We start from the raw sequence: 144,179 nt of genomic DNA on the forward strand, positions 1-144,179 counted from the left end.
TCTACTATTTTTTGTACGTCAGGTTCTTCATGCTAAAGGACTCCTGCCTTAAGGGGTGTCAAAACTTAGTCTTACCAAGGTTACAGTACTGAGTTGTTCTTATTGACTTTTTGTTTTCAAAAATCAATTTCTTGTAATTAGTTTTTAGAGGAGGTTTGCTATTTCGTATTTTTATTTTTATGAAAATTATGTGTTTTTAATGTTATTATTATTATTAAATTTTATTAGTTTTATTTGAAGTTTTTTTTGTAATATGGTCTATTTGCCAGGTGTCAGATTAAAAAAGGCCTCAGTTAGTAGCACAAAAGAAGTCTGTAAAATGTATAAAGTTAGGACAAAAAAAACTGTCCCACTTCGTCCTTCATTGAAATTAGGGTTTGTGAAATCTAAATTCATAAATACATAATAAATACATAAATAATAATAACTGTGAAATCAAATAAATGAAATAAATACATATCATCTTTCCTTTTTATACTTATTATATAATCCCATTGAAAAGCGTCTTTATGCTCAAAAGCTGCCCTCTTTCCTCGTCTCAACACCTCTGCCCAACCCCCACCCACCACCACCACCCTCCCCCCTCCTTTGACAACATCAAACGGTGTCAGTGCAGAGGCTCGGCTCAACAGTGGAGTGGGTGACCTTGGACACTCAAACACCACCCAGAAGAAAGGCTGGGAGAGAGAGAGAGAGAGAGAGAGAGAGAGAGAGAGAGAGAGAGAGAGAGAGAGAGAGACGGACAGAGACAGACACAGAGAGACACAGAGAGACACAGAGAGAGACAGAGAGAGCCCTCATGTAACAAACTATTCTTTTAATAGGAAATTCTAAAATGTCCATGAGGCAAGAAAGCTTCCAATCCAAGGATGATTAATTAATATAGCAGCATTTACACTATGTTCGTGGCGACCAATGCAACCTCAGTTATTTCCACTGTGAGCTAAACAGGATGGTCGTGACTCGTGAGACAACATGGGACGGGAAGGTATGTGACAGACCGTGATTGGCATGGATGCCCAAGAAAATGTAGTCACAATATTTTCCACATCAGTCACGGACACCTGACATTACACAATAACACATTGGAGGGGTCCGTAGTGGAACGAGATGTGTATGTATTCTCGGCATCTCATGCTCGTCACTTCAAATGCTTTCACGAGTGCGCCGTGTAGTGTGTATGCAACTGGCTCTTGTCACATTCTATCTACAGAAGGCAAGCAGAAATGTCTGGAGCCCAATGCATCCACAGCAAACCACAGGCCAAAATAATGTGCTTTAAAGTCTCCAGGACTCAGCAGCCGCCTCCACCTGATAGAATGTAAGAAACTTGCCCTTATCGCATGATGCGCAAACTTTTGGGCAAACAGTGCAGCAGTGGCTACCGGGAACTTAATGAAAAGGTAGCCTTGACTGGGTGGAGGACAACTGATGAAACCTGCATAGTCATTTTAAAAGACATCCTTAAAAAAATAAAAAAAAGTAGCATTTGCCAGAAGGCAAGCCTGATTTATAATCTGTCTTCCATAGAAAATTGGCAGCAAATTTCTGTGGTGAAGGTCAGTCCACACAACTGTAGGTCAAGCCAAAAAATGTCACCATACCAAATACATTTGGCTATGGGAATATCCATTTAAAGCCTCCGATGGCTGTTTTATATCCCATTGGTTCATTGCAGGTGTTTTTGTGACACAATTCAGAACAACACAATTCTCAGTATTTCCACGTGTTTTCAGCAATTATCTTTAAACATATGTAACTGAGTGAATTAATTCACTTGTGATTTTTTTAACAAGGTCTTTAACTCATTCACTGCCATTGACGGCTATAGACGTCAAAAATTCATTTGAACTATTTCTATTAGTTTCGCATTTTTCTTCCACTTTTGTTAACAAGAGTATGAAAACCTTTAAAAAAATGTATTGTACATTTAGAACAGATATAAAAGTTGTGATTAAATTTGAGTTAACTAGTGGTCATGTGATTAATTAAAAAAAAATAATGAATAATCGCCTGATGCCCCTAATTTATAAAAATAAATAAAATAATAAAAATAAAAGATTATTAAAAATTACGGGCGTCAGACATTTAATTTTTTATTGTAATTAATCGCATGACTTTAATAGTTAACTCACGATTAATCACAAAATTTATATCTGTTCTAAATGTACAATAAAAAAAATCGAGGTTTTCACACTCTTGTTAACAAAAGTGGGAAATTTTTTTAAAACTAATAGAAATAGTTCAAATGAATTTTTGACGTCAATAGCCGTCAATGGCAGTGAATGAGTTAACTTTCAGTAAGTATAAAATTAAATCAAATTTGAGCTACGCTTATGGACCAGTGGAGAGTCTACCTTTATTTGATCTCACTTTGTAGAGGACATTGTTTAGTCATCTCCTCCTCTCCTACTTCTTTCCTCCTCCCACTGATGTCAACGACTCCTCATCAGGGACCACATTAAAAGTCCATCAGTTTGACACACACACACACGCACACACACACACACATATGCACACCTGTCTATGGCTTAATGGCTGCTGCGTCTCCATGCAGCACTGTGCTCATCTCTCTCATTTTGATCCCGTGGCCTTGTTGGCACTGGCATTCAATTTAGCTGTCATCCAGACGCATGCCTCACCCACACACTGAGCGACACATACACACACATGCATGCACACAAATGGATTTCCTGTCAGGGCAGTTTGAGACCAATCAGACCGTGGTATCGGAGCATGCCCTGATGGGGGCTAAAGGCCATCAAGGGACTGACACACACAATGAACTACTCCCTGTAATCCTCAACACTCACACACACACACTCACACATATGCATGCCAAGTGTCAGTGTATGCGTGTTTGAGTGTGTCTTTCTGTCTCATCGGCGCCATCAGGATGTCACCCAATCTGGCCAAAGTCGACTCCCACAGGAACTCAACAGTGTCTGCTCAGTTTCCGCGAGTTCAGCAGAGCCCAGAGGAGAGAAGTGAAAGGAGCGAGACAGCGGAGGAGCGACAATAACACATAGAGTGACGGGGACAAAAAATGAGTGAGAGGGATTAAGACGTGTGAGCAGACCAGAAGAGACGGGTGACGAACTAAAAAAGGAGGGAAACAGATGGCTGTCAAACTACGCCACGCTGTAAGACTTTTAATTTAACTTTCCACATGTTGTTTTACGCAGTTTGGAAACATTTTTGTTGTTGGTTTCACACACAGTTTTTGATTATTTATTTTTTTCTTTTTCATCTGTGCACAAGGTCGTCGATACTGTCGTGGTTTATGTATAGCTCTTGTGTAACTGACGTGATCAATTCTTACTTGGTGTGCTCTTAAATGACCCTCATATTGACAGGCCAGTCCAGAACGTAGTCCACTGGGATCGGTGCTAGCATCTGCACATTCTGCAGTGACGCAGAACTGGATGAGCCGTCAAGAAAACTCCACCAGTGGCCAACATCGCTCCAAATATTATGCAACATCCGGTTTTGCAGTCAAACTGTAGACCCTGACGGACGAACTTTCAGCTGATAAAAAAAACTACGCTTGCTTGTTTACTTTCAACTCGGCTTGTAGCAAATGTGAGTGACATAATGTTCAATGTTCCAGCCATCGACATCTATGATCTCGGCGCCGTCATTCTGGTCTTCGGAGACGTAAATCTTGCTCTTCTCATCTGCCATCAGCTTCAAACATGTGCATCAAGACACAATAAAACTCTGCCAATGAAAAGGGAGCTATTTTAGTGTTTCAATAACAAAAGATGATTTGATGTCATGATATATGGCTGTTATTTTGATTATTGACTTTGATTAGTGATTTCTGTGAAAGCGCTGTATAAATAAAGTTGAGTCGTCTTTCCTTAATCTGTACCGTTTTTTTAAAAAGCTTTTCTGATTGTTATTGCTTTAAATGTAACCATGTGCACAGATAAATCAGACATTTCGACAGGCAGTCAAGCTCAGCTCTGCAGGTGGAGTGAGTGGGTGAGTTCAAGGCAGGCAAGCGGTGAGGAGAAAAGTCCAAGCAAGGTTAAAGTAAGCAATATAGGAAACCGTAAGAGCAGTATCACTTTTAAAATCATAGTTCAGAGTGTTAAAATATGAAATATTTTGCTCAGAAGTGAATCAGCTATGAATGAAATAACTCCCAACAACAACCCTAATTCAAAGGACGAATCAGTCGAGGAAGGACGCATCTGTACTTGCTCCTGCACTCGCTCATGACTTCTAACTATTTTGTTGACATTGGGATTTTTAACTACATTGTTGCAATATGCCTGGCAGAAAAAGAGCTACTGAAATTGAGGAGATAAAATATTTTCTTGCAAAACTCAAAGAAATGGTCACCGAAATACTTGAAATGAAAAAGAGCATCGAGCCACTTCAGCTGGAAATTCAGCAGTTGAAGAAAGAGACACAAGAAAAAGATTGACGCTTTGTCACCTTGGAACAAAAAGTGGATGATTTGGAACAGAATCTCCAAATCAACGATGTGATAGTTACAGGTATCCAGATTACACTGCGCCGCGGCCCTCGTGCAGTTAATTCTGACCAAGCTTCAGCAAACGAGACTGTCGAACAGCAAGTGACAACTTGACACCACCACCGGCAGTTCTGATCAGGTTTGTTGACAGGAAGAAAAATATTGCTCTTTTGAGAAATTACTACAAGCTTAAAGGTAAACATGTCTATGTCAATGAAAATCTCACAAAACGAAATGCTGACATTGCCAGAAGGGCGCGACAATTGAGAAAGACTGGATTTATCGAGAACACATGGACAAAAGACTGTCGGATCTTCATCCAAACAAAGAAAACTCATCTTCTTAGAAGTAAATACGGATCGTGAAAAGCGTGGGAGAATTGGCGGAGTTTGAGAGACAATAACTAACACTGCATTGATAACATGTATTGCTGTTCCTGTAAGAATGTAAATATTGTCTGGCTCTATTTCTGTTTGGACATTTGATGTTACATGCAAGGCTGTCGTGATAAGGTTGTATTGTGTCTGCAATATAACTGCTGTAAATATTTACAATGGGTTGGTAAACATGGATCCGGGATTGACCCGGCGGAGGCTACTCAATCGGTTGGTGGCGTCCGGGAACCGATTTACCAATTCCAAATGATTGGTACTAGCTGCAATTTACACACAGACATTACTCAAGATGAACTGAGCGAGGAGTGTGCAGACTTAAGTCTGGGATTGATAACGATATGAATCAATGACCATCATAATCAATGTATATGACTGATGCGAATAGTAAGAATCGATGGGGGCGGGTTACTAATAAGCCATAGCTTCTACCCGTCAGCCCTTCTATCGGATGTCAATGTTGCAAATTATATTATGGGATCGATGTAACCTGTAATAATGTGTCAGAAAGGAAAAATAATAATAAAACAAAACAAACTAAACAAATAAAAACACATTTGAAGATAAAGTTTATTAGTTCTCCCCACTGAAAATCATTGAAGGATGAATTGCACCACTATTACTCATTTGACAGTCGGTCGGTGATTAGATTCTTATACATCCAACCTAGACATTAAGTTCACGATTTTTCAGATAGAAGCATGTAACAGGTTGGGGTCAGAAATCACTCAGTCAGTTTAAAATGCTAATACAGGCGATATTTTAGCTAGCTAGTAGATGTTCATGCCTGATGAATCACAAATATTATAATATTAAATTTTTCCTTTTTTCTCACAAACACGCATACAAGTAGCTGTGTGCGTGCGTGCACCTTTTCAGTGGTGTGCTAAACAGTGCTGTCATCCTCAAAAAGATTCAAAATCATAATCACAAACATTAAATTATAATCTTTGTCAAGGGATGATTATTTATTCTACACTACTACAACAAAAAAAAAGGCAAATGAGCAACTAAAGTCACATATCTCATGCCGCCTGCACTAACGGCCATGTTTGCCTCAGGTGTGTGTTTAGGTATGTTTGCCTCACAAAGCGGGGAGGCCAGGAAGGCTGATTGCTGGTTGACCGCAGGGCTATTTTAGGGTCCAGTTTAATTTGTGATGATTGATTGTGATAATTAATTTGCTGTGGGTAGATGATTGTAGTAATTAATTTGCTGCAGCTGGATGATTAAGGCTTGCCCATGTCTTGTTGTGACACGCACTGTTTGGCCGATTAGCGCCTTTGCTGGAAACAGATTACACACTTTTTCCCAACTGTAGCCGAGTTCAACTATAAGAAATAAACTTGGGCATCCATTCAAACATTTTCTATAGCGCTTATCCTTATTTGCGTGTCGGCTGAGCTGTAACCTACTTTGGATGAGAGGCAGAAGACATCCTGATTCTGTACAGTTGTGCCTTGAGATATGAGGGATCCAACGTAAATGATTTTCAAGATATAAGTCACCGTTTGGCTGATTTGTGCTTTGAATTATGAGAAAAAAACTCGACATAGGAGTGCTGTAGGATGACAACTCACTTCACATTAAGCAGCACTAAGCCTAGCTTGAAACCCTAACCCTTGTTTTGCAACAACAACAAAATGGTTTCATGATCTAAATGGGTATCTAGGCTGCACCTCCTGTCATAAAGTGCAGCAACTCGATGTCCAAGCAATTTAAAAAAAAAAGTCAATGTTTACATTATCTTCAAAGTATATTCCATTTCAATGTGCACAATGTAAGAGTCATTTGGACTTATTTTTGTTAATTTATCTTACTTATTTATATCTTTAAAGTTCTAATGTTATATTCTAAAGTAGTTAAAATTGAGGTTTTGCATTTAGATGTGAGGGAATGAGGGAAAATATTAGGAGATGGAGCTTGGGGTTACTGGTGTTTTTGTTAACTGTTATTTTGCACATAATGGAAAAAATAAAATTTTGAAGGAAAATCAGTTTCTCATGTATGCCTTGTTGCAATCATGTTATAGTATGTCGTGTTGGTTTTGTAGAGGTTGGGGTTTTGTTTATTTTGGGTGTGTTTGTTGGTTCGTCTGTGATTGGTGTTTGTCATGTGTTCCTTAGTTCTTCCCCTGTCTAGTTATGTCTGATCACGCCCACCAATCAGTGCCCTCAGCCTATTGTGTTCCCCAGGTGTGTCTCATGTTGGTGTATGTAGTCGGTTGTGTTTGTCCAGTCTGTGTTGGAGCATTGTCGATGTCGACGTTACGTGTGGGAGTCTGTGTTTCTCGTTTATGCCAAGCTAAGCTCTTGTCACAGTTAAGTCGTCCACGTCTCAGTCGTCTAGTCGTCCTCACTGCCAAGTCTTCCTCGTCCTCATCGCCCCAGTTAAAGTCATCTTTGTCTCAGTCAAGTTGTCCTCGTCACAGTTAAGTTGCCCACGTTCTGCCAAGTTGCCAGCCTCCTTTTGTCCAGTCCAGTCTTGGCGACCGGTTTCCTTTCATCCAGTCCAGTCATGGCGACCCGCCTCCTCTCGTCCCGCCTCAGCGACCCGTCTTCTCTCGCCCCGCTCTGTCTCGGCGACCCGTCTCCTCTCACCGCGTCTTGGCGACCCGTCTCCTCTCACCCCGCCCCGTCTTGGCGACCCACCTTCTCTCGCCCCGCACCGTCCTCGTCTACTCACCTGTCTCTACTTGTTTTAATATAGTTCCTCACATAGCTCTCCATTCTTGTCTCCCTGCTGTTTCTCCCCGCATTTGGGTCCACCCGCTCCCACGCACACCCTATCATGACATAGTAAGTGTAATGCAGTAGCCTAATGCATGTAGAAGACCTGCTGTGCTTTATTGTGTGTACCGTGTAACTGTACCAAAAGGAGTTAGTTTTTTTGTTGGTTTTTTTGCATGTTGGTTTTGAGGAGGAATTACCCCATATATATATATATATATATATATATATATATATATATATATATATATATATATATATATATATATATATATAAATGGTAACTCTACTTTGAAACCAGCTATTATGGGATGGATTCCCACTCACAAATGGCCCAGCAAGAACAAATCCAGGATGTCCACCTTCTAGCCAAAGTCAGCCGTTAAAGACCACAGATTCTACTGTGACCCTGAAGACCATAGGGGCTATAGAATATGCATGGATGCATTTCTTTCATGAGCAACACAGAAGGATGGCTGCAGACAGCTCAGTTTGCTTCTGTCAGATTCTATTACGCTTGTGTTGACTATGAAAGGAAGCTAACAGCAGTCAAATTCAAACTAATGGCTCATATTTTGTTCAGCAGACGAATCTAGAAATATAAAAAAAATGTTCAATGTCTCAAATGAGCCTTGTCTTAATAACTGGGCAATTTACTGTGAGATTCTCTCTGTGGTTCTCATAAATGGAAACTCACTCACTCAATCAAGTCACAATGATGACTTGCATCTTTATTAAAAATAAATCTAATTTTTTCGTCATAGCATGGGCACGTTGCCCAATTTCACATCAAAATATCTCATCACGCTCATGTTACAGATTTAAGGTGAATTTTAATCGTTAAGGGCACAGGCTTATAGATGCGCAGTATTTTTCCAGAGAAGTTTTTTAATATCTCACATGGAAAGAAAAAATCTTGGTCACTTATTTTATAATGCAAGCTCTAAAGATGAACACTTGTAATTTATTTGCTGTGTTTTGAAAACAAACAACTGAAAGTAATATATCATAAAACCTTGACAGGCAGTGTTTTAAGCAACCTTTTAACATCAGCCATGATTTAACATACCGGTAATAGGTAGTTTGATATAATATAGCTACCTACAGTAAAAGAAAAAAAACACTGTAAAAACTAACTTCCCTTCAATTGTGTGTATGTGTGTGTGGGGGGGGGGGGGGGGGTACAACTTTAGAGGCAAATTGTCCTAGCCTGGCAAGCAAGACCCAGTATGCACACAACCCCCTATTACCCACATGGTCTGAGGCTATATTTGTTCACCAGCTACAGCAACTACATTACTTCAAAATATATAGGAAGTTTCTAAGAGAAGTTCCAAAAGATGGAACTTCCGCTCTTCGCTGATTGGTTCTTTCCACGATCTGTTTGGTTAGGTTTGCCCCGCCTCAGGAATGCGCTTGATGGTGACTGTGTCGAGACTCAGTCGCTGGGCCAGCGATGAGTCTGGTTTCCAGGTAGAATTTTCCCAATAATACTGGTCAAATTCCAAATGGTACGGCTGTAAAAGCATTTGAAAATAGATATTCCATCTTCAGTCACACATTTTAGTCCTTTTAAAGTGAAAATATAAACAGTATGTTTTGTGAATTTGACACACCACAGAAAAGAGTCTTGTTCATGAAAATCAAGGATTTGTCTCTACTTTCAAATTCTGTAGGTGTATCCAATTAATGCTTGAAACCACGCCCCTTTGAAAAAATGGATGCTACTTTGTCCAGCATCTTTCCCATTATATCCGCTTCAAGACTCTGGTGGCTGGATTTTTATTTTTATTTTTTTATCGGCGGTCACAGGACTTTGCATGTCACAACACGAGGCACTCGCTCCCAAGCTAACAGGCTCCCAGGGCTCCTTTAAGCTAGCGGACATGCAAATTGTGACATCAAGCTGCCTATATGGGGTATAGTCAGAGCTAGCTAACTGCATGTTGTAATCTGTCATGTTTGGGTTCTGTTTTTCCTTGTGTGTCTCCCTTGGTCTTGTTAAGTGTAATCCCGCCCTTCCTCGTGTCAACCAATCAGTGCCCTCAGCCACTCGTGTCTTGCCCCAGGTGTGTCTTGTTGTGTCATTAGCGTGTGTGTATTTAGTCTCCTGTCTCCCCTCCGTCTGTGTTGGTTCATTGTCATTTTCCTCCTGTCATGCTGCCAAATTTTTTGCCTTGCTGTCCTCCCCACGTTTTGTTTTACTGCCATTTGGAGTTCGCTTTTGTTTTGAATGATTAAATTCCTTTTTTGTCCATCACCTCTGCCTCCTTGCCCTGCTTCCCTGCATTTGGGTTCTCCACCAAACTTTACCCCTTGACATAGTCGTAGAAATTATCAGGGACTCACGCCGGTTGCCTAAGTGTGTTATTGGGCGTCGTTTTAGCCACAACAGAAGGATCAGGAAAACTAAAATGGTGGAAAACACACAGTACTGCATAGGTCTTTTCACGCTTTCAGTCATATCAACTTCAAATAGAACATGAAGAAGCAAATCTCTTTGTCCTGAATTCTTTGTATTTCAGCTACTTGCAATGCATTTGTTTATTTTGAGTAAACAAGAGAAATATTGCATGCGTGGCAAGATTTGGGATGTATCAGTGAATTGCTGTTTCTTCCCTTGCGATCAATATGGTGAAGAAGCTCAGCTATCACTCATATTCATGCTGACTTGTTCCATTAAAATAGATCAAACCGTGCGACTTCGAGCCTTATATTTTAACATAGCAGGGGAGATGGGTAATGACAAGCGGTGAACATAATGTCAGATGTTCAATATGAAAGGAATACTCACACGTCAGTCAAGTTTGCACCATTGATGTGCTTCCCCTGGACAAATCAACCACACGTGCAAAATATTGTGTCGCCTTCTTCTTTTTAGCCTGCAGCACTTCAACTTCTCAAGCACTAACTTATTCACACAAAAGTATGCTAACTAGTGAAAGACAACTCTGAAAAGAGCACAAATTGACTCCACTGCCATTGGCATGCATGGATATAACATGCTCCGTGGGAGTGGAACTGATTAAATCTGTTTCACATAATGTCTTAAATATATTCTCTCCATATACTTTATTGCCACATTCCAACTCAGCCTCTCTTGTTCTACAGGAGAAGATAGTAGACATATTGCTATTTCCATCCTTCATTTGCCTGACAGTCCCTGCAGTCTGGGCAAGATTGGTGAGGTGGAAAGCTCCTCCATTCAAGCAAATGAGACTTGCTGCTTAAATGAGAAAGGATGGCTTTTCTAACAGCGATATTATTAAACGCACAGCACCGGTGTTTTAGAGGCGTTAGCGGGAATGATATGACGAGGTTCGTCTGACTGGCGGAAACAATGAACTCCGCCTAACATTATTAATCGTTATCATGAATCTCGTCCTCATCTGCTCTGTGAAACGAGGTGAGAGAAACCAGGCAGGATATTTTATATTAAAGTGGTGAAAAGGCTGATGGTGCATGGAGCGGATGTTCGTGGAAACATTTTAAAGAAGGAGTTAGATGAATGGGAAGCAAAACAGTTAAGGGAGGGTAGCTTTGTGTCACCACTGTGGAGAGTGGGAATTTGATATCATTAGCATTTTAAGGCCTTTTTTTTATATTTCACAGCGCTGATAAACTTTTGCAAAGAACAGAGTGAACATGCATTTTTATAGGACTGCAGAACGCAAAAATTCTACTGAAGCCCATTCTCATGAGAGACACTTTGACTGGTTGTATCTTTGGACTTATAGCGTGTACAGTAACTTCTTTGAAATTACGGTAAATGATGGCCTCAATTAACATGTACCAAATTGCTGTAAATAAACATACTGGGCCTTATTTTTGTACACATACGTCAGAGTTTGTTGCTCCATCGTTTGTGTTCAAATATTAGTTGCTAAACGTGTTGCAACTCATATTCATTAGCCCATCAAAAGAAGTTAGCTTACTCATATCTGACGGCACTACTCTATCTTGATGTTTTTATATGTATTAATGCTTGTATCTATCTATTGAAAAAGATTTTTGCCCCGCAACTTGTCTTTGCCAAAGCATGAAAGCAATCTGGAATAGAATGAGTTTGATATTTTGCTTAAAGACCTTGAATTGAAATGGCTGCATATTTGGAAAAAAAAAGAAGAGCAGAACCCGAAATGTTTTGAGCGAACGTCAAACAAAATAAATGCCATTTACCGTAACAAGGTTAAGATTTTAGTTGTAGGTCACAAAAGACCACATTTCTTGACTTTTTGTAATGGCATGTCTTTCTGCATCTACATTAAGACGCCGGTGAAAATGACACCGTGCATGGCGCTAACTCGCATAGATGGATGGCTGCAAGCACACATGCTTGCACTTCTCAAATGACTTGATGAGGTTGCTATGATTAATAGGCGAGAAAATCACTGGCAATCTTAGAGGACCGTTCGACTCCCTTAATTCTTTTAACGCACTCATCACACGGCGAGCACTCAGGCCGTCGTGCGTAATGGAGCCCTCATATGGGTTATTGATTGGGCGGGCCACAGCTAGATTAATTTATTCTTCCAATCAAGCTTTAATTAATAGCAGGACACTGGTAAGACCTCCATTAAAAGTGGTGGTCATTACTCACAGCAAGACCATAGAGGAAACCAATAATCCAAATAGGGCCGATGCTTCCTTGTCTTTATTCATGAGTTTGTGTGTGTGTGTTTTTTTAGCTGAATCAAGGACAAACAAGAACATTTCCCATTTGAGGAATAAATACATATATACTAAATTATGCATCGGCGCATGTGATATTAGTATAACAACATGGGTGAAGAGACAAATGAGGGGCAGGATGAAAAAAGAATGCAGAAAACAAAGAGCAAAGCAGTGGAAATTGGACAGCTGGAACATTTGCCAGCTTGCATTCAGCCCACCATGAATCTCTCATAGTGCTCACCGTGTACTGTAAATGCTAAAAGTGGATATTGAACCTTCCTGAGGTTGGTGCCATTAGACGGCAGGAAGTACTCAGTAACACAAACACAAACGTTTCCTGTGACTGAAATGAGCTGCAAGTACTAAATGTGAGTAAGGCGAGGAAGAGAGGAGGGAGAATTGAACAATTAGTGTTCCTAATGAGATCAGGGTTATCAGATGGCTCGCCGGTCACGGATGATGAAAAGAACACTAATTCAGTTTGTCTCTTCCTCTCTTCCGCTGGATCTCACCGCTTGCAAAGGGATTGGCGGGAAACTAAAGAGACGGGATCGGGGAACGGCAGGAATAACTTTTATCTGACGTGCTAAATTATAGCGGCAGTGTCATAATGTTTCATTCGTTGATTACAATAACTGTGCAGAGCAGAGGCCATCAGAGGAAACATTCAAACGCCTCTTACTGTTCTTTGTCTACGCCAACATACTTGACTGTGTTTTTGTTGTTAAAATATTACATTTCAATAAAGTGCTGCATGGGCAGGTATTTTTCAAGCCAGATTAAAAAGGACATAGGCTTGCAGTAATAAATAAATAAATAAAATACTTGGCACCTTTCTGCTTGCAATTCATATAAATATTGCTATTCTTCAGAAAATTGACAGAAATATGAGCCGGCAGATATGTTAGCTCTGCTTGATTACTGGCAGAAGCTTTAGACGATATTTGCCTAAGGAAGCAATAAAAGGATAAGACTTTGTGTGTAGCTAGCTACGTGCTCTGTACATAGAGGTTGACTTTCCATGAAACTATGTTGAGGATCTAAAAACAGACTTCTTATCATCACTCGGTTAAACCATTTACTTTACTTAAAATCGCTTCAATTAGCATGTGTACAATTTGAAAGAGTACACTTACCGTGTCCCCACAACCTTACAATTTACAATCCAGGTCTCATCAATTACCTCATTAAAAGAGCGTAATCGTTAAGACTGATTAGGAGATATCCCAGTTAAGAGGAACACATGACTCATCTAATTCCCACAAACATCGCATTAGCACTAAAACATAAATACACACTCAGAGTTCATCCATCAGCCGCCGTGGTTGGCCTATTTGAGGTCCCAGTGATTAGTTGCTCTGTCTGGCTGAATTATGATGTTAAGAAGTCACTGACTGGTTCATGCATTCGCAGACAAACCAGATTTTTTTTTCTTTTTGTAGATGTTCCATATTTGCTTTTTTGGCAAAGCCCTCCATCTCAACTGATTACACAAACAGTGCGAAAGCGGTGCTTTTCTCTCCGTGCTGATGTTCATTTTCGAAATGAGCGACAGCTACACACAAGCCTCTCAATGTGAACAAATCTAAACAATATTCATTGAGTCAATTCAATAAAATATGCACATAGACACAACAGCCCTGAGCTTAATTGTTCACTATTTGTGTATGCAGTGAAAGTGGTAAACTGACTTCTTGCTGTGAGGATGACAAAGTCAGGTGGAAAGATTGTGGTCTGCATATCAACACAAATCTTCCTGACAAATGGCCAAAGTTAAATTTGGGGGTGATTGCCTCATTATTCCACCCAATGGAAGCATATAGTCAGTCGACAGTGAGCTAAAAGAACAGATATTGTATAATTTGCTGTCAGAGTAGAAAGGTCCGGGAGTTGAATAATTGATAAAGACGGGTCGATGGTGATATGTATATCATTGTTTCTTAATAAGCTGCAGTATCATTTGAAGATAGCCCAAGAGAAAATCTATTGGTAAGAGTACACTATTGATCATCGCAGACATCTTGTTGAAGGTTGCACTGATAACAGCTAAATCCGTCTCATTGGAATGCTCAGAACAATTTCACTCATCAGGAAAAATCGATGGGGGAGTCTCATAAGGCCTTTTTAAATGTGATCAAATTCTTCATTAATTATCCAAACAATAAAAACCATTTTGTCTCGAAATTAAATCGCTTGAGTCTGAAGCTTTTTCCCTCATCAATACAAACCTTTTCACACATTAACTTTGAATTCCATCCAACACAAGATGAGTAACAGTTGTCAGTGTCAGGTCGCGGAACCACAACATGTTGACAGTGAAGTGCTACTGTTCGAAAAATGTGATCACGCATGAAATCCAACATGCATGGAGGCGGGGTTTAACGCTACCTTAACTCTTTGACCGCCATAAACGTTATAAAACGTTTAGCATAAACCTAGGGAAGGGCGCCGAGGACGTTAAAAGACGTCCCCTATGTTTTTTTGGGGGTTTTTTTGGAAACGGGTGCAGGAAAGCCTTGGGCAGCTGTGCTGAAAGTATCAGGCAGATCTGATTAGTAAAAGACTCGTTTTGGCCCCTAGAGGGCAGCGATGACTCTCTTTGCACAAGGTTGGATGGGCCGCCCACCGTGGGCGTCAGTAGAAGACGTGAGGCGGAGCTAGAGTGTTGAGGAGACAATGGCTGATGAAGCCACAATGGCTGACCAAGCAACCGGTTGCAAGCAGCTCACGCTTGAGCATTTTTTTCAAAGACGGAAAGCATCAATCAATACTAAAAAGCGCATTGATGTTGACGATGATGATGACTCCGAGCTTGACGCCAAAGTTGGAAGCCTTGACGCGACTGTTATGATCACGTAGTAAGCCTCACCGGCTAAGCGCGGCTAGCGCTGCTAAGGCCGGAAAACGCGCACAATAACCGACCGGGTACTTCTACACAATCGGACATTCGATCGGGCGATGGAGAGTTGGCATCGACCAATGCAGATTGATGATGATGATGATGATGACTCCGAGCTTGACGCCAAAGTTGGAAGCCTTGACGCGACTGTTATGATCACGTAGTAAGCCTCACCGGCTAAGCGCGGCTAGCGCGGCTACCGCTGCTAAGGCCGGAAAACGCGCACAATAACCGACCGGACATTCGATCGGACAATGAAGAGTACCCCGAGTCCAATGCATATTCATCGGAGGAGCGGGTACAGTCTGATCACGGAGAAGACACTGGTTCTGGACTACCATGAATGGAGTGGATAAAATGGATCAGAACATCTCTTACAACCCGGTGTAGCAACTGAAGGACACGAGGAAGCGAGACGTAACGAAACCGTAGCATGATCCTGATATTAGACTTGATGGCAACACACACTGCAGTATATACTTGCTATTCCTCGGAAAAAACGGCCTGCAAGAAAGTGGAGCACGCGAAGAGGCAATCTGTTGTGCAAATGCTGTTGCGTCTCCTTGCACGCAGGAGAGTGTTACAAAAAGAAAAACTGTCGTTGAAACATCCACATATTTGTAAATAGCACCACAGTTGCACACATTTGTAAATAGTTTGCCAAATTGTTGTCAAATTGTTACACTGTTGAATGTAAATAAACGTATTTTGCTATCAAAAAACACTTTTTCATTCTTGGTGGTAGTGTTTTATAGAAGTAAAACACTATTTAGGTGTTTGTGGCATCATTCATGGACAAAAATAAGTGTAAAATTCACTAGAATGCATGAAATAATATCGTTTCACTAAAAGCTTGATTTCTCCGTATTTTGGTCCAAAACAGGCGAAATTGGGTCAAACTAACCATTTTCTATTGTTGATTACTAAAGAACGGAATAAGGTAGAAACAAACTTTCAAACAAAGTCCAATCTTTCATTTGGTAGTACGTGTGTTTCCATAGTCCAAACAGAACATTTTCTGTGGACCTTGAAAGATCAGTCAAAATGCTTAAATCGGCTGGCACTGACGGCATCCCTTTTCTGAAAACGTCTGGCAGTCAAAGAGTTAAGCACATCTCCAGCTGTTTTCTAATTACACTGCTACAATTACTATCAGTTTATTAAGTATATCGTGTTATTAACATTTGGACAAGGACACGGACAAGGGGTGATCTCTAATCACCAAATTCTACTTGAATTAATGACTACATAATTCTTTTTAAGCAAAGGTTTAGATCATCTATGTTGTTGTTTTTGATGCCCAGGGGTCATTAAAAACTAAAGTAACGCATTAAAATAGCAGACAATATGTCCCAGTGGTGATTGTAGGAAGTTTAATTTAGGGGGCCATCTGCTCCTTCAATAATGACCGGTTTGGGAAAGCACTTTTGTGGAATCTGCCGCTACGAGCGTGTAGCGGCGCACGACAACCTTCTGCCATCTGCGTGTTCAAACAAGTCGGCTTACCAAAACACTCCAAAGACAAGAAACTGAGAGTGAAAGTGGATTTGTATTTTCTTTGGTGTTTTTGACAAGTTTGGCTGTCGGAAGGCCGTGTTGTCAAACCAAACCTGTTCGCACGGAACTACAGAATTGACTGAGAATGTTGTCATGGATGCCAGGCCGGCAGTCAGCAGTCGCACTGCAATGTGGTCCAACTGTGTTTGTTTGGGTTGTAACGTAGACGTGCGTGTCAATGAAGGTGAAGGTTCGTGTGGCGAAGTCATGTTCAAACACTCAGACACATACAACGAAGTACATTTTCATGTGTACAGTAGTGCCGAATTGAGTCATTATTAACACGGTGAAATACAATTGACACTACTTAGGTTTTTGCTAAACGAGCCATCGTCCGCGTTTTGTTTTTTTGTTTTTTGTCTTTGCTTTGAGATATGAGCGCCGTATGGTGGCAGTGTACTCTGCTCAGCTGACTTCACAACAAGCAGCAGTTAGCAGATAGTAAACAATTCTATCAAAATACGATCATCTTCATTCTCAGTGAAAGACAACTGATTATTGAGTCGCTTGTAATAGTTGAGTAAAACTTTTTTTCAAATGTCTGTTTGACTATTATACTGCCTCCTGGTGGCCAAGTTGTGCAGTGCAGAAGAAGAATTCTTCATATTCTATTTAATTGTTATTAAAAATGTGTTAAGCACAATAGTTTCAAGTACTAATGAGATTCAGTATGTTTTGAGTTTTGATCATGGTGACAAAACGAATTAATCTCATATCTCAAGCTACGGCCTTATTAAAGTGTGCTAATGTGTGAGGTGTTCAGTTTCCTGCCTATTGAACTCCTCTTTAATGCCAGCTTGGAAGAAAAGAAATTCTGCCGTTTATGACGAGCACGGCCCGGTCAGCCATTTTCCTCTCTTCTCTAACTTTGTTACAGAAAAAATAAAATTGCAGGGCATTAGGGCAAACACATTCAGCAGCCTTTTATTGAGAGATGCTTTCAGAGCAATCTAATTCCGCGCAAATATTATAGCACTCTAAAAGTAGGCACGCACGCTCACTTTTTCAGATCTGACTGGGCTGCGGGAGGAGGAGACGTGTGGCACGGCGTTTCTGATAAAGTGGCCTCTCAAATGGGTCCGTCTGTTCCCCCCGCACCCGCCTTATTAAACAGAAAGAAAGAGAGGGGGGAAAGCAATAGACAACAAAGATTGCGAAACAGACAAATTTGCACCTCACGCTCATTTTTCATTTGCCCATATTTCATTTAGCGACCTCCCCTCCCATGCTTCCCTCCTCTGGATGCGCACTCCCATCCTTCTCCTCTCTGTGTGAATTATTAGGGATGAGAGGAAGTCATTCTCTGTGTGTGGTTATTAGTATTGATCTAAGCGCCATTCGGCAGACGTTTCTTGCTGATTTGCTCGCCTTCGTTCTCCTTCTCGTGCTTATACACATATATTCTGTAATATACCCCCCACCCCGGCCGATCCATCTTTACTCTCCAGGCCCGCTCCAGTCAAGTTTGAACATGGCGCTTTGTCTGCTGTGTCCGACTGATTTACGGATTATTGCGGCTGCTATTAATACTGCCACACACACAAATACACGGACATACAACTAACTGGCCAAGGAAATCACTAAATTTATGTATTTATATAATTTAAGGCTGACTCTGTCCTGAGTATTTTATTGACTAATAAAAGACTCAAGACACCGTATTCATTGCATGCTGTGCTGTGGCTCATATACGTACATTTATTATTGAAAATAACACAATTTACTACACACGTCTGTGACTCTGCTCACAATGAGTAGTGCATTACTTGTGTTGCTTGCAGGTTTACACAACGGAATAAAATGTTACAACATCACATAAATGTCTGATCAAAAAGCTTTAGTCTTCCTCTTAACACCATTTTTTTTTTATATGTGTCAACATTACCATGAGAAAAAGCAGACCACAAGATGCAAATAAAGACAACATATAGAATAAACCAGTAAAAAAAAAAAACATCGATGAATGAATTTTGGTGCTGTAATGCCCTTGCATGTGGGAAAGGAGAGCCACCGTTGTGAGTGCACTTACTTGCAATTAACTGTTGGAGGACAAAATTCACACGAGCATGCAGCCTAACTGGTCAACCCAAATCCAGTGCCAGATGACGCTCACTAAGCCACGCCCCTTAAAAGCACACATCCAACACATGAATACTACAGTATGTACAGTACTTTTATTATGTTTTGATGTTTTTGTACAATACAGTATTTTTAATGTATTAAAGGTACTGTCACTGTTTTACGTTTTTCTGTTGCTGTTTCTAAACACAACATTCAAAACTGATGCTCGAGGAAGCCGAGGACAGCAGCCAACCAGGAATGAGCGTGAAACCAGTCCACCAATCAGGAGCGGCGGTCAGAGGTTCGCACAGCAATATTTGCTTAGCAAAGTCGATTGTCTCTGCGGCTTGGCTCGTAAGTGTTGAGTCTCCACCCCGAAGCGTCCCGGACAAGCCAAAACAAATCCATCTTACTGTAACAAAACATTTGGCTTCAATAATGTTCTCACCAGCTGACAGATGGTGAGAAAAAGCGACGGCGGTCAATTTTGCCAATAGTATGGACCCGCAAATATCTAACAAACATCGCAATCCTTCCAATCCAATATGTTGGTAACTTTGGGAAACTACCATCACTGACTGCGACCAAGTCGGTCACATTTGCGACCAGCTTGTCCGTGTGTGTGAGTAAAAAATTTGAGGTGTTATTATTACAGTATTAAATGAGATAAAACACACCATAAATGGGTTTCATTAACCATTTTAATGATCACGGTCTGTGATGGCCTCATCCTGCCATGTGTTGCATCTCTGCTCTCTCACATTCTGACCCACTCCTTGTAAGTGTGAATGATATTCAGTTGCATGTTAATCAGCTCTGGATATTAATTACAGTCCCCGTTAACATTTAATAAATACTTCCTAGGTGGGTTTGCTGCTGTGGGAAATGCAGGCCTTATCAGAAATTAGGCCTTTAATTGGCCTTCCACTGCACAAATGGCTTTTTAATTAGTGTGTAGTTATCATGTCTGCAGCAACCACCGGGCCCGGGTTGATCAGTACACGCAGATGTGCCCGTTTTTGCTGACTGAGAGCATCTTTAATGACCTGAGGTAGGCCACTCATTGCATAATATTTCATTTTCATAGCCGAGGGAGTCAATCTGTGGGCTGCGGGCTTCAGTCCAGCATTAAGTGGCTATTATGTGCAGTGTGTGGCGTGGAAATCGACATGCAGTGTGCGTGTGTGTTTTAAAAACAACTGCATTCGAAACTGTCAGCTTTGAATTTCTTCTTCTCCAAAATGCTCCTTCATTTGTATCCATCTATTTTAAACCTTTGTGCATAATACCAATACAAATTAATGTGAGGTGGAGGTATATATATTTTTCCCATTTGGGGTCGCAATCCGCACGTTCTGCACTGAAGTATTTGTGACTGTGCGGGAGCTGTTGAGAGATGTGAGAGTCCGCAAATGAGAGGGTTGGATGTCGTTAGCTCAAGTTAGGGTTAGGTCTGCATGTTGAGTTTAGCTCGCATGAGTTGTGGCCATTGGCAGCTCGAGGGAGTGAGTGAGATTCCGGATCGCTGAGATTCCGACACCACCTCCTCCGGGCTCTTTCACATGCAACACCAACTCGCACACAAAGATGAAGCTCTTGGCCAATGTTCAATGAAGAAGGGTTTCCCCGCCGTCCCCCACTGGAAAAAAACACCGTCATCATTCTTTCACCGTCACTTCCGTTTTCTCACGCTGTCGAAATTCTGTTCAGTCCCGATTGTCACATCAGCACTTCTGTCAAATCAGAACTCTTGTTTCTGGTGCACATCCTTTCTTAACGCCACCATTCTTTGTCCGTCGGAGTCAAGTAATCCAACTACAGTTACTTAACAGTTACTTTCAGAAAGACCCACAATATGAGGTCCCCAAATGTAATCATTATATTTATTAACAATGCACATTATAAATGTTGACAATATTAAAAGTTTAATATGTCAGACCATAATAGGCTGCCTTGAATAAATAATAATAAAGGATCAGATTTATATAGCGATTTTTTTTTTGGACACTCAAAGACGCTTCACAATGGATACATTATTTGTGCACTCACACATTCACACTGTGGTGGCGATAAGCTACTTAAGTAGCCAAAGCTGCCCTGGGGCAGTCTGGTGGAAGCGTGGCTGCCAGTGTGCGCCTATGGCCCCTCCTACCACAAAACATTCGCACCTTTCAAACAGCAGTGTGAATGGCACTGGAGGCAATGTGTGTGAAGTGTATTGCCCAAGGTCACAACGACACATGACAGGGATCGAACAGCCAACCTTCCGGTTACTGGACGACCGGCTCATCCTCCTGATCCACAACCGCCAACAAAATATTTTTATCAAGTGAAGTCAAGAAAGACTATTGTATTTTTATTTTATAAGAGCAAGTAGTCCATTTACATGAGGCAAAATCCATAAAGACTTTAAAAATAAATAAATAAAACTAATTACTTACATTAAGTAAAAAAAAAAATATATTTTTTTTTATTTTACTTTTAATTAAAAAAAAATTTTTTTAAATAAACTTTATTCTTATACGTCACAGTTAAAAATGCACTTCCAATTGTATGTTAACTGTGGTTGGTTGGTATCTGTTGAATGTTACTAATAAAGTAACTTGCAATCTAACTTAGTTACTTTTAAAATCAAGAAATCAGTGGGATAACTAAGTTACTTTTTCGAGGTAATTATCTCAGACTCCTTAAAATTTAAAACCATATTGTGTCCATGGTAGTTTAATCCAATAATGTAAAATTTACACCCGGTCATGTGTATTGTTTGTGTGGCCTGGTGTCACAAGTCTATAGAAATTCATTGTATGTACAAATACTGCAGTAAATGTTACTTGGCCCTTGCATGTGTTTCCTTCTGTCGTTCGTCATCTTTGATTCTGCTGCAGAAATAAGCACAAACACAAACGCTGGAATAAAAAAAACTGTGTAACAGTGACAAATTCCACTTTAGAAGGATAAGAGCTCCATCTAGAGGTCGACCTGAGTTCCTACCAAACACACTATCCTCTTTCTTTTGTGTTATTTTTGGCTTTTAAATCTGTAAACGGGACCTTGTCCTGTCATAATAGTAGATTAGAGTCGTCTTCTTCTTTTCCTTTCGGCTTTTCCCTTCAGGGGCGTAGGCGAAATGGTTAAATCAGCAGACACTGGGTATTTACTTCTGTGTGATGCATTTGCTCCTTTAACCCTTATTCCTTTTTTCTTTTTCTTTTTTTAAAACATTTGTCCACTTGTTTTTTCTTTGTTCTTTGCCACACACACATATACACATTTAGCCTACATATACACACAGTATACCAACCTACTATCTTAAAAAAGTGAGTACACCCCTCCGATTTTAAAAAGTATTTTATTACATCTTTTAATGGGAACAATGAATAAATTATTATTTGCTGCAATCTAAATAATCAGCGTACAATGGGTCTTATAGAACAGCATAAATGTACTCTCCCCTCAAAATTACTCAACACACAGCCATTCTGGCAACAAAAGTGAATACACCCAAAGTAAAAATTTCCAAATTGTTCCCAAACTGTAATAATAAATACATAAATAACTACATAAATAAATTAATAATTATAATAATAATAATAATAATAATAATATTAATAATAATAATAATAGATTCCAGTGTGATTCCCCTGTGAAGCGCTGGTGAAGATACTGTACATGACAAAAGTCACTGACAAGTCTTTTCCTTATATTAGATCAAAAGGAGGGAAGAAGCTGTTTCAATTGGGATTTTTCTACATCTTCCAAGCAGTGGTGATGCGGAGTGCATAGACACATGCACCACACAAATACACACTTAAATTATTCACACCTCTTAATGGAGCCATCAATAACATTACTGCAGTGTACTGTATGTACATGCTGAATGATAATGGATGTGTATCCTGCAGTACCAAAAAGATAATAGCACCTCTCATGGTATTAAGCTGAGTGAAAACTCATTTTGGACCATTTTCGGACTCCTCTGCTCTCTTCTCCACTTATGATAAACACGCGGCCGTCTGCTTGCAGGCACCTGATGCTCCCCGTGTTCGGAAACGGTTCACTCTACCTCTGCCCTCAGTAACTTTGTTTGTTCACATATATTGCATGTTAAACAAACATGTCAGGTCAGTCCTATTCCCTCAATGCTTCACTATCTGTCCTTAAAAGAGGGAGGGGTTCACATCTCAGTGGACATGATGACTTGCACTGCTCACCTGAACACACACCTTTGCTTTCAAATCTGGAGTGTCGCATAGCTGATAACAACAGTGGATGTCAGGTCAGTTACTGTTCTACAAGACATTGTTTCAAGCAAAAAAACGTCCCCATCTTATAGTATTATTGTTATCTCATTTATTTGTGGGTGCTAGCATGTAGCCAGCACATTGATTTCACAAACCTAGGTGAGTTCAAAAATCTCTGGTATCAGGTCTGGTCTGTGGAGTTTAGGTTCTTGCTATGCTTGTATGGATTTTCTCCAGGTAACGCCAGAGTAAGTCAACTGCACAATGCACACTGGAATTATCAACAAAATACAACTATTAGAATGCAGAATAAAAATAAGTGGGCCTACTCTCTTGTAGAGCTCTCTCACCTGGGCTAACAAGAATATTTTTTTCCACTCACTGCAGGCTGAGAAAATTGATTTATTCTGACAACTAATACACACGGCGAGTCATGGTGAGAGTGTGTGTTTATGAAATGGGTTCCTGAGGATTTTTATTTCAAACTAAGTAAATATCTAGCTAAGAATAAGGTATTGATTTGTTGTTTCCCAGAAATAAGCCAGAGTAAACAGCAATTGTTTTCAGGGGCGTGTTTTTCGTAGCTTCCCTTTAACGTAGATGTAGACCCCGTATTAACAGGCATTGAACAATACGTATTAATAGTCGTAGTAGCAGTGGTAGTAATAATTTGTATTTATATAGTACGTGTCTGTCAAAGTAATCACCGCCATCTTACAACACAGATCTCCAGCTTAACACCTTGAGTTGGCCCACAACATGAGACATTTATGATGAGGCGCAGATAGAATAGGAGAGTAGTGTCGTTCATTGGTTAGTTGCGGTTGTAATTCTTCAAATGAATAAATACCATTATGAAATGAGAAACAAAACAAATGCTTCTACAAATACATTGTTTTCCTTAAAATTAGATTATTTAGTGGATTGTTGTATTTATTATACCAAATAGATCAATAACAATTCATTTTTGCACTATCCTAAAAAGGAAATGTTTCATTTTAAAAGTCAATAAAATGTTTACACAAAACGAGCAATTTGTTTTGCATTTTGTTCCCTTTCTGTTAATGTAAATCAAACCATGACCTTAAAACCAAGGTACCTACCAAATGGGGAATTGGGGTATAAAATCACACCCTAGGTGGCCATATACATTTGTGTTTTCAATTCACCATGATAATGATGAGGGCAAGTTGCCAAATAACATAAAATAAGAAAAGAAAATAACACATACATGATACATAAACTCAAGTAACTAAAGGCACAAATTTTTGCTTTAATTTCAAATCGGCATACATTGGTTATAGCTTGATGACTACAGTAGTCTAATATGTGTCATTTTATTAATAGCCACTAGATGTCAGCAAAATCCTAACAGCCAACCAGAACAGAAGTTGTCGAGTAGCACTCATCCCAGTGTTTCCCACACCATGTTGATACTTGGGCGGGCCACCCAAGTAAATTAGCTACCACCCAAGAAGTTTTCAAGCAATTTTTAAGAAGAAAAAAAACGTGTCGTGACAGGATATACCTCATGTAACGTTAGTTCGCCGTCACTCACTTGTGGATTGTGAGGCTAAAGGAGACATAGTAAAAAGAGTGAGACCCACGTCCAATCCCTATCGCCGGACTCCACCCACCCAAGTACATTTTCAGATCTGTGGGAAACACAGAATCCACCCTCTGATAGAAGCACACAATGACCACAACAACAGAAAATATGCCTTTATTATTTTCAAGATTAGAAACGAGCAAATCTTGTTCTGGCTGGTCAATTTGAACGTTTAAAGTTACAGCAATCTCTACTACAATTGTAGTTTCATTTATTGGTCAAGTATATTCAAGAAAATTGTGTGCACTATTGATGAAGTATAAATTCATGAATGCCAAGCAGTAGCACTGCTTGATATGAGTATAAAAACTACTGCATGTGTAAATCCAAAAGGTAAGCAGCGACTGTCTTTAAGGATAATTTGTATTTTATTCTAATGGCCTAATAAAGCTGTTTGTTTGTTTGCTTGTTTGTTTGTTTTTAAAAAATAAAAACGCTATACCTCTTGAAAATCCCCTATATTATATATTTTTGTGAGGTTTTAGCTTGGTAATGTGTTAAATGTAAAATAGGAATGACGGCGTAGATAAGTGTCCAATAGGATTTTTTTTTTCAATGTTCTTCATTCATATAATAAGGAGTATACAGAACAAGGGAAAATATAATATATACAAATAAATACATTGTATACAATTCAAACAATTAGAACATAAAACACGGCAGGGAGGTTAAAACATATAAGCTAAACAAAATAAAATCAATACTATAACAAAAAGGGAAAAATAAAATAATACAAGATCATTGAAATAAATGGTAAAGTTTACAATATTTGTAAATTTTTACCGCTTTCAGACACATACAACCAGACAATGCTGGGAAAAAAATTATCATGTATATAAAAAATTTCAATAAAGGGCGGCTTCTTATGTGTAAATTTAGATTTGTGAATATAAAATTTTGCTAAAATAATAATAAGATTTAGCAAATAAAATTGCGTATAGATATTTTTTATCAAATTCAAATACACCAAATAATACATGTTTCAAATAAGGAGAAGTCTGGATAAATGTAGACTATAATAAATGGTGACAATCTACCCCAGAATTGCTTTGTGTATGGACAATGCCAGAACAAATCGTCACAAAAACTGCACTTAACATCAAGGTCTTTCTTAAATTTCAGCAGATACACGTACGTTGGGTAAAATCCATGCACCGTTTTAAATTAAAATTCTTTAACTTTGTTCGTAATGAAAAATGTATGTGGCAAAAGCCAAACCTTTTCCCAATATATATTATTGACAAATGAAGACCAATATGAAATTGGAGAGAGTGTGGAGACAATGTCTCGCTGAGAAAAAAAAAGCGAATTAAGCTGTTTTTATTCTTACAGTTGCCTGTAAAACACATTTTTCCAATATAGTCATCACTCCCTTACTAAAATGGCCGCACATATAGGTCATTCAGTTGCAATCACATGGCTACGTTTGTAACCAATCAGAACACTCCCCCGGGGAACACTTCCGGTAGCGTTTCCTGTCAGTGTTTGTAAACTGAGGGGAAAAAATTGGAAGTGCGTCAACTAATAATCCACAAAACAGTAACAATTAAGAGGTAAGTAATCGCTCCAGGAGCACAGTTTTTGCTTATGCACATGATCGTTTCACTGGTGGGCAGTTTTCGGATTTGCGAATGTTCTAGCACAGACTGCGGCAGTATTTTGTGATCGGCTCTGAGCCCGCACGCCCTGCCTGGTGTGCCGTGTGTGTGCCTGTCTGTTGTTGTGTCGTCTGAGGCGCGAGAGAGGTGGGGGAGGGTGGGGGTCTCAGCCCTGCAAGAGTTCCCCCCCAAACCGAACAACTAGCTAGTAAGCTAGCTAGCCTTTTCGGTCTCATTCAGTGCGGACTCCGTCTTTTGGCGTTACATATTCAATATGATCCACCTTTAAAATCAGAACTGACAACCCAGAACCGTCGTCTCCTTTTCCTTTTTTTTTTGGTAGAGTTCCGCTCTTATATTTATTAACGCCAACCTGTTTTCTGGTAAGTTGCTAGCTAGCAAACTTGCACAGTTATAAATGTGTCACGTTTGCTTCAGCAAAAATCATTTATTCTTGCAAATGAAAGCCCAGATGACTACCACGACAGGGATCTGTAAATAATTATTCAGAAGACTTGTACTTTTACGAGAGACTTTTGCTAATAATAGAACATTGTTTATTGAAACACGCTTATGTGGAATCGGACTAGTTCCTGATTAAAAATAAACTCTTTTAGGCATAAAAGAAAAAATTGTTGACGATAACGTGACATTACTGTTGGAAGTACAGAAATCTGTACCTTTCTGAAAAGCGGTATTCACATGTAATGTGTTGTATTGGAGGAGGAGAGAGCCCTCTTCTGGATAAGCAACCACTTTCAACTGCAAGACTTCAGCTATTCATTTTTCTATATAATTATATTTGTTGCCTACTTTTTATTTATTAAAAATAAAATAAAATATCCCAATCTTATACCCAGTTGTTTTAGTTATTATAATGCATATTATTCATCTGTTTGTTTTACCTTGCTGTTGTGCTTTCTGGTGCCAGGCAAAATGTTCAATGTGCATCAAACCTTCGGGGCTTTGTTGCCTGATAACCTGCACAATTTAGTGTGAGACCTACATCTCTTCCCTGTTGTGCGTGCTGAATTGATGAACTTACAAATGAAAGTAGAATGCACGTAGCTTTATTTTGTCATGCCTCTACTTTCAGGCTTTGGCCTCCATGATTTGGGTGGGTGTGGTCTCCTCTGTTAGCCCTCACCCTGTCTGAGGTCAGCTCTGTCCCCCAACCGCCCCCCACCCCCAAACACACACAAATTCAAAAGCACGGCGATGACACACCATTCAAACAACTCTGTTCGAGACCATATGAAATGGGTCAGTGGAAGTCTCTTCATCTGCAGAATCAAAATAATTTCAAGTTGTGTCCCCAGCCAGAGGCCTGTCCTTTTCATTTTTACTTCCATTGTTCTGCCCCTTTAGCACTCTTTCACTGTCCCTCTAAGGAGTCTCGCGATGTTCTCTGATGTTGCTGTTTGTGTTGCCAGGCTGGCTTGCTGGGCTGCGAGGCGGTGCTGTCCAGCATGGCCCTGATGCAAGCCAACAACATTTCAGGTCAAAAGAAGATGATGGGTCACGGGCACCGGTCAACTCCTGAGAGCCACCAAAGCCACTCGCACCACGGCCACCATGGACACCAAGGTCACCATGCCCAATCCAACAGCCACGTGGGCCATTTGTCAACAGGGAGTTGTCCACCATTGGTGAGCTAAACATTCTCTGGTAGAATGGTTTCATTTTAATGTACATTTTTTAAATTAAATTAAATGATGGCGTTGGTGTAGAAATATATATTATTTTCCAGCCTAATGTTTTAAATGTTGTATTTTCTCCCCAAGCTGATCCAAAAGGATGGTGATTACCACACCTCGAGAATATTGGATGGAAAGAACATGCATAGCAGCCAGAGTATGCACACCAAGAAAAAGCACAAAAAATCTGTTAAAGTTAAGGAGGAAGTGCGGGTAAGTTTGATCTTCTCGAACGTACACATTCATGTAGCACGATATAAATAATTCATGATTGCATGTAGTGGGATAAAGATACTCATTTTGTCATCTTTGGTAGCCTTTATTGCAGCAGCTCGACATGGATGATGACGACAGTTCTCTGAAAGTCCAGAAGAACTTCATCTGCGACCACTGCTACGGTGCTTTCCGGAGCAGCTACCACCTCAAGCGACACATACTGACGCACACGGGTGAGGGGCAACAACCACAGAATTATCCTTAATGTCTTGGGTAGGATGAAGATTCAAGGGGAAATAAGGTGTTTCTCAAGATTGATTTGTTGCTTGGGACCGTGTTTCCCAACCTTTATTGAGCCAATGAACATATTTTACATTAGAAAATGTTCACAACACTGTGCCTCCTTCCCCATTGAAATTAATTGAAATAATATTTTCCAACCTCTGATAATAAAAAAAAAAGTGTTTTTTTTTTGTAAACAAAATAGCACTTAAACTTTAAACGTGCCTAATTAAAATTAAACTGCACTAATAAACTAACCACCAGAGGGTACTAGAACTGCACAAATGGAATACAAACTTTTTTTATTTATCTTGACATGATTACCACAAAATTGTGGCAATTTTAACCTTGCGGTATTTATCCACTGTTTTCAAATATCCGTTGTTTAAAGCATTTCACACCGCCACAAAGTTTAGCTGCTGTTGTTGAATGTTGGTTTGTGTCCAAGTAATTCTGTCTTGTGGATGTTCGCAGGGGAAAAGCCTTACGCTTGCGACAGTTGCGACATGCGCTTCATTCAGCGGTACCACCTGGACCGACACAAGCGGGTGCACAGTGGCGAGAAGCCCTACCAGTGCGATCGATGCAATCAGGTTAGTCCGACTCTCCAGCCACATCATTAGGTACAATGCTTGGGCAAATTATGGAGCGCCAATACAAGAACAGAGTGCTCAGTTTTGCTTTATATCCATAAATATGTGTATTATTGTGGCTGTCTTTTAAAGATGTAATGAACTGTGCTGTCAAAATGTCTCATATCTGATCCATGAAATTGTATTTATACCCGCATCTATCATGTTCATTTTGTAGTGTTTCTCTTGGCTGCACTATTTGTTTTATATGTGGATGCTCTTCTTTTTTTTTTTTCGTCCAATCAGGTTTTAGTCTCCGTGTGTGTCCGTCCATGACAATGTAATCAACCCAGGGACTTCGCAATCAGTTATTTTTTAAGAAACCTATCAAACTAAAATTGAGAAAACATTTTTGTTAACAAAATAACATAATAATGAAAGTGCTTTTAATGAAATTAAAACTTAACTAAAAATCTACTAATACACTTCAAAGTCTTTGGAGCTGTATTTGATTTTTGGATCTTGAATGAGGAGACCGTGTTAAAGCGCTTTGAGTAACATCTAGGTAGGAAAGCACTCGGGCTGCACCATGTATGGAAAAAAATACCGTCATCGCGATGATGGCACGTTCAATATGCTCATCGCAAAGACATGCGATAAATCCAAACTTTTGTTATGGTACTGTATGCTCCGTTGCACGCATTGGCGTTTATCCAAGTTTAACCAATCAGATGCGACCTTAAATACAGATCGGCACTCACCTCCCTAGATACTGCTCTCCTATTGGCTGGACCGGACCACAGGTCTGACCTACATACCTTCATATTGTTCTCCATCTGTGATTAGTTTGATGTATTTTATGACATTATTTCAGTCTTTTTTGTCATGTAGATAAGCATTCTGATCTTCTCCGGAGGATGTACATGGCTCAGTTTGTGTATCGTATTGATGGTTTGATACCGCGCAACGGTAGCACGAGCACGACTGACGGCCGTCTTTCTCCACTCGGCCCCCAGACCTTCTCCCGGACAGACAGGCTGCTGAGGCACCGGCGCTTGTGCACCGCCGGGATCAGCAAAGACGACAACCAGTGTTGCGATAGTCGCTCGTCGACGTACTCGCAGGGCACATCTGGCCACACGGCTTCCTGGAGCCCCTTACAGTCTTCCAGCAGCCGCTTGACTGTCTGACCCCGAGCACCCCGTTCCCCACAAAGACCCGACGGACGGTCGGTGACTCAGTAACTTTGATCCGCAACATCGCTGAAACAGGAACTCAACTTAGATGACACACCTAGCTAACACAGTCAGACTTCAGTTAGTTCGCTTATGGATTTTGATACCTTTTTATCTTCTCTTTATTGTTGAAATCGGAGACGAAAGACAAATTTGGAACAAGACTCTCTCCTCACATTATGATGGCAATAAGTAGATGATATGTGCCCACTTTTAACAGTGCTGCTGCCATGGGATACACTTAAGGTGGTTTTTGACAGTTTTGGTCACTGATTGTCCTGCTGAGGCCAGAAATGGAGCCCTGCGTCTACATATGGAACCTTTGGATTGGTCAAGTTCGACACGCTTTTGTTGTGTAACTGTTTCCATCGCGCAAGAATCCGTAATCTTGCGTTAGTAATTAGCAATCCATATAATAAAGTAGGTTTTTTTTTGTGTTGTAATTGAAAATCAAATGTACCTTTTTAATCTGTAAAAATTGTTACAATAAGATGTTCAACACATTAAAACAAAACGATTCCAATTCTATGGCTCATATCAAATACGAATACGCATTATGTCCACCACTTGGTTTTTACTTTGTTCTGCTTGTTAACATTGATGAATGAACCTCTTTTAGATCTAGTTCAGGATGTCCCTTGTATTCTGTCTCGTTTTTTTGGATCGATGCGCCAGCCCGTTTGTCCATCCTTTCCAGACATGATTTCGTGGCAAGTGGGTCAGGGCGACTGTTTAGTTGTAGCTGTAGTCCGAGACCGGTAACCGCGAGCCTCTCAACATAATTGAATGTGAAGACTGTGCCATGTCCTTTCATCTTTAGTTTTAAACCGGTTAGCATCTTCAGTGAAGATGATGTGGAAGTGGTGTGCTTTTATTTCATTAAATTTTTGGGGAACGATATCCTACATTATACACTGTTGAGGTAAAATGTATTCTTTTCTTTTTTTCTTTTTTTTAGTTTTCTCTAGTTGCGTTGCTATTTTTTAGACTATGTGAAATGTTTTGGAGCGAGGAGAGATGGTTGGAGCCCACCAATGAGATTGCCCACTGCTCATTAAGTTAATATATTTAAATTGCATTTGAGGTAGAAAACCTACGTGTGTGTGACCTACATTCCCCCAAAAATCTAAATATTTACAAAGTTATTACGTGTTTCTGTGTTATTTGAAGGTGGGTCACCCTTTCATTTGGAAATATTCATAAGCAGTCACTTCTTCTTCTTCGTCATACGTCAGCCGTGATTATTATTGTCTGCATTTATACAAATGTATAAACCTCACCTTTATTAGGCATTTCAAGGGTGAAATGATGTCTATTTTATAGCTGATTATAATACATTGTGCATAGAGTTTTAGGGCCCCAAGTCTCAATAAAACATTTCGTTTTGTAATAAATGCATGCTTGTTTGACTTTTTAAAACAAACAAAAAAATCCGTGGAAAAATTATTTGAGTATTATAGTTCTAAAATTATGTGTACAGTAGTGGTTCAGTTCCCAATTGGTATGTGAATGTGAGTGGCGAAGAATCCATGTTGGAGTCCCCCTTACACCTGCAGTCAACGTTCTGTGAAGCCTTTTAACAGAATTACAGAAAATTGACAAATTAATTTTAAAATGAATTATTACGTTGTCATTCACTAACTAACGTTTGCATGAACAAAAACTGTTCATACACAATGTGACCCACTACTGATTCTTAATTTAAAATTAAAATTAAAGTTGATTAGTTTCCACACTTAAATGTACTGCAAGGTTAAATGAAAACAAACTAAATAAGATTGGGAAAAAAATTTAGATTTTTTTTTTCTCTTTCTTTTTGCTTAAAATTAACTGAAAATGTGTCTAACATTGAAAAAACTATCAAATGTCCTTTGTTTTCGTCTGTCAAAACATGACTTTTGGGGTTCATTTTAAATGTATACGTATTTATTTCGGTACAGAAGAAGGTAGGTCAAACAGTTCTTTGAGAATTGTACTTTACTGTATTACACTTTTTTTTTCTTGCACTCAACAAATACTCCATGTAAAAAACTAAAATTAATGAAAACTAAACAAAAATTAAGCATTAAAAAATAATAACAAATTTGCTCATAAAACTAGCTGAATTTAAAAAAAATAAAAACTACTGTAAAATACAGGATGAGAGGTTCATGGTAGATGTACAGTAATAACCCATTAGAGTGACGCAAAGCAATACCCACTTTTGCCACAAGAGGGTAGTGTCTGTTAGGTTGTTTTTTACGTGGAGAGAGTGAGGTGGTATCCAGAGACGTCAGAAAAGCACGCATGGTCTTTAGGCGTGTATGAGACTGATCACTACTTCCAGAGAGTTCACATTTGAGAACATTTCAAGAAGATGGGGTTACGAAGACTCAATTTGCTAAACACACGCAGCAGATGACATCTGTTCCCTCAAAGAGAAGGAGAGAATGCGTTCATTGCTCCATCCTTCTCCCCACATGGGTCGTCGGTGCAGCTCGTTGCCTTCAGCACCTTCCTCTGTGCTATTGACCAGTTCTTTAATTAAAGCATTAGGTTAGGCTACATGAGATCAGCCCGTAGGCTGCTGGGAGTGCGCTCTCCCCCCATGGGAGACATCCCCTCCCTCCGCCCTCTGATTTACAGCACCCACAGGCCCCCGGCACTTAACAATGGACCTCTTTAAGTGAGGGAGATGGGGAGGATATCAGAACAGGGGTTATAACACTCCATCTTCATACACAAAGTGCAGAAATCATCCAGGTTCGAAATCATCTGCGGGAGACAGAGCGATCATGGAGTCGGTCCAGAGGTAAAATGTACGAGTGCTGCCTTGTGCGCAGGCTGGAGTAGACTGATAGCCGGCTCTCTACCGGCTCACCTCGCCTGTCAAAGGTGTAACAAATGGGCCCTTCAAAGAGAAATTCCACCCTGGGCGAGTAAATCTCAGCTGAGTGGAGACAGCGGGGTTCTGGCCCGTGTGTGTCTCAGAGGTTCACAGAAAGCAGCTCTCGGCTTGAGAAACATTTGAATGCGGCACCGTCAAATGGCTCACAAGTATGCAAATAGATGACTGAAGGCATCACAGTCCTATAGCTGTGACTACTGTATCTGTGTTGCCCAAGGTGTGGAGCAACCTTTTCATCATGAGCTCTGATTAATCACGGAATATGTGGTTGGAGCAAGCATCCATCAGGCCTGTGACAGCTCACCTCACTGTGTTAATTAGTGATGATATTTAAGCTCCTTTGTGGCCGCCATTCTGCTTATCATTCAAATTTCCATCACCCTGTGTGGATTACTTACCCCCGCGTTCCTTTCACAGCTCGGTGAACACACCCTCCGAAATCCCCACAATCACACAAATGAAATGTCACTGCAACACAACAGCACATTTCCACAAACACTAATAAAATTGGCCAATGCAATGTTGCTGCTATCCCGCCGATACCTCGCATGCATTTTAATGTGAAGCAATTCTGCATAAATGCGAAGAAAATGACCTCCCACACTTAATCCGGAGTAATTGGAACTGCCTGGGAGGTTTTCAATAAGTTATTGTCAAACCTTGAGCACTAAGAGTGTGAAGGCATTACTTATTAATGATTCCCAAATATTGTAATATTCTCTAATAGTAGGGGTTATTATTCAGAGATGAATTATGCATGTGGTTCAAATTGTGGCACACATTATATCCAAAGGCAAAGTATGAGATATTCACGGTCAAGTACAATGTGTAAAAAAAAACTAATAACTTTGCAAGTTGAACGCCATAGGGGAGTTTATATATCATATGCTCTTTCAACACAGCACATTTTATCCATTGTTGGACTCATATGATTCAACTTTTGCGCATACTAAAATAGTTCTCAAATGTGTCAAAGACATGTCTGTGACATGCATTCACCAAAATTGACTTTGGATCTAATATTTTTTGCTGTCCCTAAATGAGCAAAAAAAAAACCACTCTGTTCAAAACAGCCTGTTTTGTGGGTGTGTCACTTTTATGCAAATGTCTGAACCAGGCCCCGCCTAGGCCATACCCTTCTCTCTCGAAGGGGCTGTGAATTTTGCTCGGGTCCAATGTGCTAATGTTGTAAATGGAAACGACTCGGCGGCCATGACAAGCAGGAGCAGTGTGGTGCAACCGGACCAATTTGAGCCAGACAGACGTGTCTTTTACACAATTGAGAACTATTTTAATATGTGGAAAAGTTGTACCTTTTTACTAAAAGTAGCATAACGTTACTACAGAGACTATGTTGTAGCGTTTTGCCGTAACCGGCAACTCTCCTGCAAGCGTTATTTTGCCGTGAATGCTTGTAGACATTTGCACACGGTTATGAATAACACAAATGTGCACATTTAGGCCACTGCGCAGTCGCAACGTGCAAGCCGTCTCGTCGAGACCACTTAGCGGTCGGTTAGCATCACAAAGTCACTTCAACTAAGTGGCGAAGTTGCCAGTCACGGCAAAATAACCACCGCGGATTGTCTCTTGGCAAACCAATACGCGACCGCTTCAGTATTATCCAACCATCGTCTGCTTTATTATATCGGACCTCTTGTAACCAAACAACCTCCACACGACGAATGTGCGAGCATTTTCACACTATGGGACCTTTAAGGAGCTGTTAAAGGGGGAGTTTTAGGTGTTAAACTGCTAGCAAGATTTGGATGTAGCCACACTTCCAAACGTGTGCCCCTCACTATAAATGAAAATACCATTTCATGCCATGCGTTTATCAGAGTGTGTTGTTGTGATAAACAGTCGCAGAGACACATAACCAGCTTCAACAAAATAGCAGAGCTAGCAATACCAAGCTAGCATTAGCAATGTAAACAACATTAGCCATGAGTGCTATGTTGGTAGCCAGGTACGTTTTGTTTATTGTCTTATTTGTAGTTGGATAAAAATCCAAAAGAGGTGAAAAATCTACGTGTCGAGCAGATATCTTGCTAATTAATTAGTACACTTTTGCTTTTGAATCTGTCCTTTTATTTTGCTAGTCTTATGCCCAGGTGTTAGCAAAACAGGGGTGTGGATATTTCAACATAGTTCCGGCAAAGCTCCTCAAGCCCAAGCTAACAGGTTAATGTGTGTGTGTGTGTGTGTGTGTGTGTGTGTGTGTGTGTGTGTGTGTGTGTGTGTGTGTGTGTGTGTGTGTGTGTGTGTGTGTGTGTGTGTGTGTGTGTGTGTGTGTGTGTGTGTGAGTGAGTGAGTGAGTGAGTGAGTGAGTGAGTGAGTGAGTGAGTGAGTGAGTGAAATGATTGACAACTCGTCAGCCATGCCTCCTGTCTGTGATATGTTGAAAATGGCAAACTCCCCCCTTTTTTTTTTTTTTGCCATCAAAAACTTCCAAATTCTAAGGCCAATGACATCACCACATGTAATTTTTCCCACCGTCGAGATGCTTTGCTTGGCCTTGACTGCTGTCACCTTGACCGGCTGTTTGGGTCTTGCTGTCTTAACATTTGTCTTCAGTAAGTGAAAAACATGCTCTATTGGCATGAGATCTGGCCACTGACTTGGCTGTTGAAGAATATTCCATTCATCGGCTTAAAAAAAAAAGTAAGTCTTAAGTTGCTCTCAGTGCGGTATGTTGTCATTATTCATCTTCGCGGTGAAGCACGACAGCTAGCATTTGTGTGAATATAAGCAGAGAATATGCAGTAGCTGTATATGCCTCACTTTTCATCTTTTTAGTTTTTTCAGCAGGCACATGATCAATAAAGCTCATCCTATTTAGCTCTGCTTCATGCCCATGAAAGATAGATCGATAGATAGATAGATCTAGATTCTCGAATTGATTCAATATGCGGCCGAAATATTTTTAAACATCAATTTTTTTATGGGAATATTCAACAAAACGTCTTACTTAGGGTTAGGATTTACACATGGAAGAATGTTATATTAATGGAACATTAAGCCTTCATATTTGATTTCAGTGCTGTTCAAACATTAAATAGACTGCAATCAGAATTTTCAGATAAATATATTTTTATACAAATTTTACAATGTACATGTACAAGTTTCCTGATTAGTATTTTCAAAATTGGAGGTAAAAAAAAATCGCAATAATCAATTTATAGATTCGTATCGGGATTAATCAGTATTGAATCGAATCGTGACCTATGAATCATGATACGAATCGAATCGCTTAGGTAGGTAGGTAGGTAGGTAGAATGTTCTTCTTCTTTTTTAAAGGAAAACACTTCATCATCCACTTAAGTTTATGGAAGGCCAATAAATAGAATATTATTCAATGGCCTGACCTCAACCAAATAACCTGTTTTCACTTACTGAAAGCAGCACTGATGGCAGCAACAGCCAAACACAAGCAGCAAGTTGTGGCCTGGAAAATCATCACCAGAGAGGAAACTCACAAGATTCTCAATGTACTGGAATTGTACAAATACAAACTGAGCCCTGGAAATATTCTGTTATCTAATTCCTAAACCTCTTGAAGCCAAGCATCAACAATCCAATCACATCTTGCTGCTTGAGTCATTCAGAGCAACTGCCAGTAGTGTTATAAAGAAAAGATCACACGCACACCCCCACACACACACAAAATGGCAGTACAAATACTAATAAAACTGTTTACAATACAATGTATACAAGTTGCAAATTCAATTCTAAACTTTTTTTAACCATAGTAACTCAATTGTATAACATGAGAGACCATTTTTGTCACGAGGAGCATCATTTGGACCCAGAAATAGACAGGACACGTAAAAGGAAAAGTCTTTATATACAAAAGTACAAAGTAACAACAGAGAGCAGGGCTTGTTTCAGATAGCCTCGAAGAAAAAAACTTGACAGAGAAACCTTGACTAAGCAGCTTGAGTGTGCTGGATGCAGAGAAAACCTTGACGTACTGACAAAAGTGTTACTCGGTAACTCCAGCTCGGACCATGCTCAATTCTGTATGACATAATAAAGGCCCATATGACAAAACAAGAGTGACGAGTACAGACCTTAAATGCAGGACCTAAGAGTGAAAAAAGGAGTAGAGCAACTGCATAACAACTGACAACATCATCATCACAAGGGACAAATACAGGACCATAACAACATAATGACCCCCCCCCCCCCCCAAAAACAAAACAAAAAAAACAAAACACAAAACAGTCATAAAATTGACCTTAAAAAAAAATAGATCCAAGTAAGTGAGAATAAATGGTGTAAAATGTCATAAAAAGTCTTTATTCTGTTACTCTTTATACATGTGATTGGTCAAGATGTGTGGCAGCATCTGTGTGTCCACACTAAGCAGAAGTGGGAAGGAGGTTAGGTTGCAGACACTCAGCAGAGTGAACGCACTGGAATGAGGAGAGAGAGACAACTTAGACAAGTGAACTCAAGAGACCATTGATTTATAGTGAGAGTCTACTCGCAGCTGAGCTGGGAAAAAAAAAATCAAAGTAGAATTTGAACACATTTTCAAGTTAATAGGTTGCTTGAGGGCTGAGTGTAGACTTTGCAAAATTAAAATGCCACATTGGGCAAGCTCTACAAAAAAATTGTTCACCCACGATTTCAGTTAGAAGGGAATGAAAGTGCAAGTGTGTCTACGGCAACTGTTGCTCCTCCTACATTAGTTCAACAATACACAAAAATGACTAAAATAATCATATCTATAAAACGTGTGCATATTGTTTTGGCTGGTATTGCAGTGTGAAGTTTCATCATGTTGCCCAGGTTCAAAGTATCAGATGACTGGGGTGAAAGAAGGGGGGGGGGGGGGGGGGGGGATGATGTCATCAACATTCCCACATGACAGGAATGGACATCAATGCGCCGTGTTGGCCTATCAAAATCACGTTTCTTTAGAGTTGTGCTTTATTAACATACCTTTACGTCACTCTTTGACATACAGCTGGTTTGGACAGGTTAGAGCTGTACTGCTTTTGTAGGGAACAACTAGCAGTCAGTATATAGTATACAGTATATGGAGTTATATTATCTCCTGAATCGTGATTTATAGAGATGGCGTTTGCATTTCACAGCAAATGTTCTCCTGATGGGCTTTGCATTCATTTCCTTGTTGATGGTTCTGATAACGCGATACAGGCGAATCTTTGAATAGCACTCGGAGATATGCCTCGGCAAAGAAAATTCCTAATCACATTCTTACAGATGAATGTGCATGTAGCGTAGAAAATAACGTGGAAACGGTGCGGAGAAATCGATGTATTCAAGTTCGGTGTGCTTAGTGAGTGGCAACGCAAGATGGCTGCCGGTGGCGTCACTTCTTGCTACAGCAAGTAGGAGGCATTGTGAGTTCATCATAGCCTGTCTATGGTTTCTTTTGCGCATGTGTTAGCATTCAGCTAGCGGCGCGTTCTAAAGAAAAGCTACGTGGTTATTTGATGTTTAGTTTAATAGTTTGACAGTGGGACGGAATGATTTAAGGGAAATATTGAATTGCAATTTTTCTGACAGAAATTGCTATTTTGATTTTGATTCGGAGCATCAGGGCAATATTCACTAACTTTTACCTAACTATACTATTCATTAACATTTCCACATATGATAGAAACAGCAGCTTGGAGGTTGTTGGTTTGCTTGACCTTTCACGAGTAACATGTTCGTGGGGATTGGTGAGCTTGATGGGAGTGTAGAGGGACAATGTAACGAATCTTTGACAATCACATGATCACCTTGTCTGGAATTGTGGTATTTTAATCAAAAAGTCAGCCCTATTCGACAGTAACCTTTAACTGGGAGTAGCATTAGCTTAGCCTGTTTTTGACTGCTTACTTCCTGTGGCAAAATGACTGATTCCACTGGCACATATTTCAAAAAATACCCTTAGTTAGGTCATACCTTGAGGTAGAACTGTAGAAAATGTAGGTGATGGACTCGTTTAATTCAGCGTGCTTAGCTGTTGCTGCTAGCAGCTCCGCCTCCTTCTCAAGCCAAAACCATGTGATTAACAGCTAGTTGATTTCACACTGAACGTCATTGTGCGGTAGTAAAGTAGACTGGTCTGTCCAACCCTCTGTCATGCAAGCGATAAAAAAGTCTTTTTCCCTAATATGTCTCCTTTAAGAGCAATTAAATTCACCAAAATCACACAATGGCACACTCTGAGAAAAGAAAGATGGTAATTCCGGGGAGCTAACATGTCTTGTGACCGGCGTGCTAGCCTCCAAGGTACTGCTTTGTTCCTCGAGTCCTTTCTTTCACAGTTTAAGGACAACACTCCAGTTACCTTGGAGTCCGATAATGAGCCTATTATGGAGTTTGTTTGTTTATATTGTACCTTGAGGGACAGAAATGGACCCCAAGTTTGTACAGAACTGTTTTCTTTTTCTTTTTTTTATCTGCCTTCAAGCAGGAGCACACTGGAGTAGCTGACCTTACGTGTAATGCGAAATAGCAAAGCGAAGGATGTGATATCCAAGGGAAACGCTGAGTGAATTCACCCAGCGGGTTGATAGACAGGGCAGGGGCAAGCCATGCTATTTACCCATGGAAATGTCCACGGGTCAAGGTTGTTGCAAGGCCGGGGCTCTTGTGAGGATGCCCCGTCGGGCAGATAGATGATTGCGTTGCATGGGCGCTGAGTATTTGAGCACATGAAACAAAAAAGCGTGCTTGTCTTAAGTTATACGAAATGATGTGTTCGCCATTCAGAAGTGGAGGTTTAGTGTGAAATTGTATCTCAGGTTGTTTTTTTTTATTATTATTATTATGCTTTCTCCAAGCCCATCGCACATTTTTCTGTTCTTTCTCCCAGCGCACAAGGTCTCTTGTCGCCCTTATGACGTCAGAGCTATTATGCTGGAGCACCACCTCCCTTCAGGGATAAGACTTTACGATTGCAACCTGACACCGTTTCTGTGTCCTATAAGCCACTGAGCTGTAACTCACTTCAAAGGCAGGAGGCATCAAATCTCAGTGCGGCCATAAATTAAGCTGTCAGCTTTTGGCCAATGAGAGGGAGGCCTTAAATCACGGCTGTCACCCTGGCGGCCAATGGAAAGACGACGGTAGTAAATCTGTCATGGCCGTCTCTGTTAACAGTGTTGTGGTGTGGTTGGGGAATCCACGGAGATGGAGGGAGGGGAGAAAGTGAGCAGATGACAGAGGGAGGCAGGGAGGGGCAAACTGGGGGCTCAGAGGTATGCCACATATACGCTCCTCTGTACATTCTTTTACTCCTACTGCAAAGCATACATGCGGAATTGAGTCCAAACAGAAAAGGACTCATGGAGGATTTTTTCCTGCATAAAACAAGACTAAACACGCAAGGGGAAAAACTGACTTGGGAAACACTCGTAAAGCTTTATGGCTACAACCGTGTGTATGTGTGTGTATGTGTGTGTGTGTTATGTTGTCTCCAATGAAAATGACTGATTGTCGTTCTTTAGTACTGTTTTGCATCCTCACCGGTCCAAAAGTGTTGACTGTTTGATAACGGCAGTAACCCCAGGCTGTCATGACACAGCACCATCAGGATTATGGCCTGCGGTGTGGACGGCAGAAGGAGGAGGGGCTCGGGAAGGCGGGGGTCAGGAAGGGCAAGGTCCATTCCAGATGTGCCCCCAATTGTACGTGACCATTTAAACTTGCCAGCCTGGGAAGCAAAGCATGAAGAGTCTACTTGGCCAGTTCTATCCAAAACCGCTCTAGCGATGAGTACTTTTGCATGCCGAATGACTCCATTTCCATTCTTCTGAAGCATGCATTCTGGAATGGGCTGTGATGGGAAAAGGAAAATGTGTGGAAAATGGAGGGGAAACACATCACGTCGAATATCAGCCGGATTAACAATGCCCTTGGTGGACCACTTTAATTTTCCTATCAAAGTTGGACATTTTCATGTCATAAATCTTGCAAGTATCATAAAATAACTGATCTCGCAAAGGCAACGCTATTCCCGTCCAAAAGGGGAGGGAGGGAAGGAAAAAGCTGTAACTTAACAAAGCCCACAATTTTTTTTTTCACCAACCTGTAACGACATCCAATAAACCAACCACACTCACGCTGACAGTTTTATCTGACGTCAACAAAAAATAAACATTAGCATCAAAATTTACAGTCATTTTTGTCATTACAATGAATGCTCTTTTTTTTCCGGCAGGAGCATAAACAGCTTGCTGAATTATGGCGAAGGCAGGCAAGAGTGCAGTGGCGAAGGTGTTGTTTTTGGCCGGCTTTTTCAGGACTAGTCGTGATTCTCCGTTCTATGGGAATCCATAAAGAGACCTAGAGAGGCCAGCGGGGGCCATAAAGCACGTCAGGCTGCAGAGTTGCTGCATGCAGGCCCAGGCCCATTCCTCCTCCTCCTCCTCCTCCTCCTCCTCCTCCTCCTCCTCCTCCCGCTGCTGCAAAAGCACGTGTGCTCTCGCATAACCTTTAATGACCTCCTCTTATTTATTTTTTTATTCATTCGCATTAGATTCCTGTTTATTTTTGACTCATTTCAAGTCATTTAGTAATTTCTTGTGAGTTACGTTAGTATCTTTATGTGGATGTTAGTGTTACCTACTGGACGGAAATGTCGGAGCGTAAAATAGCCTTGTTAATTTTAATACGGCGTGCCATTAAATATCACGAGGGTCTTGCTCTTTGTCCTGCTCAGCCAATATAATGGCATTCGCTTTAATATATTTACCGCATGAGATCCAAAATTGTGTCATTGTTTTTCCTTAGTGTTTTTTCCCCTCGCGCGGGCCACGCCATCAGATGGGTGCTCGGGCTCATTGACTATGACATAAAGACTCTAAGCTCACCCATGATGATAATTTATTGACTAATTCACACAGTGCACTCACTCACACACGCGCACACACAGACACAAAGGAAAGACAGGGACTCTCTCACTGTATGCATCGATCATGTGCAAGGCTCGAGCCCGCACGCCTCTGACAAGTTTACTGCATGGTTATGTACAGCGTGTCAAGCCATGGTGTTGCAAACTCTTCTAGCCATTCTTGTATAATTAATATAAGTTACCGTGCTGTTTTGTTTTACGACGGTGCCGCTGTAATTAGCGGATGCAAGCGAGTCACTGGAAGCTCCCAGTGGTGCTGCTGCGAGGCTAATCTGGGAGAGGCAAAAGAAGCAATGGGGCTGCATGTGGACTTTGAGGTGGGATGTAGGATCCAGGATTTCATCTAATCACATTTAAGGTCCTCGTAACCTCCATGTCACAGGGACATAAGCTGTCCTCGTTCTGCTGGCAAACTGGTGCGACAGTAACAGTAAACCGGTGCGATAATGGAGTCCATTTAGAATGATTAGCTCCTTATTCGGTAAAACACTTAGCATGTAGCAGCAACATAGCGTCCATTCATGCTTTCATTGCAGCTCATAAAGAGGCTCTCATTCAAGGTTCTGAATCCGACTGGAGGCGAGCCAAGGAGGTAATAAGCCCCACAGGTCCGAGCCGATAAGACTTTCATTGACTACTCATTCCTATGCTGCAGAAACATCAAGCCTTGTAAGTGCATCTATGGGGAGGCTTTTGTGTTTGCATCAGCTGCATAGCACGCTGCATTGCTCCATGGCACACTTTACAATGGCAATATTAATATAATAACATACAGATATAGACTGTTTTGAGACCATTTAATATACAAATGCCTGGTGATAAAATGTTCACAACTTTAGTCAATTGTGCGACTCAAATAAGAGAGACAGAAAGTTTACGCTTACTTTGTTTTGTATTTGAAGAATGCAAGAATTCAGCATTACTCCTGATTTTTTTTTAAAGCACGTTAAAGCTGAAGTAAACGTGCGAGCGTCCTCTAGTGGACAAATTGGTTACAACAGCTGAGCGCTACCCTTGTGGTTTTCACATCAAACGCATTCATTTTTAGTGTGTACTGTGTAGCTGGTCTGAAAAACAATTCAACACTTTTACTTTTACTGTGCTTTATATTTGTCATTTCTGTCGTAATTGTACACACACAAGAAATGCCAGCACGTCTCCTTACTTGAAGACCTTCAGACTGTAATAGGATTCTGTCTCCCAGACATGAGTGAAAGATATTAAGTTAACATGTTCTGACATCCATACAATTAGCTGCAATCAAGGATATACAATTTCACAGAGGTGTGGTATGGCAACTTTATTTGATCCTTTTAACCATTCGAAGAGGTACAACATTTTTCCTTGGGTCATTAAGTTTTATTTCCTACATTACTTGTTACAATCTTATATTACCAATAATGTGTTTAAGATGCTTTTTGTTAACTCTCATGACCATACACATTTGTTTTAGACTTTGACGTCTAGACCCAATTATCAGGTATAAAAAAAATAATGCCAGAAGCAGAGAATTCCCATAAGTACTGACTATATGTTGTTGTTTTTTTATTCTGTCAAAGTACATGTTGAAACACGTCAGTTACAATTTCTAGGGAACAGTTTGTGAATGAAAAGGCATAAACTGTAATACGCCGTGCTGACTACCATGATTGCAAATTCAGTGAGAACCATTACAAATAACTGCAAGTTGTCAGCATGCATGCAATGTGTGGATATTTTTTTAGAAGAATGCATATAATAATTTCACCTACCCGCTATAATATTCATCACATAACATGATGTAGTGCCCATTCTTAATCCATTTCACTCTGCAGGCTAAGCTTCATTTGCATTAAAATGAGTGTATTAAGATAGAGTGTGAAGGTGGGGACGCATTTGTGGATGCGTACAATTTATGATGCATAGTGGCAGAAGAGGAGGAATGAATCAATTAAGACTCCATAAAACATGCGCACACATGAAAATACACTGGAAACTAGTCTGATCATGGCAGCATGAAGGAGGGAGTCACCCTTTAACGTAACTGTTGCAGTGTGAAAAAAACAACAGCAGATGGAGCCCTCGAATTATCAAGCATCAAGGACAAAAGCCACTGGAGGGAGCTCTAGTAGAGCCACACTGGTCACAAATAATAATTAAAAAAAATTAAGCCTTGCTCATGACAACTACCGGTACACAGTGTGTGACAATAAAATGTTGTACTGCATCAACAAACATTTATTCCAATTGTCTGATGATGAAAGAAGGCAAGAGGAAATAAACTTCCGCAACCAGTGATAACATTACAGTACGTTATGATCAACCAATAAGAATAAAACGGCATGCATGGAATGTTGTCGACGACTACGAGTTTGATTAGGGATCACGGAGAGATGCGCTGGCTTTCATCATGAAAGAAATTCAACCCGGGTAAGGGAATGTACACCTTATCTGAACCCGCTATTCTACATACAAGTACACCGGCGTACAGAAAAAGATTTGGGGGAGGAAAAAAAAAAGAAAGGGAAGAGTAGTTGACTGAGGTGTGACTGAATGCGCCAGCTCACAGCGGTGATTGTAGGAGAGGAAATGGAGGATGTGGATCAGTGCCATGACGACCGAGCTGTGCAGCGGCTCTTCTGCTGGGACTACCGCAGAAGCGACCACTTGATCTGTTCTTTAGCAGACTGAAGGACCTAGGAAGGAAACATTGTTTTAACTTTTAAACACACTTCATTTGCACAAACACCATCTAATTAATTGTAGACTTTAATTCGAGTTTATTCTTCAGGACAAGTTACTGGAATGCATGAGGTGAATTTGCATTAGCGGATTTGTAAAGAAGTCCTTTTTTTTCAGGAGCACCAAGTCAATTTTTTTTTTCTGCACACACACTATAGAATACTACAGTCTTGAAAAAGTAAAACTCCAAAGAGATACAGTATTACTAACCTGGGTGACAGTCTGCTCAGTCAAAGGCACATCATCCCCCTGAAAAAAAACCCAATATTTTTTAGGATCATGGCAACATCGCAGTATACCGGTATGTCCTATAAGCCAAGAGGAGAAGGAGGGTCTTACCCTTAGGGCCACACGGTGAACAACATGCTGAGGGTCACTCTCGAGGATCACCCTGTAGGAGGCAGCAAACACACGCTTAACATTACAACAAATTTGAACAGTGGAGCTGCAAAAGTTGGATCAAGACACTCACGGTTAACTTACCCTCCATCGACGATTTCATCCACAGCAAGGAAGAGTCCCTCCATGTTGTCCAACAAAGCTCTGCGCTCAACATTTTTCCTGTTGTTTCAGGAGAGGCGAAAATCATTTTTGCTTGAATGCTTGTAAAAAAGTGACATGTTGAATTAGAATGTTCATAGCATACCTCAACATCTGACTGAGGGAGTCAAAAAGGCAGTTTAGAACAGCCATGAGCATAAGCTGTTAAAAACAAAAGCAAAACAAAAAACTCAGAGTCAGGCAACTGTACTTCAATTTTTAAAAGAAGGCCGTTTTAAAGTTACAAGAATAACAGTTGGTTCATTACTACAAAAATAATGCACATTTGTACTGATGTCAATTGGTACTTAAATTGTCAGTTTTTTTGTTTTTTGTTTTTGTTACAGCTCAAATAAATTGATTCTCAATGGGTAGAAGTATTGTTGTGGTAAACAAGCAAGCTTAAGCTTACCTCGTTTTCATGTGAACTTCCAATCACATAAAAGAAGAGGTCAATGTTACTCTTGTAGACAACAGTGAGGCCTTCCAGCAATGCGATCTCACCTTGTAACAAAAAAAATCATAAACACACATTTTCGACATGTCATGGGGAAATATGCATTTAATTTTTATTTTTGAAATAGTATGGCATCTCTTACTGTCTGTCCTATGTGTTTTGTTGAATATGTTCTTTTCAAATGCTTTCTGTTCCTTCACTGTGGGGTATGTGTCATCATAATACTGCAGATACATGTATTTGGGAGTAATTAATGCACAGGCAACAGAATTAAAATTTTAACAAAATAAATTGCATTTAGTCTACCATACCTTGGCATAAAGTCTGTCTCCATCATTGTCCAGAATGAGAATTGCCTTCACGGTGTATAAAGATGGTTCCTGTTTAGATAACAAATCGTTACAAACAATAAAATACAGTTGACATTTTACCACCAGCTGGTTGTTTCACTTCTACTGGTTATAGACGTAAACAAATGGGCATTACTCCAACAAGGACACAATGGAAAAGAGTGAAGAAAGAACAAATTGAGTTGAAAAAAAATATATATATATACCACATATAGTAAATTGTAGCCTATTGCTTTGGACAATTTTTAAACGTGAACCGGATGAAACGTGACACTTCCACATCACCACCAACCACGAAAGCCAACCTTACGGAGGCTATCTAGTTAGCCAACAGCTTGTTCTATTTAGAACCCAGTAAAGCGAACGAACTAACGCCATTCCTATGTTGGTAATAATATTACACGGCGTAGTTACAAACCGAAAGCTTCTTCGACAACGATAAGGTGTCAAATACATATGAGAATCTACATTACCAATATGGGAGTATCCATCTTGTTTCTTGTTAGCAAAACCGTAGTAGACGAGCCGGAGCCCACGTGACAGGTTACGGCTCTTTCTTATTGGCTGGCGCAGCTTCTACGGAGCCGGAAACAGGAAGTCATATTGGCGAACCCAACGTCAACGAATCAAATTTAGCACCTTTGTTGCTAACTCTAGCAACTTCTCAGACAACTCAGCAACCCCCGCATCCCCCACAATACCCCAGCAACAAATAGCTATTTAAAACAAAACAAAAACGTTTGATTGAATTTGATTCAAAGGCTAAAACGCATGTTATCTCTGTCGTTTAAGAGCTCTCGAGCTGAAAAGGAGCATTAATTGCTAAATGTACCTGATATGCACTTTTAAACCGTTCAGAAACTGTAGTTCAAACCAGACAAATGTAAATATGAATATCAATATATAAGACAAATATTAATTAAACAAACCTTAACATAAACAAAAAAAAATGTTGATGAACAAACAACAAAATTACCACAAAATATATGTATATTTTATAATGTAATGCCACAGTGTAATCACATTTTAAAGTAATTTATGCCATTACATCACGCAATGATGGTCATTTAGCCATTTATGGCAACAAATGCACAACTTCATTAGCGTCTCTTAAAGTCACAGTGTGTAGAATTTAGTGTCATCTAGTGGTGAATGAAGAGAATGCAATGATCTAAATTCAAAGGAGTGCATTTTGAAGCACGCAAACTACGGTGCTTTAGCGAGACCACACTTTGCAAAGATGGTGGTGCAATGTCGGCCTCTGAGCAACGCGACCCGTATAATATAATTACCAATTACTAGACCTTTGATTACTGTGTATAGAAAAATTTACATTGATGTGATATATATTGCATATTAGATTTATTAGATTGCATATTATTGAAATTAATAGTGGTACTGCTCAATGTAGAAATTTGCCCACAATACCTTTACAATAGCTATTTTATTTTTCCATTAATGACTCAAAATCATCTAATTAGCAAATTAACACCTTAGTGGTTCACAATGGGTAGGCTACACATGCAAGCCTCTGGCCGATAGTTTTTCGTTGTTCGTTGTTTGGGGTTTGAATTTTCCGCCCTTTTTCTGTGGATGCGACATAATGCGCGCATTGTGTACATGAAGAAGGGAGCGTGCAGTTTCATTATATGGCCAGACGTGGCAGTAGCGATTCAAAATTCAATTTTCTGCATTGGGCAGCTTAAAAATAAATGAATGAATATTGAGAAATTCTACTCACTTTTCCTGTAGAAATGAGTTGACATTTATGTCCTCTGCCCATTATACTTTTGTATACTTTAGAGATGCTGAGTTTGGGGGTAAAAGTAGATGCTGATTGATCGTTTGAAATAGCCCCTGTTGCTCAGCCTGATATATTTAACAAGTTGCAGTGTTATGAAATCTACTTTTCATATAGTATAAAAGTATTTACCAATTACAAGGACCCAAAATGGATCCCAGGTAAATTGCTGTCATAAACAAGCTATTTGTTGGGATTCCCAACCACTGTGCCATATTGATTTGTCTGAAAATTATTATTTACAGTATTTTTGTTCTGTGCCGACGATTTACAGGAACAGGCAGAACAATGAAATGGGCTTCCACTAAATGGCAGAGGGTACGATAAACCTATGTATTGCCATGGCTTATACAGCAGAATTGAACTAAACAGATAAGATCATCATTATTTCTGGACACAGTATACACTTTTTTGTCTCTTTGTTTGTCTTTGAGAGTTTTGTTTAGTGGTATGCAGTGAGATTTTTGTGAGGTAAAATAAAATAAAATATTGTATGTGCCTTGGCACATACAATATGAGAGACGTGCGTATGATAAAATTGTGAAAATCAATCAGTGCAACCTCACATGGTCTTTGTGTGAGTATTCTGTAAATGTTCTACAATACTAAGAGTTAACATATTTTCCAAAACAAAGGTACATCCCTATCTTGTTTTCAATTTCCAAACAGGAAAGATAATTTTTTTATGTGGAGAGTTTGCATGTGGATCACTTTGGTCTGCTTGTACTCATCTTTTTTTTTTTTTTTGTTCCTCCTACATTCAACCAACTCCAATTATCCTACCTCCCACTTCTGGGAAGCATTGGGAAAACCAGGCCAATGGGGTTTTCCCTCTATCTCAGTCTATAAATGACATCACAGTTTGGCCTGACTGTAAGATATTTTCAGTTAAGAGTTTAAAAAAAAAAGAAGCAGAGCTGTGTATCGTGGTAAAGGCCAAAGCATTGTTTTATTGTAGAGAGAACATAAGTAATGGAATTCAAAACAACATTGCGGGCACCCAAGATTGTTCACAATGTTTATATAGTAGTTAAACCATGGATCTCAAATTCAGCTTTACTGATAAAAATAAATAAATAAAGAATTCTATGTTGTGCCTGAAACATGTAAGGAAGCTGTTTAAGCTAGAATAAAAAATATATAAAGAAATTGAACTAATGTAGAAATATGAAACGTCATACATACAGTATGTGATGAATAAAAATTTGTCAATTTAACATTTGCTGAAAATTTTCAATTCTTATGAATGCATGACTTAATGTAAGCTTGAAGATGTCATACATCTTTAATACAATCACGTGGTCCTACAAGTGATAAGTGATTATTTAAGATTAGCTGTATATATTTAACATGTCTGTCGTGTTTGTTGTGCAAGAATATTAAATATAGCATGAAGTTAGCCTTTTTCTCCTCACTGTAACCACAACAGTTTGTTAGTTCCCTTCCTTTGAATCAAGAGTTCATTTTATCAGTATTTAACAGAACTTCCGGCAACCAACATCCTCCTTTCCCCGCCTTCCCTCTTCACCTCTGCAGACTAACATTCCATATGAATTACATGTACCAACCACCTGTGTTCTGCGACCTGTGCACACAAATGCCTAATACGCAATTTTCAATGTACTCTTATGTTTTCCAATACTAATTGCATCCAGTTAGTATTAATACAGTGATTAAACTCATTCACTGCCATTGACGACTACAGACGTCAATAATTCATGTGAACTATTTCTATTAGTTTAACATTTTTTTCATTTCATTTCATTTTTTATGAAAACCTAGAATTTTTTTATTGTACATTTATAACAGATATAAAATTATCATGCGATTAATTACGATTAAACGGCCCTTATTTTTAATATATGTTTTTAATTAGGCCCGTCAGGCGATTACAAATTTTAATTATAATTTATCACATGACTTCACTAGTTAACTAACGATTTATCATCTATGTTACATCTGTTCTAAATTTACAATAATTTGTTTTCTAGGTTTTCATACTCCTGTTAGCAAAAGTGGTAAATTTAAATTTAAAATTTAAACTAATAGAAATAGTTTAAATGAATTTTTGACGTCTATAGCCGTCAATGGCAGCGATTAATGAGCTTGCCTTTATACACCAACAACATGTTTTAGATTTAAACAAATATATATATATTAGGATTGCAACTTGCAGCTTTAAATTAAGAGGTTTGCAATTGAAAATCAGCTGATTTGGCCTACAGAAGTCAAGAATAGTCTTCATGGAGATGGTAAACGTATACTCCACTCAAGAGGTACAAAGCACGGGTAACGTTCAAGAACAGGAAAGCAAAATTTGGCTAACAAAAAAAAAAAGAATCATCATCGTTGATATGAAACAAAGGTTAATTTGTATCAAAATGATGGCAAGGGAAAAAAGTATGGAGAAGGTTCATGAGCCAAAGCATACCACATCATCTGTCAAGCACAATGGAGGTAGTGTTATGCACGGTCGTCAAGGCTTTCTTGGATACTCAACTGATTCAATAATGCATTCCAAATCATGAAAATGTATCTACTTTGCACAAAATATCTTTTAATTCCTTAAAACTAAATGCCTCTTTTTTTTTTGTCAAACCTTTCAAATCAAACCTGAAAGCCTAAACTCAAATGCCATATCGCCTGTTTTATTTCAATTTCATTGCACATAGCCACGCAAAATCTGAAGTCTGTATCTGTATACTGTATATAGATAAAATCAACCAGTTATCAGAAAAATAATTACGAAATCTAAAAGTGGCTGGAAAGCATTATCTTGATCGAAACACATTGAAATAGGTGCGGGCTACATTGTGACATTTGGTTAACTGTGCATGAAGGTTCCTCATTTGCTGCTGTTGGAGTTGTGATGTGTGAAAACCCATGCAGGCCAGATATTCTCTGAAGCAAAACAGAAAGACTTATTTTAAAGGGGAAGCCAAGTCCAAAAAATGTCTTTACAATTGTCAACGTACCCCAGCTTCTATTCTAAACACAGTATTCTGGTTAATATTATGTTTGTGGAACATGAATTAAGAAGCAAAATCCATCCATTTTCATCCATCTCGAAGGCGGCCATTTTGCCACTTGCTATCAAAGGAAAATATTTAGACTAATGGGGGCCGCATAAAACACATTGTAAATAAATGTTTTGACTTGACGTCTTCTTTAAGGTAACCCGATTAAGTTTACTCATACCTACATTAGATACATGTTTTTTGTCAGTACTTGTACTACAGTAAATTATTCTCCATTAACACAACAACCACTGACAACATGTCCAGTTGTTTTCAGCATCGGACCACATTTCAAAGGGAGAAAAAAAAAAAGCTGACAGGCAAACGGGAAATCAGAGATGCAAAAAAAATTAATTGAAGCAAACAAACAAAAAGAAGGCGCGTGGGCGTTGACCTAGGAACTGTGTCCATATCCAAAAGCGCTGTGGTCAGAGTAATGACATGGTTGTGTTGGCGGCTTGTGGTGGTGGCGGTTGAGTCAGGGGCTTGGTGCTAGGAAAGCTGGGAAGTCCTTGCTGGAAGTACTTGGGAAGTCCCTTCTTTGATTCCTGGTAGATGTTCACCTTTCTTGACTCTGTCAGCCGCCTACGTCGTAAAGCTTTGAAAAAACAACAACATTTATTTCTTCACTTTATTTCATAGGACAAGTATGCTAGATTACGTTTATGATTTATTATATTAAAAATATGCAAACTCAATGATTCTTTTCAGTCCAAAATGTAATTTATTTCATGCAGTAAAAAGCTCATGGCACATGTCTCGTACAATGTTTTTTTTTTTTTTGTATTGTGTTATGTTTTCTTACATGTTAAAACATTTATACGTTTATATATCTGCCGGTATATTGATGGTGTCATGTTTTCAGGTCGCCTGCAGTATACAGGTAGGTACAGACCATAAACAAGCATCATAATGCAAAAACAAATGAGAAAGTCTGAGAAAAGATTTTCATGTGTCCTTAAAAAGGACATATTTAGCATTTTCATATTTTAAACAGATAACTTACTGTTACAGCATACATGCTCTTAGTATAAAATATCAAATAAAAGGCAAAATAAAAATAAACCACTGGGATAATATGGTTGCACAAGTGTGCACACCCTCTTATAATCTTATTCAAACTCAAGTTAAATGGCCATCAGCACACAGCTGCCACCATTTTAAGTGCCTTTTATTGCCCCAAATTAACTCATTCACTGCAATTGACGCCTATAAAATTTTGAGTTTAACATTTGTTTCCCACTTTTGTTAAGATGAGTATGAAAACCTAGAATTTTTTTTAATAATCTTTTTTTTTTAAAACAAAAGATTACTAAAAATTACGATTACATTTTTTAATTGTAATTAACTGCATGACTTCAATAGTTAACTCACAATTAATCGCAAATTTTATATCTGTTCTAAATGTACAATTTTTTTCTTCTAGGTTTTCATACTCTTGTTAACAAAAGTGGGGAGAAAAAATATATATAAATATATATATATATATATATATATATGAATAGTTCGAATGAATTTTTGACGTCTATAGCCGTCAATGGCAGTGAATGAGTTAAGATAAGCTGTTTTTGTGCTACCACTGACTGATGACGGCCAGTGGCACTTCCCGTTTTTGAAAAACTGAGTTGTACAGGTTCTAGATAAAAAATAATGGTGGAAAAGGTTTGAAAATTATTAGTCAAATTTTTGTTTCATATTAAAAAAAAATTACATTTGAACAGCCGTTTGTCGACGTTTATATCCTCTCTTTGTAACATACTGTATCTAGTCCATCATACATTTTCTATACGGCTTGTCCTCCTTATGTTTAAGTTGGAGCCTTTCCCTGGTGAGAAGCAGGCTACACACCCTGGAGCTGTCACCAGCCAATCGCAGGGCACATATTGGTAAACAACAGTTTACACTAACATTCACACCAATGGACAATTTAGACACTTCAATGAACCTAACATGCAAGTTTTTGAAACGTCTGAGGAATATGAAGTACCTGGAGAAAACTGTGCAAATAGGAGGCTTGAACCCAGAACCTCTTAACTCATTCACTGCCATTGACGGCTATAGACGTCAAAAATTCATTTAAACTATTTCTATTAGTTTAATTTTTTCTCTCCCACTTTTGTTAACAAGGGTATGAAAGCTAGTGTTTTTTTTATATTGTATTAGAACAGATATAACATTTGTGATGAGTTAACTAGTGAAGTCATGCGATTAATTACAATTAAAAATATTACTCGCCTGACGCCCCTAATTTTTAATAATCGTTTCTTTAAAAAAATAAAAAATAAAAACAAATATTTAAAAAAAAAAAAAAGAAAATATTATAGCTGTCAATGGCAGTGAATGAGTTAATTGATCAGACATTTTAACCACTAGCCCTATCCATCATAATCATTTGGATTACACAGCAATTCTGGTGTATATTGTGAGTGCACTGGCTGATGAGGGTAAAATGATGTTCTGTTCTTCAGAAGGATTTTAATAGTTGCTATGTAAGACATGCTGTCCTCCATTCCGTCCCTTCTCTTCTCTCTCACTCTCCCTTGATGCTTGCTCTGCCAGGTATACAGGAACAATGCGGTCTTTCTTACCTATCTCAGGGTCTACATTCCATTTGTACTCAACTAAGTCTCAATCCCACCCCTGCTCAAAGAAGTCTTCGGACTCCAGGTGTTCCACCTCACACAACTCCTACCTTTTGTTTGGGAGGATTTGAACGGACGCAGTTCTTCAGTCACATTTGTTTTTGTCATTTTTGTTGTCATCATATCAGCATAGGATTGTAATTGCGCGCATATTTTTGAGGGGATTTATAAAGTTCTCTTGAGCGCAGAGTGACTGAATCATTGACATGGTTCATGCCAGACTGTTGGTTTGTGGTTTGCCATGTGGGCAAAGGGGAAATTTGGAGGTTGGGGTGCAAGCGTGCTATTAAGGATGCAAGAGCTGCTTTAGAGGAACATCGCCTTTGAGTTTTCAGAGCCATCCCACTTATGCTCGTGGCACAATGCGTCGCTGAGCAAAGAGAGACAGACAGTTTGGATAGGAAATACCGCCTTGAGGAGTCCCAGTCGCGCTCGAGTCAAATCGAGTCCAGGGCAGGATGGTGCTTATCGTCTGACATATTCGCCAGGTGAAGACGCAAATGTACAGAATGTTGCTCAGGTATGTGGATTCGCACATTTGACACACTTTCTATTGGATGGCAGTTGAAGTCATTTCTGAACTACTTGCCAGTGGCGTAGAGCAAGATGTGAGATGTTGAGACTTTTTGCCTTACAGAATTCATGTTAAATTTTATTGAATGCCGTTTTACATAAATACGTGATATCGAAGTCATTTCAATGCGACCCTAATTCCTTTTATATTTATTTCAGCCTGGTTTTCGGGCACTTTTTGGACGCTGCTTTGTAATATGCGATTATTTTAAAACACATTATGCTCCATTTTTTTTTCTCAAATTCACCAATCATGTGGTTTACCGAACGTTCAAAGATAATTTCATAAAGCGTTCCCAATTTCATATTTTGTGCAAATAGGAAACCCAAAGAATTCAGCTGTTTATATAGATGCAAAAACAATCAACAAATTAGAAACCTAAATAGGATTTGACAGCAAATAAACAGTCACCATCTATCATGATAGCTGAGCATCAAATGTAACTGCAATAATAATATGCAATTCAATTCATGCACTTTTGGCAACTGCGCGGTCTATTATTTAAGTTCTTAATCAAATGACAGCATTAAATGCTATGCAAATTTTCCCACACAACCACCAATAACCTCTATATTTTACATTCGGATTGGTAGTTGCGCCAGTGTTCCAAGAAACGTACACACTCTTCCATCAGACGTCTACCAGTCTTGCAGAATATGCTGTTTCCCTGCAGATTGTCTTATCGCCGGTTGGCACAGCTGATGGGAGGAGTCAACTGTTCAGGAACCTCGATGCGTTCCAAAAAAGCCTTCACAGAAATGAAACTGCCAGAAAATAACATGCGTTGACGTCTAAGAGTCTAATAAAGAAAATGGCATTGCTGACTTTGCAAAGATATTGTATATCCTAATACTGTATATGTATGTGTAATGAGTTGATAATTGGATATGTATACTAATGATAACTCAAATCCTTTCTAGGTTGAACTTCTGCGACAAGAGCCTGTCCTAAATGTGTTCAACAGTCAACTACACACTTCCACCAAGGAGAAGCGGCGAGGTAGGTTTGTCAAAGAGTTTGGATTGACAGCTCAGCAGCATGCACTGCACTGACAGATAATTTTGCTGTGTTTCAAGGTATTAGCCTGCCCCCCGAGCAGGGTGTGTGGGGGAGTGCCTGCCAATTTCCTCGGCGGGAGATCTCATGGAGCGCAACACTCAGACATGGATGCAGCCTGGCAAGAATTGATGGCCATAACAGAGCTGCAGGTAACTTGTGTTATTTTCACAGGCCGGTTTTGTTGAAATGCAATTTTTGATTGAAGAGTTTGCCTACGGTTGATACTTTCACTACTCGTAAAAAGTTCGAGATATTCACTCTCGTGTGAAGTTTCAGGATGAATCTCAAAATGCGCATTGAAACCCACCTAAGATAATTAGAACAGATCAATTGGTAGGTGTCATATTTGACTCTTTTGATTTGACTACTTAAATTGAATCAGATCAAACTCCTGCTGTGAATGTGGACATTCAGCTTCTTGTTATAAAATAGCAAGTTGTATAAAAAAAAAAAAATACTGAAACATGGAACAGTTGGACATGTGCAAATAAAAGTTTCTTAATAAATTAATTATGTAGATATTGCAGTGAATTCTAGGTCTCCTAAAATTCAAAACTCAGTGTCCAAACTTTTTCCTCTGTGAGCCGCATACAGAAATTCTTCTTTTTTAAATCTATCATGCTATTTATATATTGTTAATACAGTGGCACCTTGACTTGTGAGTGCCCCAGTTTACGAGTTGTGAGATACAAACTGTCGCTTGCTGTTATTTTGCCTGAACTGGGAAAAAAATTAGCAATCAAGGTAGAACCTGGAACAAATTGATTCACAAACAGTTTCTTCAGACAGATATTGTTTGTGTGTATGCGAACTATGCTTACCGACATGATCTACAGTCGGCCCTATGTGGAACATATGCCATTAAAAAGGTGAAATTTTTGGGACGTAACCTCCATCCACGAAAGAAACACAGCTAATATTGCCCACCTGTTACAGGTGTGATCGAGGCAATACACACAAACTCACTAGTACAGTGTGTGTGACATTTGGCTAAATTTAAAAGAATATTCATCTTTATTTGTCAAGTGCACGTGTGTACGCAAAGTTGAACCTGTGCATTTGACCAATCACATTGAGCAGGGGTTGTCTGTGTCAATGTCTTGCTCAAGAGCACCGCGGCTGTGTGTCCAGGGGATTTTATTTTAGGAGTAAATTGTCTTGAAGCGGAATCCCCACGTTCTTATACACTTGGTAGTCATTTCTTAGCAACAGATTGATGGCAAGTCTATTTGAGATATGAATGGTTAGAGTTACGAGCATAGAATGGAACTCTTAAGTCAAGGCACCCCTGTGTACTTTTATTGTAGTTTAGTTTGGGGGGGGGGGGGGAAACTTCTGTCACAGCTTTCTGCTAAAGGCAAATTTTAGTTTAAGGTTTAATATTTATAAATCAGACATCAGACCTTCACATGGAGCAGAAAGTGGAACAATTTTTTTTTAACTAAATGCTTTATTAACGATAAAAGATATAGTGTTACTGTTTTACTTTTAGCTTTTTTTTTTTTTCATTTTATTACAAAGTATGTCAAATGATATTTTTTAGAATATGCCGCAGACTGCAGAAAAATAAAATGGGCCAGGCCTTTTTTTGGACACCCTGTCCTGTTTGTGAGTAGTGTATATACGTGAATTTCGTAAATGTGTAAGTCAAATGAAATCATTCATTAATAGCGAGTGACTAACCACATTGTCTTTTGTTATTGCAGGGCTTAGAGACATCTGGTGAAAGCTCCTATGAAACAACACAATACCAAAGTATCGAGCCAATGGTTTCTGTGAGCGCATACGGGGCCGCCCAGTGCCACCCTGAGCCTGCTCCTGCTGCGTTTGAAGTGGGGACGACCGATGCATATGATGGAGGTTACGCTGAAGAGGCCGCAGTCTGCCTCCGCCCAGGCACCAACGCAGAGTCACTCTATGAGCAATCGGGACCGCAATTCGACCAGAGAATGGCGCCCATCTCATCACAACCCCACCACTCGCTTGCGGCTCTCACAGAACATATTAGCTCATCGGGTACCAGTCAAGGCGACAGAAGGCCGAGCGGTCTTCCCCAAGGTGCGGGTCCTCACATGATGTGGACAGCACATAGCCAAAGTTCATTTTCTTATTCAGCGGATGATCTTGAGTCAGACTCTGGCCTCTCTCTGGGCTCCAGTCCACCATTGGCCTCACCAGAAAACTCAGCTGCTGGTGTACCAGCTTACAGGAGTGTGGACATGTCCATTGCATACAGTGATGGGGAACCAGAAAGCATGGCTGAACACAACAGACGAGCGCACAACTACCCAACAAATTACCAGAGTCAGTCTGAGTCTTACCTGCGCACAGGTGTACAACCACCCTATTTTGCAGCCCAACACCACTTAAGCCATTCACAGTTCAACACACTGAATCTTCGAACAGCAAAACATCAGGCTTTGGGTGAACTTTACAGCTCCGAGTTAGCCAGCAGAGGGAGCTGGCAACAAGTCATGCATTCAAAACCTCAAGGAAGCATCCAGACACCGGCGAGCAGGGATGAAAGGCGGGCCATGGGGTTGAAGATCCCCTTCCCCATGGAAAATATCATTAATCTGCCAGTGGATGACTTCAACGAGCTCCTGACGCAGTACACCCTGACTGATGCCCAACTGGCACTGATCAAGGACATCAGGCGTAGGGGCAAGAACAAAGTGGCGGCTCAAAACTGCCGCAAGCGCAAACTGGACAGCATCAATCATCTTGAAAGAGAGCTGGGTCAGCTGCAGGCTCAGAGAGACAGCCTGGTACAACAGAGATTAGAATTCCAGCACAGCTTGACGTACATAAAGTGTCACCTGACTGAACTCTATGCAGAGGTGTTCTCTCACCTGAGAGATGAAACTGGACAACCATATTCAATAGACGAGTACTACTTGCAACAGATGGCAGACGGCGAAACTTATTTAGTGCCTCACACAACGACAAACAAAAAAGAATGTTGAACAGTGGCATATTGAGATGGAAATAATTGTACCCGCAGGATGCCACCTATGGAGCTTTACCATTCACGAGTTGTACATGTTATGTTCTACAAGTAAAAACACCACCACTTTATAAAAATAAAATTTATTTAAAAAAAATAAATACATTGGTCTTCATTTAAAAACACTGCACCAGCCAGCCATTCTCCAGAAGCCTGCAAGAGAAACAATCAGATCAGCTTTTGCTTAACCAAGGATTTTTTTTTCTTACTCATGCCATTTAACAAGTTCACAATTGCCGCATAATCCATATGCGTGGATTTGACGATAAATTTCTTTAATCGAACCACTGTACAATTTAGTGCAAATACAAATAAATAACTGGTCTGGCATCTGTCACTACGCTTACCTGATTTATCCTTTGCCACTTAAATGAAGTTGGTCCGCAGAGGCCGACAGCACACTTGAGTGATACCTGAAAGTAGAAATAAAGTCAATAAAATCCAGTTTGGCCTTGCATCCAAGCATGCAAATATTGTGAGACAAATTTAATTAGTATACCAATTTATAAACATTTGTGAAAACAGTTTAAATTATTACTGTGCCACACATCTGACTACCACAGCTACATGATCATAAAGCAAGGTGTACTTTCAGTAGTTGAGAAGTCTGGTCTTACCTACAGACAGCATTTAAGCCTTTGGTAGCTGCTGCCTTGCTAGCCTGAACCTCAGGCTTCTGTTCTCACTCTCCCCTGCTTCAATGATCCTGGCGATGATTGCTACTTCTCTCCCTCAGCTGGCTTCCATGGCTAGCCTCAAAGACTGCATGTAAGCTAGCATCACCCAGATGATCTGTGTAGCACCCTTGGGTCGAGTTTGTACCCACTGCGTCTTTTTTGCACGGCCTCTGTAATCCCTCAATCTGTGGAGGCCTACTGCGTGGATGCTCATTCATTCAGGACTGCTCACACAACACAGCTGTATGCTAAAGGAGGCTAACAAGAGTTTGTAAAAAGACTGAAAGTTTGTTTATTTCAGCTCAACATTGATGCAGTTACAAATAAAATCAGAGATTAAGGACAAAATATCTACATAAAACCCTCATTGGAATGCTTGCTTTCCAGACAGATAAAAATAAAATTTAATAAAAAAAAGAAAAAGAAATCAAAAACACAAAAGACGCTTAATTGAAGACCCTCCATGATTTTTTTTTTTTAATCTAGTATACATCTCTTGTAGCAGTAACCTGCCACATTTGACTGAGCAGATTTAGGAGGTACACCTGCCCTGTCACTTCCTCTCCTTGCTCTCCTCTTGCTGTCACTTCCTCTCCTAAGTACTCAGCCCTGTTGAACAATACGGAACAACATTGTTAACTGTGCACTGACTTAACATAACCTGAGATCCAGTGATTTTTTTCTTCTTTTTTTTTTTAAATGGGTACGAGCACTGAACAACAGATCCCTGTAACTACAAAGGCTGGAAAGCCAGTGGCCTTGGTATAAATACTCACCACTGTTGTCACTTCAAAATCGCCCTTGACGTCCGTAGCTACCACTGTTTGAGCTTCCTCCATAGCCACCTTAAACACAAGTAATAAACATTAAGTCGCTATATGACAATTAACGTAGCCATTTCATCTACCTACTTACTAGGTGTGTAAAAAATAATAATAATAATTGATTCGGCAATATATCGCGCAATTCGATATGTGGCCGAATTGATTTTTAAACATCAATTTTTTTATGGGAATATTCAACAAAACGTCTTACATAGGGTTAGGATTCACACATTAAGCATGGAAGAATGTTATATTAATGGAACATTAAGCCTGAATTTTCAGATAAATAAATGTTCATACAGTGTACATGTTTACTGATTAGCATTTTCTAAATTTGAGTAAAAAAATAATAATCGCAATAATTGACTGAGATTCGTATTTTCTAAATTTGAGTAAAAAAAATAATAATCGCAATAATTGACTTCGATTCGTAACGGATCGAATAGAAAGGTACTAGGCAAGTCACACCCCTCCTACTTACCATAGCTCCTACCGCCGCCACCGCCGCCACCACCACCACCACCACCACCACCAAAGTTGTTCTTCATTGGGCCAAAGTTAGAGGACTGGGAATCGTAGTGACCCATGTTGTAGCTGCCACCTCCTCCACCGTTGCCTGCAATACAAATTAAATTATTCATTCAGTCAAAATGTATTGGGGTTCCACAAAAAAGACAGTGTTTACCATAACCATTGCTGTCATAGTTATTTCCGCCATAGCCTCCACCGCCACCTCCCTGGTTGTAGCCCTGGTTATAACCACGGTTCCCTCCATTGTTATAGCCACCACCTCCATAGCCTTAAAATAAATAAATAAAAATAAACAATTTCAGCTTTTCAGTACAGCTGTCAAAAGCTTTGTGGGTTGGTCTAAATCAGGGGTGGCCAAGTTCGGTCGTCAGACTGTTTTCCAGGTCTCCCTCGTTCAGCGCAGCTGAATCTAACGATTAGCTCATCATTGAAGAGGCCTGATAACGATCCTGATCATGAATCAGGTGTGTTAGTGGAGAGAGACATGGAAAACAGGCTGAATAGTGGCCCGAGGACCGAACTTGGCCACCCCTGGTTTAAAACAAAAGTTGCACACTTACCACCATCATTGCCGTTATACTGGTTGTCTCCATATCGACCTCTGCTGCCTGGAAGGAAGATCAGCAGGTTAACATCAGACAACACTTGACCGTTGCAGCAGTGTACACTGTGCTCACCCTGGTTAAAACCTCTGTCATAGTCATAGGGTCTTCCACCGCTGCCACTCCGTCCACCTGAAAATCCTGTTTATTATTACCCCAAGGTTAGATAGGCAAATAATACAAAGTTGATGTTTGTTCATGTTGTAGAAGCAACGAATACCTCCTCCTCCTCCTCCACCACCACCTCCCCCTCCTCCACCACCACCTCTCATTCCCGACGATTGCATATCCTGTCGTGGGAGGGCCTTTCTGACTTCGCAATTATGGGAGTTAATGGTGTGATATTTCTGAACTACAGACAAAAACATGCAGGGTAAGCGTGCATCCGTTATTGCGATTTCCAAGCTGCAGAAAATTGCACTTACTGACAATCCTGTCGACTGCGTCGTGGTCATCAAAAGTCACAAAACCAAAGCCTCTCTTCTTTCCAGTATTACGATCAATCAAAATTTCAATGGCGTCGATCTTGCCATATTGCTGGAAATAGTCGCTCAAGTGTTGTTCCTCAGTGTCTTCCTTAATACCCCCGACAAATATTTTCTTCACGGTTACATGAGCACCTGGTCGGTTGGAGTCCTGCAATCAGAGACATCAATCAACCCAAATCCTACCACACCAAAACCACAAACATTTGTATTATAGTATTTACCTCTCTGGAGACAGCGCGCTTGGGTTCAACCACTCTTCCATCGACCTTATGGGGGCGGGCTAACATCGCAGCATCGACCTCCTCTACTGACGAGTAGGTGACAAAGCCAAAACCCCGGGATCTCCTGTTATTAGAATCTCTCATCACCTGAGTGGAACAAGAGATCATTTGATTACACACCTGTGAAAACGTACACAATTGAATTTCAACAAATGCACCTACCACACAATCAGTAAGACTACCCCATTGTTCGAAATGTGTCCGTAAACTTTCATCGGTGGTCTCGAAGCTCAATCCTCCGATGAACAGCTTGCGAAGCTGCTCTGGTTCTCGCGGAATCTACACAATAGGAAACAGTAAGCCATTAGTCAACATTCTGCATGATCAACAGCGCTCTGCAATGTGCATCCTGGTAGTAACAATGGGTTTCTGCTTAGTTTGGTAACGGATCTCGGAATAAACAGCGGAGGTTCCGCGTTGCAATCATGCGCTGGGTGGGGGAGGTCGACACCGCCGCCATTACGCCACAGGGGTGGCAGCAGGCTCATGAATCGCTGCCGAATAGTTACTGTCAAAATCGCTGACAAAACATTACCCAGTGCAACATCGGTACTTGTATTTAGCTACGATAGGTGTGGAATAATTCACAGCAATCGCGAATTACAGTCACTCACGAATCTTAAGAACAATAGACCACGAGGCTCGGTGTTATTATAAAATGGCGGCTCTGCGGTTCGTGTCGCGTATTTAAAATGAGTAAACACGCACAAAAATACGGACTGCCAGCAAGTCAATTTGAACCGTATATATAATAAAAACGAAGTACTCACATCTTTAGACATCTTGCTTGCAGAATAACTTCTGACGACAACTTGAATTTCACTGAAGACGGTGAACTGCGTCAGGCAAGCAAAGACTGCCTCTCAACAGTAGAATAAATAGGAACAGTTCTACCTCTTTGACTCGGCAATTGGTCAGCTGTTCCCGCTGCGCCCTAGCGTCACTCGAACAAGAGTATTAATTGGACACAGTACTGTCAATCATTGATAACCTCCAATCGCAAATAAGGTAGGCGTGGGCGTTTTTGCCAGACGACCCAAATATGCATGTCCTCAAGTACATTCTGTATCAGTTTTGTAAAATCTATTAATTGAATCACAAACCACGCCACTATAATATTGTATACGTTTGTCAATGGACTGAGTCAAATTTATTTAATTTGAGATGCATTTGATTGTACACGACATTCATTTGAGATATTTAGTTTGGCGTGGGGATACACGCACAGTAGTAATTGTTGTTCATATCGGCGGGAATCGACCATAATCACTGCAATACCAAATGTGCATGTTATTTAAATTAAAAAAAAACATTAATCATCGAGCTTCAACTGTTTATAATAAATGGGCAATAATGGTTGAAGAGACGAGGAGCTGACGGCGAATATAGGTCATAAGCAGACTGAGGGGCGGGTACCTTCATTGTGAGCTTTAAGGCGCGCTTTTCACGCACCGAGACAAGCAAGCAAGCAAGCAAGCGCACATACACACTGCCTTTATGAGGTCTAGGCTCTATGCTAAGTGAGCTTCAGACACCCTCAAAAACAAGCATTTCCTCACCTTGCAATTGCCCAAAACGGATGTTCATCGCGTTAACAGGGTAAGCAAACGCGTAAGAATCGTAGCATAGTGCGCCAATGCAAGTAGCGCAATGTTTATCTGGTGCTTCATTTGTTAGCTCAGCGCCTAGCGAGCAGGCTGCGTTAGCCCGTTTGCCTTAGTACCCATTGATTAGCTAGCTAGCTACGATTAGCATTGCATAGTTTTAATTTTACGTTTTGGTGACGGCGCAGTGCTACTTTTGCTGCTACATACTAACGTCGTTTTATCTCGTGCTTAGATCGTTGTAGTCTCCCAAATAAAAGAAACGAACGCAAGAGTTCGCAACGCAATGCTACCTCATAGCCGAGTTAGCCTCTCCTTATTTCGACTTGATGCTATTCGTATGTAATGTTTTTAGCCGTCTCACCTGGTTTATTTTGATAATGCTTGTGCTTTTCATATTGTTGTGTATTATTGTTTGCTGCTGTAACCAGTGAATTTCCCCGCTGCGGGATCAATAAAGTATTTGTGGTAAAAAGAAAACATCGGGGCCCTTTTTGTTTGTAAGCCATTCGTGGTGTTTCACATTGAATTTTCATTTTCAGGAAGCGTAGCTTCAAGTGAACTTCGTCTAAAGCGCTCTGCTAACCAACTTTGCAATGGGCAAAAAGTCTCGTGAAGACGACTCCTCATCATCTGATGAAGAAGAGTATGTCGTGGAGAAGGTGCTGGACAGGAGGGTGACGAAAGGCAGGGTCGAGTTCTTCCTCAAGTGGAAAGGATATTCAGAGTAGGTTTTCTTGTTTGTTCCAGCATCTACACACAAGAACAACAGCACTGATTTGAACTACTAAAGCGTTCCTTTTTCTTGGAGCCCAGATTTGAGAATTGCAACTGTGTTTTGGGGTGTTTACACCGTAAGTCAGGGGTAGGCAAGTTCGGTCCTAGAGAGCTGCAGTTCTGCATGTTTTTGTCTCCTTCCTCGAACAAAGCTGAGAGGCTCCTGCAGAACGTAATTATGAGCTGATGATTTGAAACACCTGGGTTGGAGGCAGGAGACATCGAAAACATGCAGGACTGCGGCTCTCTAGAACCGAACTTGCCTATCCCTACCATAAGTGACTAGACCCAACTAGGGTCTGCAAAATAGCTTTCATTATGTTAGGGGGAAATGTGCATAGTACCTCTATATTTGTGTCAATAAAGCAATTACTACTTCCCACCTTAGTTTTGGGTCAATAAAAAGGATATATATATATTTGAGAAAATAGGCTTAAATTCCAGGGGAGAAAAAAAGTTGTAGCATTAGAATAAAACTATATGTTTTTAATTCACGTAATTTTCCTGTAGGGCTCCAACTCAAAAAAAAAATAATAATAATCTTCTTCTGTGATTGATGAATCGGATAAAAAATAATGTTTTATTTCTATCCTGCTCAGAAATGGACTATTTGTGATTGAAAGTGCGGAAAATGCACAAACATAAATTGCTGATGATTCCATTAGGGGTTTTGGTGTCTAACATCTGTCTGAAAATGTACAAAAGTGGACCATTCTTTTAAAGCAGACGTTTGCAAATGTAAACACAAACGTAATCTGTGTGATAATATTTACTGTCACGAGGCTGAAATTCTGAGAATTTGGACACGTTTTTTGGTAGGTTTAAAATGTCTAATCAGGAATCATATAAATATTTGATAATTAGTTTGTCAATTTTAATAATTGTTGCACTAATACATTATTCCTTTATTAAACTCTAATAATTATTTTATTTAATATTAATAGGTTTTTTTCTGTAAAATAAAATGTAAAAAAAAATACAATATTATTCTCTAAAATGGGCAACGGAATGTAAGAACATGTATGGCAATTGTTTAGTTGGTGTTAGGATTTTTAATAAGGTTGTTGTAGAAATGTATCCTCGATAGGAGGTCCCAGGACCCCAAAAGTTTGGAAACCCCCTGTAGTGTATACATATTTGTTTTGTTTGTTTAAGTTTTGTCTTTATTTGACCCTGACTCAACATGTGATTTGTTCTCAGCAAGCATAACACATGGGAACCAGAGAAGAACCTGGACTGCCCAGAGCTCATTTCAGAGTTTATGAAAACTTACAAGAAAAGTGGGAGCTCTACTCCAAGCAGTGGAGCCAGCAAGCCCAGCACAGCCCCCTCAGGACGTCCAAAAGACTCTGGTAGCTCAAAGAAGAGGAGCTCAGACGATGACGACGATGAGGGTGGAAGCAAAACTAAAAAGAAAAAGGAGGTAATAACTGCATCATCACTATTCTAACAGTTGACACTGGTTTAGATTACACATTTTTAATATGATCAGGAAATAGTTATTCCTATTTAGACTACCTTCTTACCGCGGTAGCGCATGTTGGTGACATCATCGCATTAGTGCTAGCTGATGATGTCGAGCGATTCCCCCCCCCCCCCCCCGGCACATTTTGGCATTGAGTGTCGACACGTGTAAACAAGTGCGCATAGCAGAAAAGAAAGAACAGCAGAAATTGGACGTAACATCTGTTAACTGGGGAAGTCGTATGCATGACAGTACACGGCGCCAGTGCGGTGAGAGAAACTTATTTTCTAAATTAAACCTCACATTGCCAAGTAGTATGAGATAAATGCATTGTGGCGCTTTTATTTCGAAGTTGTTGCCAGTAGCGTGTTTCCACGGCATAATGCAGCATAAGGGCTGACGTGACTAGTCTATTCATAGTTTGTGACAGCACCAAACTTGCGACAGACGGCAGTAACGGTAACGCAACTTCGTCCTGAAATCGCGTTTAAGCTCTAATTAAGTGCAGTAAGACATAAATGCACTGACATTGCCAGCGTTAAACAGAGGCTGCCAGCTAGCAGCACCAAGCAGCAAGTTAGCTGCACTAGCTAGCAGTGCTAAAGTTCCCCGGACTCGCTACTGTGGTTCTGATGTCACTTATCGTTGCACAGACCAAAATTTATGGGGATAGATTCAGTGAGGAAAATAGTGTGCTGCTAAACCACAGTTTAAGTTTAAAAATACATAAATAGTTGATTATCTAAAAAATGAAAACCAGTTGGTTGTTCATTATTACATGCAAATGTGGTATTTGTCTTCTGAATTTATAATTGTTATTTAACCAAAATACCCGATTATTCGCTAGAATTTTCAGTAGGATATCTGAATACCAAAATATTTGATAGCTGCAGCCCTAATAATATTACATTTTAGTCAGTTTTGTGGCACGCAACGTGTGTTCCTCCACCACGCCCCCCTATCAAATCTAGCTAGCCCGCACACCGCAAGCTATACTGCATATGCATAATTTTGATTTGAGATTTGCACACAAAATGTTGTTATCCAAACTAAATATATTATTTCATTGTTTTTAAAATTTTTTTTATTTAGCTTCTATGAAGGACTATGTAAACCAGTAAGCAATTTATATATATATATATATATATATATATATATATATATATATATATATATATATATATATATATATATATATATATATATATATATATATATATATATATATATATATATATATATATATATATATATATATATATATATATATATATATATATATATATATATATATATATATATATATATATATATATATATATATATATATATATATATATATATATATATAAAAACAACTTAATTATATACTGTTACCGTGAAGGGATGCCGTTTGTACCGCAATATGAATTTTTGGCCATATCACCCAGCCCTATGTTCACCCTCCTCTCAATCAAAGTTTTTTCCATTTTAAGTATTTGTATTGCTTTGTCTTTCAGGATGAAATTCTAGTGGCCCGTGGCTTTGAGAAGGGCCTTGAACCAGAGAAAATCATTGGCGCAACAGACTCGTGTGGTGATTTGATGTTCTTAATGAAGTGGTACGTGTTACGTTTGCACGTGTTGTCCATGTTGTCTTTGCACTTACTCCATTTAAACCCAAATACTACAGCATATTGCGTTGTCACATTTAATCAGTGTTTATTTACATGTAAGCCATTTTTACACTGCTTATAAAAGCCACAATTTTTGTGATATACTTTATAAGCGGCATGGCACGTACAACAAAGACAATTTACTGACATTGCTACTTTTGAACGTGGGAGGAAGCTGTAATACGCAGATAAAACCCACGTAAACATGGAGAGAACAGGAAACTCGGAACAGAGATTCAGACCTCAAAATTATGAAGCAGAGAAGCTAAACACTTGTCACCGTGCTGCAGAGGAACCAAGTCAACGCATAAATGTTTATTTTGTCTTTTTAAATCAGCCATAACTGGTGGGACACGCCTTCTCACTTCTACCTTATTAATGTTTGCATTTTCACAATACAGTTTTTCCTTCTAATTATTAGGGGTGAGCAATATATATATCAAAGTTGCTTTTCGCAATCTGTAATTTCGCATTATCGAATATTAATCCCGTCTCAAAAACAAACGGGTCTCTTGATTGGCTGCAAAGTAGGAGGAAGTGATGAAATCCTCATTTGGTGAATCGGAGAGCGTAGACTGCAAAGGAAGAGGAAGTGATGCGGTTTTTATTCTGCAAATCAGAGGGCAGCATTCAGGCATGTTGCTCTGTGACAGTCGCCAACAAATCTTAACACACCGACAAAAGTCCCTTGTGAGCTTGAGCCTTTCCCAGACTATAAAATGAGAGATGGGGTACACCCTGGACTGGTTGACATTTTTGCCTCGCTAATAAATTAGACGTTGAAGATGGACAATATCTAATCTGAATTAATGTTCAACTGTTTCTTGCCTCCAACAGGAAAGATTCTGACGAGGCCGATCTTGTGCTTGCAAAGGACGCCAATCTCAAGTGCCCACAGATAGTCATCGCCTTCTACGAGGAACGCCTCACCTGGCACGAAGACGGCGACAAGAAGGAGAAGGAGGCAGTCACCGCGTGAGTTGGTCACCTCCCAAAGGAAAGCAAAACTTCTCCGCTACAGGGACAACCTTGCGGCAGACATTTTTACCCCCTAACCGCATCCCATACGCTGTACATTGTCCAACAAAGACGTTAAAACAGTGGACACAGACCGTCAGCCAAGACTCACCGCTCTCTTTAGACCAATCTTTTTGTCATCACCAAGCGTCTCACACACACGCACATCATTGCATTCTAATGAGGCTGCAGCGTCTGTCACCAGTGATTGTGGTCTGCCATCTTGTGGCCGAAAATGTCCAACTGCTTAGTTTTTGACTTTTGCCATTGCTGATGATGACAAGCCTGGAGTTTTCATTTTTAAATATTAGTGTTGAAATCATGGACATTGTAATGGATGGATGATTAGTCATTTTTGCTAGAATCTTTAGAATGTTACCCGATCAGGTATATCTTGGCTTCAAAGCAAACATTTGATCAGGAAACATTCTTCAGTGCTTCTTGTCATGTTATCCTTACAAATTAAGATTTTTTCCAAGATGGGTGACAATTTTCAGTGGGTGTCATGTGTTCCAAAATAGTGTTTAGGGCCAAATATGTTCTTAATGAGCTTTATTACTTAGCAACGAAGCCTACAATAGTTATCGTGTGAGTCTTTTTACTTTTTTTAAAAAACATTTTAAAGAAATTGAGTCGTTCCTTTTGTGATGTTTCAACAAAGCAACATACTTGCAACATACTTTAATAAATTGTTTCAATGTGGAATTTGCTGTTGGATTTTATTGTTTAATCTCAAAGATTCTGAACATGCATTCAGCTGGAGGTTTTTGGCTTCTCCACCTGCATTAGTGCAAGTGAGTATGTGCCAAAAAAGTTTTGAAATTTGAACATGAACGTCTGAATAAAATGTAATACAAAGAAAAAGGTTTATTACAGTAGTAACAAGCAGCGCTTTTTCAGGAGGTGATGTCTTGTATCACCAGCAGGTGTCACTGTTAGACAAAAATAAAGCACATCATTTTTTTTGAATGAAACTGCATTGCTTTCTGGTTTAATGCGGTTGGGCTGGTATGTTGGCTAGTTTCACAAAACTGTTGTGCTTTTAAAATCTCAGCATACATCTGATATAATCACTGCCTTTTTATGTTTGAAAGCTCCATCATAGTGGCATAATAGCAGTACAATAATCAGGCTATTGCTATTGACCTTTTGCATGTGACGTCACAGCCCTCATGGGAACGCCCCCTACGGGACGCTGGACGGCAAAAGAGCAACTTGCCCGTATTGTAACCATTGAATCTCGTACAACGTAAAGTCCTTTTTATATAATCAATTATCTTATAAAATGGTCATATCTTGCTGTGCGGTCAGTTGTACAGACAGACAAAGGAGTAAACCAAATCATTTTTTATCGAATACCTACTAATGAAGACAAAATACGTCGATTGATATAGCAGCAATCAACAGAAAGGACTGGCAGCCCACAAAGTATTCACGGATTTGCAGCAATCATTTTTTGCGAGGTTAGTAGATAAATGTTCAAACATTCTACTAATAAACGTACACTCTAACAAAAGATTGTAACAGAGGTGTCAAATTGCGTGTTTCAAATCACATTAACGAGCCAGATAGTTAGCGTCCACTCCAACTGCACGAACACACAGCTTAGTTTTAAAATGCACCTTCTTCAAAACTATTAGGTGCATTTGACTGTTTAATAATGGGGGATTTTGTCTTTTTGCTTGGAGTTTTTTACTCAGGAGCCGGTGTCATATTCATGAAATTACTGCATAGCTTTCCGCTACGATAGTCAATTGTTCCATGCTAGTAAACATAACATCATCACAGTGTTTCAATATAGAACAGACAATTTAAAAATAAGTCAGTTAGCATGATAAACAAGTTTTACCTTTGCATTACGAGGTATATTGTCCCCCCGGTGTGAGCGTAGCATTTCGTCCCAGAGACCCAGCCAGCGACAAGCTTTTGAATCCTCCCCGGTGTAAGGAGGAAAGACGGCATTGACTACATAATGATAGTCGGTGATTTGATTAACTTGGTAAAAACAGCAGGCAGCAAAAGGTAAGGGGTTGTTTTCAAACTAGCGATCTCCAACTTAAGTAAATATCGCGCTCTATGAGTCCCGACTAAATGTGCAACTTCGACTGACAGGCGACGTTCGATTGAAGTAGTAGATTCCATGGCTCGATGGGCAATAATAACTTTTAATTAGTAAAATAGCAGTCGCTAAGTCATTAAGTCGCTCCGGGTCACGTCCACTTCCATTCAACAATCATTTCCTTCCGCCGTCCGTCATAGGGCCGTCACGTGATCACGTGACGTCGGTGTGCGAATGGTCAATACATTAGCAGTAAGTGCGTGATTATTTTTAGCCAATGAGTTTTACACAAAGCGTAGCCCCACATAACAAATTTAAATTGGTGCTCTCTGTTCAAATATTGTCTATTAATACTTGTTTTTGCTCTGCGGTTACAAAAATAAACTAACAATTGTTAAACCTATTATCCTTCAGTCTCTCAATACTCCCCCCAACTCTTTCCATCATTACTGCCCGAATCTACCCCCCCCCCCTCCCCCCTCCCACACACACACAAAACGAGCTGCTCAGCTACATCTAAAGTGATGGAATTTCCCAAGCAAAAAGCCTGTTATGCTGTAACTATAATGCAAAGGTCACTAGTAAATTCTCAGCCCCAGAGACCATTAAGCTGGGCAAAGGGATGAAGCAGCAGGCTGTTTTATGGAGCTTGGAACGGGGCTGACGAACCCTGGCTGGTAGGTTTGCTCGGGAAAACCACAGTGGCACTCAGGGGAGGGCTACTGCTCATGCGCGAAAACAACACATGTAGCGGCACGGAGCGGGCATGCGCAACGAATCATTGCTTTATAGCTAAATGTCAAAATGAAGAAAATGTCTCGAATGGCAAAGAAGCCTGTGCTCTTTGGCGTTACAAGGCCCAATTATTTAACTTGCCCCATATATTTGGATAAATTCACATAGCAGTGCCTTGCATCTATCCTTTGAATGGCGCCCCGTTGACAAATATTATCATAGACATACAGTACATATACATATAGTAGACGTCAACGCCGGGGTGAGCATGTTGAGGCCGCAGCCATATTGGATGAGGCAAATTGAAGCTATTTGTAAAGATGCCTCGTTCATCAAGCCACATCTCATTGAATTAATAAGGAACCATTACCTTTGATTGTATTATCCTATTCTAACTCAAGCTTACTAATTATTTGCCAATTTAATGGCAAATACAATTGCCACATCCAATATGGCAGATGCGCTGACATATCGCTTCGAACAGGCCACCTGTTTGAACGGTGTCTGCATCAGAATTAAAACGAGAAAAGGAAAGCAATATCCATTTTATTTTATTTGTAGCTCCCGTGGTTTCTTTTTTCAAGTGGTTCTTTAGTTGCCGACACGATTGTAGTATGTCCCTCCTCCCTTGCCGTACGCTGGTCGTGTGCGCCGGCGTCCTCGGAACTCCTTGTTCACAACCACTTACATGTTATACAGAAATGTCTTGCCACAGTACACAAAAGCAAAAAAAAAAAAAGACGTATTTGTCGCGTATAAGCCAGCGTAAGTAACATTACTTTCAGTAAGGCCATGACGGCTGTAGCAGATAAGACTAGCCATCAATCAAACAAAATCACACCACTGTTTTTGCATATTTGTACCATCTAACTCAACATTAGTATTTAAAAACATAAAATTAGCTACTATGAAAAATAGAATAATAAAAAAAAGTTTATTTTTAGAGATCCATGCCTCAAATGGGGGGGCACAATCATCTTGGTGGGCAGGCACGGACTCCTATGGCCCGCCCACGTGTGCCTATAATAATCACGTCACTTTCATTCGTCACAATAATGTTCCAGATGTCCTATTCAAAATGTAATTACGACTATTGAAAGACGCTGTAGTGCTAATTTCGGATAGGCATACTTGGTTAGTTTTTACATGTTAAATCTGCTTTCCATCCACAACAAACGACACGCACGATTGTTATTATTTTGACTATATTATTATTTTTCTATTAAAGCTCCAACTAAAACATATTTGTAATACAGTCGGCATAATTTATGCAACGTGATTTGTAGGGGTGGGAATCTTTGAATGTCTCACGATTCGATTCCGATTTTTGGGTCTGCGATTCAATTCAATTAATTCGATTTTCGATTAGGAACGATTTTTTTATTCAAAATGGTTTGATTGACAATGATTTTTGCTTCAATCTATAGATGTGCAAGGAATTGTAATGATCTACTCCAGTCTGACTCGCTAATGCTAATTGGCAGCAATTTTATCACTCAAAAGAACGGCTCCACGCTGAAAAACAAACAAACTTTTATTGGAATAACTTGATCGTGACTTTTTCCTTCTACTCTCTAATGTGGCTACAACTTAACAGTGTATTAGACCGCGTGGAACCACACTGCCCCTCAGTGGCCACACCGGGTACAACATGAACAGCGCTCCAAATAAAGGCACACACAGACAAAGGCAAGACAGTATAAAATAATTTAAATAAAATCGATTCTGAATCGTACTAAATGAGAATCGCGATTCTTATGAGAATCAATTTTTGGGCACACCCCTAGTGATTTGGCTCGTTATATTTGACTGCTGCACTTCACGATTTGACCATTCGTGTAAATATCTGATATTGTTTGCTTCAATAGTAATGCTTTAAAATACCCTTCGAGGTCGGTCTCGCATAACCTTTCGTAGCGTCAACATTCAACAACCTCGTCACCAATCTCCTTGTGTTGTGGCGTGCATAATGAACATCCACGCTCGTACACGTGCTTCTTGTCTTATATTAGATTTCACAGCAACCTCTGCACTTCAAATACACTCCCCCCCGCCCAATGATCCCAACTTGCAGTGCAAATGAGTTCCACAGGGCATTGCCCGCGGCAGAGGAGGCTCCTCAAGCAGCACATTACGCCAAATGAGTGTTGGGGGAGCTACTGTGCAGCTGTGGCGAGGAGAGCGACTGCTGCATAGGGCCTAATCAGTGTTACACAGCGTGTTTGAGGGGGGAAAAAAAGCACCATTACTGCGACACACTGCACCATTTTGTGTTTAAAAGGGGAACATAGTGGTCAGTGCTTTATGCTATAAGCTTGTCAACGAGCCTGCTTCTGTAATGCTGTGATCATGCAGGCACATCTCACTCACAGCTGTGTGTGTCCATTACCTTGTTGCTCGCTGATATAAAGCGCAGTGGTGATGACTGGTGCACTGATCTGTGTGAAGGTGATTGCGATGTGATGCTCTAATTTGGGTGGCTATCACACTTAATGTGCGGTAAAGCACCAGACACAAAGCTGCTTCATTCAAAATGCCCTACCCACCCACCCACCCCCCATCCGCTGCACCACGGCCAACCCACTGCTGGCTCTGTTTCCCCTTCAACACCTCCCCGCACTCCGACGCCGCCCCCACTCCCTCATCTCCTCTCTCCACCCGGGGAAAAGAGTTATGGCTGCCATAAAAGGCAGGTAATGCATTGTTAACTAATTCTGCCTGCTCAGAGCTGATATATCCTCCGCTCTAAATCTCAACGCTTCCAATAAAATGCAAATGCTAATGCTTGCCCTCTATGAGCTGATATCATTTTTAACAGGCCAGAGGTAAATGCTTGAGACAGGCGGGATGGGCCTTGTGAGGTTGGGTGTGCATGGAGGCTTTTTGGCACCCTGTCAGGAGACCACCAGACCTGTCCATGTGTGTTTGAGCGTACAGATGTGGCTGAAGGTGCTCATGTGAGACTGAAACGGCACATATTTTACTAGCTAGCTGTCCATGTGCAGCATGTGTTTGAAACATGCGTTCTAAAATCAGTACTGTATTTATTCAAAAAAAAAAAAAAGGTTTTGTGCAAGGGCATCTTCAGCCACGACTTAAAATGAGAGCAACCAATTTGCCTGGGAATGTAATGCATCATGTTTCCATCTTAATTGTAATGTCACACTTCATGTAACCTTGGGCTTCTAAATATTGATCCACTTCTAGATTTTCAATTATCCTGTGCCATTTTTCTGCCAACCGCTAAGGAGCGGTGATTTGTGTTCCTTCATATCTAGAGGCTTGTCCAGTAATTAGACCATAAATTAATTTGCAGAATGAGAGCGAAAAAGATTGAGAGTATTAAGTAAGTCCACTCCAGCCATCGCACAGTCACAGCAAATCGCAGCAGTGTTTTATTCAGTAGGAGATAATTGGATTACAAATTCGAATGCCATAACTTTCGTGTGCTGGCCTGTTTCTCTTTCATTTAAAGCCACGCTGTTGCTGCTAATGATGGTTGGTAAATCTACTCTTCAATACATGTAGAGAAATCCTGCGCTGGCATAATTGTACCTAATTACTGGCAAGGCAGCAGCGAAAGGATCAGAAAAAAATGGCTCTATTAATGTCAAAATGTGTGAAATCTGTAGTGAAATGTGCTGCCAATCCTTTAAATGAACCCCACATATGCGCACAGACAGACAACAATTGTGCGATCCAAACTTAACTCTTATTTACTGCACAGCTCGAGTGGCAGTTCTATAAAACGCAAAGGCATCTTGATTGGTTTTAAATTGCGGGCACGTGGTCTCCTGCGAGATTAGCTCATTGTCCCCTGCTGCCAAATTACACGTTGTGATTCAGGCTGTTGCTGCACTGTGTCTGACGACTGCGATTGCGTTTGGAAATGCCCATTAGACAAGCTCAACATCCTCACTCTTAGCAATTAGGAGTAAAAATGATGCAAAACAATGGGCTCCGCTTGGGGGAGGCAAATGTTAAATCAGCAGGGTCTGCGTTTAAAGCACACACTATAAAGCCTTGTTTCCACTAGAGGAGGACTGAATGAATGCAATTATTTGAATTTCCATTGGCAAAAATAACCTGTACTATTTGGCAACCTTACAATGAAGTCTATTTATTGCTTGACAGAGAATAGGTCAAATGAGAAAGGAAAACTGGAATAGAACAACAAGTAGCATTGAAAAAAAGTGGATGGGCAATTAAACTGGGGGTGGGTGGGGGGCTGTCATTTAACGACCACTACTACTACTATAACTATAACAAGCTGAATTCTCGCGGTATTTGTTCACAAACACTACGAGAATCCATCTTGTACTGCTACCGCTGATTCGTGCGCAACTGACCAATCAGGCGTTTAGGGCGGGACATGCAGCTGTGACGAAACCAGGAAGCGCCGACGCCAGGCGAAACAAACAGTGAAACAAACAAACCTAAATGTAGACGAACGGACGCTGCAATTAATTCAGTTTTCACAGAATTACTCATCGTTTCCTTGTTGAATGACGAACAGCATGAGGCGCTTCGTATATTTTTTTTAAATCTATTTTATATAAATATAAGATATAAATATATCTATATTTTAAGACGAGACCGAAGACGACAATTTCATCCGTTGACGTGACGTCAAAACAAAAGATGCCGCATCGCCCAATCAGCTTGAAGTATTGTACAGAATGTCTCACCTTTCCCGAGGAAATCACAGTGGAGCACTCCCAGATTGATATTGTGAAGAACTCCCTTGAGGGAAACACAATTATCAATCTGCTACTACTACTACTACTACATTGTTTTTATGTAGAGTAATTCTATATTTGCAAAGCCGCAAATAAACTATTTACAGCTAAAATAGTAACAACATTTCTCTTTATAATGACCCTGAGAATAAAGTTCATTTAGAGTAAAAACTGATTTGCTTCACTCCTGTTCCCCTTCCGATTTGTGCCCATATAACATTATGATTGTCAAGCAAACACTGCTTCGAAGATTTGTCAGTTAACTCTTGTCTTGGGTTCTGAATATGGACATGCGATTCTGCTGCTGCTCAGTGCAGGTGTGGATCTTTTATAGTGGGATACAGGGCCAAGGACCCCCACAAAATTAAACAAAATAATCCTATTATCATCTTGAACAGAAAGCTGCTATGTAGCGCTTTTTCAAAAATAATTGCAATATACATATAGTAGTGTGATTGGATTAGCATATTCAATAAACAGTGGCGGATTTACCATTTGGCAAGCAATGTTGATTAATCTTGTCAATTACTTTGAAAGTAATGAAGGATTACAAGGATTTTGTCTTGCTCAAGAAATAGGAGAATGTTCTTAAATTCACACTTTTTAGTTGATGGTAAACTTGAGTCATTTGTGAAGAGGAACATGAAAAAAACTGTTATATAACTCGATACTTTAGCTGCCAGATAATAGTAACAGATTTCAAAAGCTATTGTGTTAAGGTGAAAATGTCTTGGTTTGCCTTGGGCCCCCAATCCACCAGCTAAAGCTATGGTGATAAACTAAAGGTCAAGACTGTCAAGTGACCTGGTGTAGGTGTACAACCCTGGTGTAGGTGCAAAACTGGAATAGTTTACCTGCTTGCTGCATAATGCCACAGCTGCCAACAAACTCTGCTCATACCTTGCAGGGCTTCAGGAACAAGGTCGCGGAACCCACCTGCTCCCTTTTTTCTCCATCACGCATTCCCTTCCTGGATTAAATCCGGCATACAGACCGACTGCCTCAGACATCACGTGTCCCTGAATTTATGACGGCGATTTATTGGTGGCCTTTGCCGTTATAAGTCGTCTTGAGTTTCCCCCGTGCGGCCAAATGTGTGGCGAGCGCTAATCCATTAGCATTCGGGGCAGACACGTTCGGAGGCTGGCTTTCAGCCATGCCTGAGCCCTGACAGTCTTTGACCCACAGCTGACCACTACTTTGTCCCGCCTCAACATCACACAATGCTGTAAATTCTCTAATGTTACACTGTAATTTGTACTATACTTGCTTGAGGTCTAATATGCCTGGCAAATAGCAGAGTGAAAAAATCCATCTGGTTAAAAGGAGGGGGAAAGCACATCTGTTTACAGTAAAACTCTACAGTATGACCTTTGTAGCCCTTTCCATCAAGGATTAGAGTTTAGAGAGCAGTGAAACCCACCACACTTTATATTAGCACTACTGATATTCTATATTAATAAGTGATACTGAAATGCTGGAGGCCGCTCAACAGACATTCTAGACCTTATAATTTTTAGTGGCTTATAAAGGCTTGATAAATACTTTATAAAGCCGCATTGCATAGCAAATCTTACACATAAAATATGGCCTGGCTGTTACATGGCAGAGGATAAAGAGAATCTTGGCAGGTTCTTGAATAAGTTTTATATTTCAACATTACAACCGCCATCCTTGTACGAGGCCTGCCATTACCAGGGGCTCAAGGATATATATAGAGTATATATAAATATACGTTAAAGACGTATTCAAGTGCTCACAGTCTAGTCCATTACGCTGATTAGAAGTAAACACATTTCTAATAAAACTCAGTGAAATAGAGGCGGACGATGATTCATGGTGGGATCTTGTTGTAGTCGAATGTCTCGTAGTTGTCGTACTTCTGAGGGCACATGGATGATGCAGAGCTTTACACTCAGGCTCTGCAGCACATATGTGGCCATTTATCCAAACACGTCCTGTCTAAACATTCAGTCATTCTTCGCAACTGCTAGACAGAAATAAACGCAGTGTGGTCCCAGTCCTGGAAATGTCAGGGACACAAAGAAAAACATGTTTTTTTTTCTTCTAAGACATTCTCTTTTTAAAAATCTAATTTCTGACCTTTTTGGCAATTTTAAAGACATTGTATGGTAATTATCCGCCTTCTTTTGTTTGGACATTTTATGGTTACTTTTGAACTTTTAAAAAAATTTAATTCTCTGATATTTTTGGCATTTTATGGTAATTGTCTGCTTCCCTTTTTCTTTTTTGGTCATTTTATGGTCACTTTTTTGACATTTTTAGGTAATTAAAAAAAACATTTTCTTCTCCTTTCGTCTCTCTTTTTCTGACAAAAGTACAATTTTTGCAGTACAATTTCCCCCCCAAAAATTTTAGTAATTTTTTGAATATTTAATTATTACATTTTTTTAAAATCATGAATTCATTTAAATATTGTATCTAAAAAATATAAATAAATATGTAAAAAATTCTACTGATCTATTAATTTTTTTATTTTATAGATCCACAGGGAGCCACAGGAGAGAGACTAAAGGGCCACATGTAGCTCTAGAGCCACAGGTTGCAGACCCCTGGTATAGACCTACTTTGCCCCGGTCTCCAGTCAACAACACGACAGTGAACTAAGCTGGAAGATTTGTTGAATGCAGTAGTTGGTTGTCCATAAACCCTATACATTTTTAGTCCAAATGGTGTCGTAATGGAGACAGGCCTCTTTTTTGTCACTTGTAATTTCCCCCCAAGTTAAAATGACCTGCTTTACGGCGCATTTTACATTTCACATCCTTTGTGTGGCTTGGCTTCCACTTTTGACCCCTTCCAATTCAGCATGTGCACACCTGGTTCAGTTTAGAACATGCAGAGGAGTCGAGGACGGCAGATCAGCAGTTTCATCTGCAGAGTGGAAGTGTACATGCTTAAACCGCAAACTTTATCCCAAAAACTGGTAAACTTGTGTGCCTGCTCACGTCACTCGTGTCATGCTGTCTCAAAATAAACAACTCGTTCTGGAATTATAAACAAGGCAACCAATGTGATTCCATGCTGAAATCTCAAGCGAGGTTTTCATGTTGATGTTGTTATAAACTGGCCAAAATAATCAGCTCGCACGATTTTTGAAGCGAGAGTGCAATTCCTCCATAATGAGAGCATTAAATGAGAACACCAGCTATGAGAAAATGTATGTCAGATGTGTTGCCTTGATGATGAGGAGCGCCAACACAGACTCAGAGCGGCTCATCTGTTTCTTATTGGGGCCGAGCACTTCTGGCAGGAAGGCACGGGCAGCAGATGAAGGCGGCCCACATTGGAACTAAGATAAAATGAGAGTAAAGGGGCAGAGAAACAGGAAATGGCAGTTTGACCCACAGGGCCCACTTAACAGCTTGCCAGAACCCCCTGGCCACGGCCAACCTACTGGGTTGACCAGTTACCATCACCCCCTGCTTCTGGTCCCTCCTCTAGTATAAATAGGTGCTCCTGAATAAAGCGTACGTCTGCAGGGGCCACAAAATTGAAAATGTCATTTTAACTTGAACTCGTTACAATACAGTAATTGCTTTTTGTCCGTACATTGTAAACTATTTCATATACACCAGTGGATTCAGGTTCAATGATACCAGAATGACTGGCAAATTCATATTTATTCCATGAAAATTGATTAATTTGTTCTCAACATTTTATTGTCATCATTGGTAGCACTTCTCTTGGCTGCACTGTTTTTTTTCCCAAAACCATATTTCAGCCTTTATCTGTTAAAGTTGTTCTTTAATGTCAATCAAATCTGCCCCAGGCTTTCAGAATTAGACATGCTGACGACCTATGTAACTTCAGCTAATAATAGATCTCCTTCTTTAACCAATCAGATTGTATTTGTTTTTCCTCTTTGGGGCCAGTGAGATGGTCCTCGATGAATTCAGCATTTTTCTAGCTTCTGATTGGTTGGTCAGAGCTAAACTTGTAAAGGCTAACTTCAACAAAAAAATTATGTCTGCAGCGATTTAACACTTTAATACATTTAATGATCAACATCTTTGGCTACTATTATGGATTTTATTTACATTTTCATATTTTTGTTGTGATATTAGATAAATGAGCAGATCAAGATGATGTTGCCTGCTTTTATTCAGTATTCTAATACTGAATAAAAGCAGGCATATATGTATATATATATGGCTTCTAAGGTGATTGTCACGTCACATTTATACATATTGACCTTAATCACAAAAGAGTCTCCAAGGACTTCACAGGCCCACAAAAATTTACGATATTCCCTAGTAACATTTATTGCATAATGAAGCAGGTACTCCATTGAATGAAATGATAGTGATAATGGTGGAATTCATCCAGGAAATCACCACAAATAGCCCAAGTACAAAATGTATGTATATACCTAAATATATATCATGAAAATAAACATATTTATTGTAGGTTTTGCATTTTATTTACTTCTTGCCACTTATTTGTTATTATATTAGTCCAAACACTCCCTGCTCCTTACTGCCCCTGGCATGCTGAACGAGCATTACAGTTGCCAAGCGCCTAAAGCTCAGAAATCATTCCTGTTTCCATCCATAGCGCTTTACAATACCTTCAGCGCTCCCTGGTGATGGATTAATGCACTGTTGTTGTCATTTTATTGCCATTTTATTGCCCTAGTGCAATTTAGCAGGCTTTATGTGCCTCCGCTGTCCGGTCGAGCAACGCGCAGGCGCAGGAGGTCAGCACATTCCTGCGACTGGCTGGGCTTGCTCATCGCGCATGCGCAATGGCTTGCCAGTGCGCGCACAGATACGTACACACGCACACACACACTGACGATCTAAATCAAACACACAATTCATTGAAACACAAATGGGCTGCTATACAAGCAGGCAGATGAAAGCGCGAGTAGTGAATCTTTCAGCTGGCTGATGGACTTGACGCTCACTCACTGCCATGTTCCTCTCTCACCACCTGAGGGCAACATCACTCATAGCCCGCAGCTGCAGCTCTATGTAACTTTGTCGGTGTAAACAGCGTTTCTAAATTCTATATGGATTCACATGTGTTTGCTATGCGATGTGTCAGTGCAATGGTCTAATTTAGTGAATGCATGTAAAACCATGCAACTCTCTCCAGAAGTCCTCATATGGCTATAATTATTCATTTTTCATACCTCTGTTGTAGGCTGCTTAAATTTAGTAATGATGAATACTGATAATAATAATAAAAATTAAAATAATAATAATAATAATAATAATAATAATAATAATAATAATAAAAACTTGTGCTCTCCCACTTTATAGAATGAACCATGAAACCATATTTTGGCTACTATGTATATAGTGTTTGATTGCTCTGTGGTTTATAATATGATGCAGTTGTTATGGCATCCTGCTGTCCACACTGCACAGTTTTTATGTGTTTGTTACTTGCCCTGGAATACACTTTGGACCTATAGCAAGAATAAAATGTTTATACTTAGTTAATATTCTTAATGCTCTAGAGATTTTTAAGTCTTTGCTGCTGTAACCACTAAATGTCTCCACTGTGGGATGAATAGTTTTATCTAAATTAAAATACAATGATTAGAATGATGTGGCTTGGTTCAGAAATTGCATTTGTTCCCCAGAAACCCTAATGCATTTTGATGAAATAATACAATACTTTTATGTTTGATGTTGCTGATGATTTAATAGCAATAATTCATTTCAGCCGATCTGTGTCTACTATCTGAATACTTCCAAACATAGAAAAACACATTAGTTGTTGAGTGTTCTGTGAAAACGCCCACCTGCAGTTAAATCCTCAAAGCATGCTGTTCATCTGAGGTGGCTGTTGTAACATGTGGTATTTTGTCACATCTCTTGCCAAAATGTTATCGCTATATTGCGGTGGGATGAAACACCCTAGAACCAACTACATTCTATATATATATATATATATATATATAAAATAAAAAAAATAAATAAAAAAAAGCACTCTTGTTATGTATTCTTTTTGCTTTTATGTTTATATACATAATGCTCTAAAATATACTATAATTTCTGGCATTCAAATATGCATGAATTATCATAGCTTTGATGACATGTAATTATAGTAATAGTAGGTTATGCCAAATGCTTGACAAATGAAGTTGTGTTAGAGATCATTTGAAATATTTCCTGTTCAAAACATTTAAATGGGTCCAAGACTTCTCAGCCGTGTCAATGAGGTCACATGTAATCGCCATAGCAAGAAACAGCCACCAGAGGGAGGACAAACACTGTTTATTCCTGTCGAATCCGCTCGTTTAGTAATTCCTGTGAACTTAAATTTTTAGTGATGTGAAGACTTGCAATGAAATAAAACATAACAAAACAAAACACGCATATGTGCAACTGTACTTTGTAAATATTTTTAATTACTTCAATGCCTTGACAAGTCTCATGTTACCTTCCGTGTGTTGGCGTTTATGTGGATGTAGGCTACACTTGTGTGTACATTTCCGTCACATTTGTACCAATATTTTATTTTTTTTGCAAGGGCCTGTAACTTCAGAGTCTCTTACGCCCTGAGTGCTGCTGATCCATCACTCTTAATGGAAGAGGATAAGTTTCAGCCAGTGAAAAAAGATCAGACAAAGGCAGGAGGATTTATGGCAGCCGGAGAAGTGGAACTGGCTGTGGGCCTTGATCTGAGCTGGGCTATGGCTAGGCAAGGTGAGGCACTGCCTTGGGCCAGGGTCATTCTCACGCACGCTCATCCAACACACACACTATTGTACAGACATGACACCAGGCCAGCTGAGCCTCAATCTACACACCACATCACAAAATGTAAGCCACTTTTGAAGTCCGCCCTTCATTAGGCCCAACTTTGGCCCAACTTTTGCACGTCTATCTTCCCCAATGAATGGAGAGACCTGTGTGGTGAAATATGGAGAGGGGACCTGTAACATGTTAGCTTAGGTAGGGGATGGCCACGGTGTAAATTATGTGGGAGTCACTGGCCAGCCTTATTTATGAGAGGCCTGTCAGGTGTTTAGGTGTTGCAGTGAGATGTGCGACTGACCGCGTTTACTTTGGCGTAAATCAGGTCATACGGGCCGTGCCTGTTTACACGGCGTGTTTACATGCGACTGCGTTTGCGGCGCTCTTGCGCGGCTATCGAGGCCTCGGCGTTAACGCTTTGTTGCGAGCGGGAGGGCGTGCGCGCGTGCGTTTGTTGGTGTGTTTTGTCTTGAGGCCATCGCCGTTTACACAGATGGGTGGAAACACTAGCACGAGTTATTACACTGTCAGGCGAACAAAGATGCCTTTTACAACACCTACACCCGTCATCGCCGGCGTACATTATGAGCACAATGAAAGCAAGATTTTTCCTGTTTCTTTTGTGTTTGCTTTTATGATGTGTTTCGCCTCCTCTATCCCAGACATATCATGTAGTGGTGTCCGTCTGTGAATGTAGCCCATCGGAGGACATCAGGTATCACTCAGCGGGCAGTTAGAGCTTTCCCTCCGTGATTGATACCGGCTCTCAAGCACAGGAACTGCTGAAAACAGGTTGCGCAGACCTATATTTGTTACAATGATTGGCCTGATCTGCGTCTCGTCTTCTCATGGTCTCATGGTCGATACCACCAGGCCTGCATGGCTGGGGCTTTTTGTTCCACCTAAGTGGGGGAGAGTCGGGCCCAAAGTCGCCGACGGGAAAAAAGGTAGCAACGTGGAGACCTGAGCTGAGTTGAGGGTGAAAGAGGTTAAGAACATGAGACAATTCTGGAAAGAGATTGAGAGGATAAAAATGAAGGGGAGAGAAGATGATGTGCTGGAGGCAGGTACATCTGCATTCTCTCCAAACACAGCATTGGCCTGTCTTAGGTATCTCCATCCCAGCAGCACTCAGTGGCAGATTTACAGCCTTCTCTTTGTGCATGTGTGTCTATGTGTGGCTCTGTGTCGGAGCGACGGGGATAAATTGAGAGCGAGGAGGGAAAGAGAGCATGTGAGCGGAGGTGAAGGGCAAGCAAGCAAATAGCAACCACGTTGCATTCCATCGATATCGCAATCCCCCTCCGCCCGATCTCCGCCGTATTTCATCATTCCTCTCCAACTTTCTCCATCCATCCTTTCCTCTGTCTCATCTCTTCTTCTTCTTGTCCTGGCGCTCGCTCGCTCCTTCCATTGCTCCGTTGGGTCGCAGGCCGTAAAGCCCTCTCAGGGGGAAGGGTGTAAATCAGTCTCGCCGTCTCAGGAGATTTCCTGGAGCTCAGCAGACTCAACAAAGACTGGCTGGTGTGGAAGAGCAAATGTTTGAACATAACACACACGCTTATTTGGAGGTAAATGTAAAATCGTTTTTTTTCTCGGTTGCAGAAAATAAAACATTTCGCATACAGGTCTCAACGTTTGAATGTTTGTGTGCATTCACAAAAAAAAATAAAGAATCCCTGCTCCCCCCTCACCCTCAGGCCTTTTGTTCAGAGGTAGGGGGGGGGGGGGGCTCCAGACAAGCTTGTTGTCTCCTTTTATTTTCTCACCCCCCTTTTCCTTTTCTCTGCTTCCCACTCTGGTTTATTGCACTTGATTCTAAGCGTGGCCATTCCTGAGATGGCTCAGATAGCAGCTGAAGCTAAATTGCCCATCATAAAGTATCTGCAATAGCAATGCAGCTCTGCTGCAAAGGGGTACGTGGCGGTGAGGGCCCGCTATGAAAATACAAGGTCCTCTTTTTAATCTTTAAATGTGGAATATGAACTCTGTCTCAACATCCACAAATCAGGAGAGTCTTCTTTAAATATTAAACGATTCGGTTGCATGATCGATTTCCTAAGTGGCTCCTAAATCACTTTTATGCATACGATTTTCAGGAACATTTGGCTGCTTGAGTGTGAGGGTTTTGGAGAAAAGTGACTGAAAATCAAAAGTAAAATGATGTAACGGTATTTTGGGACATTAAAATGCTTCTCCGCGATACTACTAATTACTCAGACAAGACAGGCTTGTTAAAGCGAGATGTGGTGATTGATGGGGAAGTCGTATATTTGGCTGTGCTATGTACCTGTCAGATGGCTGACAGATGGATGACTGCTGGGCTGTAATTCCCCTTCCTGTTTGTATCGAACAACAAACGCACTTGCAGAGCTTTGACTGTAGAGGGAGCACTTGTGAAAAGCGGCATGTTGCTAGCATGACAACAGGCAGCTTTTTGGCAAGAAGAAGAGAGAAAGTATGGCAGAGGTTGACGGTCTGAAGGCAAGCAACGAGAGTGCAAGCCAGGTAAGACAATTTGCAGGGAGGTACAGCAGGTCAGAGCAGTTACAGTATGTTCCTGCAGGCCTTTAGCGCCTGCAGGAACAACTCATTTAGCCTGGCGTGATCTCAATAGTTGCTGTGAGGTGCCAAATTAATGACAACAAAGATTGAGCGTCGTCAACACAACGCCAGGCCAATAAAAGGAGATATAGAGAGAGACTGTCATGTAGTTAACTGATATAATCACTCACTGCTGTTTGCTTGCCAACTTTTACAAAAAGAAGTAGTCTGTCGTATTTAGTGCCTAATATCAATGTACCGGTGCTAGAGTCATTTTTGTTTGGTTATGCTGATACAAAAAAAAAAAAGTAACTTAAATGTATGTACATTTTGCACATCTGTCTATGTTTAACTGAACACATGCTGCTAATACTGCTAATAATGCTTTTGGATGTTGTGCTTTTGTTTGTCTGAAGCACATTGCTTATGAAATACTCTTGCCAAATACATTGCACTGATTTCCACAACTAATACAGAAGTGCGGAACTGTGTACAGTACATACATAGTCATGATTTCTTCTTAATAGTTTTGTTCTATTTTAATATAAAAATGTTATTCATTGTAACACATGGCAAGTTTCTTGATGGGGTAGTGCCATTAATTAATAATAATAATTATTATTAACATAATTGCTTGTATTCTTTTCGGGGTTGTTGGAATGGCAAAGTGGGTGGGGCTGACAGTGACAGGAACAGGAAGTCAGACAGGAGAAATCAACCCCAAAATATCTTTCTAATATGTTCTATTCACCCACACGCGTGTAAACATGGCATTTGGATCAATGTTGCTTTTGTAGACTGAATGAAGAAGCAAAATCCACCCATCTTTAACCAGCACAGGGGGCGGCCATTTTGCCACTTGCTGTTCACCGAAAATTATGTCACAGTTGTTCAGTACTCAGGTAACAACCAATCACGGCTCAACTTGCGAATGTCGCATGAACAAACTCAGAAAACATGTGAGCCGTGATTGGTTGTCAGAGCCTTGAATGGCTGTGATGTGTGGCAAAATGGCCGCCCCCTGAGACGGATAAAAGTAGGTGGATTTTGCTGCTAAATTCATATTCCACAAACACAATATTAATCAGAATGCCATGTTTAGACTAGTGAGGGTGCAGAGAACATATTAGTGTAAAGAACATTTTGGGGTTGACTCCACTTTTAAAGACCCTGTAAAGTGAATTTAAAGAGTTTAGGTTCTCCATACATTATACAGAGTATGTTTGAAAATAAATGCTGAAAACATGTAAAGACTGAGAACAATCCTGCACTTAATTATGGACATATAGCATTAAACAATTCTTCACATTTCAGTGTTCCAGATTGTTTTTTTCTTGGTGGGGGTTATCCAGAATGAGTGCCCCCTCCCTCACTATATAAGAACTTGAGTGCCTTTGCTTGCAGCCATTAAAAAAAAAAATTCCCCCCATTATAACTGAATCAGCAAGACATGTTTCCAATCATCAATTTAATCAGCACTCTGCATTAACTACACAACAAAACCTTGAAGCTAAATAAACATAGTTGACAACATCGTGGCGTGGTCCGACTGTGCAGGAGACAAATTCCACTTGAACTCTTGCAGCGACAAGAGCAGCCATGTTGCAGCCATGTTGGCAGCAGGCACGAGGAGTGACACATGGTGTCACTCCCGCCTGCCTCCCAGCTAGCCGTGCCCCTTGACAGATGAGCCCAATGACAGCAGGACGCAGCAACCTGCAATTGAACATTCCCCTGTGATCTGTCATTGTCGCTGTGGCGTTTGACTCACAGGAAAACACACACACACACACACACACACACTCACCTATGCACCTCGCATGAATTCATTCCTAAAGTATTACAAGAATCAGAGGCTGAAACACCCTTTCATACTTTTAAAGGCCTCAGATACTTGTTGCAGTTGTTGTTGTTTTCAGATGTGCATGTGCTTGCCTTGCTCTTCATCGCTTGTAGAGGCCGTTCAGGTTGAACAGCATGCCGCAAAGATTCTTAAAGTGTTTTTTCAACTTTTTGTCAACTTTTATTATTATTATTTTTTTTAAATGAACTATAATTTGTTTATTTTTTTGTGTGCTACATTTAATTTGTACCTTTAAAAAAAAATCCTACATTTAAGAGCATCCTTAATGTCAAACTATGCATAGTGTTACAGTGGCTTACAATTAGGGATGCACGATGACATCGGTGGCCAATAATTATCGTCAATGATCGACCAATTTGACATCATGCACATCATTTGTTGCATTTTTAAAACATGACTTCTGTTTTGTTTTGGCAAACTCAAAATAAGCTACTGATTGTCTTTGAGGCAGAGATATCAATAAAATTCAGCTTCATGGTGGTTTACACAATGTTTCAATGTATTTGTACATGTTAGACTTATAGTAGGACTCGAAAGTATATTTGTATTCAAGTTAATTTTGCAAACTTATCAAAAAATAATCGGCTTAGACTTATCGGTTATTGGTAGGCTATCCGTTGAAAATAGCATTATTGTGCATCACTACTTATAATAATACATATCGTCGCTGTCAGGCGCAAATATGTCCAAATTGATTTGTAATTTTCATATATTGTCCCAGCTTCCACATCGATATGTTATTTCTGTAAAGTAATCTAAAGCATTTAAAATGGCTCTCTTTGTTGCTGCATGGTTAATGGATCAACACTTTATTTATTTATTATTTTTGCGAGGTAATATACCTGACACAGGCGATATGCTAGCTTGGAACAAAACCTCTGTCTTGTATTTTTCATTTACCAGTATAATTTTTTTTTTTAAACATGTTCTATTGAGCTGCATGGCCAAATTTGCCATGCATGGATCTGAAGGCCTTCTGTATGCTGGAAGGTTTTTTTCCTTATTTTTTTATCTGTCAAATTTATTATTAACACTTAGGCCAACTGTGCAAGTGCATTTTAATGCTGATCATGTAGGTGGCAGTTGTAGAGCTAAATGTTTGTAGGTAGTGTAAATAGTTTGAGAACTACTGGTACAGTATTAGTACAGTAACTGTATTAGCCAAACCTGCATCCGGCCCGTGTCTCGACAAAACAGCATACCCGTCGAAGTAGCATACCTTGCACTTCTGTACATGCGCTCTAGGAAACGGGTCATGCGCAGTAAGAACAGGTTGGGTGGTTGAGTTTAGGGTGATGCAACAAATAGAGTTTATTATGGGGGTATGACGATCTGACAGAACACCGGCCGTTCTTACCCGGTGGCAGTATATGGGTTGTCGTGCTTCTTGTTCTACAGTTCTCCACTTTGACCACAAGGTGTCACCTCACTCACAAAGAGGGCAGGGCTTCGAGCCTGAAGGAGTCTCTATTTTCCGCTTAGGTGGTGGTGCTTTGGTGTAGCACAGCAAAATGGAATAGGAAAAATGAAAAGCAGCACATAAATGTGTTTGCGGCACACAGAGTTTAATGAAGTCAGCCTTGCCAGCACATTAGGAACAACGACAGCAAAGGGAAAGGCATTGAAGGACAACACACAAACACTTCCAAAATATATAAAAATGGAGATAACAGATGAACAGCGAGCCTGTTCACTGACAAGCAGCTCACTGATTGTCAAAGTGGAGATTTACCTCCAGTGCAACTAGCTTTTTATGGTCAAGCTTGTACACAATGGCACTGGTTTGTAATGTGGCACGTAACAAATGGCACTCATAGAAGCAGTCTGCATTTGTCATATTTAAGCGGATAGAATAATGACCATTGACCGTTTTGTGCTTGAGTCTCTCAAACTGGGTTATATTTGTGTGCAAAGCGCAGGATGAAGACAAATGGACTTCATATATGTCTTTGGCACTGTCCAAGCTATCCTAACATAACTCAAAGCAATAGCGGCTGCCTTATCATTACGCTAAGCCTGGAGCATTAGCTTGCTCTTTGTTGTATTTCGGTGGAAATTATTAAATAAACCAGCTGTCCTCGGTTGCTTGATGCAAAGTAATGATCGCTCGGCTTCACAGACATAAAAGCATGTGCTAAAATTAATTGTTACAATCAATCAATTGGTCAATTTCATAGCCATCAAGCTTTGCCCAAGATCACGTGCATTCTTTAGCCTTCTCCTTCAGGATAGGCCCGGAGTATGCTACGTGATTTATGACCCCTGTGTGTGTTGCATATATATACAAATACTATACACACATGCTGACAAGCACACTCACTCAGCGTTTGCACATATTGTGTATGCGCACATTCCGAGAGGATGACACAGGGGCAGCAGGGAGTGCATCATGTGAGGAAGCGGGATGAGCACAGTGTTTTCTAAACATGGCGGTGACACAAGCGAGCTAAACATAGCAAAAGAAATGCAGACGCTGTGGTTACTATGGACTGTATACCTCAAACGTGTAAACACGTGACCACCTGCTTGTGGCACATCCCCGTCCGCATACAAAATTCAAACGCACGCATGCTCGCCGGCGCACACAGGCACACGCGTGTGTACAGCGAGGGCTAAGCGCGGTGGCTTGTTGTTAGCGTGTTGTTCCTGTGCTGTGGCTTGTGGGCCTGTCTGCAGCGCTGATCGATGGTCCTTTACTGCTTCCCCAGGATTATCGGTCGAGTTCACCGGGAGGGGAAGGCAATTCATCAGAGCGCAGGGAGAGAGGAGAGGGGACGAGAGATGAGGAGAGAGGGATGTGAGAGGGCATCTTTGTGAAAATGGAAGGAGAGATAGACGAAGGTAAAGGTGTGAAGGGGAAAACGAGAGGGACAGAAGTGCAAGATGGGGGCGGGGGGCGGGGGGGTAGTACAACATCACCTGGAAATGTTTGTAACCACCAGAGGTGCAAACTGACTGATGAATATAAGAAGATAAGCTGATGGTTTGTTAGCACAATCTCACATTAAACTCTCCTAATATTGTTTCTTTAACTTTCAACTCAGAGAAACGGTGCCCCTTTTAGACAAGACAAGTGTTATTGCAGTTACAGTACTGTGCAAAAGAGCTATTAGGGTTGGACGACTAAAGATTTTATTTGTAGTCAACAGCGAGTCAAAATCCATTAGTAGATGATAACATCATTGATATTTTTTTGCTGTGGACAAATTTTATGTAAAGACCTAGGGCCTGTTCACTCGAAGTAAAAACAAGTGCATCTTCATTTTTGTGGTGTAGCGTGTCTGGTTTAGCATTTTTGTCAGTTTGGTAGGTTGCGATATGCCTCACTCTAAAAACAGTTGGGAACAAAAATGACCAAAAGTAGATTATATTTTAGACTAGCTAAAAGCAGGTCAGGTGGCAGGTTGGCTGACTGGTTAGCACGTCCCCCTCCCAGTGCAGAGGACGTGAGATCGAGTCCGGGCTTCCGCCTTCCTGGGTGGAGTTTGCATGTTCTCCCCGTGCTTGCGTGGGTTTTCTCCGGGTACTTCAGTTTGCAACCACATTCCAAAGACATGCATGGCAGGTTAATTGAACACTCCAAATTGTCCGTAGGTGTGATTGTGAGTTTTGCTGGTTGTTCGTCTCTGTGTGCCCTGCGATTGGCTGGCAACCAGTTCAGGGTGTACCCCGCCTACTGCCTGAAGCCAGCTGGGATAGGCTCCAGCGCCCCCCCCCCCCCGCCACCCTTGTGAGGACAAGCGGTTAAGAAAATGGGTGGATAAAAGCAGGTCTAAATTTGTCTGCAGGTGTGGTGTAACCTAACCCTAGACAGACGGATACGAGTTTCGCCGACGTGTGTGGTGCTTGTCATCGTATTTCATTCATAAATATGGCAATCGTTGTAGAAATCAAATCACTGTATGCCACATTGTGACAGGTGTATACAACTAGGCTTGGGCTGGTATCACATTCTGATGGTATGTATGATAATCATGAGCAAAAATATTGTAGTTTCATTTTATCAAGGTATTGCAATTAGAGGCCATAAACATTTATTATCTTACATGTTTGGGTAAAGAAAGTTTTTTCCACATGCTCCGTAGGTATATTAGTACACCTAAAAAAAAAACTAAATAATGTAATTAAAAAAATAAATAAATCCAAATTAACGTAAAAGTACTTATTCCTTTCCAAAATAGCTACTTTTTTTGCTCTTGTCTGCTTTGTGAAGTTATCTCAGGGTGGAAAAAAATAAAACTAATGTTAGCCATGCTAGTTAGCTACTTATCTGGCTTAGTAGGAAGTCTGTAGTATTTATTTCACAAAGTGTAAAACATGCTAACACTCGTAGCTGGTTGCAAACGTTTATTTGAAGACAGCATTACATTAATGTTGTACACGTGTTGCGCAACACTTCGACGCTCTGGTAAATGTAATATTGTACTGGCCTGGATGTATTGCCTCATTTAGCATTTGCATATTCTTCCTCCACTGCAGTACCCAAAAGAGACAACTTTGGACGAACAAGAGGCGTTGCATTGCCTACACTGATGACTCAAAATAAAAACTATATATATATATATATATATATTAAAGAACTCATACCACTGATGTAAAGTTGTATCAGTTTTGAAAGAGTGTAAAACCACAATATACCGTGAAGCTGGTAAACAGCCCATTACTTATTACATGCTTCTGTAAAGTAACACAAGTCTTAGTGCATGATGGATCACACAACTTCTATGATGAATACTTAATAATAATGATAGTTGAGCTCTACTCATTAGTTCACAGTTGTAGTCTGCACAATATTGGACATAATATTTTGATTGATAAACATGGACTAGTCCCACTGGTAGTTAATCTTCAAAGACTAGAGAGAGTTTGGCCAACTCTCAACTTTCAGCAGGGTAACAAGATGGCGTCCATCTGTCATGTGACCAGCAGTTGACCAATCACATCATAATTGGGGGGGGGGGGTATGTATTTTTATGTACCTGTACTAGCAGCACAAACACCATAACAAGGGTAACAACAACGCTTTAATATGGTGAGGTCACTATGGTAATGCTTATGAATGATACGAGCAACACAAAAACAATAAATGTGAAGCCACATTTTTATGTAACTATATTAGCAGCGCCCTCCTTAAATGCGCCAACATAACAAGGCACCAAAGAACAAATCTAAATTCCATGAGTAACTCACTCACCATAATGCTAAATTAAGAGCTGCACGCCGCACAACGGGCCAACATGCTAATTTGCTAATTTATGGATTAGCATCAGCGCTACGCGACGCGACTGAGATAACTATTGGAATCCGCCGTAAACAAGAGAGAAGTCTGTCATGATCAAAATATAATATTGTCCTGCCTGTTTTCCATGTCTCCCTCCATCAACACACCTGATTGATGAACAAGATTGTTATCAGGCTTCTTCAGAGCTCGCTGATGAGCTGATCAGTTGAGTCAGCCGTGTTTGAAGAGAGAGACATGGAAACAGGCTCTCGAGGACCAGGGTTCCCTATCCCTGCTCTGAAGTATCTCCACACGGATAATATGGCTCCCTAATCCATCTGCCCGAGAGTGAGATTTTGGTATTGGATCATTCCTGCGAGTACAAGTAGACCAACAGACAAACTGTACTGGCACAGATTCAGTTTACTGGTGTCAGTATTTGTGTATCCCACATACCAACATCTTTTAAAACTGCTTTATGATGTGGTAGATTTGTGAGAATTTTGTCCAGGCTGGACCACAACATTTTTTTTTATTACAAGCCAGTCTACTGTCAAACATATTTTGGAAGCTGTTATTCCAGATTGTGTGTTTTTGTCTCAATATTAATGATAATAATAATAATAATAATAAAAGATGATCAGCAAAAATGAAAATATTGCTGCATATATCAGAAAACCTGCAGAGATGTGGCGGTTCATACTACTGTATGTGCCTGAGCGTGTTGAAACACCTTTTTCCGTGGCTACTGTATGCCACACGTTCCGGCTCATTCAGCCCACAGCAAGGCAATGGAAAATGTGGAAAGGCGATTCTACACCATTGGCCAAACCTGTAGTGCGAGGAAGTGTGATGAGACAAACGGATGAATTATGAAAGCGCTGCGCACTCTCGGCACATACTTGTCAGCTCCAGCAGCAATATGTGAATCATCACTTATCTCATAATGGCTAACAATGGCAATAAAAGGGAGGTAAGTAGGTAACCTGCAATGGTGAATTGAAAATATTTTCAAGTAAACCGTTTACAGACAACTTGCTTCAATTGCTATATTTTGAACATTGCTGTCTGGAAATGCAAATGTTTGCTACTTTATGCTTAAAAGGACATTCCATTCCAATTTGTCTTCCTTTCCTCGCATCTCTCTCTTTACAAACAGTGCCACCTTGCTCTGCTTCCCTCTCTCCATCTTTCCGCTGATGGATGGACAGATCATGTATATCCAATCTAGCAGTGCCGCTGATGCGGTTAGGGGCCGTGACAAGTCTCGGGGCGGGAGAACCGAGTGGAGCGGAGCGAAGCGAGGGAACGGGGTGACGAAGAGGACACGGCATCTGGCACGTTCGGGGGAGAAAGACAATGCAGCGGTGACAGACACTGCGCAAAGCGTCGGCATGTGGCCGTTTGTGTGAGGAAACATGGCCGCTCTCTGGGCCGCTGTGCAGTTCTGTGGGTGACGGTCCTAACTAATCGGCTGCAATTATGATAAGAATGATCAAACCATTGCCCTAATAGCACTGACCTGTTGCATGCGGATAGAATGAAAGAGCGACCAGCCCTTCCAAAGCTACTGTATGAAACGCACAGTGTTGCAGATGGAGATTGATTGTGTGGGTGGCTGTTGATGCTCACTCATAGCTCTGAGTTTAGCGTGGCCTTGTACACATTGGCCACTAGAGGGCAGTGTTTTCTTCTTGGAAGGATCTGCTAGCGGCAAAGGGGCTTCTTGTCAAGTTGACAGGCAGTTGGAGATTTCCTGGGTCTCACTACTCTCACTCGCAGCGCGCGCGCACGCGCACGCGTGTGTGTTTCTATCCCTGTTTGTGGCCCTCGTCTCATACACGATATTTGGGTTTGTCAAACTTTCTAAGGAGTACAGAAAAGTAGGGCCACTGATATTCTTCAGCTTTACACGCTAAATGTGATAAGAAGTGGAAGAAGGAAGCCCAGAGTTGATCACAATGTCATGATTGTGATCTTACTATAGCAAAATAATAACTTTTTACATTAATCCATTTTGTATTCCAATTATTAGGGTCAGGGTGAGCTGGGGCCACTCCACGCTGACTTTCGGCGAGAGAAAGGGTACATACACCCTTGACTCATCACCAGCCACTCTCAGCTCACATATAGACAATTTTAATAATGCTTTTAAACGGCTTCTTGTTTTAATAACTAACCGAGAGTATCATATTTATTTGATTACTAATTTAGTTTACCTTGGTGTGAGCATAATAAGTGAAGAGTCATAATGTTGGATGAATATTTACCAAACCTTGATGGTGACACAATATAATTGAGAAACAGTTCTTAATCTATAAATGAACGAATCAGTTATTTTTTACAAAGCCTTCTTTATTTCCATTAATATTAACACTTCTGTACCCTGTATATTAGAAGTGCTGAGGTTGAATACAGCCCACTTGTATTTGTCTTTCCATTATGAAATATTGGAAATATCAAGTTAAATTTTTTTTGGCATGCTAGCCACTGTTAGTAGTAAAAGATCAAAATTTCACAGATAACAAATGACATGCATATAAATGATGCTGGAGACTCTCTTTTGAATGTGAGGTTGCTCCTCCTTTTGGATTAAAAAAAGAAGAAGAAGAAATGAAGTAAACGCAAACATGCAGAGATAATTACTGAATTCTGTGTGTTGGGTGTTTGAACTCTGAATTGAAAACAACTCAACGATCTCATTTTGTTCATGCAGAGATATCAGACGGCATATTGGCTTTGACCAACTGACTGCAAAAAAATGCAAATCTTGAAAGCGTCTTAAGTGTGCAGGGTGAGGAAGTTGTGGTCCCAGCAAACCCAAGACCGTCTGACCTCTCAGAGGCAAAAAGGTCGGGGTCATTTCACTTGACCCCTCCTCCTCGGCCATATCAAGCATTCCGACTGCACCAAACATACAAATATCTCCCTTCACACGTGCCTTTACGCTCTAAAGCCAATCAAGGCGAGCAATGTTTTCTTTTGTATGCTGCACATAAACAAAAAGGGATTGAACATGTAGCTCCTTGTTTTTGCAGCTTTCATACTGCACTGTCAATTTGTACAGCTGCTACATAGGAGTACGAGCTGTACTGTAGAATATTTTTACCCTGTCTTGACAAATTTAGACATAGTTTATACTTCACTCTGAGAACTCACTGTACTTTTGATATATAACATTTCATTTAACATAACGACAAACACTGTGAACATGAAAATGTTTCTTTCTGACGCAGACGATGATTCGCCGATGTGGCAAACTGCAGTATAGCGCCAACTACTGCCAAGGAGGACTTACTCAATGTCAGATTTTCTTTGACTTTCGTATCTGTGGCTGGTGGCCACTGTTTTGACCTTGCACAGCCTGATGTTACACAATTTGTACATCTGCCACGTTCAGTCACTTTACAATTCAATTTTTACTATAGTTTTTCGCCGTGTAATAATAGATCCACATATATAGATTATGCCTCATATTTTTTATTTTACTTCTCGCAGGTCGCCTGTTTAGAACCCCATGTGTGTGTGTGCTTTTTTGCTTTGTATTATTTTTTATGTCTTTCGATAATTTACATTATATTGGCATGCATTTGGATGTTAAAAAATTATTTGTACAGGCCTTGATAATAAACACTTTCACCTTTGAATTAGACCAACTGCCACTCTCCTTATCGCCATTCACCCCTTCATCTCAGCAAACAGCCACACAGACGTAAAAACCAACAAGCCAACTGCTGCTGGACAACAACAAAACGCATATTCCGAATTCCACCACCGTTTCACAGGCAAAACAGCAGCCATTTTGTGCCCCCGCCTCTTGATAGTAATCAAATTTGTTCTCATCTTTTCATTTTCTCATCTCTCCTCCCCATCTGTGTGGCGTAACTCCTCTCGTTCTCATTCTCTCCCTCGTCATCCCTCACTGTCACTCGGCAGCTCTCAGCCATTGACCTCCGACCTCCAGGCAGGTTCATCGGCGGGTCAGGATCCTAGTTGGGGGGGGGGACGGGATGGGTTAGGGGGGAGAGGAAGAGTGGGAGGTCGGTTACTGGGGGATGCCAGCTTCCTGCTTTGACCATGGATACAGAGCCTCCACCACTGCTGCCATAGCAACTGGCCGAGATGGCAGAGAAAGCTGGAGCTCTCGTTTCTGTAATATGCCTGTGAACCTACACGCGCACACACACAAGCAAAGTGGCGCACACACAATCTCATTTGTGCATGTTGAACCTAATCAAATTTCTTATTTGGGCTGGCAGACTGTGCTAGGAAAGAGTTTTTGAAGTTGGAAGATGGATGAGAATCCTGTTTGGGCTGCAATTAATTGCTGTATAATTAGACTTACAAGTTATTTATTGGAGCAATTTGGGGAATACAAGAGCCTGGGGATGTATAAAATCATGAGCTGCATGCACTTTAATGACGTCCTTTACATGACTTTTTTTTGAAGATGTGCTCACAATGTTTTCCCAAGTTAGTAAAAATAACATTGATGTGAATTTGAGGTCTAGAGGTCGAATATAGGTGAGAGTGATGTGTAGAATAAAATGTAATGATGGAGAAGGAGCTGTGTGAAGCTTTGAGGCAGCATGTAGCGTGGATTGCCCAAGGGCTTCGTGTTCACTCCAGGTGGTGTCCAACTACAAACACACTGCTCACTAATAATTATCTCCTGTGTTTGACTTTATTATCCACCTCCATATTGTTCTGCTTCTCAGTTACGTACATTTCCTGTCTGCTTTTCTTGCCCTTGCTCTTCCTCTCTAAGTCAGCCTTCTTTATGGCCATCTTATCTTTGGTTTGGACTTTTTCTGACTTTTCCACTTAGTGCTCGCCTCATTTTCTCTCTCGCTTTCGTCGTCTTGTCTTGCCGTTCTCTGTCTCTTGTTGCTCAAACAAATATGATGAATGAGGCCATTTGTGTCTCTCTGAAAAATGGGCTGTGATCACAAAACCTTTGATGTTTGACAACTATAATGATACATCCTGATGAATCGATGTACAGTCATTTTTACTGCATGAGACTTACTGTTTCGCCATTCTCGCCCGCAGACTGCCACTGAGGACTGTGTGTGAGTGTGTGTGTGTTTCCCTCCATTTTTCTGGACTTGCGTTCCGCCGCCTTACATGCTTGGTGACATTGTCAGCACACTCAAGCCAAAAAGCTTATCTCAAGTGTTTCAAGAGGCTCTTATCAGCTTTAGGGGTAGTAATAGGGTGGGATACTTTTGGTGGCACTTCAACACTACACACTTACATGCAGGCTAGCTGACGATGAATAATACGTAGTGTGTGTGTGTGTGGGTGTGTGTGTGTATGCGTGTGAGAAGCCAAGCAAACACGTCAGTTTATATATTACATTATATATATATATATATATATAAATAAACATAACGTGGTCATGGTTTACAATTTTGTCACATTACATAAAAAATATAAATATTTATATTAATTAAATTTTTTTTATGTAGCCTACTTAAAATACACTTTTCTAAAAAATAATCATGTAATTTTTACATTATTATTATTTTTATGTAAATAATGTATTTTAAGTAGGCTACTTTAAAAATGTAGAATTATTTTTCCACAATTGTCATTTGGCCTTATTCATTTGTGTATCAATCACGAGGTTAGGAAGCATTTCAGACAAAATGCGAGGACAGAATCAAACCGCTGCTGTTCTCCCATTTCACCAATAGGTGGAGCTATTTGCATGAAACAGGCCACACGGCTGCCGCCACCAAATCCCTTTCAGTCGTAAGAGCTAATCAAATTGCCAGTGTGTGTCAATTACAAGGGGTCAATTTCATAAAAGTAAAAGCCCTCAATCCTGTTTGCACCTTATTCTCTCACCAACTCCGGAGTGTAGAAGCCAGCCATGACTTCCTCTTCGTAAGATATTCAAACTGATAATCATATTGAAATGAAGGTTTTCATAAGCACACACAATCTTGTGAGATATCGTGCATTCTTTAAAGCTGATAGATAAAAGCGCCGCGAGGCTCATGCCACATGAGGGATGAGCCTTGCTATTTGTAGATCTTGGCGAGATGAATAGCGCGGTGCAGGCTGGTACTCCGAGAGTGCACGGCCACTATCTTATCACTTCCCTTAATCGGTCTGATAAAGTAAATGAGTTTGCTATATGTGTGCAAACCTTCTGATTCATTATGAGCTTGCTCAGCCTGGAGACTATTTATTGACAAGGCCGAGGAGTGCGTGATGAATGTGAGGTGGTCTGCCGACATACAATATTATGTGTGCAGTGGTCCCTTCACACACTCGGAAGGAAGAGTGATAGAAAATGAAGTAGTTGCTGTTGTGTGAGCTTAAGTAGTAGAGGCCGGTGGAGCCTCCTCGATTAGACTAAACGAAAACAGGCATATAAGTCATATTGCTTGCATTTCCTTAAAAGTAGGGGACAGTATGTTTGTCAACAGTTTCCACTGCATCTTCCTTGTATTCAACAGCAAAAATGAAATTAATCCACTCCGGGTTGCTTTTTCAGATTTTTTTTGTGTTTGTGGGACTAAAATCACGTTTTACCGTAAAGGCACTTTCGAGATGGATACATTTATAAGGATCTTACAGCTGGACGATTGTGGCCCTTCAAACATCAAAATCAAATGGCAGATTTTTGCTGATTTATTTTTATTTTTAACCTTTATGAGCTCTAAACATTTGTAGCAGTTGTACACAAGTAACACTGGTCTCATATATCCCCTAAATACTGAATATAAGTATAATGACATTTGTTGATAAGGTCATCCTATGGACCTGGCATTCAAAACAAAGCCATTGCTGAGATTAGGAATGGAAGTTGTGCAATGAATTGACCTGTTTGCCACTATTATATACCCAACCTTAAGTCACGGATTGTAAAAAAAATAAAAATAAAAAATAATAATAAATCATAGAGCAACATAACCCAAACTTAAATGTGTTAAATTAAATATGACACACATTTATATATGATAAGTATTAATGCCCTTACAACATCATTAATTAAATGCCTTGCATTCTAGGAACTGAAAATGAAAGTAATTTTTTAAAATGATATATTTACAGTTGACCCAAGCTATTTGCAACTAATAGCGTCCAAAATCCACGTATATATCTTTGTAAACAATTTCAAAAGTCAGCTACTATCCTCCGTAATAATTCACGGTCAATTTGTCATTATTCCAATACAATGTTATATTTATAAATATAGTTTTGTTTTATATAGATTTGTCACAGATGCTTGTATTGAGTAATTTCCTTCACACTTATTATGTACAACAAATGGCATGCAAGTTGGCCTACAAGATTATTTATAGTATTACAGAAGAGTTGGAGAAGTTTCTTTGAAGCAATGAGGATGACGAGGATATTAATTCTTTCTGTAGGAGTGGAAAAAGTGCTCCCTATCCAAAAGAGTGCATACACTCAACTCAGCTTTGAACACTGCATTGTGTTCAGTGGTAGTTATCAGCAAAACAAATTAGTCAATAAAGAAGGTATGGAGTTGTCCCGGGAGGAGGATCCATCTTTGTGCTGAGTGGCAGCTCTGTCAATGAGCGCAAGCGTATGTAATACGCTGATACGTGAGTGTGTGCGTGTGTAGTGCGGAATGCAGACATTTGGCTCCCACAGTTGAGCGATGCTGTTATCAAGGATGCTGTTAAGCACACAGTAGTCTACCTGGATGGTGCCCTAATCAGAGCTGTGTCTCCTGCATTAACATTATCTGGAGCCGGGCTTGGGTTCGTCTTTGCTGGCCCTCCACTTTGCTTGTGCTGCATCAGGTGGACAATGTCCCTCTGTCTCCACTGCGCTCGTAATGGGCCATAATCCTGGATGAGCCGACCTGGCTGTATTGGGGAGTTTATGCTAGTTAATGCGTTCTAAGAGAGGCCATATCCATCCATCTGGTCACTAAATCAGAGATGTAGCTTAAATAGGTGATGAATGAAATGTCCCCGACTCTTCTCAATTACAAATGGCGAAATATGTCTCAGTTTAAGTTCCATTTTGAGCCAGAAACGTCTTAATGCTGGCATTTTATTGACACTCTTAAGAGAAATAATTTATAATGGCAAAAGAGCAAGATTAGCCTATCAGACGCTTCTTTCGGAATCATGATGAAAATAACAAAAAGACGACATTTTGTTGGGGACGGAAACAAGGATTGCCAGTGCCAGTGTGCCTGCTCAAGGACACTTCAGAAGCACTGATGCTTAATGACACAAAGCTTGAACCCATTTACTCTACTCCAATCAATGCATTCACTCACATGCCCTTCAGGGATGCAACTAATGATTATTTCATTTATCAATTTGCAGCTTATTGTTTAGATTTATCACTTAATCATTTAGGTGAGAAAATGGCAAGGGATTGCTTGAGAAATCATTTTTTCCTAATTATGTAAAATCCGCGATGGCATATTGAAATTGCTTTTTTTTTGTCAGACCAACAGTCACAAAGCTGCTCATATGAAACAATAATCTGGACTACAAAAAAATAGGAGAAGATATTCATAAAGTATGCCTATTTGTATAGTTTATATTGTTTATCACTTTATGTCTTTCTCTAATGACTATACTTTTTGCTCATTTCTATATTTACAGTAAGAAGTCAATGTGTATGACATAAATAGTTGATGTGGCGGTCTTCAATGAGGGAAAATAATTTAAATAATATCATTAATAACTACTGCGACCTCCTGTAACTTATTAATGTCCTTCATTATTGCGCTTTCATTTGAAGGATAAGAAGGCCTTTTATTTTGAAGGTGGTCTTATTACCCACAATGCCACAAAAAGAAGTTGACAATGGACAGGTGTTGTGGTTGTGTGTGAAGAAAAAAACAAGAATCAGTACATTACAAAGGTATAGTATGTCTTTTCTTTATTTTTTTTCATGCTTTGCACTTGTAAAAATCATGTGTGTACCAACATGTTTTGACTATGCTAACTGTGTTTTAGCTAACACTACCTGTGTTCAGAGGTCCGGTAAAGCTAATGCTAATGCTTGGCTAAAACCTGTGCTAAATTGCAGAGAACTCGGTCTCAGACTGTTATATCTTGGCCTAGCTTATATTCATAGTGTCTGTGCTACTTCCTGCTAGCTAGCTAGATTACTAGCTACAATGTGGCTGCTAACCTTGTTTGTATGTCGGTGGACTGATTGCTGATCCTGGTAGCATGTATATTTTTAAGTTGACGTTCATTGTTGTTATTGTGGGAATTTGTGTTTCTTATTTGTAGCATTGCTCGTTGTCATCCATCGGTAGTTGGGGGCGGTCCCACAGTAATGTATGGCTCGCTAGTGCACTTAACTCCAGTGACAGTAATTTAAAGGCTCAGTCTGCTTTGGTATGTCAAATGAAGACTTTTGAGAAAGTTGATTTGAAACATTTAAAAACTAGTTTGTAATAAACGCAAACGGTAAACCCTCGGTTAATGGATAACCCTGTTCATGAACAAATCAGTACACAATCAAGATTTTTGAACATATCTTGCCTTGTATGAGGAATTATTCTTTAGTTGGTGAACAGTCACATCATCCATGCCGAAACCTCCGTTGCATTTTCTCTTATTATCTCTCTTATTAGCCCTCGATACGGCTCCAAAGAGAGTAAAAAATAGCAAGTAATAGTGCTTTTACCAAGCCATTGATTAAGTGACCGATTTATTATTTTTAGAAATATTTTTTTAATGAGATTGAAGATTTGCTATCTCAATGATCTGAACTTGCGGTTTGTTGTAATGAATGCCCAGAGAAGCAACCATATAATGGAGGATTTAACTTTTCATAGCTGACATCATGTTTTTTTTTGCTTGAATGTCTTTAAGAAATGTTCTATCAAATATCAATCCCACACAATTGACTGCATTATTAATGATAAATTAATCGATTATTTTACCTATACGGTCCTTGTTAACAGATGCTATTTATGGAATTTGTAAGCATTTCAATTTTCCTTCCATTTGCCTTCTCGCATTAGATACTTTACAAATTATGCGATCCCATTAGCAACGACTGGAGCCAACAAGTCCTGCTTCAGGTGTACTTTTTGTTTAATAACTCTGTTATGATGGTCGTTGGGCCAGCTCTCAGACATCAGGAGCCCAGTGCCCGCAGTAGAATTTTAAGAGTGGAAGTCGCAGCCAGCTTCCTGCATTAGTATACCTACTTTGCCCCATGGCTCCACTCGGGGAGAGCTTGGAGACATACTTGGCCATGTCTTGTTCGCAACTGTCTGCAGGCCACAGCCGCATGTTGCCATATAGATGCTGATACTTCCCAATTAGTGACTGAGCAGGAGACATTAGTGTGCTGGCAGACACATAAATGGCATGGAGATGAGATCAATTAGACTGAGAGAGGAAAGTTGTGAGGCCCCTGAATGGCTGGCGGCGGGTGGTCAAAAGTGAGTTGTCAGCTGTTGGCATGTGAGCGACGTGGACTATGTGGATGTCTGTCCGTCCATCTGTCCATACTCCAAAGTTAAATGTTAGCCCGAAGTACAGTAACAGTACAAGCTTGTCGCGAGGTGCGTAAGCTCCACAGGGTCAAACCTGCTACAACGCCTTGTCGTGTTCGTGTCCCCGAGGCCGCGTCACCAGGTTATGAGTAATCGCGCTGCGTTTGCGTATGCGTTACCATTGATTTTGTCTCGGCTCCCAGCTCCCCCAATTACCTCCTACTCCAGGCTGCCAGTCGGGGGTTGGGGGGCAGGAAACAGGCGCCTCGGCGAGCTGTTTGTTTACACTGCTAATTGCTCCTGTTGCTTCCTTTCATTAGCTCAGGCTGAGCTATTGGGCTGCTTCACACGACTAAGTGCTCTTAGCCAGTCTAGGGTAAATATTGTCGATGTATGCAACGCCGGCAAACATATTGCTGCAAACTGGAGACTTCTATAATGAGGACTGCCTTCTTCTAATAAAAATGGTGTATGTGCCAGTTTGGCTCGGCACTGTCTGGTTTGAAATGGTAAATAACATTTACTGCTGCGTAAATAGAAGAAGGATGTCAATTAAACAATAATGGAGGACATCCAGTAGCCATTTTGCCTTCTTCTTGTTGGACTACATCTTTTTATGACAAAAAGAAGACAAGCTTTTGTCTCATCTTGGACAACTCGTTCGTATTTCTAGCTCCATCCTTTGAAGGGGAAGTTTGCAATATTCATAAATAGGGCTAGGAAAAAAAAGTCAACCAAGTCAGTTGGGTCAACCACAAAAATTGGTCGACGGCAAAAATGCATGCGTGGAAGCTATTTCAATCATTTTATAAAACATTTGCGACACCTTGAAGTTGCCGGAACCAATATTTCGCGTTTCCGCACGGACACTTATTGCTGACGGACTCCGACCAGCATTAACCACTACTAATTAGGATGCTTCTTAGGGTTTGTATGTGGTCTCTTTAGGCTGAAAACAGAGAAAATTAGCATCGCTACATGTCTTATGTTTGTAACAAAGCAATCCGCGCCAAAACCGCTAAATTAATAAAATAGTTCTAATGAATTTATTGGAGCCAAACACACGCAAGATGGCGGCCCTACGTGCGTCAGCAACAGGAAGGCGCTATCTACTATAGCATAAAGCACATGTGTCAACATCTGGTCCTCGAGGGCCTGAGTCCTGCATGTTTTCGGGATTTCTCTACTCCAACACACCTGATTCAATGATCAGGATAATTATCAGGCTCCTGCAGATCTCGCTGATTAGCTTAAATATGAATCAGCTGTGTTGAACGTGGGACACCTCTAAAACATGCAGGACTCAGGCCCTCGAGGACCGGACTTTGACACCACTGGCATAGAGCAAGACTCACTCCTCCCGATATGGCGACGACTCCAAGTATTTTTTCTTCACTCCTCCAAGTAGCGTGCACCCAATTCACGGACTGCAATTTGTGCGTTGCGTGAGCTGTCCTTGTACGGAAATTTGCACCCGCCAGACTACAAGATCACGGGGGTTCACGCTGGAGAGTTGAGTTCACGCAATACCAACGGTTTATAATGAGTTCTATTGGTAAACAATAGCCACGCTTGCCTGTTGTCACATCGATCTGCTTTTTTGGACATTATTTCTGGGACTTCTACCATGGCTCTTCTACCATGCCATACCATGTTATTTTAAAAAATTGTTATTTTTTCATGTCTAATTTATTCTGAGCTCCTTTTTTGTCTTTTAAATGTCTGACTCATGTCATGCTATGTAGTTAGCTAGCCTCCAAAAAAAAACATCAACCAAAAACGAGTTTGCAAACTGTTTTATTTTGAAATATACTACTTTGATGCCGACACCTGACTTCAGCTTCATGAAAATCCGCATCAGAATCTGGGAAAAAATAGAAAGCTTGCGGAAACCTTCCGCAGCACCGCATATGCACCGCACTCAAATGCTATCGAGTACTTGAGGCGTTCGTACGGATGCCGCTCCGTGTCCGTTCCGCAGTCAGTGTGAATTGGGCGTAAGCCAACCAGCATTTGCCATAAGGACTACTACTATGGTTTTACGCCACCATATGTGCAATAATCGAGCCAAATTTGACCCAGTTGCACACAATGCACTTAACAACAGAAGCAAGAGAGTTTGCAAACACGGACGGCGACGGACCTTAGAAACAAACTCCCTTTGCAATACCATTGGCTAGGTTAGCATTCGCTAGTAGCATTATCAAGTATGACGCTACAATAGAAAGTACTCATGACGTTTATGGATTTAAAATGGGATGGAACCAAAGACAAACATCTGGGTGACGGCGCAGGAAGTAAGTTAATTGAAAAATAAGTATACTGCGTCAATGGCCATTGTAGGCTTCAACAACTCAATATGTTTGAACGAGACAAGCGAATACGTCAGGCTTAGTAAACATATGATAAAGATAAAGCGCTATTTAAGTGCACTCCATTTACCCTTTAATATTTTGATCAAATGTTGGACTATGAAGTGATTTTCAGGAAAAGTACAATAAGTAAGTGATTCGAGTTTATTCAGGGATAATGCTAATCGCGATTGTTAATTATTTAGCATAGGCTAATTTTGTTGGTGTTTGTGTAATAAGTGCAGTAACGTGTGCAGAATATAAGGAACAAGGGGTATTTATATCCACTAAATTAAACTTACGTTCAACCTTAGTGGACTTAAAAAAAAAAAATATATATATTTATTTATTTTTATTTTATTTTATTTTTTTCAATTTCTTTGGGGGTGGGGGGGGGGATTAATCGATAGGAGACTCGATTTTTAAAAAAGATGTTAGTGACAGCACTATTCATAAATATCACTTTTTCATGTTGTTAGGACTGCCAGTATGACCTGACAGTAGTAGGCATATGCAAGAAAATGATCAGTGGAAAAAAAAATCAGCCCTCTCTGACCTCATTTTCTGCCTTTGATTTGATTGACAAGAAGTTACCACGAAAAAGAACCAATCAGCAGCAGAAAGTGGGACCGTCAAAATGTCATTCTTGTTCTGCGGCTAGCGTTGAGTGCTAATGCTAGCTTACCATTGCTAGTGCTGCTATTTCGTTGAAGCTGTCTATACGTTCTCCGTTACTATTTATCACGACTTTGCACTTTCGTAATCACGTCATTATGAATTGCCATAAGTGAGGTGCGTGACAGTCGGCAGAGATTCTGGGGGTGGGAGAGTTGTGAAGTGAGGCTACTTTCAAATCTTGCTAACACTTTTAACACTGCAAACTCCCCCTTTACATGCTGTATTGTTACAGTTGGTATCCCAAAAGTGGTACAGCTCTTTTTGGATGAACAACTTTTGCTGGAATACTACTGTACATTGTGTTTATTGATATTGTACTCTAGTGCAGTGGTCCTCAACCCTGGTCCTCGGGGACCGGTATCCAACCTGTTTTCCATGTCTCCCGCAGCCAACACAGGTGATTCATATCATCAGCTAATTAGCAAGCTCTGGAGAAGCCTGATAACGATTCCCACCTGTGTTGGCTGTAGGAGACATGAAAACAGGCTGGATACCGGTCCCCGAGGACCAGGGTTGAGGACCACTGCTCGAGTGGACCCACCACACACATTCAAATTGCTCTCTTTTCTTTCCCAGTAAAATACATAAAGTGTGTTCATGTTTGCATTTGTCATTGTCTAGCTTCATAAAGGTGTGTGTTAGCGTACGTATATGTGTGTGTGTCCTTTTGTGCGGTATGAATCGAAGAGTTGCACGCCTGGGTGAGTCCCTGTGCCTGCGGTGCCCCCTCCCCATCACCCTCACGCACATACTTTGAAAGTTCCATGTAGAAGACCACCGCATCTCTGCACACACAGCCGTGGCTTCTTAATGACTGCCATCCCTCTCCGTGCCACGTTATTAATTAGCTCAATGATCCTTGCCGATGGGACCTGCACCACAGATTAGAGCCCTCAAACACCCGCACCCCTGGTTGCTGCTGCTTGGCTAGAAGGCAGGGCGGGGGGTGCACAGCATGGGTGGATGTGGGGAGTTTATACAGTAGGTTCACATGTATGTGTGATGGATGTACATTTGCAGTTTTGCAGTTAACCCTTTGTAGGATAATACTGAAGTGTGGAACTTCTCAAGGTCTTTTGCGGTCCTGACATAATTGCGACGTAAAGCATGATAGGTAGGGGTTGGAAAACTGTAGTTTTTGTACAACTTTGGAGGAGTATTTACAGGATCCTGAAAATGTGGGGTGAATTCTAAATGGCTCATTATATGAAATTTCCCACATTGCTTCCCGTTTCGAAAAATTTTGTTATTCTGCATGCGGTGTTTACAAGACTTGCTCGAAATGACCATCACAAACGTACGCCGTCGTTGTAAAGTTCTCCTCCAAAGCATTGAGCAGCAAATTAGAGAAGGGCTTTAAGATGGATGCCTCTTCTTACATCCACAGATATGAAGGTAAGTCAATATTTTACCTAATGTTGTGGTTACGTTCGATATAGGATATCAATATGCCAATAAACAGTCCCAGTTAGTGATAGAATATGCTTGTGTGGTAATGTATTAATTAACTGGAAATGATCGTACCAACTACAGTACTTAAGCAGATCATATCTAATATTGTGTTCTATGTGTAAAGAAGTATTTTTTTGTGATTGGCAATGTTAGTGTCAAATACAGACAGACCGACAGAGAAAATGGCTGTACTGAAGAAGCGACTGCTTTACGTAATTGGCTTAATCACATTTCTGACTTTAAATAGAATCCAATGTCACTAGGGCTGCACGATATTGGAAAATCATGCTATATGCGATACAGTTGCTGAATAGAGCGATATAGATATTATTGCGATATTTAACATGTACCTAAAGAAATGACATTTTTATTATCTAATGAAAGAATTTAAAAATTTCATGCAGCAAAATAAGCAAACTCAAAATATCTTAGTTAATTAATTAAACTATTCACTCTTAAAAACTGTTGGGTCAAAAATAACCAAATTATGGATAAAAAATGGACCGATCCACCATTATTTATGGGTCAATTTGACCCAACTTTCTGTTTTTTTTTTATACAAAATGGAAAGCGGTGCACATCACTCTAAAAAGAGTAATAATTGGGTTACTTTTGACCCAACTGTTTCTAGAGTGCATTTTCGTTATAATAATAAATTCAGATGAATTATATTTATAATAATCAATTCAGATAAAGGCATAAAATTCCATATGAAATTTATTGCATGTCTTTGCGATATGCATATTGCATGGTCCACTATCGCGATATCAATATTTTTTCGATATATTGTGCAGCCCTAAATATCATAGGATCCATTACATCTTTGTAACTAGAGCTGGGTATCGATATCAATTCAGATTTCCAAAATTGATTCGATTCAGAAGGGCCCGATTCGATTCACATTGATTTTCGATTCAGTTAAGGATTTCATGCAATACCAATTTTACTTTTATATGGAAGACATTCTCAGAAGTATCAGTGCTGCAAATATAAACTTCTTGGTGCATTAGTATGAAAAAGAAATATATGAATATTTACATTTTAAATTGAATCCATTACAGTTATAATAATCATGTATGTTTTATTGAACATGACCAGATCAAAACAATAAATAATAATCGATTACAACCACAGCACCATATGAATAAAGTGGCCAAACACTGGGCTCCTCTTGGGGTACTCTGAATAACAGAAGGCCACATTTGCATATTTAAAAATATCGATTCATGGTTTTATGAATCGATTTTTCAATGGGCTATGAAAAGGAATATCGATTCAGTATCGATATATCTTTTTTTTTTTTTTTTACCCAGCCCTATTTGTAACCGTAATGAAGAAGTAATTCCTGCATCTTTATTCAATTTCTTCTTTTAATTGAAAGTTTTTATGCACTGGGGTTCCCTGGAAAACAAGTTTCTGAGAAAGTATAGTGCATAATCCTCCAACTTTGTTGAATGTTAATGACTACGACCAATTGGAACATAACAATATTCATAGTATTATTTGTGTTGCTTTTTTTTCTTTCTTCCAAAGCTCATACTCGACTATTTACTCAAGACTATGAATACCCGGCTGTCATATTAGGCGAAAATTGGAAAGAGCCGAGGTGGGCATGCTGTCAAAATTGACGGAAGGTTTGTCAATCCGACAATGACGGATGCCCATTTTGTTGACAATGGACAGGAAACTTCTAAAAATTGATACATTTAGCATTGTGGGTTTTCGTCCGTCAGTAGGAATGGCTTACCTTAAGTTAAGTTAAGGTAGAGTGGCTGTCTTCCATGCTGAAGGTTGTGGGATCGTTTCTCAACTGATTTTGATTTTTTTTTTAAAATTGAAAAAAAAAGTAGTTGTAGTAAAAGTGTAAAGTTTTCTCTGTTTAGAATATAGTCTTTTTTTAATGTAAAATTTACTGTGTAGATAGAGTGGATGGATGTCTCTCTCTCCCTCAGCGACTGCTTCTGAGCGACCACATGGTTTGACTGTCTTGAGGTATGTGGTTGTCGGAGTTGAACACCCACTTAAGCCACCAAATATGGTTCCTCTCCCAATGATTGGCTGCTATAAACGTGGGTGCCACCTGGCCCAGTGCTCAAAACCACAACCATGAAAAGAATCATGCAAATACATGGTGTATCATGCATAGTAAAATATATGCACACTCCATCGTAACCCTCATTCCTGCTTCCATTGAAGATATTTTTTCCAATTCTTTTTTCCGACTCTTCATCAAAGGTTCAGTCACGGTGGCTTGCAAATCTACATTAATAATTATTGCCAGGAGAGAAAAATAGTGTGTGTGTGTGTGTGTGTGTGGGGGGGGGGGGGGGTCAGGGGGGCTTGGTGAGGGAGGGAAAGTGGGGGAGGGCGGTCCCCTCCAGATGCCTCACAATTGCCGAGTAAATGAACATAAATGTCACTGTCAAGCTGAAATGAAGAAAAAATGTGTGACGGCAGCAAAGTGCTTTGGAGTCTGAGGACAGCAGGACATGTTTTGCATAAGAAGAGTTGAGTGCCCAAGGAGTCGAGCGCTTCCCCTTGAAAGAAGAAGTTGCATCACTAAAGTAATGTGCGGAAGTGTTGATGGAGTTGTGGGAAATTAATTGTCGACGTTACACGACTGAAATACTCATGGACCCATTTGCTGCCATTAACGGCTATAGACGTTCAAAATTCATTTGAACTATTTCTATTAGTTTACATTTTTTTCCACTTTTGTTAACAAGAGTATGAAAACCTAGAATTTTTTTTATTGTACATTTAGAACAGATATAAAATTTGTGATTATTTGTGCGTTAACTAGTGAAGTCATGCGATTAATTATGATTAAAAAATGTAATCGCCTGACGCCCCTAATTTTTAGTAATCTTCTTTTTTTTAAACAAAAAAACAAAAGATTATTAAAAATGTTAAAAACATTTTTTTAAATTGCTTTAAAAAAAAATGAAGAAAACATTATTGAAAATTAGGGGCGTTAGGCGATTAACATTTTTCGTAATTAATCGCATGACTTCACTAGTTAACTTACGATTAATCACAAATTTTATATCTGTTTTAAATGTACAATAACTTTTTTTCTAGGTTTTCATACTCTGGTTAACAAAAGTGGAAACAATGTTAAACTAATAGAAATAGTTCAAATTAATTTTTGAAGTCTCTATCCATCAATGACAGTGAAAGAGTTAAAGGGGAAGTCAACCATAAACATTTCTTGACAATGTTATATGTGACCCCACTAGTTTCAACATGACATTCTGATTAATATTACCTTTGTGGAATATGAGTTATGCAGCAAAATCCAGCCGTTTTTATCCATCTCAGGGGGCGGCCATTTTGCCACTTGCTGTCGAGCGATAATGACATTACAGTTGCTCAGGTCTCAGGTAACAACCAATCAGCTCAGCTTCAGAAAACAGGTGAGCTGTGATTGGTCGTTGCCTGAGCCCTGAGCAACTGTGATGTCATCTTAAGTCGATAGCATGTGGCAAAATGGCCGCCCCCTGACTGGATTTTGCTTCATAACTCATATTCGTTAAATCTAAAATTAATTATAATGCCACGTTTAGACTAGTGAGGTCACATATAACATTGTCAAGAAATGTTAAAGGTTGTCTTCATCTTTAACAAATACGAAGTGTGCGAAGTGGCAAGACTTGCTCGCGTCGATATGCAGGCCGCGCTGTCGCTCCAAGGTGACAGCGGTGTGTTGTGATTATTGACTGCGTGACCTCGCGATGACCCCGGCTGTGAATCGAGTAAAGGGCAGAGAGTTAGTGGGTGCCGCAGCACCTGTCATGCCCGTCAATACGCTGATGAATGGATCTGGCGGTTATTAAAGCAGAATTAGAGTGGGGAGGGGGCGAGCGGGATAAATGATGGCGCAAATGGTTGCGCAGTGGAGACTGTGGAGCCGGATGGCACAGCATCAGTGTCATCAGTCTTTATTACCCTCCGGGGAACACAGGGGAGAGACGGGGAACGGTCAGCGCCACGCAACCCCTCCACCCCTCCACCCCTCCACCCCATCCACCCTCAGCCAGGTAGCTAGCAACATAGCATACCTACATGTTCACACTTCAAAAATACGCATTTTAGCGTGAAAGCCTGTTGTTGGACAAAACATAACCTCTATTTCATTGTTATTTTGCAGAGCTTAGTCTCTCCAGGCTTCTCTGCATTCCCCTCACTCTTTCTCCCTCTATTTTCCCTCCTCCATTTTCCCTCTCACCGAGGGAGTGGAGGACCCCCGCTACTATCAATCATGGCCAAGTCACAGAGCAGCACACTCAGGGCAGCGTGCAGATAAGCTGGTTAGAAGAGGAGAGGAGAGGTGGCGGAGAGAGGGGAGGCTGCGCCGGGTTCACTGCACAGTCAAGAGTGGGCACGCTCGCCACTGGGGCGGGTCGGCAACGCATGGGCGAGCCAATTCTATTGGCAAAGCCCACGTGAGGCCCACCCCCTCACCAGAGATATGTGCGAGCATACACATGTGTGCGTGTCATTTGTATTCTCCCTCTGTGCTACTGCTGCTCCGCACTGCTTCTTTTTTTTCTAATTAGAGGTTTATTTATTGATACCACCCGTTAATGTCTCCACTAATTCTGCAATAGTTCTGTCTCCATTACCCTGCAAACCCAGTATTTGGAGTACGACCGCTAGTTTGTGGGCGATTCCAAACTCACATTTCTCCTTTAATTTTGCAGTAAACATTCTTCCAAAAAGATTACAATTGTGCACTTTTTGTACAATTTGCCCCCCCCCCCCCCCAAAAAAAAAGCTTTAATATGCTGTGTCTTAGTTTAATCCTGATAGACATCCTTTCATTTTCAGAGCTCAAAACAAAAAATGTATAAATTGCCTTCAAAAGAAGTGATGGATGACAACACTGCTCTTGTCAGGACACGCAACGCAATACGTTAAAGTACACCCAACGTTTTATCATACACGTTTTTTTGTATTACCCGGAGAGTGACAAACTCATCTTTTAATAATTCCATCTCTTTGCATTCTGGTGAAAAATAGCTGCCGCCGCGATGCCACGAAATCTCTGGCATATTAAAAGCATGGAGGATCTCTATAGAAGGGAAATAGTCCTTCCAGCAACTTCAAGGTTGGTTGGCAAATCATTAATTTGTATTACACCACAGTACGTGTCATGCATAAATTATGAATTCATTATTCTCCTCCAGGATTCTATGCACATGCTGTTTTTGGGTTAGCTTGAATGCACAAGCGTGAATGCTTCGGCTTTTGCTTTGCGAGAGAATAATGCAACGAATATTCATTATTGGCTTAATATGTTTATATACAGTAAACCGGTTTAATAGATGTCATGCTTGCTGTGTTTTAATGTCAACGTCTTGGGCTGAAAGCAAAACAAAGACAACAACTAGTCATTTGCGATTGTCTACTGCATATTTTGGTATTGGTCCAATACCAAATAAATATACGGCCAGGATTGCAGATACCAATACTTTGGAATAATTAAGGTTGATGCATCATCCACTTGATAAATCTCAATTAATTTTCATGACGTTTAAGTGTTTTGGCAATGTTTCTTTCTTTTTCTTTCTTTTTTCTTTTAATTATTGGTTAAAAACCAACACATAATTAGGACAGAGTTTATTGGTAAGCAGAAAATTCTACTTTTCACCCATTCATTCAGAAACTACTATAGAAAAATTTAATACAAATTATTTCTTCATTGCACTAGTTTTATTTATTTATTTAAGTGAACAAGTTATCACTCCACAACAAACATTCTAAAACTTTTAAGAAACCAATTATTTTTCAAGTACAATATGTGTTCAATATTTCTCCTCTTCAATGCACTACTGGTGAAACTATAATAAATAAGGTGCAAACAATTATGCAATTCCCAAAGCCTTCAGTTGAAAAAAGAAGCCACCCTATGCAGAAAAATATTTTTCTTGCCTTGTTAAACCGTTGTTAATTATTATTTTGAGAAATCATTAACATGATCAGTGTCAGAAAATAGTGGATTGTAAGAAATCACGGTGCTGATTTTTGACTCTACCGAATTTTTAACATGAAGTAACTTGTGAAATTCTGAACATTTTAAAAACTGTAAAATACAACTTGACCCCAGTTCCCAGAAATATATGCATTTTTAATGTATTACTGCTAAATAGCGTTACAGTGACTCCTTTGCACAACGTTGAATGGTTGTATTTGGTTAAGTTCAATACGGATGTGCATTAAAAATAACGCAACTTTACTGCGTATGACCCGGAAGAGATCAGTGTGTTCTTTTCATATTAAGAGTGTTCTCATTTTTAACCTGAAGTAAATTGTGAACTTACAATATACTACAACACAACTTGACGCCAGTCCCCTCAAATATATACATTATTATTTAATTTATTACTGCTAAATTGCGTAAATTGTGACTCCTTTGAACGACGTTGAAAGTTCTCGGATGCGAATTATAACGTGACGTCATGCTTTACTGCGACGAAACAGACGAGATGGATGTTACACTTAACGAGCACTTTTCTGGAGTTGCGGAATAAAATAAGCCTCACATCAAAAGATCAAGTGGCTTGGAGTCACTCCAAGTGACAAAACGGTATCCGTTCGGGTCTTGGCTCTCACAGGGTTTGACAGTGCCCATTGATTTCTCTTTGGAGAGCTGTAGCGACCTAGCTCTGTGCTAATCACTAACACCGGCGCTTACCGAGTGCATTCTGTCAAAGAAGGGAGCCGGTGGAAGTGCTCCACAGTCCAAATGGCTCCTCCACTCGAACATTGTGTATTGTAGCTCTCTCTCTCTCTCTCTCTCTCTCTCTCTCTATATATATATATATATATATATATATATATATATATATATATAGAGAGAGAGAGAGAGAGAGTGAGAGAGTAAGAGAGAGAGAGAGAGTGACCTAATCAGTAGAAGTTGCTCTCATCTTCAAAAAGGTTGGAGGCTGGTTCATGTTTACTAGCAATTAACTTTTTTACTATTAATTATAACCCTAGCTAAATCCAGAAGATGAACAACGTTTAGTGTTTGATGTGGTTTATAACCATCTTTCCTCAGTTTGCTTGATGATCACATGCTTCTGAATAATTTGAGCTAAGAAAAAAGAAGTAGTTACTGTTCAATATTTCTGCCGATGTGCTCGTTTTAGTTTATTCACAAAGACAAAAATGAGCGTCATCCAATTTAGCCTCATTTTCCAATCATGTCAGAACCTTTTGATATGAATTAGGTGTAACCCTTTCATTACAACCATTCTTGCCAATTAGGGCCCTGCAAGCATGTCAATATGAGCTGATCAGGTCATCACTCCCATTCTGACCTGCTTGGCGTCGCAGTCTCTCCCAGCTGCTTTTGTCTAAGCTCAGTTGCTGCTGCACTGACTATCTCATGGATCACAATCAAACATCCTCGCTCAACCCGGCAACATCCCTGTCAGTGTCCTCTGTCTCCCCGGGGCTCAGTCTGATCCCATTCCAGCCGTCACACTGACTACAGCAGCCCCTGGCGCCGCAGTACAATTGCTTCGTCACGTGACCGGCGCGAGCGCTCGACAAGTGTCCCTTTCGATGCGCGCCAGACAATGAAACCCCTCATCCTCGACGAAACTCTAGTAGATGACTTTCACGAATGCGTGATTATATTAAAGTAACAACGTATACAATTTTAACCCGTGATAAATATGATATCTATGCACTGGAACTGAACCTTGCACAGATTTGGAAAATAGTAGGATTTTATAGAAACGATAACTAGTTGTACCTTGACCTTCATTCCATGACCAGGCTTGAAACTCAAATCACTCTTTTGTGGCAACAAATCTTCAAAGATATACAATTTTGACTTGCGCATAATTGAACAATAACAGTAGCAGAGGCAGATGAAAATGAAAAAATATATATATATATTTTTTGTTTACTTTACTTGCTTTTCCTGTTGATGTCAAAAATTATGCAAACTAGTTGAAGACATTAAGATGACAACATCAGAAAGGGTTGTTGCAAAAAAAAAAAAAAAATCAAAGATATACTGGAATATACTGTTTCTATCATTGTCTTGCAACCTCTTAATGACCTACAGTATTTTAGCAGTGCACTAGCCTGGACACGTAGTACGAGCGTTAGCGCTAAAGTGACTGCGGCACAGTGTGAGTTGCCAGTAAAACACACACACCTTTGCCCTTAAGGTTCACGGTAGTTCTTGTTTGTGTTTGATAATGCAGACGCATGCCAAAATAAATAAGTTCCATAGTTGGCCTGTTTAACAAGTCCTGTGTGGCTTCCACATCACTGTGTGACTTACTTACGCAGATAATACAAACATCGGTCTGAGAAATCATAAATTGTTTGCAGTCTCAAACTCTGAAACCTCATATCAGCGATGACGTATACAGGGACTCTTAAAATGGGTAGGATGGGAATTGAAAAGCAGATCTTTTAATTTTTTCTGACAATTCAGCTTATCGGTTCCTTTTACGTCGTAAATTGTGATTACATTGTAAAGTTCTGTGGAGCGTCCGCACGTAAAAAGGTTATTTTCATTCTGAACTTTTCTAACATGGCATCAAGGCAGAGCCACTCTAAAGTTTGGCTTTAATTCACAAAAAGATAATAGCGGGGCTACTTGCAATACTTGCAAAGCTTTCATTTGGTCAATAACTGTATGTGGAAATAGTGTTGTGCAATATAATGATATAAATTCTATTACGATATAATGACATGTCGGGCTGGGTTTCAATTCAGATTTCCAAAATCGATTTGATTCGATTCAGAAGGGCCATATTGATTCGATTCACATTGATTTTCAATTCAGTTATGGATTTCATGCAGTACCAACATTCTGTTGCAAATTGTTTTAATTGAATCCAATGCAGTTACATTAATCATTGAACATGACCTGATCAAAACAATAAATAATAATTGAAATCAATTACAACTACAGTGCTATGTAAATAAAGTGGCAAAAACACTAACACTAACCCAAACCACGACATTCACATTCCTGTGACGGTTTTTATGCTAAGTATCCAGTTGTTAATAAAAATTTAAAAACATTTTTTTTACATAGGAGACACAGTCATAGTGGATAATTATGCATCCACATGTTGTGTTTTTATGTCCAATTTCTTACCTTACTTCTTTTAGGGGATATTTGTGTTCAGTCTTTCGCTTTTTCTTTCATTTAATGTACATTTTATTTACTGCCACATGTATGCACTCCGTTTAATAAGGTGGTGGTAATGCACTAAAAGCACCTGCCAACCGCGATAAGAAAGAAGATGTCATGCATTACCACCAGTGGCCATAGGTAGCTATGCTAAAGAAGGGGGCGCTAATGAACCAAAAGTATTTGACAACCATCAAATGGAAGTAGAAGAAGAAATCCGTAGTCTTGTGTAAGTTATAGTGTAGTATGACTTATTCACTATTTAGAGCAGCATAATGCGCAGTAAACGATCAGGATTCTACTTTTGTCGCCAATGTGGCGCAGGATTTTAATTAAGCTAAGCCATTTAAAACTACTGCAAAAAGAAAAGCTTTCCCATAGTGCATCCATCTAAACAGTGTGTGTTTGCATGTGTGTTTTTTTTTCGAGGGAGACCCGCGATGCGATCCGCTTGCATTAAAACGCAGCCCATTTTTAAAGTTAAATAGCAATCAGTAGCTCGGAGCAGCTCGTGCTTGAGCGGTTTCCTTTCTTTGTAAGCCTTTTGGAGTACTCTGAATAACAGAAAGGCACATTTGAACAACGCTCGCACGAGGTTTTAAACAAGTACGTGCTCACCTCGGGCCCATTAATTTACCAGAAAAAGCCGTATTAAGTCGATACATGGTTTTATGAATCAATATTGGGCTATGGAAAGCAATATCGATTCCCTAATGACATGTACAGTATGATAAAACTACGGTTGGGGAATCCAGGTCCAGAAAGTAAAAATCGTGAAACAGCTTGGCCTTAGCTCGAGGTGCTTTCACTCAACAGGTGGAGACGAGCTTGTTTACGTGCCAGACACAACAAGAGTCGCCTTTCTATTACATCATCCTTGTGCTTCACTGTTCAGACATGGTTAATCGATTGGCGCTGAATTCCACAGGTGGGCTTTCCGTCATTACTGATGGATGATCCATCAGTCCGTCACTGACCGATTCCTGTTATGATGATGAATGACAAATTATGTGAAACTTAAAATAAAGAAGAAAAAAAGACGAAGCACAGACGGAAGTGCATTATCATGCATCAGTGTAATCGTTCCTAACGAGGGACCTCTCAGTCACACCTGTTTTCTGAGACTAGTCATGTGACGTTCTCCAGCTGAGCCGTGATTGGTTGTTACCTGAGCCCTGAGCAACTGTGTTGTCATTTTCAGTTGACAGCAAGTGGCAAAATGGCCGCCCCGGAGATGGATACAATGAAGGTGGATTTTGCTGCTTAATTCATATTCCACAAATGCGATAATCATCAGAATGCCGTGTTAAGACTACACTCCAATATAATATTTTTGGGTTGACTTCCTGTTTAAGAAATTTTGGTGCACCAAACCAACCATAACTATGATACATGAAAAATAAACTAGACAGAAACCGTTTGAAATGCTCAAATTCAGACTGACAGAAAAAAAAAAAACCTCGCCAACCCCAAAACAAAAACTTCCTCCCTTCCGACCTACTTTGGCAAAGACTAGCAATCAAAGTTCATTTGGGAGTGGAGTTATGCTAATGCGCTAATGACCTTCAAATAGGGAGGATGAGCTTTTGTTTGTCGGGCGGCGACACCATTGCTTTATCTAATGACGGTGTGTATGCCAGTGCGTGTGTGTGGGGTGAGCGAGTGCGCGTTCGTGTCCCTGCGCTATCATTTGTGTGTGTCTATGCCTTTCACAGGTGATCAGTCAAGGCTATCCACACAGCCCTTTTCCTGCAGCCCCCTCATTACATCCCACTATCTCCTCAAAACACCTGCAGCCCCACAGCCCACCTTCAGCTGGCCAGGCCTTTGCACTGCCAACGTCGAAGGAGCTGCCCATCACATCAATCTACGCTGTTGTTTATATTTATGTACAGCTGAGAGGCTAAAAAAAAAAGCCCCCTCTTACTGTGGGCTTTATTGACTAGGCATTAAGTGGACATTATCAGACCATAGCCAAGTTATTTATGAGGTGGTGATAAAGACTCCACGCCTGAGTTATGTGAGAACTCGGACCAGGATGAAAGCTGCTCATACAGCAGCTCGGATACCTGACACTTGCTTCTCACTGCCTGTGGAAGCAGAAGCGCCGCAAACGCTGCGCCAAACCGAGCCGGAACGTGCCAGGATTTATGGATGTTAAATTTATGCTCTCCATAGGTCAAACGGGGGGGCTGTTTATCTGGCCGTCATTGTCACAGTCCTCGCGGTACTCGGCCGCAGGTGCTGACATTTTCATACTTTGCTTGGGAGTGGAGCCAAAGATGTGGTGGGAGAATGTGGGATGGGAATTCCGATGGAAGGTATTCCAGAAACTTTGCCGGCGTCAGTGCGTGCTCACAGGTCAATTTACTTCGACAACTGCAACAGGTGGCGCTATATTCATCACTATCTGTCATTCTATCCGTCCTAATTCAATTTAATATATAGTCTGATATTGCCTACCCAATGCCATATTAACTCATTCACTGCCATTGACGGCTATAGACGTCCAAATATAAACTATTTCTATTAGTTTAAAAAAAAAATCCACATTTTATATGTGTAGTAGTATAAAAACCTAGAAAAAATTTGAACATCTAGAACAGATGTAAAATTTGTGATTAATCGTGAGTTAACTATTGAAGTCATGCGATTAATTACAATAAAAAAATCTTTTTTATTATTATTTAAAAAAAATGTCTAGATTTTCATACTCTTGTTAACAAAAGTGGAAAATATGTTAAACTAATAGAAACTGTTCAAATGAATTGTTGACGTTTATGGGCGTCAATGGCAGTGAATGAGTTAATATCCAGTATAAATATAATCAGAATCATCTTTATTGAGCAATTATGAAAACACACAAGGAATTTGTCTCCAGTAGTCCCTCAAGTATTGAACAAGCAACAATAAAAAAAAAAAAACAGAACAATTAGGGTGTGACACATAAGTACAGAAAGTCTTAAAGTCATGTAAATGTGCCATTGGTGCTCTCGAACCGAACAATGACACATGTGCAGATGCTGTTGCACAATTTAAAGTGACCAGATGATCCAATGACAAAATTTGAAATGATGCATAAGTACTTGAGCACTTTTTAAATGTCCAGTGGTGTGGATTATTATTCAACAACAGTTATACAAAACTACAATAATCAATGTTGCAATACTGTCACACAGGGATGTGCAAAATCAGTACATATCAAACGTTCTGAGCATCTGACAGTTCCTGGCCAAGAATTGTATCACCTGGCTGGAGCAACGTCCCTATATACTCACCTGACCTGGCTTTCGTCTCCTCTTTCCCAATCTCAAGTTTTTGAGACCCGTTTTGAAGACGTGGACGACATCAAGATGGCCATGAGGATGTCGCTGTGGCGGATTGTGGGAGAATCCTGCCGGGAGTGCATGAAGCCGTGATTGACAAGGTTGGAAATGGGCCTCAGTCCCTACATTATAAAAAAAAAAGGGGAGAATACACAAAAAAAACGGGAACTTTGTAACAAGCCAATAAAACCAAGAGTGAATGAAGGAGAATATTTGATTCATAGTAATTGAAACCTTGGTTCCTAAAATGGCGGAGTGTTGGCTTGCTCAAGGTCACTATCTCTGCCACTTGCTCATGTCTGCCAATACGCACTTCAAAAATTCCCTCTTTTTTTTTTGTGTCACCCGGGTATATCCTTTAATCTTTTGTGACAGTGACACCACTACTTGAATTTTCACCTTGTGTATTAAAAACTTCAAGTATAAGTTGACAAATTAAAAAAAACAAGCGGAAAAAAAAGCATAATGAAGAATAAAAAACAATGTTGGCGTCGGGCTGAAACCTCACACATCTCCATTTTGCAAATTTTATATATTTTTTTCCCCAAATATAATTATATAAATATAATAATTTTCTTTTGGTCAGTCCTCACGCATGGGTGTCATTTTTATGAATTATTGACCAATTTAAAGTGTTGAAAATGGTTTTCTCCCTTTGATGAGGCAATGTTAACTCATTCCCTGCCGTTGACGGCTATAGACGTCAGAAATTAATTTGAACCATTTATTTTAGTTTAACATTTTTTCCACTTTTGTTAACAAGAGTACAAAAACCTAGAACTATTAAAGTCATGCGATTAATTACAATAAAAAATGTTAATCACCGGATGCAATTAGAAGAAAAAAGAAAAGATTGTTAAAAATTAGGGCGTTTTCATAATCTTGTTAGCAAAAGACAGGAAAAATGTTAAACTAATAGAAACAGTTCAAATGAATTTTTTGACGTCTATAGCCGTCAATGGCAGTGAATGAGTTAATGGTTGAACGTTTTTGAGGTCTCCTGAAAAGTGATGATTTTGAAGGTATAAGGTTTTGTCCCAATGATATATATAAGTCGCTCCAGAGCATATGGCACTTTTCTGAGGGAAATTAATTTGACAAAAAACAAGACCGAGAACAGAAGAGCTTAGACTGGCACCCAAAATCCTCTTTCTATGATTGTGTGCGCGTTCAGGAAAACTCTTTGAAAGCTTTGGCAGTTTTGATAAAAACGGTTTCTCCGCTTCTCCACTCTACTTGGATAACTGTTGCATTTTCCTCACACTGAGCCAACCCGTTTGTTTTGCTGCCCTCTTCCTGGGTCAAGTCTGCACATGCAAGGGAGGATGAAGCGCTCGAAACGCTCGAAACAATCAAGACAGCATTTTGATGTTAAATCTATGAACACAATAGTTGCTTTAAAATAAATACAAAAATATTTATCAGTTTTACGTCCACCCCGTCTGTGGTGCGCAGTAATGCGTTGAAGTTCTGTGCCTGTTTTGACCTCTCGTGTTAAAACAAGTAGCATGGCATGGCTCTCGAACACGCGCCGTTCAGTACCCTTCGTTGCACGCCTCATCTTAACCAACCAAAGGCATCTTTCTGCGCAATAAACCAGGTCAACAAACAAAAAGCAATTATGTTGGGCAGCTGCCGCCTGGGAGTGGGTAATTACAGTGCGGCGTGGACAGCTTCATTCTAAACAGGTACTAAAAGCATCATTAATCATCCTCCCTCTGACGCCTCGCCCTGGTCATGTGATGGAGGCTGCGGATGAGCTCGGGAGGTTGAGTGGGCTGCGGGCGGAGGGGCGGGGGGTGGGGGGTGCAAGATCTGATTGGTTCTTTCATCCAGATGTCCTTTTAGAGGTGAACCAGTCAGCAGAGATGCCCTGCCAATGACCTTGTATTACTTGACCCTTGAGGTCATTCGCTTGTATCAGTTGGAGAGCTGCAGCAAAGGAGGTGAGAAAGAATTAGGAATAAAGACGTATGACGTGGCGGGAGGGAAGATGATGTGGAGTTTTTGTTTGAATCGAAGAAATTGTGAACAGGAAAATATTCGGGCAACTTGTCACTTCACAGCATTCATTGTCAAGCTGTGCTCTGATTGGCTGATATGATGTGAACCTTGCTCGGTGGAGATTGTGTTTATATTACATGTTTAATGTTTATTATGTTTGATTGCATGTTGGAAATGAGCATTCAATCAATCACTCAAGCAAACAACAAATCGCAACATCTAAATCTAAACCGCGTGGCCTGTATGGCACACTGTACAGCAGCAAAAGACAGCACGACAATCAATTCTGTCCTCCGTGACATACAGCCAAGATGGCGGCTGACAGGAATCTGATTGAGAAAAGTTCATGAACTGTTCCCTCGGCCGACGCGAGCTGACACGATGCTGCCGGCTGACAGATGAGACAAGAAAGACACATCAGCGCGTCCTCCAACTCGCGCGCATCTCACCCTTTCTCCTCCGTTCCTCCTTTTCTCCTCTCCTCCCATATGTCTATGAATCTGTCGCCATGGCAACCATCGCTCCGGGGGCAGAAGAGGAAGACGAGGAGGGGGAGGAGGAGGAGGAGGGGGGGGGGGATGGTTGTGTTGCTTTCGCTCAGACAAATAAGCATCGCAGGGCTCATTTATGATGGTTTGTTTTGAGATAATAACACGCTGTTCGAGGTCAAATCGCATTCGCGAGCTTGGTGAGTGTAAACGTTGGGGAAGAAACCAAAAGGAATAGTCCATTTATCCAAGTCTCTATTTTAGCGCATTCCTCCTATTAAATGACTCCATTCGGATCCGACTTGTGCACGCCTGCAGCGACCTTTATTTTGCAAAAGGGCAAGCCAAAGCAAGCCAGGTGATTGCCATGCGCGCTCCCGCCGCCAGATGTGCACGTGGGGGAATTGATCACGTTCCCGCGCAACAGACGGGCGACCTTGACACACTTTCACCTCTGCATGCACCCCTTCGCAGCCCTCTTCATGAGACTCCGCATTAAGTCAAAGGCCTCCCTGCCTCCGCCATAAAGCACGCACGCGCTCTTTCAAGAGCAGAAGTCCTCTGTCGCTGCCAGAAGTGCTGAGTGCTGCTGTTTGCTTTGCGCGTGGAAATTTGCTGAGGCTGTAAGCTGTCCCCAAACATCTGCTCCCTGGAGTGGAGAGAGGCGGGCCACGAGATGGCAACGTGGGCTCCTTGTTCGGTGGCGCTCTGGCTCTTAATTTGTTATGTATGGGTTTGAGCGCGTGCATGAGCGGACAATTATTCAGATGAGGTGCTCGCATTGTTTCACAGCACAGGTGAACTTCGAGTTACGATTTGTTTGGCAGGCAAATGTGAGAAGTATCAATAACATAATAGTAAAATCGGGCATGGGAAATGAGCGGAATATACAAATAGCATGCGCTATGACAAAAAAAAAAACTTTATTAATATGCATGCAGGAAGCTTTAGTTGATCAATTGATTAAATTCCGCTTGTTTATCACTGAGGATAATACATTTAATTGCACTCTTTGTGTTAATTAATTTTCAGGATATCTTTGTTTTGCTTTCATTAAAAAATGAAAGTTTTCTGCCTGTTTTTTTGCACATTGGCTCCTTCACTCCCAGTCAAGGACAAAACACAGTGGAGAGATCCACTCACAAATAATACACACATCTTTACAGGAGTTACGTCATAGCTTTACGTCAACGCTGAATGATTGCACTTATATGTTTCCAATTGATGCATTCAATTAAACTAGTTTGCGTGGGTATTTCAGTATGACAAATATGCAATAAAAGTATCACCAACTTGTTCAATATGCCGGTGCCGCAACTATTCTAATTTGACTTTCCCTTTCATCCGTGCACCTTTGTTCGTGTGTGCGTGAGAGAGTGAGAGTGAGAGAGAGAGAGAGAGAGAGAGAGAGAGAGAGAGAGAGAGAGAGAGAGAGAGAGAGAGAGAGAGAGAGAGAGAGAGAGAGAGAGAGAGATGGAGCGAGCACAGCTGTCAGTCTCATGGGCTAGGCATCCATCTTCACACACACAAATTACACAAGTGCAAAAATTCATCAGAGCAACGTCACACTCAAATGCGTTGGAACTAAATGTCAGATCTGAGCAAACAATGCGCTTCATCAATTTAAGTGCTGAGGCTGCCACACAATGAAATGAAAGTGATAGTTCACCCAAACTCCTCTTTTCACTTTCATCTCACTCTTATCACTCACAATAAATAAACACTCTTTGTTTAGCAACGTTTATTGTAAACTAGAACATTAAAATGCGCTTAATTACACCGTGCTCAGCATGTCACGTGACTCGTTTATAAGCGGTAAAAATGATCATTTTGTTTAATAATCCATGTTGTGAACTTGAGAGTGATAATGATGTGTGTTTTGTCTCGGAGCAAATTGAAAATAAATTGAGTTCTTCTTTTCTGGAATGCGTTAAATGTATTCTTACAATTCTAATGCCAATATTTGTAATTCCTTCTCATAAAGGCTGAATGTCTTTTAAAATTCATAACAAACCGAACAATATGTAATGTAAATATTGTTTCCTTTTTTATTAACAACACCATTTATATTATTTAATCACGTTCATGCATGTGTATTGTTTATGATCACATTGAGAGCTATTTAAACGATGTTGCCAGTTAAGCATTCAGCAATAAATAAGTTCACAAAGTATTAGGAACACTTGATTAACCACCCTAAACCATGTTGTAAAAAAAATAATTACAGCAAATGTGCTTCAGCTCTTTTCTATTCTGCTGGTGTACCTAATGAAGTGTCCAGTGAGCTCACATAAGCAGCTCACATAAAAATAAATAGATATTCTAAAGGTTTACTGTTTATTGCTTCTGCTGCTGAATCCTATTAAATATTTTAAAACATTCTTAAGTAAGTTATATTTGTCACCATTAGTCCATAGCCTCCGTGGCACTTTCATCCAGGTAATAAAGTGAGCCGGCATATTTTTTCGGTTTATCAAAATAAGAGATGAAGCCAAAAAGAGGTTAGCTGCGAGTGATCCGTCCTGCTAGCAAATTATAATATCAACCATCATCATATGGCCGGTCAGGTCTCCCTGTTTATTCGGCTGCAGGGTGAAATGTAAGCGCGACTGGACGCAAAACAAAACATAAAAGAAAAAAAAGAGAACCAGCTCAGACGGTGAGGTCACCCAAAAGAATAAATAGTGCATCTTCCCCGGTGACCGGGTCATCGTTGTCCCGAGGCTGGACGCGGGTCAAGAGGTTAAAGGTGAACTCTAGTTTAGTTGCATATATTAGTGGCTCGGCCTTGTCCCGCGAGCAGATAAAAAAATAATTATATATATATATATATTTTTTTCCATGAGCGACAATCCTATTTTGTCATCACCGATGCTGTTTAGAAAACCCGCCGCGTCTTAGCTAAACAAAACACTCCATTACATTAAGTGAAAGGGGCTGGTGGGCCATTTCGCGATATTAAAATAGACATGAGCATGATAGAAGCGCTTTGCATTTGGCGCCAACGTAACGGCGTTTAAGGGCCGCGGGTTTACGATCATTTGCCGTCTATGAGATGTAAATCTGCATGGGAGGAATATACTTGCACTTTATTGGTGGATGTGCAAAGCAGCCCAGACAGCCTGTTATTGTCTGCTCGGCTCTTCCAAGTCTCATTTTGTGCCGCACTAGGAGGCGCAATAAAGACGCGCGCACAAAGTCCCCCTCGACGTGTTTTGACACATTAACACGCGCTTACACATGCGCGTAAATGCGCCTTTATTAATTATTAGGACCTCAAAAAGATGGATCAGGACTTTTACTTTAATGAATTAATCGTCACGTGTAGGCATTTTATCTATAAGCCATTACAACTGCGCAAATACTACGAGGTTAATTAAATATAAATTATGTCACCTTTGTTGTTGTTAGACTTCATTTTAGACCGACAGAAAGGAGCATTTATTTCTCTCTACGTTTCCATGCACGTGCCAATTGAATTAATTTGGTCAAACCGGAAATATTTTTGTCAACATAGTATACGTTAATTTAAAAGCAGCATGCAGAAATCAGATTAATGTGGCATATTGTTGCTAAATGAATCACTCCGTGTGGTTTCTGTGAACGTCATTGTGTATAGTCCTTCACTTTGTGTTAGATTAATATTCAAATGAGAGCCGTGTGAAGTCGTGCACGATAACAAAATCCATAATAATGCTGTCTACGTCAATAAGCAATTATATAAAATCATGGCGGCTCTGCAGCCCGATATATGTCCTGCAACCATGCATGCTCCAGGTGCGTGGGAGCCGGTGGGTTGTGCAGGGGTCGTGGCCACGAGTCCGTCAAGGTTCTCTTTGGGTCCAGGAAACCAAATTTGATGCAGGCTCCGGCCACTTATAGGAACTTGTTAAGGTGGATCTCCTTTTCCAACTTGGTCCTCATGTCGGGGTGGTGACCCAAGAAGTGGCTTCAGATTCCGGCTGATGGTCACGTGAGTCTGGACTGCAAACAAGCGAGACAAAAAAAATAAAAAATCAGCACATACTAAATTCAAGCATTAAAAAAAAAAACGTTCTAAAACAAAAACACCATGAAGCGATTCTGTGCTTAAAAGATTATCAGGGGTGCCACAAGAAAGTATCAAATTTCACTTAATTGATTTGACTTTTGCTTTGTCATTCAACTGCAATGATCTATTTTCATCATCTATCTCAGTGACGTATAGAACAATTCCAACGGGTCTTCTTGGTTCATACAACAGAATAAGTCATCGCGTCCTGCAAACAGGCCCACTCAGAGCGAGCAAACTGAGAACCAGATCATCATTCATTCAGTATTTTTACATTTAGGGAAATTTTTGGGGGTGAAATTTTTTTTGTGTGCAAAATGGCTGCCTTAGTTTATTAAAGGCTGGCAAAAACTGATATTGGGAATACGTTCGATGGAGCCAAGGTTGTGGCCAGAGGTTTAGCTTGTTACAGTTACGCACAATCACTAAAAAAAAAAAAAGTAGTATTTACTATTACGTTTTTTTTTTCACTCAGAAATTCTAAGTAAATTTTACAAAGAGAGTTTTGAGTATATTTTACTAGTTTAATCTTTAAAAAGTAATTCAATTATTAGTGTTGTTCCGATACTGTTTTTTGGCTCACAATACCGATTCCGATACCCAGCATTTCAGTATCGGCCGATGCCGATACCATACCGATACCTTTTTTTTTCAACACGAAAAAGCTGTCCTGCCATTGGTTCAGAGCATTCAAGGGCCGATAGGATATCTTAGCTCGGCATGCAGTGAACATGTCACACATCAGTGAATGTCGTGCACGCGCAACACACAAGATGCTGCATCCAAAGTCCTATATTAGCGTCAGAATTAATGGTATCGGCATGGTACTTGTTAGTACTCACCGATACCACTGTTTTAATGCAGTATCGGGGCCTCTGCCGATACCGGTATCAGTATCGGAACAACACTATCAATTATTGAGGAACGAACCCTTCAGCTTTGGAGACTCTACATGAGCCATGCCACTCTTGTTTGCTGTTATACTGCATTGCTGTGACAAAGGACACTCTTGGAGGTATTGAAGATTTCACCTAACACCAAAAATATACTAATACACAGCAGGAGCTTGAGTTACGTAAAAAATTTAAATAAAATAGTAAAATGTACTCAGTCGATACTCTCCTTGTAAAATTTACTTAGAATTTCTGAATGAAAAACTTTACTAGTTTTTTTCCAGTGAGTACTCATTTTTTTACAGTGTACAAATCAGAAGTTCTCCAAGTTAAAGACGTTCAGAAAAACTAAAAATCACTCATCAACATAAGCAAGCAAATTTGAGGCAGAAAATGGAGCACGATCTTATGAGGGGCTGCCTGTTGTGATAATGAGGAAGACTAATGAATATTCACAGGCTTGTTTTATACAACAAGGAAATGAAATAACATCCTCATCACCTACAAGAAAGTGATTTTGTAAAATGTTGCCCGAGACAATAGCTTATAGTGTTCATCCAGGAGCCATTTTTCTGTCCGCGTAATAGAGACGAATCCAGCTATGTTTAGCAGAGGCCTGCAGGCGCCTGGCAAATCTTTTGGACGGACAATTGTGTTTTTATCTACAGCGACATCTCCACGCTGCTTGAATCGTGACGCCAACACCTCAAGTGACTGTCCCAAAAGGTAGCAGATGGTAAAGGAGCCGTCTGACTGTGAGGGCTTTGAACAAGTCGCATTTATGGCGGCGGCGAAAAGTTGCACAAGTGTTGCGGCGACAAAATGGGTCCCGCACGGCTTTGTGGAATTGAGGAATGCGCAGCTGTGTGTTGCGGATATGCAGAGCGGCATTCACAGCTAGGTTTAGTCATTTCAAACAACTTTGCAGCTTTTTACAGATGTAATCATCAGAGGGATTCCGAATTTGCTTCCAGGTCTTTCTGTGTCAACGACACTTTAGCAGTTTACACTTCCTCGCCAACGCTACACGGAAGACAAATGTCTCCATTCTTTTCCCTCGGAGGTTTCTGGGTTAGGCATTAAAGTATCATCTTGTGCTACTTATTGGAATGAATGACAGGAAGCGCAGCTCAATCTTGCTTTTTTTGTGGCCCTCGCCTTTGCCAGTGAGAAAATTTGCCGCCGCCACCGTCACCCCCCATAATGTCGCGGCCGTGCCGGGCGTCGCGCCACAATTCATTGCCAGGAAGGTTAACAGGCCTCTAGCCACTTGGAAAAGCATAGCAGACGGAAAGGTCACTTATAGGATAAATGTCGACGTCTGTGTTTTAAGAAAATGAATGTCAAGGTAAGTGAGTTGGAGAATTAGAGGGCAGCGACTATGAAGAACCAATACAGGGAAGGAGGTGCGCGTAATTAAGAACTTCAGCTTCCAGGAGTGCAAATCACGCGCGCCCCTGCTGATTAATGGCCGCAAAGATAATAGAAGTGATGCAGGCCAGAAGGCAAAAAAGAATCAAGCTAAATGTTTGAGCAATGACTGGCTTGCTTAAAAATAGCCAGCCAAGCGGCGGGGACGCCGAGGCCTCAGCCGGCCAGAGAGGCGAGAAGGAAAAAGGACAGATCGATACGCATTGCCTCAGTCATCTGGGCATCCAGCCCACAGTAATTCAGGTGCTGTCAGAGCATAATTGAAGAATGACGCACGGGGAGTATATACACCCAGCAAGGAGATCAGGTTACGGCACGCCTGCCGAGGCCTCTCCCACCACCAACACAACGCCAAAACTAACAGAACCTCCTGAGGAAAATGCACTGATTAGCAAGTTAGCACAGTTAGCGCTAACACTTGACCCGTCATCATGGTCACGGGGAGGTTAGGAGCAGCCTGAGGAGTTGCGTCGACGCGAGGGGGCCAGCTCATGACTTTTTGGTCCCCTTCATGTTTCTATCATGCACTTTGTCACCTCGCGCATCACAGCAGACGTCTCTCAAGCGCTGCATCAGCACAAATGAGGAAAGGTTTTGAATGCACATATAGTTTGAGGCAAAATCTCAATTTTGCCATCTTAACAGACCAAGCAGCACAGTGCTTTTGACTGTGATGGATTGTTACCTCCACCAAGGAGGGTTTGTTTTCATTACTTTCTCAGTTGGTTAGCAAGTCATTTTGTACCAAACGTTAAGGGAGTCGGTTTGTACGCCACTTTGGGTAACAATATTTACTGCAAGGAACCATTTGGTAACCTGAGTAAAAAGCCACACACGTTAGTAGCAAGATTATGGCTGTCCAAACTTTTTTCTTCCCAGACGCATATACAGAAAAATAAAAGGATGTAATTTGGAATTCTTCACCTTTAATTTATGGGAAAACCACTCGACCAAGCAATTTCATATTGCCTTTAAATGATAGTTATACAGATAAAATACTACATGACAGCTTTCTGTTCAAGGTGCTAAGCAAATTTTGGGGTGGCCGGCAACCCTGCGACCTATTAGAAAAACATCCGCCCCTGCGTTATGTTGATTTCCACCATGAGAACCAAAACGAGAAAAATCTAAAAGCTGCAGTAAGCAGAAAATGGAAGTAATCATTTTTGCTCATTAGATTTATTCACCTCAATGAAGAGAAATGTTATTACTATTTTACTTATCAATAGTTTCTTTGCATCTTTGCATAGTGTTTGTATAGTCGCATTACAGTCGATGTCAATAAAAAAATATTAAAGTGACTGCTAAAAATTATTCTCTTGATGTTTGTGTATTCCCAGTCAGGTAATCCGTAAAAGTTGAAAGGAGGCAATTGGACTCGAGTTGTTTGTTGAATTTGTGTTATTTTTTATTTAATATATATATATATATTGTTTCCCGAAAATTAAAAAAAAAATAACTTTATGCTATTAAGTTGGCGATATTTAGATAACCATGATATTAAACCAAGTTTTTTTTTTTTTTTTTTTTTTTTTTTTGGTAATAGCTTTGATTGGACCCTTCCACTGTTTGGACACTGACACTTTTAACCCCACCCCACACTGTGCAAATTTCCCTGCTCTAACATGTTGCTGCAGTCTTTCTAACCGAAGACTTAGGCCATACGAGTGGAGACCCAGCATACAATAATATTCCACATCCACCAAGAAAAATAAAATAGTGATGCGGGTTATGATCAATGTTATTTTGAGTATAAGCTGAGGACCACTACGAAATGGGAGAAGGGCCGCAAAAGGCCCTTGGGCCGTAGTTTGGTAAATCTATTGTATTACTCCTTGTACTGTAGCCTACATTTCTTTACATATTTATGAAGTAATTACACATGCATGAGATGAACATTTTGGATCTTCGGGAGATCTGTATTTTACAGTTTGTTATCAGTGTAGTACTTTTTCCTCTTATCTTTTCAAATGTCAGCAAAAGTAAAGCATCGTGTCTGGTTTGGTCCGTTCTGTCATTGGTTGCGCCACTGAACCTAAAATGTGAGTCGCTTGTTTTGCCTAAAACTATGTTGTGACAACAAAGACTTGTGTTCTTCCACGTCATTTTTATGAGACCAGTCAGTCACCTGACAATATTGATCTAGTAAGGAATATTTATGAGACATGGGTAGTCAAATAAAACGGGGAATTGATGGGCATTTTTTAACATTAGTGGATTTTTTTTTAACCATATAGGATTATGTATTCTTCATCTGGCTCTCTGCCCAGGATTCATCGGTCGGGAGAATGATGATCTGTGACAGCAATTATGTTAAAAAGGTGGGCATGTGTAAAGGTGCTGCAAACTGAAATCGATACACAAAGGCTTTCATTACAAACAGACAAGCAATCGATACTCGGGGAGCACTGCAACTTAACTTTTACTCAACTTTCTGTGGCCATGGCAGCCAGTTGCGTGATGCATTATTCAAAGGCTAATGAGAGCGAGGGGAAATAATTGATCACGCTCTGGGTTGAATATACGCTGTGGTTAAGATGGCCTCGCACTGTACTGCACTCCTGTTTCGTGGAACAGTAGACGGAGGGAAGACGTTCATTCACACACATAGGGCCAATCGCGACACATATGACGGTCACCAAACTTTTATGTGTGTGTGTTGAGTGCACCTTTAAATATTATATTATTATAACAATCTTGATTAACTATATTAGACATTTCATGTAATACTGTCTCATGAATTGCAATTTGACACCATTACAAACAACAAAAACATATTGTGAAATTAGTTCTTAACCCATTCAAGACTCTTTTTTTTTTTAGGGGGTGGTCAGATTTGTTTATTTTTTATTTATTTATAAATTAAATGCATTTGGGGGTGCAGGTGCACCGGATGTGAGTGAAGTGGTTACGTATGAACATTTTAGCATAAAATGACATGTTTATTTATTATTTACTTATTGATGTCGCGCAACTTAAACTTACTAAAGTTACTCTGAAACGTAATGCATCTTTTATACATCTCATAAGATTACAATAGCACACGTGTACCTAATCAAGTGGCCGGCGAGTGACGAGCACAAAGACACGTCACTTACACGTCAACTGCTTCCCTAAAAGTAAAAGTTTCGACCAAACTTTGAACGAACAGATTGTTCTTTCGTTTTTTTTCGAGCCACAATAAGCAAGCACGTTATACCACTCACACTCATGACAGCGACAACTTACCCACACTTTGATCCACTCCAAAGTTTTCCTCCTCCGCTCCACTTCTGCCTGCGTGATCTTCCCACGGTTCTCGTCAGAGACGTTTAGTTGCTCTTGAAGGTGCGTAAAATCACAACGTTGGTTCGGATTTGACGCGCGTCCTCCGCGCCCCGCGGGACAAAACACGAGTGGGCGCCAGACGTGTGCATGTGAAGGAGAAGCCCCCCTGGGAGTTGGCTATTGCGCGGCCGGGGAGAGATGGCGCGCCGATCCAAGCCGTGGGAGACAGTTGAAGGACGGAGGAAGGTGCTGAACGAGTAGACATCCGCGGGGCCCATTTACATAGTTCGGGGCCAGTCCCTCCGCCGTGGACCCGCTCCGTGACCTCTCTGGCTCGGCTGCAACCGGTCCACACTGGCCCAGTCTCCCCTCCGGCCGTTCACTCCAGATAGGAAATCATTATCAGCTCTGCCCTGCATAATCATTGGACGGGGCTTCACCTCGTGGCCGGCCTCTCGTGCACGCAGTCACGCGTGGCCGAGGAAAGGGGACATTTTCTCCGAGGATGGATGGAGATGACGTGCCCCCCCACACCCACTCGCTCCAGTCTCCGCCAATAGCTGGACATGTGTGTCATCAACTGTCCGCAAGCTGCGGGAAACTTGGAGAAACTCGAGCAGGGTCAAGCAACAGAGCTGAGTTCTGCGTTCAACTCGTGGGGGCCTTCACAGGGGGCCCCCCTGGCATCCTTTTTATGAGAGAAAGAAATAGCAAGATTATTTTTCACTGCAACAATGCCAACTTTCATTTGCATCATACAGGCTCACATTGGTGCAACTAATGGTTTATGTAAATGAGTGGAGGCTCCTCCAGCTTGGGTCATGTGAAAGGCACACTTAATGGGTTCAGAGGTCATGACAGCTGGTATTTAGAAGCAGTTAGAAGTTCAGGAGTAGCAGATTTGTAATTAGTCCCGAACAAATACACAAACAGAGATCAAGAAGTTGCAAGTCACAGAGTTTGTCATCCTCGGGTTTTATTTCGAGCACAAACAAGCAAAGCAGGAGTGGAATCGAAATATTCATTTACTCAAATTGGGTTCCAGGTTAAAGCATGCAGCACATGCACATTGTCTGAGGCCTATAACATCAGCAACTGCACATGAGTTCCAATACAAGAGCTTGATCAACAATCAAAAATTTGAATGTATTATAATTTTACATCAAAGGCTGCATCTAATATCTCAGTTCCCTTATATTTAAATTATTTCTGACTCCAGTGAATTTATTTCCAATTACTGCAATGTATTTTCAAAGACCGTAACTGGAATAGGAAAGTGTATTCTGTCGAAATGCTGACTTTTAATCAATCAATTGTGACTAAAATTACTCTTTCAATGCAGATTGCCCTAAAATGGTCTTGCACCTAAAATTTGAGACAATTAGAATTTTTTTTTGCATTTACTCGCACACGTGCAACCAATACATTTTCCGTCTTTACATATTTATTTATTTATTCATTTTATTATTTTTGCTGACAAACAACTGGTCCACACTTCAGCCTCAACTGTGATTGGCTTGTGTGTGAAAAGAGGCGGATCTCGGGAGTTTCACTTAACTCTTGTAAACAATGACAAAGAGGACCACCAGTGTTCCTGATAATGAGTCAGACTCGTTTGCTGTAGAAACACTTGTGGAGAAAAAAGGAATGATTTTTATTATTATTATTATTATTATTATTATTATTATTATTATTATTATTATTATTATTATTATTATTATTATTATTATTATTTCCTTATAATTCTACGTAGGCAATTTCAATCAACTGTTAAGTCTGCTGTCGATATAGCCACAATATACAGGGAACACAACATTTAAGATGTATAACTTGTTTTCTATGTCAAAACTTGCACAATAAAATGTGAATTTACCGCATTTGTTGTCAAATTGCTTATTAGTGATGCAATAAGTTGCAAGTTGATTTACAGTATGGAACCAACATTTTCCACTTAATGTAAGTGCTCCTAGTTAAAAAAAAAAACAAAAAAAACTGACCAACCGTAAAACATGAATGTATTGGTGTATTATTTAACTCAAATAAAATATAGATTCATTCAAATATGTGCATTGTCTCTTTAAGGGATGCACACTGTGTATAACAGCACTATTGTCAGTATTGTTTTGTTTGTGTCATTAATACCTAATGGCAATGGATAAATAAAATCGTGACATGTTTCTATTAAATGAAATGTTTTCTTTCAATAACATTTCTTATATGCCCTTTAGGTCCTCAGCAATTACAAAATACTTCCAATTGGTAATGAACACCTTCTAAAGTGTATTCTGTGAGCTTAGAAATATGGCCTCAGCTGTGGGACTTAATGGGATTCTACAGGCAGAGATGTGCTGAATGACTGAGTGCAATAGATGCATTTGCATGGGGCGCTGATCCATCTTCACGTCAGCTCCGAGGTTACTCAGGGTTCACACGCTTGCTTGTTTCTCTCCTGCACACTCGATAAATAAATCTCCGCAGCGCTCTGTTTACCGCCTGAATATAAATTTGTTTGCAGTCGATCGAAGGCCTGTGCGGAGGTATTAGAAATTGTATTTCTGTAATGGCTTTCAGCAGAGTGGGGACGGAGGCGGGGGGGAGTGGGGGAATGTGAGGATGGGTTGCGAAAGAAGAGGAGAGGGGAGAAAAACAGGTGTAAGCAATCTCTGTTCTCTCTTATGCAAACAGTCGCTAAAATAAAATGCAACAACCTCGAACGCCGAAGGGGGCAGGATGCATTCAAATGACATTTAAAAGGAAGTCCCCCCCCCCCCTTTTTTTTTTTTTATCTGGTAGGATAACAACAGCAATCCCTGTTTGCTCTGAAGCGCCATATGTTAGATTAGCATATTTGGAGTGCACCTTTCCACAACACAAGCTATAATGTCACATTTAAATAAATAAAAAAGTATTTAACTGCAAATGTTACGACAGGACAGCTTGCCTGCCTCAAAACAAACATTCAGCTGGAGAGATGGCATCAATTTATATGACATCGGATTTACCTCAAAGCTAACATCCCAGAAGTAAGAAGTCACACATATGGTTAGCAAATGTGCAGTGTTAATTCAACACTTAAAGAGTAAATTCAACACTCCAAGTGTTGTCCAAGTGTATTTGTTCCTTATCAGAACGGGTTTTAAAATAACTCTTCACACAGTGGTAAAACGTCAGTGTAAAATTCACTCAAAACGGAGTAAAATTAATTAACACTGCACAGTGTTAATACAATTTAACACTACAGCTTAAATAACTCTAGAGAGAGTAAACATGAGTCTCATCAGTGTTGATTATTTACTGTGTTAAAGCATCAACTCTCCCTCAATCACTCGTTAGCACTGCTTTGAGTTATAGAAGATTAACAAGGAGCGCAGATTATTTCTCTGCTGCAGTGAAAAACTAACTCAGATGGAGTCGAATCTGTACAGTAGTGGTTAGCACATCACAGCTTCCAGTGTGAAGTTTGCATGTTCTGCAGCGCCTGTGTTGGTTTTCAGGAAAATTCCCCAAAAATGTTAGCGTCACCAAAGACTCCAATTCGTCCGTAGTGAATTCGAATGCTTGTTTTCTTGTACGTGCTTTTCAATTGGTTAGCATCCAATCCAAAGTCCTCGTGGATATGCTCCAGCTCAACTAGATATCTAATGAGGATAAGCGCAATAGAAAATGGATGGATGTATAAAAGGCTATTTCACATCTATCACTGTTTATACAGGATCTGATTTAAACATGGCTGCTCTTGGGTGGCAGCATCAGGAGCCGAGAGGAGAGAACCAATATTGACGATTCCGGATTTATTTAGCCTTTATGCTCTGACGTGTGTCAATAGGCATTTGAGGTCCCGGGGCTGTGCTCGGATTACAGCCTCGGATTGAATTGAACCATCGCAGTGGCGCGCACAGTCAGACCTCATTATGTGTCGGCTCTTGACCCTCACAAGACTGAGAATGAACCCGCGTTGACAGACGAGCATCACCAGCAGCCAGAGAGGTCAACCGCTGGTAATGCACTTCTAGCAACGGGAGTATGACAGCTATCTATGCACGGTTAAAAAGGCCGTCAGCAAGAAGCAGGAACGCGTTGCAGGGACGGGAAGGCGTCAAACGACAGCAAATAGAGAGAAACGGTCAGAGTGGCGCTGAGACGCCACCGGGTAGTCAAGCGCGCCATTGACCGGCGGAGAGGTGACCGTGTGTGATCGATGGAGTGTGTCAGTGTTTTTCAAATATTGACATTTGTGAGTAATAGTGATGTCAGAGGGATAGGTGCGGTGAGCCCACACACAATCACACGCGGAAAGACATAGTAGAGTAGAATAGGGGAGGTCGGTTGGTGAGCTGCAGCCTAACCCCGCTGACAATGGACGAGAGGTGGCGTACACCCTGGACTGGTTTTCAACCTACACGGGTTTCATAGAGACAAGCTGCCATCCGCATTCAAAACGAAAGAACAATTTACTCTTCACTTAACCTAGCACGTGTGCTTTTGCAATGTGTGAGGAAGCTGATGGAGAAAACCTATGCAAGGACTGGAAGAGGATGCAAAGCTCCATCAGGAAGGCCAGAGCCCGGATTTCGAACCCCCTACCTCAGAAGTGTGAGGCAGATGTGCTATCATGCTGCCTAGCTAAATACCGCTCGTGAAAAAAATAAAAAACACTGCAAAATGATCCGTTTCTCTCATTTTGCCATTCATACACAGCAAATTGGTCAGTGTTAAATTTCCGGTGTTAAGACCTTTAAAAAGTCATTTTGCCACTTGCTATCAATTGAAGATGACATCACACGTACTCGAGAAACAGATAACAACCAACCACGGCGCAACTGTTTCCTGGTTTTGGTCATGTGACGTTAGCAAACTGAGCCATGATTGGTTGCTACCTGTTTCCTGAGTACGTGTGATGTCATCTTCAGTTGATAGCAAGTGGCAAAATGACTTTTTAAAGGTAATAATTGTACATGAAAATAATGGTGTTACCACATGAATTACAGACAAAATATGAACTTCTTATTGCTAAGAATGGTTGAATGAGTCAAGCACCCCTTTAAATTCCAAGTTCTGATTTTGACTACTCCCAGCCACTCAACAGAGATTTGCAGCAATCAGTAAGGTAGCCTGTCATTTGTAGAATCCTGCTCACCTTGCAACAATGCAGTATTTCAGACTTCCAATAATGGTCTTTTTTCTTCATTGTTGAACGGAGTCTGCCACATTTCATAAGCCATAACCATCAATCGAGCCAAGTTCTGCGCAAACGGCCAATAACAGCAGATTAGTGTGCACGCTCAGGCTCAGCCATGTGCTAAGGTAAGGAAGCAGCGGCCGGCAAACACCGCCCGCCATCTTTCCACAATATCCTGCCGCGCTCCACGGCCTCGCAGAGCCAAGAGGCTCGGAGTCGGCGCGGCCCCAAACACGATGACAAGCGGCCATCAGTCATCTTCCCCCCGAGCTGCTGCCTGTTTCCGGGGTTCTGACTGTGGGAAATGAGCAGGGTTAAACATGAAACGGGAGGAAATGTTCATCATTGCAGCCCGTGTTGTTTCTCGCCGCAGGGAAAGAGAAGGAGAGCTTTTGTTTGTTTTCGGTGCACGCTCACTGTGCACATCAGTGGTCCGCTGGGTATGCAAAGTTAATATGCTGCTGGATAATGAGACTATTAATTAGCTGCAGCCTTTAACTTCAAATATGAGTTTGCTGAGCATCAGTCTTCGAATATTTGTGCAGGTAAAAAATAAATAAATAAACGTATTTGCTTCATGTTTTTTTTTACAGTTTATCCTTCCAAATCCTTGGTAAGCTCAGGCTGCGCTAATTGTTCCCATGAAAGTGCATGTAATTTCATAATAATTTCCCTTGAAGTACATTTTCATTTATTTGGCATCTTTGCTAAGAAATCTCTATTAAAGTATGAGATCATGGTTTTTTTTGTGTGTTTGTTTTGCATCACAGAATGTATTTAATAATTGGCCATCAGACAGCCAAAAACAATATTATAGTCTCAGTATCACGTGAGGTGCGGAAATGGAACCCAAAAGCAGACAGGACAAATAAATTGAAAAGCAGTATCCAAATATACAAAGTGTTCATGTGTAACAATTTGGGAAACATGCATATATATGACTGCTATCTAATGAAATTTGGATGCAGAATGTCAGAAATGGAGAACTACTGTGAAGCTATAGCTACTTATCAAATCAAATTGATGACACTCGATTTTTATTTAGCTGTATACAATAATAGCAGTTACTGTTATGCAGGCTATGTTTTTTTGACCCGGTATTGATCGAAGAAGATTCCAGATTGGATGAATTCTCCTTCGATGAAGATGGCGAGCATTTGAATATGAATTGTAAATTGTTTCAGATGCCGGCTTTGTAAATAGCGATGTTTTGTTTTATTTTGTACATTTATTACAGTTCTTGTTGCTCATTTCTGCCTCCAGCTATTTCTTTTGCACACTTACCATTATCCCTATTGTAACCTTCGGGAATCTAGACTCTAAACCAGAACACAGTCACAAGACTCAGAAATAACAACACAATTAAAATCATGTGGCAAAAAGTAATGGAGTAACTAAAGTAAAGTATTTTAAAGGGATACTAAACTCATTGAGCCATTTTCAGCAGTAAAAAGTTCATATTTTGTCCAGAAATAATTTGATAACTTCCTTGTTTTTCTTATCCAAATGTGAATCGTTTTATCAGTCTGCTTTTGTTCCGTGTTACTTTGCCACTGAACCTTTGTTAATTTAGTATTTTGATTCCTAGTGTCTTGTCTTTTTTTTATTTTTATGAAATTCATTTTTTAGCTTGTCTCCCTGCTACCCTTTGCTTGGGTCCACATCTGCACCACCAACATATCACCGTCATAATGACAATAAGTCATATTTGTCATGTGCTTTATGAATTGAAATGTGAGCAGTATTTTCCCCCCCAAACGAAATCCCACGTGCAATACGACGTGTGATAAAGCCATTGACTGGCGAGCAATTCCTGGGTGATCAATATCGGTCAGCGTGTGACATTTAGCAAGATGATTGTTGCGATTGCAAGTTCATTCATTAAACCGACTTCCTCGGAAGGAAAAGTGAAAAGGAAAAGTAGCTCGGCGGCGTGCGAGCTGAGACATTTTCATGGCCAACTTTGCTTTAACTGTCACTGATCAGCCCAAAGTGGCAACCATTGAAAAAGTCATTGATCTTGATCACACTGCGCCATAATATGACAGTAACCGCTGTATAAGGTGGAGGAAGTCAAATTTTCCAGATTGATGAGTCGCATCAGTTGAGTTATCATCCATCTACCTGAGCGACACCTTTGGCTTTGTTCCACGTGATGGAGCAGACAAATAAATAAAAGCCATAAAGGTGACAACGAGAATTGATACGTAACAAGGAGTACCCGCTAAGGTGGGTGGCCGGGGCTAACGACGCTTGCCTGTGGGGCAAAGAAGGTTATCGGGTCATAAAAGGGACAAATTGTTCTTTCGTCTTGTCCGAATTGAGTGTTAAGTTTCTACTTCCTTCTTCTCGTTTTGAATATGGCAACTGTTCTTTTTAGGGAAAGGCGTGGATGTAGTTTTTACATTTATCTGAAACAATGCAGCCACACACACGCTCAAGGGCCACATCTCCCAAGATGATAGCTATGTTTTATTAGCTCGTCATTGTTATAACAATTGGATAAGTATCTGTATCACAAAGCTGACAGGTGGACCTTTTTGCGTTTTTGAGCTCTTCAACTCTGATTATGACTTTCAAAGACGAGAACAGAACATTCAGACATATTTGAAACGAGTACGTAACCGGCATCTCTTCAGCCTGGAAACCTCCATTCTTACGTAATGAACGATATCTATTTATATGCACTATTAGTGGAGCGTAAGTTGTTATCCCCGCCACACACCCGCAGGTGATTTCTTACTTGTTGCACTCCGGTGAAGGCTTCATGGTCCAAATAGATCACTTGAATGGTAAACTGAGGCTGCAGTGCTGAGAGATCTTTTACGAGTACTTGATGGCTACACTGAATAGTGATGGTGTTGTAAAATGCTCAAATGAAACGAGCAACCAGATGAAGAGCAAGAATCATCATATAATAAGGGGAGAGATTGAGTGGCTTGAATGATGCTAAAGGAATCCAAATGCTTGCTTGGAGCAAAACATTTGGAGTTGAGGGTTGTTATTGTAGAATGATTTCCTTTCCATCGTTTGCTAATGAAAACCACAGGAACGTAAGCATCGCTTTTTGAAGCCTGTGCTGGTGATATAACAAGCGTCTTTGTCACTTTCTGAAATCTCAACACAGACTATCGTTTTGTTCAACAGTTGTATTTTTGCATTCATTCTATTCAAGGATCAACGAAAGCTATTACAAAAGTCTTTGATTCTAAATGTACTCCCGATATATGAGTTTACATTCATTCCAAAAGTAAATAAATATCTGTAGATTGTTACAAGCTTTGTAGATTATAGTAGAAGCAGAAGTACAGAAGAAGAAAAATGTGATTGCTTGCGATTAATTACAGAAAATGATTTAGTTACAAAATTTTAATCACTTGACAGCACCAAAAATAATATAAATAATTAGTCAAATGAATGTGAATTATTGAAATAAAATGAATAACCTTGAATATATTATTTACTATGTACACTATCAGGAATTTCCCAAAAATATTTAAAAAAATTATGCTTTCCGCACCACCACCATAACTAGAGCTTAGTCTCGTATCCAAAATCTGCGTTCACTTTTCATTTACCATTTAAGCAGTGAATCATGAACCTATTTGAATGGGTTGCTAATTGTACTTTTTCTGAAAATCATGTCATCATCCAAAAATGGATCCAATTTGATCATAATGGTAAATGGAATGCTCGGGTTTGTCAGATGCTGAAGTGGGTTTTCGACCATCACTTGGAATCGTCACTAATCAGGTCAGTACCGACGGACCGATCAGTTTGTCACTGACGGACTCCAGTTTCACTGACGATTGTATGCAGGCATTATCTTAGTGCTCAGTTTGTGTATTTTACGTTAGGCATGTTGTTGGACACCTAAGGGCTCCTATGAAACGATATATTGAGTCTGTTTGGCCGTTTGCAACAGTATTCGTGGCATTTATGATTGTGTGAAATTCCCAAAGGCCAGTTCGCCGCCCCGGGATCCAAGTGAGTCAGTGGACCACGTATTACCCCCCCCCCCCAAAAAAAACAACAACAACATGATTAAAAATAAACAAATTAAATCAGGACAACTAAAATGGTGAAAATTGTTTATTGCTATATCTCCACAGACGAGAAGTAAACATTCTGAGTCTTTATTCATTTTCAGCAATTCTCTTCAAACATTAAAAAAACAAGTCTCTAAAATGATTTTCCAGGGTCTTTGAAATAAAGGCACATTTTCATGTTGCCCTTTTATGGGGAGGTCTGCCTTGTTGCAAACACTGCTGTGTTTGGCCGCCCTGTACTGTTTGTGTATAGCAGGAGAATGTGATGAGGAAGCGGAGGTAAGGCTGGAGCAGCAGTGGCATCATAAATCACCAGACACATACAAGAATCTCAGGAATCCAACACTGTCTTCCTCTTCCTCGCACTACCCCCACTCCCATTTTCTCTGTCTCTTTAGCAAGCAGACATATTTGTAAGGGGGAACTTCTCCTTAATCTTTCCCGCTCCCACTTTCTCTTGAACGCTTTTCCTCTTAAATAATCCGGCTATCACCGCCGCGGCGAATACTCACGTGGTGCCGACCCAGCCTCATGTTATGCATAATTTCCACTGCTCTATAAGTCCCCCGACACCCTCGTAGACCTGCTGCTGTTGGTGTCAAATATCTGCGGAACGACAGCCGATCCGGCCACTGATCAGGTAATGAATTAGGAGAGGGAAGTCATCCCAGCCGGGATCGCTGGGGGATCGGCTTCCTCATTACCGTCCTCGTTTCAGAGCTGTCAGTATTCCTCCGTGGCAGCTCATTCACCGTAAGGCCACACACATAAAACTGTCAGCAACTAAAAGAAAGAAAAAAAAGTGTTGTTTTGTTTATTATATTGATACTAGTGTTAGCAATTTGAAAGTGAGATTTCCCTCGGTTGTTAAAGCGCTGTATAAGGAGAAACGTACTGGGATACAGCAGGGTTGGCCCAGAGCCCCTCTGATTCGGAATTAAAAATGTTGTTATGTTTTATGTTTAGTCTTTATTATGTACAGCATTTTGTTATAAATACAGGTTTGTTTTCAAAATGCTCTACAAAGTTAAGTTGAGTTCTGTTCTTATACATGTGGAAATGTTTTGTTCCACTTACCCAGGAGGTGTATGTGCGGCTTTTGTTGTTTGTGCTTTTGCCTCCAGGGGGTGGTGTGGCGCATGCGTGTAAACAGCACATTCAGATTTGATGGAAAGACTCAAAGAAGAAAGTCATGGCAATATCATTCGTTTTCTAGCAGAGTAGAAAGATATGCCTGTGAGTTTGGTCATATCGTTTTATATATGCTGCAGCACCATTTGTGTTTGAAAATGTGTTATTTATATTTAATACACTGCAACTTCGATGCTATTTATTCCGTCTATGGCCTTTTGAATTAAGTATTAGCATTAAGCTAGTGGTGACAAAGCCATGTGTTTGTGTTTGGTTAAATATATGTGTGTCATTCTTTTTACCGTTTGTTTACTTTTACAGTGAACTTTAACCAGGGAGCCAATATAGAATGATGGTAGAAAGTAAAAGACGGACCATAGTTTGGACACCACTGAACTGGACCACAAATTGTGAGTCATGTGTTCACAAATACCATGGGAATGATAAAAAAAAATTCCAACACACTATGAAATCTTGTTGAAAGTCTTCCCAGAAAAGCGGAAGTCATGTATAGTGCTTTGCTGTCTATGTGACACTTATACGGTCAGTCGGTGCATTACAATGCACGTCGTGTCCAAGGCTGTCTTGGCTGCAGACAGTTCTGACCTTGCCTCTGTTGTTACTTTTGCACTCGTGGTGATAGCCAAGTAGATGTTACGATTTCGAACCTCCAATATGGATGCTGTCATAGTTGTGAGTAATAAACTGTATACTAAAGTCTGATGACTACAACCTGCTCAATGAAACAAATATAAATTAAAATCTCACAATTTAAAGCAATTTCCACGGTGATATCCATATACATTTGATTAAATTGTGTGTGGAATTAGCATGTCACTAAACATTGATTTTTTTTAATCATCAGCACAAAATTAATCAAATGACTCTCAGCATTGAACAGCTTTGCAAACTGAAACTTGTTAAGACTGAGAAACTGTGACCCACTTTTGTCAAATACACATCCTTATGGGTTTAAGCTTCCTAAATATTGAGAGAAAGTGTTTTCCAAAAATCCCTCTGGATGCCGGTAATAAAATCCCCATTGTTTCAGTAGGAAAACAAGGTGTCATTAGTGGCTGACCCTCTTTGGTTTGTTGTGGCGTCGGAGCCGCAAAGCTAACATGCCCCCCCCCCCCCCCTCCATAGGGAGGCCAGCCCTGACTTGCAGCACCTCAATTTGGCTTTTGTAAAGGCAAAGTTCGGGAAGGAGGAGGCGAGGCATCCTGTCATGGTGCCCAGTGGGTTTAGAACTCGTGGTTGGAGTGTTCCAAAGGCTCCATGATTAATGGTGGGGGACTCAGAGGGGGCAGCCAGCGAGACACTTTCAGTGGAAAGACTGTGCAACCTGAATGCACAATTGGGAGGAGTTTTGCCAAAAGCGGGCTTTAGTCTGACTTTTCCTCGACAATGCATCCTCGGAATTGTTCATTGTGAAATAACCATTAAAGCAAAAGTCATTCTTAAGAATGGATTTTATTTATTAAGCATGGACAGTAGGCGAGAATCAGTTGAGAACTGTATCAAAGGATTGTTTCATTTGAAAAAAATAATTTACAACATTCAATATGAGCACTATCCTGCTCATTCCACATTCAATCGGTTTATTTACAGCACATAATGCAAAAAAAAAAAAAAAACTCTAAAACATGCAACAATACTCTTAACATCCACAAAAACACAGCACACCTTTTTTTTTCATGCTGTATTCATCGCCTTCAGAATTGCAGTAATTCAGCGTTAAACATGATTGCTTCATGTACAGTAGTTTCATTTTAACGTGCCACGGACGTGTGCTCTGGGATTTAAGATGAGGGATGCTAATGAGTGTAGTAAATGTATCATTGAGATTAAGATGGCCGCTAATGGGCCCCAGGGCCACTTTGGAACGTGATGATGTTGATCTGGGCCTGTATGGGAGGGCCGCGGCAACATGTGGCATGGAAGTACAGTGGTGCCTTCAGATACGCAAGTGACATTACTTTTGAGTTTTAGGAGACGCAAAGCATCACTCAACCATTTTTTTATGTGATTGTTTATTTTGCTTTGACTCGTGAGCACAAACTTGAAATGGGAACTCACGTTACAATTCGCAACATTTTGGCAAAAAAAAGTAAACAATTCTGGAGGTTGTTTGTTGACACTTGCGGTTGAAGTTTACTGTTAAACTAAAAATAAAACTTGGAGAATTACACAGTGAATATTTAAATCAGAGATGCTAATGCTAACACATAATGGGAAAGACATA

General features: G+C 40.3%; 5 protein-coding genes and 1 long non-coding RNA gene across 10 annotated transcripts in view; 4 read left to right on the forward strand and 2 right to left on the reverse strand.

The window, feature by feature from the left end:
• Positions 1–3,867, forward strand: part of LOC147179538 (uncharacterized) — an 11,538-nt gene extending 7,671 nt beyond the window's left edge. The window contains exons 2-3 of the long non-coding RNA XR_015094178.1: positions 2,896–3,143; positions 3,357–3,867. This is a non-coding gene — a long non-coding RNA (uncharacterized LOC147179538). The remainder of the gene's footprint in view (positions 1–2,895; positions 3,144–3,356) is intronic.
• Positions 3,868–26,106: 22,239 nt separating this feature from the next.
• Positions 26,107–30,872, forward strand: znf740b (zinc finger protein 740b). 4 transcript variants are annotated; one of them, XM_086070323.1, is made up of 7 exons: positions 26,107–26,201; positions 27,343–27,509; positions 27,680–27,895; positions 28,031–28,156; positions 28,260–28,392; positions 28,916–29,034; positions 30,030–30,872. In XM_086070323.1, exons 2-7 carry the CDS (start codon positions 27,465–27,467, stop codon positions 30,201–30,203), a joined length of 813 nt encoding a protein of 270 aa, XP_085926449.1. In that variant the 5' UTR covers positions 26,107–26,201; positions 27,343–27,464; the 3' UTR covers positions 30,204–30,872. The 4 variants fall into 4 exon arrangements, with proteins under 4 accessions (XP_085926449.1, XP_085926451.1, XP_085926450.1 ...); XM_086070324.1 differs by lacking the exon at positions 26,107–26,201 and adding an exon at positions 26,219–26,629; XM_086070325.1 differs by lacking the exon at positions 27,343–27,509.
• Positions 30,873–43,301: 12,429 nt separating this feature from the next.
• copz1 (COPI coat complex subunit zeta 1) lies at positions 43,302–46,662 on the reverse strand. The gene is made up of 9 exons (XM_086070093.1): positions 46,558–46,662; positions 46,046–46,114; positions 45,877–45,958; positions 45,690–45,781; positions 45,384–45,439; positions 45,221–45,298; positions 45,077–45,128; positions 44,948–44,986; positions 43,302–44,691 (listed from the first exon to the last, which is right to left on the reverse strand). Exons 1-9 carry the CDS (start codon positions 46,573–46,575, stop codon positions 44,644–44,646), a joined length of 534 nt encoding a protein of 177 aa, XP_085926219.1. The 5' UTR covers positions 46,576–46,662; the 3' UTR covers positions 43,302–44,643.
• A 7,246-nt stretch (positions 46,663–53,908) lies between these two features.
• Positions 53,909–58,287, forward strand: nfe2 (nuclear factor, erythroid 2). 2 transcript variants are annotated; one of them, XM_086070090.1, is made up of 4 exons: positions 53,909–54,064; positions 55,039–55,117; positions 55,195–55,326; positions 56,884–58,287. In XM_086070090.1, exons 2-4 carry the CDS (start codon positions 55,070–55,072, stop codon positions 58,141–58,143), a joined length of 1,440 nt encoding a protein of 479 aa, XP_085926216.1. In that variant the 5' UTR covers positions 53,909–54,064; positions 55,039–55,069; the 3' UTR covers positions 58,144–58,287. The 2 variants fall into 2 exon arrangements, with proteins under 2 accessions (XP_085926216.1, XP_085926215.1); XM_086070089.1 differs by lacking the exon at positions 53,909–54,064 and adding an exon at positions 54,843–54,957 and having other exon boundaries at positions 56,884–58,286.
• An 842-nt stretch (positions 58,288–59,129) lies between these two features.
• Positions 59,130–62,505, reverse strand: LOC147179542 (heterogeneous nuclear ribonucleoprotein A1-like). Its single transcript, XM_086070091.1, has 11 exons — positions 62,358–62,505; positions 61,750–61,866; positions 61,528–61,674; positions 61,244–61,454; positions 61,039–61,170; positions 60,894–60,959; positions 60,777–60,824; positions 60,371–60,484; positions 60,167–60,301; positions 59,638–59,706; positions 59,130–59,470 (listed from the first exon to the last, which is right to left on the reverse strand). Exons 1-10 carry the CDS (start codon positions 62,367–62,369, stop codon positions 59,651–59,653), a joined length of 1,038 nt encoding a protein of 345 aa, XP_085926217.1. The 5' UTR covers positions 62,370–62,505; the 3' UTR covers positions 59,130–59,470; positions 59,638–59,650.
• Positions 62,506–63,017: 512 nt separating this feature from the next.
• cbx5 (chromobox homolog 5 (HP1 alpha homolog, Drosophila)) lies at positions 63,018–68,809 on the forward strand. Its single transcript, XM_086070092.1, has 5 exons — positions 63,018–63,186; positions 63,734–63,918; positions 65,169–65,391; positions 66,933–67,033; positions 67,925–68,809. The coding sequence occupies exons 2-5, from the start codon at positions 63,788–63,790 to the stop codon at positions 68,064–68,066; spliced, it is 597 nt and encodes a 198-aa protein (XP_085926218.1). The 5' UTR covers positions 63,018–63,186; positions 63,734–63,787; the 3' UTR covers positions 68,067–68,809.
• Positions 68,810–144,179: the final 75,370 nt, after the last annotated feature.

The sequence above is a fragment of the Leptonotus elevatus genome, chromosome 2 (assembly GCF_054856555.1).
Source record: "Leptonotus elevatus isolate MCC_2025b chromosome 2, RoL_Lele_1.0, whole genome shotgun sequence".
Lineage (NCBI taxonomy): Eukaryota > Metazoa > Chordata > Actinopteri > Syngnathiformes > Syngnathidae > Leptonotus > Leptonotus elevatus.

What these genes read in the sequence shown, in the direction of transcription:
- cbx5 (XM_086070092.1), top strand. Translation starts at nt 63,788, where the DNA reads ATGGGCAAAAAGTCTCGTGAAGACGACTCCTCATCATCTGATGAAGAA. An exon ending in AAGTGGAAAGGATATTCAGA is followed by an intron (nt 63,919 to 65,168) that starts GTAGGTTTTCTT and finishes ATTTGTTCTCAG; the next exon opens with CAAGCATAACACATGGGAAC. An exon ending in TTGATGTTCTTAATGAAGTG is followed by an intron (nt 67,034 to 67,924) that starts GTACGTGTTACG and finishes TGCCTCCAACAG; the next exon opens with GAAAGATTCTGACGAGGCCG.
- copz1 (XM_086070093.1), bottom strand. An exon ending in GAGACAGACTTTATGCCAAG is followed by an intron (nt 45,959 to 46,045) that starts GTATGGTAGACT and finishes ATGTATCTGCAG; the next exon opens with TATTATGATGACACATACCC. An exon ending in CAAAACACATAGGACAGACA is followed by an intron (nt 45,782 to 45,876) that starts GTAAGAGATGCC and finishes TTTTGTTACAAG; the next exon opens with GTGAGATCGCATTGCTGGAA.
- znf740b (XM_086070323.1), top strand. Translation starts at nt 27,465, where the DNA reads ATGACACACCATTCAAACAACTCTGTTCGAGACCATATGAAATGG. An exon ending in ACACATACTGACGCACACGG is followed by an intron (nt 28,393 to 28,915) that starts GTGAGGGGCAAC and finishes GGATGTTCGCAG; the next exon opens with GGGAAAAGCCTTACGCTTGC. An exon ending in AGTGCGATCGATGCAATCAG is followed by an intron (nt 29,035 to 30,029) that starts GTTAGTCCGACT and finishes CTCGGCCCCCAG; the next exon opens with ACCTTCTCCCGGACAGACAG.
- LOC147179542 (XM_086070091.1), bottom strand. An exon ending in AGCGCGCTGTCTCCAGAGAG is followed by an intron (nt 61,455 to 61,527) that starts GTAAATACTATA and finishes CTCTGATTGCAG; the next exon opens with GACTCCAACCGACCAGGTGC. An exon ending in CGCAGTCGACAGGATTGTCA is followed by an intron (nt 61,171 to 61,243) that starts GTAAGTGCAATT and finishes TTTTGTCTGTAG; the next exon opens with TTCAGAAATATCACACCATT.
- nfe2 (XM_086070090.1), top strand. Translation starts at nt 55,070, where the DNA reads ATGTGTTCAACAGTCAACTACACACTTCCACCAAGGAGAAGCGGCGAG. An exon ending in CACCAAGGAGAAGCGGCGAG is followed by an intron (nt 55,118 to 55,194) that starts GTAGGTTTGTCA and finishes CTGTGTTTCAAG; the next exon opens with GTATTAGCCTGCCCCCCGAG. An exon ending in TGGCCATAACAGAGCTGCAG is followed by an intron (nt 55,327 to 56,883) that starts GTAACTTGTGTT and finishes TTGTTATTGCAG; the next exon opens with GGCTTAGAGACATCTGGTGA.